Source organism: Falco biarmicus, chromosome Z (assembly GCF_023638135.1).
Source record: "Falco biarmicus isolate bFalBia1 chromosome Z, bFalBia1.pri, whole genome shotgun sequence".
Taxonomy (NCBI): Eukaryota; Metazoa; Chordata; class Aves; order Falconiformes; family Falconidae; genus Falco; species Falco biarmicus.
Window position 1 is genome coordinate 57,185,290 of NC_079311.1, and position 144,179 is coordinate 57,329,468.

The 144,179-nt window shown below is 41.3% G+C and overlaps 2 protein-coding genes across 2 annotated transcripts; one reads left to right on the forward strand and one right to left on the reverse strand.

Annotated features, from left to right (window-relative positions):
• Positions 1-17,440: 17,440 nt before the first annotated feature.
• PGM5 (phosphoglucomutase 5) lies at positions 17,441-95,759 on the forward strand. The gene is made up of 11 exons (XM_056325501.1): positions 17,441-17,879; positions 25,288-25,450; positions 27,978-28,124; positions 30,495-30,620; positions 33,125-33,315; positions 34,207-34,361; positions 65,475-65,590; positions 74,106-74,241; positions 75,240-75,423; positions 82,360-82,494; positions 94,167-95,759. The coding sequence occupies exons 1-11, from the start codon at positions 17,619-17,621 to the stop codon at positions 94,254-94,256; spliced, it is 1,704 nt and encodes a 567-aa protein (XP_056181476.1). The 5' UTR covers positions 17,441-17,618; the 3' UTR covers positions 94,257-95,759.
• A 4,465-nt stretch (positions 95,760-100,224) lies between these two features.
• TMEM252 (transmembrane protein 252) lies at positions 100,225-102,404 on the reverse strand. Its single transcript, XM_056325256.1, has 2 exons — positions 101,775-102,404; positions 100,225-100,683 (listed from the first exon to the last, which is right to left on the reverse strand). The coding sequence occupies exons 1-2, from the start codon at positions 102,128-102,130 to the stop codon at positions 100,329-100,331; spliced, it is 711 nt and encodes a 236-aa protein (XP_056181231.1). The 5' UTR covers positions 102,131-102,404; the 3' UTR covers positions 100,225-100,328.
• Positions 102,405-144,179: the final 41,775 nt, after the last annotated feature.

Below are 144,179 nucleotides of genomic sequence, written 5' to 3' on the forward strand. Positions count from 1 at the left end.
GAGCCCCTGCCCAGCTCTGCTTGCCTCCCTTACCTGGCCCTTCTGCTTTTGCAGGAGCTCACCGATTCCTTGATCAGTCCCTTGGCTCAGACCAACATTTAACCATTGATAACCATTTTTGCACTGTGAGCTTCATTCATTAATTCATCACTCATCACTCAGGAGAGTAAGCATGTGTATGATGGAGACATGGCAATTTACAATAGTTTGGTGCATGATTTAACTTGAATTAATGTTTGTTCATATGTACTATTGGAGTTTTAAGATAACAAATCAATAACAAACTTACTACATGTAACAATACAATGATTTTTAACATCAGTATAACATCCATTGCAGTACTCTGGGTAGCTTCTAGTGAGCAGCCATCATATTGATGACACTGAGTAAGGGTGGTTTCTGCCTCACTAACTGAATCAGGGTAATACTACTGTATATAGTTTTTATTTCTCTTTCCCATAAGCATTTTCCAATTTCAGACAGATGTTATGTTGTTACTTAGTTTGAGACAGTCATTTAGCATTATACAGCATATATGTATAGCATATTGGAGGGTTGCACTGGATGACCTTTAGAGGTCCCTTCCATCCAAACTATTCCAGGATTCTATGATATTGAAGATTACTCCAACCACTACTGATTGTAAAATCACTCCCATTCTTAAAGGTGCAAATTATATAAGACACCTCCTGCTCAGTTGTGTGACAGGTTAACTAAGAACTCTTCTGGTAGTTTGGTCAACTGCAAATCACATTACAATGGCAAATGCTGCCAGGTCCAAAATCTATATTGCATTTGAAGCAAATAGTATTGAAGGTGGATACTCTGCTGGCAAACAATTGTAGTCATGTCTCGTTACCATAGACATGTTGCCAGACACCAGCAGCAGAGCAGAGTCTAATTGGCTGTAAGGTTGGGTAGTGGATGATTTTCAATACCTAAGTGGCTCTACAGGCAAGGTCAATCCAAAGAGACCGGTTTCAGAGCTACGCCCCAACCGCCAACGTTCCCATGTTCTCCCGCAAGAGACTAAAGCTTGGACATAACACTTGGATGTCTTGAGTGTAATGCAAGCTGAAGTTATGGCTGACCTACTGCCTTTGGTGCCACCAGCGTCCTGAACTTTTCTGTTGTGAAACAAGGGCCAGCTGGTGGGCTCCAAGCTGCATATTTAACCACAACTTCAGCTCCAGGGCTTCAGCAGGGATTTACCTCAGCTTTAAGAGGATTTTATACCGCTATTGATATGAAGCCCCTATATGAGACTTCTCGCAGGGGTTTGCCACTGTTTGAGCTGGCATAAGACTCCTGATGCTGGGATCCCCACTGGGAGGTGGGATTAGAGTCCCTCTCACTGTTGTCCCTTTTCCACCGCAGGTGGGAAATCCATGCACTGCGTCCTAGCTACAGCAGGTTTGCACTTTATTCTGAAACTGTGACCTATTGACACAGGGTCTTTCTTGGGGTGGGGAAGAAGCAGCAGTTTGGCATCCAGGTAGCCCCTTCCACCCATATGTCACACCACCATTTATTTCAGCCAAACTGCAGATCATCTGATATAATCATCCCTCAAGGCTGGGGTGCTCTTTTTTCGTTTTGGTTTATTTTTTTTTTGTGTGTGTGTATGTTTTCCCCTGTAGGCATGTACATGTCTTACGGATATGTTCCCAGACTGCGCTATATCAAAAATCCTGTCTCAGTGTTTCCCCCGCACAGCTGCACAGTAGCTTTCTGTGCTGCACCAGGGGAAACATCTCACCAGCTGGAACTGTCAGCAGTAGGGGCACAGAGCTTGATTCCTCTTCCTCGAGTGACCGTCCCAGTGCCACAGCCCTGCCCACAATGCCAGCAACACTTTTGCAGAGGGACTCTGGCCACAATTTACAGCCAGCAGTAGTAGGGCAGTCCTTTCTACCTTGCCCTTCTGGTTGCCATCATCGTGGTTGATATTCAGGAGTGTAAAGGGGTGGTAGAGAGGATGGGCGCTGTAGATTGGTAAGTAAAAATGTAATCTTCTAAAGTACTGGATGCTTCACAATGTTTTCGTTTCCAATTCCACAATGTGTTTTTCTTCAGCAAATCACACAGGGTTCTTGCAGGAATACAGACACCTGGCATGTGTGACTCCAAAACCTGTAGGACCTGTGAAAAGTCTACAACACTTTTTTTTCAGTTTTTTTGTTTGTTTGTTTGTTTGTTTGTGGGGGTTTTTTTTGGTGTAATTAGAAAGTGACAGAATATTTTGTATTTCTGCTGAAACAATATCTCTCCTGGCAGTTTTCTGCCCTCCTGTCCATTGGGTACTTAAAAACAGTTTGGCAAAATATTTCCGTATCTGAATCTGTGGTTAAAATATCAGCTGCATATTGAGAAACAGTTACTTCAGGTGGGAGGGTGGTGGTTTCCAGCTGTTTAGCTAACATGGTAAGGGTAATGGTGGAGCTGTGTTTAAGCCTTGGGACAGACAGTTAAAGGTGTGCTATATTACAGCCTGGGTAAAAGCAAACTTCGGTTTGTGTTGCTCTTGTATTGTAATCACAAAGAATATAAGTTTTATATGGGTTTATATAACCCATTCACCAGAAAGCACATCAATTTGTCATGTTGACTATATCATGATGTTGGAAAGGCCGGCATTTTTATATCAATGTTTATAAAGAACAGTTGGTTTTTTTAACTGGCCATCCTAGGCTGTTATATGGTGAATGTTTCTTCCTTTTCTAAAATACCCTGTTGCTTAGTTTGTTTGATTAATTCTGTCCCAGGTTTTATAGCAGGAGCAAGTAGCTTATGCCGATGAATATTAGTGGATAATATTAACTATTGGCAGGGGTGGGGCTATCTGTAGTATATTTGTAGGCTTAATCATGTGGCGAATTGTTTGTCCTGTATCTGAAGGACTGCTGATTTCCCATTTACCCTGGCTAGCTATCCAAGATTGTCCTTTCAGAGTACCCATTCCCAGAATACTCATTTTGCCCAATAACAAGGACAGTGTCCACCCATTGCAAAACGTTAATTTAGCCCATACAACTGAATAACTGCTAATTACGTGATTTTCACCTACTCCTGAAACCCGTTTTTTCTGAAAGGGAGCTTCAGCCTTCATCTCCCCTGCTTCAGCCGCTGTGGTGTTCAGCTGCTGTGGGTCATACCCCCTAACTGTGGAGTGTCAGGGAGACATGGTGGATTCTTCTCTCCTCCTTTCCTCTTTGCTCCTGAGTTTCTATGGAGCCTGTATTGGCACTCAGCCAAGCTCAGACTCTGCATTGCTGCCTCGCTAAATAACTTGGGTTTTCCACCCAAGATGGCTGTGTTGGTCAGGCGCTCTGCCTGGAGAGTTTTTTTTCCCACAGAGTGGGTTAACCAGAGCTGAGTGCGGTGGGCACCACACTAGTGTGGTCACAGACTTTACCTTGAGCCTGGCATGTCACATAGCGGTGAAGCAAAGCACCTCTGTGCTTACTCCGGGCTCTGGGAGCACAGCACTGGCACAGGGTAGCACTTGGGGTCTGCCGGTCCCAACCTGCTGCCTGGGATGCCTGCAGCGGTGGAGGTGAGCAAGGGGTCTATTTGCAGATGTGGAGCCCTCCCTGCAGCCATGTTCGTGAGGCCTGTTGGAGTAGATGGTAACAGGGAACCTTACACGGCTGGGCATCAGCTGTGACGCTGGGACGCAATGCTGGTTGTAAGCACCTGCTCTCTTCTGCCTGGGCGCACTGCATTGGACACGCTGTGTTGCCTTTCATATCAGATTCTTTCTCTCCTTCCCGAGCACACAGCACTCACCCATGGGCACATCTCCCTTGCCTGTCTCACATTTTACACCCTGGATGTATGCCCCACATGTAATTCACACTTGCTCCAAGGTCTCAGGTCTGGGTAAGACTGATCCCTAATAAATTTCTGTCTGTACTTTGTGCCATCTCCCAGGGTCTGAGTCTTTTCCGTATGCAAACCTTTAACCGAGCTGTAAGACTTGTGGGTATGCAAGGGATGGCACACGCCAGGGAAAAGAAAGTGCTTGCGTATCTTCTGCACATACATAAAAAGGACTCTCAGAATTTCTAAACATAAAAATGTGCAACAGTTTCATTAAGCCCTTAAGGCTTCTACTTGCGCTACTTCTTCTAGTAAAGCAACTTATTCCCTCTTCTCTGGACGAGGAAAGTGACAGTCCCTGTGCCTCACTCACCATCAGCTGAGGGGTCAGAGAAACCTTTGTCCATTACAAATCAGTGCTTATCATTCAGGTGAGGCGCCAACTGCTGTGCAATGTCGTGGCAGTCAAATATTTTCCTGTGAAGGCCAGAATGCAGCTGCATGGCTTTGGACAGGGAATTTCTTGTTTTGAGAACTGTTCCTGGCAAATCCTTTGGTAGAGGAGGAGATTGCGCTGCTGTGTGCTGCGAGGCTGAGTGTTTCCCAGGAGGCATTTCAAGTCCTTAGTCTAAGGTGAGCCACCCATCAGTTAGGAATTGCTTCCTGGCATCGTCGAATTACTGGTTGTGTACAATAGTTCTGTAAACCAGTTTGGGACCCTCAAGTGCAAGAGAATCGAGTCATAAAATCATGGTTTTCGTATTTTTTCCTTTTGACTTACAGCAATTAAATACCTAAAAAATTCTTCAGCAGTCCTGAGGGACAATATGTGTTACAGTAATGTCCACAACATCTTGTGCAGGATGTGGATTTTGCGCTGAGTAAAAAGAGCGGTTGTCCCGTTGCCAGCATAGGGATTTTCCCCTCCTGGGGCAGTGACCTTCAGCCAATTCTAGGAATTTCATTAGCACAGTTTCCTCTCTTGCTTTTTAGGGAGTAAGCTAAGGCCAGTATCAGTACATTATAAATGTGCCAGCGCTCAGAGGCAGCAGTTATTTCTGACTGCAGTGTTTTCTTCTGCTCTTGCTCCCTCCCTGGAAATACCTGCTGTGTCACCCTATTTTATAAGCAATGACTGCCCACATTCGTTGCTAATTCTGAAGTATTTCTGGGTTTTATGGATTGAAGTCCTTGGGGTTTCAAACGTAATTTCACTTAGACATTTCCATATTTTCCCCTAAGATACTTTCCAGGAAAGTCACATGTGTTACACATACCTTTTAAAATTATCTGAATGTTGATATTCATTAGTTCCTTATTTTAGCTGTATTTAGCATATTTAGATAAATATGATGATTTATCCTAATCAGACTGATTAGTTGACAGCGCTGAGGAATGGATAGACTCGTATATGAACAGGCTTTGGGGAGGGGGGAAATCCGAGATTAAAAACTTTAAAAATACACATTTTGAATTCAGTTTTATTAAAAAAACCTATTTTTCAAAAATCCAAGTGTGAGGCAAATCTGCTTGGGTTAATTTGCTCTGCTTTCCTAAGAATTAACTTTACTTTCCTAGTTAATAAACTGCCTTATGGGCACACCTCCTCTGCTGGGAACACCTCCTTTTTTTCAGAAGGCAAGTAGAGCACGTTGTATCTTTATGGTTGACTGTTCCTGTTGCCAGATTTGTGCTGACCTTACAATAAACCCTTTTTCTACAGTTTTTTGTTTCTTAAAAAAGCTTTTCTTCTACGTATACCTTTTATATATACATATATACACATAATATGTATATATATTTATATTTATGTATTATATTAGAAAAAAAATATTTCAATTATTAAATTGTTCTTACCTTAACCCTTGAGTTTTACATTCCTTTCCAATTCTCCTCCCCATCTCTCTGGGTGAGGGGGAGTGAGCAAGCGGCTGCCACAACACTAACATACAGGGCTCCCCCACAGCCTCCCCGTCCTTGCCCATCCCTTCTGAAGAGTTTATAGCCATCCACTGCAGCACTCCAGTTGTGCAAGTCATCCCACCTTGTTTCCATGACGGCAACTAGGTCATCGTTTTCCTGCTGTGCAATGGCTCCCAGCTTCTCCTGTGTGCTGCCCATGCTCCTTGCATCGGTGTAGATGTACTTCAGTTGGGCTAGTGATCCAGCCGCCTTTTTATGGAGAGAAGCCTTAATTCCTACATGACTATTCTCAGGCCTTTCCGTGGTTTCTATATATTTATATTTATATATTATATTTATATATATTTTATGGCAGTTCCTTCCCTAATGCTGGCATTAGGGAATGCCATAAATTAGGCAATGCCATAATTTATTAATGGAATGGCTAGTTGGCTGCAATGAAGTCCCGGTTCCTCTACAATCTGAACTTTGGTATTAACCATTTAAAGTTGCTTTTTTCTGAGAAACTCTGATGCCTTCCTTACACTGATATGGCTGCCATCGATGTGTTTGGGGTTACCTGAACAAAGGCTGTGTCAATATGATATTAAAAATGTATTTTCCAGAAGGACGCAGTCATAATCATAGAATCACAGAACAGTTCGGGTTCAAAGGGCCCAGTCCAGCCACCCTGTAGTGAGCTGAGACATATTCAGCTAGATCAGGTTGCTCATAAATAATAGCCTGAGTAAACAAAACTTCTTAATCATAGTGTTTCTACTTGCTTCTGTGTAAAAATTCTGCTGCTCGTTCCTGAAAGCATCCCTGTGGAATAGGCATTTTCCTTAGAGGAACTGAAGGAAGGTGAGGAAAAATAAAAAATGGCACGGTTTCTGGAGTTCTGATTTGCAAACAAGAACATCAGAAAGCTTCGTATCTCAGAGGACAACTCTTCAAAGTTAGGACTGTAAAGCAGTATGCTACTGGCTGCTGGTCATTGAGCTGCTCCTAGCAAAGAAAATGTCACAGAAAACGAGTATTTGCTGTCATCTAGTGGTAATACTTATTTTAACAACCATTTGTTAGCTCTGAAGCAGAAGTTTTTCTCCTATGAAATTCTGTATCTGGTTTAAATTTTCTGCTCTTTTCCAAGTAGTAAAGGACAGGGTTTATGAAGAATAAAACCCCTGTATCCTTTTACTGATGGTTCATTCTAAAAATCACAGTAAAGTTTTTTTTCCTGCCAAATGCTTTCTTCTTTCTTCTAAAACTATTCTGACTTCATTATTTTAATGGACTTTGCTGACATCATTGCAAGACTGAATGACGATGTCAAAGGTGTCTGAGAAGATAAGTTTTAGCTTTCTTCCCCCACCACCATAGGAAGAGGAATAACTTTAATCACCTTCTTCCAACAGTGGAGACAGTGTTATCTTTATAGTGAATTTTTTCCCCACAGGTATTCTTGATGCTATGAGATGGACAGTGAAACATGAAGTCTCGAGGTATCATTCACATCTGTAATATACCGTGCATGCTGTGCTGAGTTACAGCTCCTATTGCTCAGTTTAGCCCTGTAGGTATCAATACAGCTGCCATCTGTATATACTCTTTAAAGAACTGTCAAATAAGTCACCCTTGCTTTGCAGCATTTGAAGGCAGTTACACTGATGGCTGTTAGGTGGCACATGCTGTGGACAGGACTGTCCAATAATGCAGCAGAAAACCAGGAAAATCACAAATGTTAAACCTAGGGTGCTGCATTCTGTACAAGCTGTGGTATGCTGGAGAGGGCGCACACTGTACTGCTGGGAAAAGGTAGGATGGATAAGAAATGAGGCTATGCCATAATACACCCTTGATTGAGAGATAACACTAAGAAAAAATGAAGTGCTGTGGGGTCTACAAAGTCCACTTCCATTTCCATTAAAAAAAAAAAAAAAAAGTTTAAGTGAATCTCTTTTAAACTATCAGTGTTATAACAATGCTTATTATAAAGGAGAATGTTAAATTGTTGTATGTTTTCAAGTATGCTTCCAGCCCTTTCCACTTGAATGTGATCTTAGGAAGGATGAAAGATAAGCTTGTCAACTTTGGACCAAGATCATCCCAGAAGAATTATTTTGTGTTAAAGTGTGAACAGCTTCAACACTGTAGAAAAACTAAAAATAGAGGCCCAGAAACCCCAGCAAACTGTGGCTTTGGTGGGGTGTTCGCTGGTTAGCTGTGGGGCCACGGAGAGGCCGGAAGGGAAGTGACATCATAGACATAATCTGATTCAAAGTAAAACCTGACAAAGGCCAACAAGAGCAAGTCAAACCAACCATGCATGGTAAAAGTGGCAGGTAGAAACAGCTCTCCAGTCAGTGCAAGGGGAGCCTCCTGGGAAAAAGGACTTGTAATTCTAGAGTAAAGAAATAAAGCTGCATGTTATTTCTCCAAAAGCATTGTGGTCTAAATAAGAGACTCGGTCAAGTCAGTTCCATGACAGATTTGCTTTTGCAGCAGTAGGCTCCAAAGACCTCAACCCAGATGTGGACTGCAGGTATAAATACATACATAAACTCAGTGTCTCTGATAATCTTAAGGAAACGCCCTACTTAATACCTGCAATTGGTAAGTTACCCTATTTTAGCTAACTTTCTATAGTAACTGCCAAGTGCAGCTACACACATTTTCCAGAATGCATAAAATTTTTGTTCTATGTACACTTTAACAGAACCTAAATAAAAAAATCTGAAGTTACCCTGGATTTATCTGAGGCCAGATGAAAGTCTGGGCAAGAAAACACACCAAACCCAAAAGGCTGGTTTGTCTGGCTACAAGTGTCTGACAACACACATCCAAATAGAGATCCCTAATTAAGCACCTTTCCTGGCTTGCAGGTTTGAGAACCAAGGCTAACTTCTCAGAGATGAGCCAGAGGATAGGGTAGGTTATGGAAGGGAAAAATAGATCAGACCTTTCCTGTGGACAGACCCTCAAAGAGCAGACTTCAAGCTAGACCAGACATGCCCACAGAAGGAGGCGCTGCTCGACCACGTTCCTCACGGCTGGTGGCACCTGCAGCGGGGTGGATTCACAGCCGCAAGTCGGGACTCGGATGCAGATGTCTTGAGGTATCTTGCAATTGTACCGTCGACTCATTTTGTCTGACTTTTTTTTTTTTTTCTGGATCTTAAAGCCAGGGTTTTTTTCTGGATTATTTTTATGAGTGTAAAGTACTGCTTTTATGTCTATCTAACCTCACTGGGGGCAAAAGAAACAATCAGAGCCACTTGAATATGGAGAGGTTGTTTAGCAGACACAGTATATTGCTGTAAGAAATTTTTCTTCTGTCCTTGTTTCAGCTGAGGAAGAGTTAATTTTCTTCTTAGTAGCTGGTGCAGTGCTGTGGTTTGGATTTAGTATGACAATAATGTTGATAACACACTGATGCCTTAGTTGCTGCTGAGCAGTGCTTACCCGAAGTCAGGGACTTTGCAGTTTCCCCAGCTCTGCCAGGGAGCAGGTGCACAAGAAGCTGGGAGGGAGCATGGCCAGGAGAGCTGACCCAAACTAGCCAAAGGGATATTCCATACCATGGAACGTCATGCTCAGTATGTAAACTGGGGGAGTTGGCCAGGGGCTGCCAATCGCTGCTCAGGGACTGGCTGGCCACCGGTCAGCAGGTGGTGAGCAGTTGTATTGTGCATCACTTGTCTGCCTTGGGTTCCATTTCACTTTCTCTCTTTTTTCTGTCTCCCTTTTATTATTTTTATTATTATTATTATTATTACTACTACTACTACTACTACTGCTACTATTATTATTGTTGTTATTGTTGCTGTTGCTGTTATTGTTATTATATTTTACTTTCTTTCCATTATTAAACTGTTCTTAACCCAGCGGTTCCACCTTTCCACGGTTCTCCTTCCCATCCCACCGGGGCAGGGGGAGTGAGCAAGCGGCTGCATGGTGCTCAGCTGCCAGCTGGGATTAAACCACAACATCTTCTTCTCGTCAGCTCTAGACAGAAGATAAGTTTCCTGGCAAAATGAGTTTGTCAGCTAGAATTTAGAGTATGTGTACTGAAAAATTACTTGACCCGTGACATGAGAGAGAGGGGAACTCTTAAAAGGAGAAAAATCCCAAGTGCTTTGTCCAATAGCATTCCCCACACGACAAGGCCAGAAGCAGCAGGCAGTGAAGAGTGAAGTTAAGTTGTTTTCAGTGGGTGCAAAACCAAACAAAGGAGACCTTAAAGCAGCTATGCAAAGCGATCAAAACCATGATATAGACACTTATTAAGGAATTGCTGGAATTCTGTCTGGGACACTTTCTTAAAATAGGGCTTTTAATCTCTAGGTCTCAAGGTGTTTTCTAAAGGCCAGTGAACTTTGTTGGTGAGCTGAGGGAGTTAAATATATCACAATTCCCCCAAAATCTCAAAAAGAAAATGGGTATTAAATTCTCACACGCACACCCCCCCCCCCCCCCCTCCAAGGAGCTGTTTTTCCATGTTTCTTTCTGCTCCCACTTCTTGTTGTATTCCTTAGCAGTTTTAGTCTTAAGTCCTTGCCAGAGACAGTGTGGCTCAGAGCAGGGGTGATGACTGTTTGCTTTTCCTGCCTTGATATACTACTGTAGAAGCCTGTATATACAAGGAATCCCTGTACCAAACAATCATTACGTCAAGTGTGTATCTTCCTGATGTGTTTATTACCAGAAGGGATGTCTGGGGAACATTTCCTGCTCTGCATTTTCAAACTTTGTATATGGTTTTAAATGGATGGACAGTAGATCTGTATTATAAATTTCTGCTTCATGCACCAATGTGTTAGTACAGCAAGAAAAAACAGTATTTTCCCTGTTACTTTTACTACCTAGCATTCCTGAGGCTGGTAGACAGATAGCCAGGATATATTTGAGAATGTATGTTTCTCTGCTGCATTATCACTGCCTGGCTCCCAGGATCAAACCACTGTGCCTCAGCTGAGATTTTGATTTTACTCAGTAATTCTACCACTGAAAAGGATGAACATACTTAAGGAACATGCTAGCTTGTAAGGAGCGGACTTTAGACCACAAAGTAATTTGTCTGCCAGGATTCTGCAGTGCACAAGTACGTGATCACGTGGAAGAGGCCATTCAGTTGTCAGTATCTGTAAGGCATGTTTTGTGGTCATAGGACATGATGTCATCTGAGCATTACAGCCTGGAGGGCCTAGCCTTGTGTCACTCTCATTGTATGCAGTGGTAGTACCTATTTTTTGCACATCTGAAAATCAGACCTGAAATTTGCAGGTCTCCTTGACAATATGGTGCTTACTTGGCAGTACTAACAGCTTCTTAAACAGAACAGATCCATGTCTGTAACATGGTCTAGCAAGACTGTGGTGACTGTGCACTTAATTTTACTTGTAGGAAGATTAACTAACTTATTTGCAGTCAGAAAGAGTATGCATCTTGACAGTGGACAAAACTAAGGGTGTGAAGTGTCCTTCTGTATTTAGCGCTTCCACACAGAGCTTGTGTTGGACTCAGAGAATCGGTCACTTCCTGAGCAGGAATTTAATAAGTTAATTACAAAATGTTAATATTTGAGAATGTTATTATTTTAGATGGCTTATGTATATTTCCAGATTTTGTGAAGAACTCACATGGAATCCATGTCAGACATCTTTGGTTTTTTGGGATTGCATCTCTGCTACATTCGTTCTGGGCATTAACTACGCTGAAGTGTATATATGGGGTAGCAGGAGGGAGTTGTACTGCAGAGTGTCCTCTCCAGCTGCCTTCTGCTCCCACGGGAGAGGAGATCACTGGACTGTGTAGCTCTTTCTTGTCCCTAGCCTTTCCCTTCCTCATCCCCATCATAGTTTCTTCCACCCTTGAATCATGTTACTGGCCAGTCTGTACTTAATTAGATGACAGCCACAAACACTGCATGCGCTGATGGTTCATCATTCTACCCTGAATGATCCTGGTATTAATTTATTTTTAATTCCCACAAGAAACAAAAAATAATAATATCATCTCTGTATATAAATCCCAATGGAACTCCAGTGAAAAATACAGACTTTCTTCCCAGAAGATGTCCTAACTCCTAATATTGGTGGCCAGTGTGTACCCAAAGAATTGTATAAATTTTACAGCTTATTTGAATGATTGAATCTAGTAGCTGTTAAATAAAGGTTAATGAACAATATCGGGAAAAGCTTGAAATAGATATTACTTACAATGCTTTTATCAATGCAGCATATAATTCCATTCCTTGTTCCCCCTGTGCCAATCCAGACAGGCTGCCTGATGAGAAGCTGTAATTTTTGCGGAAGCATATCCACTACATCCTGACTTCAGACGTCCAACACAGCAGTGCCTGTTTTGGTCTACATAGCCTTTTAGTTTTAGCAAACCTAGCATGTGCAGCAAGACTTCAACACATCTGTTATTATTTCCCTCAATCTACAAGGAGTGCATAATAGATGATGGCTTGAAGAAAGCTATGCAAGTAGAACGGTGGTCTTGCTAGGGAGGTGACATACACAGAAGCATTGCAGAACTGGAGAGAGGTCTTGCTTCAGCTCCCAGGAATCACATTTTGTTTCCTTTCTCCCGCTGGTGAGTCACATTCCAAGGTGCTGTTAAGGTGACAGGAGTATTGAAGTGTCAGCTGTTTCTCCTGCTCATTGCAGCCCTGGCAGTGGAGGCTTGAGCAGCAATGGAGCTGCTGAACTAACTGTGGGAGTACTACAGCTGGGAGAAATACAGTTGCTTGGGTCTGTGTTCAGAATCTGCTTCTTCCTCACATGGGCAAGAACCTCACATGATGCATCTGTTCTTCATACCCTTGCATAACACCTCATGGCCTAGCATTCAATGCACTTGCCTGAGTATTTGTACGGAATTACTTGTTGAAAACCAGAATGACGGGACTGGTCTGCCATTAACACTGGAAAATGAAAAATTGCTAGTGATTCTAAGATATCCAATTTGAGTAGGCGTATTGTTATGAGTTTTGAAATGGATATTTATCTTGATTTTCTCTGCTATGGACAAAAGTATTTGGATAAACTCTCTGCAACTGAGTCTTTGGGTATTTTTGGGGTTGTTCTTTTTACAAAAGTTGCTGTCTTTATTAGGTTACTGATTGGTGATCTTCCTGCCTCACTTCCTCAGTCCCCTCCTTCCTTCCATGTTTGTTCTGATTTGATGGATAGTAACAGGCAATTTTGTAAGTCAGATCTGACACAACATTACAAGTTGCTGACATAGCAGTAAATCCGCTGTGAATTATTAGAATTATGTTTTGCAGGAATTTTTCTTGTTTGGGCTTTGTAAATCAATTTGCATGTAAGTTTGTGTGAAAATGTTCCTTAGAACATCACCCTGTTTCACAGTATTTAGAGACTTACAGCTGTAGTGAAATATACCCTTTTCTGCTGATTAAGTGTAATTTCCAGAAGACAACTTCACTGAGTTGTAGTATCTGCCAGATCATAAATACTGCTTCTCAATAAAGCTCTGACACAAGAGAACTGATTTCCCTAGAAGAGTATAAAATACACTTTCTCTGCCTTTTCTAAACATTCTAACAAGGCTTGCATAGAAAAGGTGTCATTTGTGAACTGAGAATACAGATCAAATCAGTCGGAATACCTAAAAAATTTCCGATTTTCTTTTCTTTTTTTTTTAACTCCTATGTAACTTACATTTTGAAACACAGTAATTACAAAGTCAAAGAAAACAAAGTATTTGCAACTAATAAATGTCTCAATTGGAAGTACTGGGTTTTAAAACTGTTTTTGCTTTTATTAGCAAAACAATATATTAATTGAAATTAACCATTTTCTTTGAGTGGTTTTGATAAGCATTTCATTTCTAGAACTTTCTTGCAAAATGCTTTTTTTAATAACTCAGATTAACAGTCTTAAGACATCTTAACACTACTATATGCCATTCTTCAAATGATATCTGCACTGTAAGAGTGACTGGAAAATCCACTTCAGTGACAGAATGAGAATTTGAAATGAAAAATATGGCGCAATGGGGAATGGCTGAATTAATTTTGAGCATCCACTTTTCTATCACAAACACATATCCTATGAAAAAACTGTAAAAATGTGTTTCTGTCTAAAACTTCGGTATTATATTAGTGCTGAATTGTGAGCTTGGTAGTTCAATTGAAGAAGCAAAACCTGTTTAATTAATGGTGCTGGTACAGTTCTGCCACAACATTTGTAAGCTGATACAGAAGATTTTTTTCTTAACAGAAAGGAAGCTTCACATCCACAGAAATTTCTTGTATGTTAGCATCAAATCAGAGCTGGGTTAGGCTTTCATAATCTGCCTTTAAGAAAACCCATTAGTAGTTTGTGCCACCTTGCAGGGGGGACAATTCTAATCACTAGGTCAACTGTATTAGAAATAATTGTGTGGCTATACAAGGCTTCTGTTGCTCTGGGACAGATTTCTTTCCTTTGAGTCAACACAGACAACAACTCAATGCCTGGCTCAATGAATGAAAAAATTGGACCTAAAGGGACAAAGAAAGGCACCAGTACAATGCTGGTAAAAAAAAAAAACCCCAAACCAACACTCAGGAAACACAAAAATTACTGCTCTTAAGGTAATTAACATTGCCTCACTCAATTGCACAAGAAAGATGAGTTACGGTAAACATTTTAAGGCTCAGGAATTAAAAAGCTTTAAGAATCAAAGTAAGGGTTGAAAATGTTCTTGAACAAGATTGCATATGTCAAACCAAGCTTGCAAAACTGGCAGTCAGAAAGCTAACTGTTTTACTTGGCAATGGAACAAACTTAACATGTACCCTATCACTCCATTAAGTTGTTTTTTATTTTAACAACCTTTTAAAAACCAACTCACAACACACTATGGTAATACTAAGAATACATTTAGCTGTTGTTTTCCAAGAAGGCATTCTGGGCTTTTAATATTATCCCGTATTGATAATTACTCCTTCGCAAGAGATACATAGCAGTATCACTTAATGCAGTGCAATACTGGTCATTTATAGAAACCTCTACTTTTTAGTGACATCTGCTGAAAGCTGAACTGCTTGTGGGACTTGCATTGCTATAAAAGAAAATCTGAAGTGCTTCCCCATGTATAAATGTATCAACATAATGATAATCCAGGTACTGGAAATTTGAAGCACTTATTAAAAAAAGAGTAAAAAAATTGTTCCTTTTCTTCAGCTTTTGTACTAGAATGTTCAGGCTCTCTACGTTAACTTTTTCATGCTTTGCACTGCTAGAGTGAAGGCTGGAAAACTTATTTTTTAAACAAAACTCACACTTCTCATGAAATAGCATGACTTTGGGAACCTGAGTTTTGCAAAGTATTAGAGGAATCACAGCAAAAGATGGGTCACATAAATTTTTGCTTGGACTTCTCACAAGCAGAGCCTCAGTTTGAACTAAATAATTTACAGTGCTCTTTACAACCCATTACACTCCTGGTAGAGCCACTGTCAAGATGATGCCTGAAAAGACAGCAAAACACACATTTTTTTATTCTTCAGCAATGTTTGTGTAAATGATATGGCTGAAGGCAAACACTTCTGGAAAACTGTCATTGACTGTCCTCTTAAATGTACTTTCTGGGAATGTCAGTGTTTTCAGAGCTTTTAAAACTAATTTAAACTGATAAATTTTCTTCAAAATGCTGAACATGTTTCGCCCGTCCGTATGAAAACCACAGTCAATTCTCTATTTCAAAGACTATTACTTTTCTCCTTACTTTGGTCATGTGTTTTCCTTTATTTGCCATTTAGAACTTACTATCACTTCTTTCTGATGCTTTCGACCTTTGTTGCCATTTCCTTGTTGGATACTTGCTGTGGTAGATACCAGTTGCCGAATCCCATTTCAGCTTTCACTAATGCAGACTGTATGTTGTGACTTCATTATTGGCAGTGCCGCTGATTATTTAAGGTTTAACAACCTCATCTATAGCTGTGCCTTGTTTACATAAGCGATGTGAGAACTGGCATTTCCATACTGCAGTATTTTTCCTTTTGCTATTTAAAACGCATTCTGAATCAGTACAGGAAGCCACAAATGTGACTGCAGACTAGGAGGTCTAACAAAAGAGAAAGAAGAGATTACTGCTTCCCTGTATCTGCGCTGTCCCTCTGCCATAAGTAGACCGCCCAGTATATAGGTGTTCCTTCAACAGATGGAGCTCCTGTATCTGCTTCAGTGGATTAGTTTATTTAAACCACACTGTTGGGCTTTGCCTAACGTAGTATGTATAGTCTTCTGTGGTGAAGGCAGCAGTCATTGCCAAAGGGATGGGAGAGTAACAGACAATTGTATCTTAAACCGTCATGCGCTCTCTGCTATGAACCACAAAGGGTCTGCAGAGACAGGGCTAAAAACAGAGAGTTCCCCTGTTTATCATTCATCAGGTGACTCTCGACTCCTGGTAACAGACAAAAGCATTTCACCCCATGCTTGCCTGACCACCTTCTGCCACGCAGCTAACACGCTGTCTTGTTTAGTCGGAACCCTCCATCATGCTTCTCAGCAGTTTAGGAACAGACTCCTTTGCAGAGACATGAAGAATGCCTCACAAAATTCTTTTTGTCTGCTGAGGTGCAGGTCTACATCAGGGATTCCTTAAGCACAAGAATGACATCTAGGTTACAGGACTGTTTTTTCCAACTCTCCAGCCAACAGAGTTGTCCTGGAAAATGACTGCTGTGTGGGCCCAGTGTGAAACAAGCATTTGGATGGAAAATGTCAGTTGATGTTTGACAGTCATAGGCATCTGTAAACACAGCCTTTACACTGGGCAACGTGAGGCATCTTTGCAACAGCCAGTGCCACCACCTCGGCATTTAGTTTAGGCAGAATGAACACATATGTCAACAAGCTCTGCCTCACCACATCTGTATGAAACACAAGTTTTCATAGGGAAAGACACCTCCAGAGGGCTGCTTGTCAGTACAGGGAGAAAGCCTGGACAGAAACAAGCATGGCCCATTAACCTACAGTCAGACCAGGCCGTTCCTTGAGTACGTACCCTCCTGTGGAACAAACAAAACCAAAACCGCTCCGTGGGCTTGGTTATTGTACAAAATAACCTGCTGTCGAGCACCGTGGCAAAAAAAAACCAAAAGAAAAATCGATTCCCCTCGCTTGAGGGTTAGTGGCGCAGTAACCCCTTCGCTCTTTAATCGCCCGTTCTTCCGTTTTTTCGCCGGCGAAGGGGGCAGTGCCGCCCCCCGGCCTCACTCCAGCCTGGGGCCGGGTTCCCCACCGCGGGTGGGCGCTGCCCGAGCCCCGCCGGGGGAGCGCCGCCGAAGGGCAGAAGCCGCCGGCTGGGCCGTCCGACCGGGTACGCTCCGCCGAGGCGCGGCGGCTCGGTCCCCACGGCCGGCAGGGGGGCGGCCGGCGGGGCTCGAAGGGGACGGCTCCGGCGCTGACAGAGCGTGATCCTCCCGAGCAAGTGTGTGGCGCTGGCTCGCCCTCTCGCCCCTGCCTCCAGTTACATCCCTGGCAGGAGACCGCGGCTCTCGGCTTCGCCTTCCAGGGTTATTTTTGGCCGGGGCGGCCGCATGCTGATGGCAGCAGCCTGGCAAGCCCCGGGCGTCCTTGCGGGCGGCGAGGCGCCGGCGGGGGCCCCGCCGGGCGGGGGAAGGGGCGGCACGCACCCCGCGCCCGCCCCGGCTCCCCCGCGGCGCCGGGCTCCCGGCGGCGGGCCGCCGACGGCTGAGCGAGCCCGCCTCCGGCCCCGGGGGCCGGCCTGAGGGAGCCCGACCCCGCGGCGGCCCGCCGCAGGGAAACGCCTCCCGCTCCCCGCCGCCGGCGAGGCCAGCCTGCTAGAGGGGCTGCTGCTCCCCAGCGGAGCCACAGCCGGGCGGGCGGCAGCGGGGCGCCGCCATGGAGAGGACCCCCATCCCGGTGCTGACGGTGCAGACGGCGCCCTACGAAGACCAGCGGCCGACGGGCGGCGGGGGGCTGCGGCGGCCCACGGCGCTTTTCGAGAGCCAGCGCAACTACCTGCCCAACTTCGTGCAGAGCCTCCTCTCCTCCGTCGACCTCCGCGACCGCCAGGGCTGCACCATGGTGGTGGGCAGCGACGGCAGGTACTTCAGCAAGACGGCCATCGAGATCGTCGTCCAGATGGCCGCTGCCAACGGGGTAAGCGGGGCCCCTCTCTCCCCCCGCCGTCCCCTCGGGGTGGCCTCCCCGCTCACCGCCCTCGGCCGCCTCGCCTCAGGCGGGCGTCCTTCCCGCTTTGCCCCCCTCGCCGCGGGGTGCGCGACTTGCCCGCACCGGCTGCCGCCCGCACCGGCTGCCGCCCGCACCGGCTGCCGCCCGCACCGGCTGCCGCCCGCACCGGCTGCCGCCCGCACCGGCTGCCGCCCGCACCGGCTGCCGCCCGCACCGGCTGCCGCCCGCACCGGCTGCCGCCCGCACCGGCCGCTGCCCGCGGGAGGAGGCGCGGAGCGGGCCCGCAGGGACGGGACGGGACGGGGCGGTTCCGTGGCGCGACCCGGCGGCGCGGCCCGTGCAGTGACAGGGAGGCGGGCTCCGTGGGGCCGTGTGCCGGGGGTCTGCGCTCCCGATGGCGAGGGTCTGCGGCCCCGGTGTCCAGGGTCTGCGGCCCCGGTGGCGGGCCAGCCCGGTGCCGGCTCGCACGCCTCTTAGGCTGTGCCGCTGGGCTTAGGCGGGGCTGGGTTTTGTCTGCCGGTAGCGGAGGTGATCGTGATAAGCACAGGAGGCTGCTGGCGGTGCCGTGCGTTTCACACCTTATTTTAGACTGAGGCAGGAATGGGAGCTGAACAACGCCGTTGACTCTGCAGGAGAAGACGTAGCAGGATTTAAAATAAGTAGGTGGGAAACGAAGCTATCAGACATGTGTCTCCTGCTCAGGATCTTTTTAAAATATTCAAGGAAAATGGTATTACTGGAGCAAGAGGAATTAAGCGTTTTGGCTGCATCTTAAGAAAATAACCCTTCTTCTCTATTGCTCACTTGCAAACAAAGTACAAAATGCAAGAAGGCAACGGTGGCAAATACCTCTGTGATCGGCTGTGTTACAGCTTTTCTTGCGCTGCTTTGAAGATAGGAAAGAATTCGGGAAGAAAACTGATGTCTTCTGATAGATAAGTGTCCATTTCTGTGTTGGTGTGTATGCACAGAAAGCTGGAAATACCAGCCAGTGTAGGCTTGAAGTTTCTACTTCAAAGCAGAGTTGCTGCTGCTGTCTCTTGTTATGAAGGCTAAATCGATTCTCCAGATCTGGAAAAAGAAGTGATACACTTTTATAGGGCTTATTTTGTAGTGAATTTACTTTTTCTTAGTTTTTTTTCCACAAGCCCCATTCTTTAAATGCTGTCCTGTTTTATAACCAGGATATCTTTCAACTTTGAAACAAATCTCCCTATGTGTCTGAATTTTCCCTGCTGGTTTATTGTCACATACAAGCTATATGGATTAGTCAGCTTGGTATAAGTTACGAGTATCTTAAATTTATTTCTAAAGCATGTTCTCACCACGCTGGCAATACCCAGCAGACGCCCAGTGCTGACCTGAGATTTCAGAGATAGGGGCTGTGCTGTGTACTGTCTGAGCCCAGGGTGTGAGGAGGGCTGTCGGGGGGACACTGTCGAAGGTGGGGACACTGGCAAGGGTAGCGCGGTGGTGCTTTGTCCTCGAGGAGCAGGCATGCAGGGAGCGAGCACAGAGCTAGAGTGTGGAGTGTTGGAGGGACGATGGAACAGCACCCGGGGGAGTGCTGCTCCCTTCCCTCTTCCCCCATGTAGCACTGAGGAGAAAGTGCCGCTGCTGGAATTATAGCTGTCGACCATGCAGGATAAACTGCAGCAGCAGCTAGAGAGCTGGACAGCAAGAGCTGCCCTGCTGAGGCCTTTGCCTGCCCTTGCACACCACAGGGACTGAGGTGCTGAGGAAGACAAGACGCTTAGAGTTTAGAAGACCGGGGTCTTCCTCAGCCAGGTTATGCTGTGTCCAGGACTCCTTCCTGACTAATTTTTTCTGTCAGCTTGCCTCCTTCCTGCTGCTTCTGTCAGGTTCCTGATTTTTCTCTGTTCCCCCTGAAGATCAGGGCTTTTTGACCTCAGGCAATTCCCATTCGACATGTTTCTAGCACCTTGCTGTGATAGTGCTTCTCCTTTCTTAAGTCAGTGCGGGTTTCTCCCTGGCGTTTTCTGAAGCCAGACCCCAAGCTTTTCTGCTCACGATTCCCACAAATATCTGAATTCAAACATTATACTCTTACTAATGACACAGTCCTCACAAATTCAGCAGGCCAGCTGGTGGGGTGCTACTGATACTCAAAAGGCTTCCCATTTTCCATGTGCTAATGCTCCATCCCCTCTCTACCATCCTTACCCTGCTCACCCTCAGCCCCATTTTTCCCAAGCCCACTGCAAATGCATAAGCCTCATATTTACTTAGTGAATACTGTTTGTACATTTTATTCTTCAGTTGTTAAAATACATCTGCTGGGAAAATATCTAAACCTCCCTGAAGGCATTAAGTGCTGTGCTACGTACCTAGGGGGAAAGGAAGGGAGTACTCCTGAGGTCAAAGATGTCTCCCTTTGAGTGAGGTTAATGTCATTAGAAGGCATGTAGCCAGTATCACAGGGAAAGAAATGAGTTGGTGTCGGCAGGCTTGGTTAAAATGTGTAGAAGCCTTTAAGTTGCATTCCACACCTTCAGCCACCCCAGAGTGCCAGGAGAGGGATAGACACATAGTGCTGATAAACTGAACTTGAATCTCCTTCCTGGAAGACATATACCAAGTGTTATGGTTAATTGTGCCTGCTGAGTACAAAAATAAAAGGGATTTTCTATTATCAACTGTAAATGTATTGCCCTTTAGAGTTGCTAGGTTCCCCTTGTTCTAATTTGGTGACTCACCCCACATTCCCCTTGTGTTAACAGCCTAGCACAGTTGGCATAGGCCCCAGTACAAGGATTGAGATGAGGTCCCCTGCCCGGTCAGCTGCCAGTGCTTGGCCTGACTTCTTCTCATCTTGGTTCCCTCTGGCTCCTGCCCTCCAGCCCGCGGCTGCAGGTACATGCTCCGCAGCTGTAGCCTGCGTAGGCTTCCACTGGTGGCAGCCGCTGTGGGCTGGCCCATGTTGTGCAAACGTCATCAGCACGTGCCCCACCAAATCCTGCTGCTCAGAGCTGGAGGTGACAAACCAGGGTCACTCTTCAATGGGTCACCTAGCAAACACGTTTGGGTAAGGGACTGCATATTGTGGGAGGGTGGGGGAGGGCGGGGAAAGCCAGACAGAGGTCCTGTACCGTTCCAGGTTGCGACAAGCAGTTTTGCAAAGTGGGGTGGTAGGACAGCATCTGAGGCTCTATTTCCCTTTTCACCTGTGTCCTGTCAGTAGTAGTGTCCTTGTACCTTGATGTCTGCAAGAAGTGAGGTAGAAGGCTCCATCATTTGTAATACAGTTCCACTACAAATTAAATGCAGTTATTCCATTAGACCCGGTGACTGGATGTAGTGTCTCTTTTTTTGATGCAAAGTTTAGGATAGGTTTAAATGGGAAGCTGCTATTGGTGAGTCTCAATGCAGATCAGAAGCTGATGATCATGCTTTAAATACGAAAATTGATAGGAACATGCTAGAAAGATCACAGAGTATTGCTAGTAATGTTGTAGAAGTCTGAGATGGCAGATAGTTTGCCAGTTTTCTTCTTTATAATACCATGTTGTTTTTATTTGCTATGGTCTTCCATGCAAATCTTGCCCTCCCTCCCTGGACCTGTGTGCTTGATACATTTGCTTCCACATTGAGTGTGGCACTCAGTCATCTTTAGCGTACTATGGTAAAAGATAGGAAGGCACAGCTCCATGCTGTACAGGCTATGTAATCTGTTTGCTTTGTGTTCTTTCACGTTTAATTGACTGAGGCATGTGAGAGATTACTGGGAAAAATAATAAAAAAAAGCATTAAGTGACTCCATGATAATCAACTGAATCATCTGAAAAAGCACAGCTGCAAGTGGTAATACTGCATAAAAATGTTCTTGTAAAGTACTTGTTAGGGTGGCTGTTCTTTCAGCTGTAACACTTTGCAGAGGATAATGGTCTGTCTCTGCTGTTGCTACTGAAAGCAGAGTGACGAAATAGAAGGTGGTGTGGGGGCACTGCATTGGAAGAGACATTACATGTCTGTGATCTCGTAGCCATGCAAGTTTTTGAATTCCAAAGATAATCTTTCCATGCTATGAAACTGTCCAAGATTTTCAGAAGGATATTACTGGAACTTTAATTCTGAGTCAATACATGAATGTTATTTAGTTACTGTTTTAGCCCAGATCACGAGAAGCCTGTAAATCTGAAGTGTTAACTACTTAAAATTAATTAGGTGTCAGTTTAGTATTTGGTTCAGAGACAAAATGAACAGCTTCTGAGCCAAGAGAGGATGAGGCTGTGCCTTCTTGCCGCTGAAATGAAGGAAGCAAAGGATGTGTAGAGGCTACACAGGGGTAGCATATGTGTATACTTCTAAGGTCTGCACTGTCCTCAGGGAGTTTTGTAAAAGCACTGAAGACCTTCACATAAGGTGAAGCTCTTTGCAGTAGTCACTGCAAATCAAATGTAGATGTAGCATTCGTATGATTTCACTTTCAACATCCTTAATTTAGAATACTAAATTTTGCAGTATTTCTGTAGTATAGAAATTAATGTTTCTATACTGTTCAGAAATAAATAGTATTTCTGAACAGTATAGAAATAATAGCCTTGTGACAAATGCTAAAGGCAAAGCAGATTACTCCTGTTCATATTAATATTTGGCATCCAGAAAATGGGAAAATTGGTTTGTACAACATCTGTTGAACAGGAAAAGAATGAAAATATGGTGATGAGATAGTACCAGGTAATTTGTGCATCCTGAATAATCAAAGTATTCTACTTACTATAAAAAAACAGTTTTGGTGTGCATGAAGGCAAAAATCTAAACCTCACTAGTTCAGATTCAGAAGTACAGAGAACATGTGCTCATGGTAAGCCTGTATGCAAGTGTAAATGCATTTATACTTGAGTACCTCAAGACAGATTCAGTGCTGTTGTTTTCAAGCATTTTGCAAAATGTAATTCCTGATGTCTTCCTTTTGCTTACCCGTACACACTACTGTTTGAAGAGCTGGCACCCATTTCTAACAGCTGTATTGAGACTGAGTCATTGCTTTAGCCTCCTACAGGCTTCATAGTTTAAAAAAGGGAGAGACAATATTAAACCCAAACATTTTCAGTATTTATTTTCATCATGCTTTTTTTCCCATAATACATTTATGTGGGTAGACTGCTGTATAGACTGGAAGAGAGTTTGTTAAATTCTATTTCCCAATGTTCTGTGTTTTTCTAATGCTTCGGTACAATTGACAATAGTGATTAAATGAGAGCAAAATATAACAGTGGCAAGATGTGGCGTAAATAGGAAAGAAAACTTCAATGCCACTGAAGTGAGCAGAAATGAGGCTCAGCTGTGTGGTATATGTGTTAACTGTATACACACTCTGCCCTCACCAACTGACCATGTCAGGGGAAGTGCTGCTTTAAAATAATCTCTTGAAACAGAAAATGTGGATTCTGCTAATGTGCATTTTTTCTCCTGGAAGGGATACTTGTTTTCCATGGAATATATTTTCAATATAGTAGAAAAACTAGAAACCATTTTTTTGTTTGTTTTTTAAATTATTCTTTCTTAATTTCCTTCAGAACTGTTACAACCTGGGAGAAAAAAAGAGGCAGTGAAACAAAAGAGTTTCCCTATAGTAGCAAGAGCAAGTCAAATAACTTTGAAGATTTTTCTGTGAACTGTACTTGTAATTTTGATAGTTTTCCTGTTTTCTAGCAACAATCCATAGGCTTCAAAATTATCTGCGAAAACTGAAAAGAGAACCAGGCAGACATCCTATCATCAGGTCTTGAGGTAGAGATAGAACAGTTAATAGAATGCGTTGTTCTGCACATTTTCTTACATTTGACAGCAGATCTTGTAATTCTTAGTGAAAGAGAAGTGGCTAACCATAGTTTGTGCTTTGTGAAGGTTAGCAAAAAAGTAACTTGTGCTTACTTTATAAGTTGATAATTTCAATGAAGAAATCTTATATTTTTTTAAATTAAATTAGTTCACAAAACCAGGCCAAATAAATAATCTCTTAATCCTTTGATTTTCTGAATTTTTTTGGAACTCCACTTCTGAGTAACCATTAAGGGCCTCACACAAGCGCTGGACCCAGAAGAAGGTCATCTGTATGTGAAAGAAAGCTCTTTATAGAAAGGAGGCAAGTAGTGACACCTCCTGTGCTGTTGCTTTGCCACGCAGACAGCAGAGCTGCCAAATCTCCCTCAAACCAGAGAAGAAAATCTGAGGCTGAGTTCCCAGTCTGCTTTTAGATGAGGAGTGGGAAGGAAGTGGGAAGGATTCAGAATTCTGCCTCTGCCTCCCCACCTCCCCTCCTTCTCAAACTACAAGTCAGTAGTGGTTGGGGTTTTTTTTGTTTGTTTGTTTGGTTTTTAAGTAAGGATATTAAAACCCCTCAAACTTTTGCAGTATTCTTTTAAGCTCTATATGCAGCTGCCTGTTCTTGCCTGTGACACTAGCCTCCCCTTCTCCCCTCCTTTTTTCGTATCTGCCTGTTTCCCAGGAACTGGAACTCTTTTGTATTTCTTTGTAAATACATTTCTGGTTGGCTCCTAGATTATTTATATTGAGCTGAAACTGAAGTATCTGTGTAGGGGATGAAGGCATGGTTTTGAAATTGGAACCATGCAGTGGAACTGCACATAATACCAAACACATTGAGTCAGTGTTTAATAACACCACCTGAAAGCTTTTTTTACTTTAAGAATGGTGGGAACTTCCCCTGCTCAGCTGTGCCCTGGGAAACACACAAGCTCTTCATCTGGAATAGCCAAGGAGTCACTGATGGCTGAAGGAGGAGCAATACTTTCGATAGGGCAGGACATCCAAGGGGGGGTCTCGGTAACAGAGGTGTGACTCATGGAGGCTGCAGGTCCTACTGTGGGTGTAGTGATATTTGTGATTGCTCTGGAAGGCTGCTCCATGAAAGGCAATTTGCTTGCTGTTCTCTTTTACGCTAGTTAAAGCCCCAACCCTGCAGATTGCATCCACACAGCCAGCCCTAAACTATCTTGATATTTGAGGGGATTTACTGGTTTGTGGGGATACCTGGGAAGGTCTGATAGCAGGATCATAGCCCAGTGCTATGCTTGGGAGCTTTGCGAGTCACTACCATAGCTGTGCTCTTGCTTTACTGTCAGTGCATAGGCTGCTGGGGTTAGGTGTCCCAGTATATGGTATCTTTTGTCAGCACTCCGGGTTAGCTTGTAAACAACTCAGTATGTATATTTCTCTGCAGCCAGCTCATGTACGTGTATTTCTCTACAAAAGAATAGGTTCCGTACTAGGAGTTTACAATTTCTGTTCTATATGTATATACACCTGTACGTATATGTGTGTTTATATATTAATACTTTTTCAAAAGTTTAGTACCATTCAGAGTGCTTTGACTTCCTTTTCCACCTAGATTGGCAGATTGGTTATTGGACAGAATGGTATCTTATCCACACCTGCTGTTTCATGTATCATCCGAAAGATCAAAGCAGCTGGTGGAATTATTCTAACAGCTAGCCACAGTCCTGGGGGACCTGGAGGAGAGTTTGGAGTCAAGTTTGAGGTTGCCAATGGAGGTAGGTTTTTTTCTAATAGCACATTACAACATTGCATCTTGGTATGATGAAAGTATGATGACAAGGATAACTAGCTGACTTTAATTATGTGGGTTTTATTTATTCTCTTAAAACTATGAAGAGTGTAGGCATCTTTCTCCACCCCCCCTCCCCTGTAATAGGAGTGTATTTGTTTACATGGGTCTGTACAATAAGCATTAAATGTTCACTGAAGTCCTTATGGTAGCAGTAAAATTTCTATAAAAAAGAGATTTTGCCATCCAATTTTTAGAGCATTTTATGTAGTCTGCCAGATCATTGTAACAATTCTGATCCTTTTTATTTATAAAGATTCCTATGAGGAAGCTCTGTTTTGCTCATACTTCTGTGCTGCTTGTCTTGGCATTTACTTTAAACCGTGTAACTTTAGCAGTGCTGTAGGCAGTACAACTCATTGTCTTGTATGGAAGAAAGCACTTCTCATGTTTACCCAGAAAATAACTGCTCTTTTCCAGGGAGAGAGTTGTATCATTTTAACTATTGCAGTTCCACTGTTGCATAATGGAATTTGCGTATATAGCTAATGTCGTGTTTTCCAAAATGGACAAGCTAAACATGTAGGTATGTTATACATTATGTGTGTTTTATGCTACAGATCTGTGTACACCAATAAAACTTGATGGTGGCGATCGCTGACACCTTGGATACCTCACACATGTGGAGTGCTTTCCATCTGTAAAAACTGAAAATGCTTTTAAATAATGTTTCCTGCCCTGTTTTGAAGGTGGGAGAACTTGAGAAGGGGATGCTTCTCCCTTGACCCTTGTCCAATTGAAAAACATACACGGTTAAACCGTTGTGATTTTATAAACAGAATAGGCTTGAATCCCAGAGAGGTTGAAAGGACTGTGTAAGGTCAAGACAGTGAGCAAGCCAGGGTCACAGCACAAACATGCCAGAGACAAACCATTAGATGCATTAGCATTCCATAAACTTTAGAACACCACATACACCTAAAATCTATTTGATAAATGGGTAATGTTCGGGCATTTTTTTGCTGAGCTTTGCTTTTTTAAAGAAAATTCAGACTATTAGGCTTTAAATATGAAACACTCCTGAAGCACAGTTCACAACGATCAATTATTTATGATAATCAGCAGGGACATAATGAAAAGTAGTTGGTGTAAGTTGCAGCTGAGAAAATGCGGGTTAAGGGTTAGGCAAGGTTTTTGAAATAGGAGAATGGTTAGACACCATGACAAGCGCCTACGGAAGGCTGTTGTTGCTGGGCGTTCTTGCTCAGCCTGTTTTGCAGATCCAGGTCAGGCAGAAGCGGTTTGTTTCTGTAGCTGTAGGAGAGAACCCAGGACAACATGGCGGGATCTCCTTAGCTGGAAATATCAGTAGTCAATACATCCGTCTACCGAGGATCATCTGGAGCTAATGAAACCTGTCCTTACCTCTTGGATGGGTTTGGATTGGATGAGTAAGAAGTAATTTTCTAAGCCAAATGAAGAGTTAAGTGACTGTTACTTATTGTATTGCCTTGGACCACCTGGTCCACTGTGTGTGAGATAGAACACACTAATTTACGTGGCAGAGCTGCAATGAATATAGCAGCACTGCTAGAGGAGTGGGAAGTTAGCACTGAAAAGCCAGAGACTTTGGACTAGGAGAGAGAGCATGTGAAAGAGAAGAAAGGGAGTAATTTTTCAGAGTGGAAGGGTGGCTTTAATATAAGCAATGAAGAGTCAAATAAGTGAGAAAGGACTTTTGTTATAACTCAGACTCAGCTCTTGCACTGCATATGTCATAGCTCATCTGGTAATTTCTGCATTAAGCTTGCAACTTTTATTTGATTGACATTAATTTTTTTAAAAATAGAGCCAATCTTCAGTATTTGGCAATACAAGTAATGCACAAGTAAGGTGTGATTTCTGTTTCTGAATGGCATAACTGTTTCAGGTCATAATTGCTTGTTAAGCAATTAAAGTATTTTGCATTCTAACAAAGCTATATATCATTAAGCCATTCGAGGAAAACTGAAAGAGACCACCATCAAAATGGTAAGACTTTTAAAAATTATTTTTACTGAAATAATTTGAAACACAAAGCCGTCTCACCTTCATAAGTGTGCATTTGCAGAAGGTGCTGTGAAACACCAGAAGCTGCTGCTAGAGGCCAGACTTTCCTTTAAATGTTGAGATTCCCTGTAAACAATGGCAGTCTCTGAGCAATAAATCCAGAGAAAGATGGCTGTGGGTTTTTGGTTCTCACATTCCCCTTGCCCTGGATAATGATTGATTGAAATACTCTATGTGGATCAAAACATTGCGAGTAACACACTGTATTTCCATGTTACATTTAAAAAAAAATGTTTGAAACCTGTGTTACAATAAAAGAACAGATCTTACTTACTGTAGTTCATTGTTTGGGTTTATTCCTTAACTCAAATATATTCAGAAAAATGTTTATTATAACACTTGCTTTTAAAGTAGGGAACCTTAATTTTCAAAAAATGACCCACAACATTCTTTTTTTCTTCTAGGACCTGCTCCAGATATAGTTTCAGATAAAATCTATCAAATTAGCAAAACCTTGGAGGAATATGCAATCTGTCCTGATCTCAGAGTTGATTTATCACGCCTAGGAAGACAAGAATTTGATCTGGAGAACAAATTCAAACCTTTCCGAGGTATCAATGTGTGCTTTTATGCATGTTGCATCCATTGATTCTAAATATTGAAATTGCCACAAAATGCCCCAGTACAAGTTCTCAAAATACTAGGCAGTGTGTGTGAGGAAGCTGAGTTACAGCCTTCAAAGTGTATTAGTCCTCATCATTTAGCCGAATACCTTTGCCAAATGTATGTGCTTAGGCTTGCCGGTAGTTAAACACCAAGCACAAACATTTTTTTGATTAGGAATGGTTTGCTCATGGAAGTCTAATTGACAAAAGAGTTTGTGAAAATCTCGGTTTATTTCTTTGCCTCACACTGACTGAAAAGTTGTGGGATGTGTGAGGCACTATACATCCAGTGACTTCAAATGTAAAGAGAGCGCTTAGGCACATGTTTAGTTCTAAGCACGTGAATACTTTTGTGCCTGCTTGATTTAAAATGAGCTAACACACTCATTTTGTACTGAAGAAATCAAAACCAGGAAGGGGTCCAGACAATATTTCAAATACTGTAAAACTCTGTGTGGCCTCAAGAACTTTTTCCTCATTCCTGATGTCCTATAATTAAAGCCAGTATATTTTCCGCCAAATCATTGTATTTTGAGACAAAGTACATTTTGGTAAGTAAGATTTTTGATTTAAAAAAATCTGAAATTGTGAGTGTTTTTGATTGCAAAGACCATGTTCAGCTTTTTAGGCAAACAGAAAGCAAAGAAAATTCAGCTGCAGCACCACTCTGGAATCATATGATTGCCACAGTTTTAAATTTTGCTTTTTCAGCTTTTACATCTCTCCAAGTTGTGTTTTTCTAAATGAAAATGAGACACCCCTCTTCCCCTTACAGGTAGTATAAAAATAAATTTAAAATAATTTCAATTTGACTGACTGTTTTTCTAAGGAAAAATAATTTCACAGTCATCTCTTCCCACAATACATCGTCCTGGGACAGTAAAGCTGCCAGGAATCCCTACTGAAGCAATGTAATTGGCTTACAAGTGCATGTATAAGTATAGTTTACATAGGTCTGAATGCAGAATGAAAGTGCAGAAAGAATGAAAATAACTAAAGTATTTTAAGATGCTATCTGATGTATTTAGTTGTATGAACTAACTCCTGTGAATCAAGGCTAGAGGTGTTGGAGCAACTGAGCGTAAACCAGTTGGGTTTGGCAGGAACTAAAATAATTTTTAGACTTTAAGCCTACATGCACATTATCTTAACATGTGTGAGCAGCTCCACTGAATTTGAGGCATTTATTTGTAGGTGTAAAGCTTAGAGCCTACTTAAACATTGTTAGGAGCAAGGCATAGAAGATGTGCAGTCATGTAATTTTAGTGAATCCTTGAGGCTTTCAACATACAGAATTAACTCCTTTTCAGATAGGTTTTACGGGTTGTTTTTCAGCCTTGAGAACCCTTTTTTGTTTTGTTTCTCCATTCAGGTGTATTACTGCAATGTGTTCTTTTTCAGGCTCAAAAAATGTCTGGGTCATTTTCATGCTATTGTAAAGAGGAGCAGTAGGGTGAGGTCAGTGTTTTTGAGGAAAACTGGCTGATATTCTAAGTAATAATTTAAACATAACTAAAATGTTTCAGGATACTCATATTACCAGATAAAAAGACATTTGCTTTTTAATTTAATCAGGAAACGTAATACATTCCAAGATGACTGAGAAGCATGGCTTTTGACAGCTGTTTGGTAACTGTTTTCATTATGACAGACTTATTTCCATTCATTCATTTTAATTTAATGTTTTATGTCCAAAAGAACTATAAAAATTGTAGCTCTTCTTCTTTTATTAATTTAGAATACAAATTAGCAAGACCTTAGCAAAAAACAGATGGTATTTGAGCCTAACTTTCCCAAATCAGTGAGATATAAAATGCAAAAGTATAGCAGTAGATTGACAACAAACTTGAGACACATACTCCAGGTGCCAAAACTGAGAAGAATAGGCTGTGTGTCTCTCCTGATAGATACTGCTGTTCAATAGAAGAATAGAACATGTGGTTTCAACTTGGCATGGATGTCTTCCATCCTCTGAGAATAAACCTGCATAGCTTGAAAAGTTGTTCAGTGTTTTAGTGAATGATAAAGACCTTACTTTGGTACAGTGTACTCTTATGAATGTTTTCAGTGAAATAGGAACTGTCAACTTGCATCATCTCTGCAGTCCTTGACCAGGCAAAACTGGTGATCTCTGAAAGGCTTAAAGCTTGATGGTAGAAGTCTTCGACTTTGCCTCTGTGAGCTTCAGTGTGAGTCCATATTATGTAGAGGTCGCCTGCTCTGATTTTAGGAGAGGTGCATGGCTGGTGGAAGTGTGCTGAAAGATACTTTCCCATGTGTGAACTTAAGTGATTTTTTTCTACCTCATTTTTCTAGTGGAAATTGTGGATTCTGTGGATATCTACCTCAATCTCCTTCGAAGTATCTTTGACTTCAATGCAATCAGAAATTTGCTGACTGGACCCAACCAGATTAAAATAAGGATTGATGCCATGAATGGAGGTAAGAACTTAACTTGCTATCAGGACAGAATTGTAGGTATGCTGCAATAACTTCCCAGTAAAGATGGTGCACTGCAGTAGTTTCCCAATAAAAGTATAGCATATAAAAGTCAGACTTTTTAGTAGGGTTAAGGGGAATAAGAAAAAATTTGAACATTATACTAGTAACCAAGGCAATCTTAACAATAGTTAGGTCCCTTATTAGGCAAAGAGGTTTATCTTCCTTGATAAAGAAGTGAAGGCGTATGTGTCCAACAAATGTTCTCTTTCTGCATTTGGAAGCAAGCAGGATGAGGTAATCTTGCAATGAGAGAGTGATGAAGTGTGTTGCAGTGAGCAGTAACCAAGGAAGTTACCAGGCAGCCTCCACTAAGTAAATTCTAAATGGTATAAAATTAGTTAAGTCTGAATAAATTGCACCCAGCATTCCTTAAAGAGTTGACCTCTGCATCACTAATGTTTACTGGGTTTTTTTAGTGTACTGGGGGCAAGATGCAAGTGTCCCAAAGACAGAAAGGGGACCAATTTTGTCTTGATATTAAAAAATTATAAGCTGTGTCACTTGGGGAAACAGATCAGTATGAGGTGTATCTTGGATACATGATGAAAAAATAAATAAATGTTTCTACAGGTAATGGTTTGAAGGATAGGAATGTAAGTAATGGTGTTCAACATTATCTTATGGAAAAAAAATTCCATCAAATAAAGCAGGTTTCATTCTTTAATGAGATTACAAAACCAGACTGATAAAGGGAATTGGATAGACAAACAGAGGTTTTGTAAAGCATTTTATCTGGCACGGTGTGACAGTCACGGTTCGAAAGATCATAGTGGGCATACAGTCAGTGTGAACACTCAGTTTTACCAGGCTGTGGCAAAAGGGCAGATGGTGTCTTTGAACAGTGTAGAGGGAGCAATGAGGAAGACAATGCTTCCAGTCATGTACAGTACTGGAGAGAATGTGACTCAAATAGTTTGCAGAGCTCTGATCTCCAAGTCTATAACTGATTGTTAAAAATTTTACACATGGTCAAAAAGGTGCATAGTCTGTCTCAGGGTTAGAAAAACTGATACATCACAAAGATTTTAAAGGACTGAGTTTTTTTACTTACAAGGTGATAAAGAATTTGCCTTATGACTTTGTATTTTGGTGGAGAAATAGCCATATATAATACACAGTACACACACAGTAAGTGTATACAGGAGTATTTGTTTATACAGCAGAGAAAGGGTTTTTTTCTGCAGAAAAATATTGCTCAGTCTTCTACTCCCAAAAATACCAAAAAAAAATCAATAGTGAGAAGCTGAGGCCAGACAAATTCAAACTGAAATGTAGCTCACATGTGTGGGTAACAGCAAATAAACACTGGAGCAATCTACCAAAGAAAGCTGGGGGTTGTCCTCTTGGTGGCATCAGATCAAAAGACTTTCTGGATGAGATGCATTAGCCAAAAGTGAGTCACCAGGCACAATATAGTGAACATTAGAGAGGACCACATGTGTACATGGACAAACTGTCTTCCAAAGTTTGTTTTAGCTCTGAATCTTTGGAATGTGCTTTTATCTCTGTAGACATGGATAGTTTAACATTGGCATAGAGAAGAGTAATTTGTCAGGAGCCTACTCTTCGTAAGAACCTGAATCATTGTCTACTGTATATTTTACAGAATTAGCATCTAAGTTTTCTCGAACACAGGTTTCTCACGTAGTTTTACCTCTGGTTACAGTTGCTCCAGTTAAGATTTGGGAGTAAGGTAGGAGGAAGAGGGAGCACAAGAGTGTGAGTGATCACTCATAAATGTTTTACCTCTGGGTGACCTGTTTACACCTGCCTCAGGGGTGCAGAGTGCTCTGTCAGTTGATACTGTCTGTTCAGCTGCCGAATGCATATAATGATTGTGATATGCAATGGCATGAGCTGGCGTCTTAGTTGGCCATACCTTTAACAAAAAAAAAAAATATTTTTGGAGTTGATTTTGAGAAAGTTTTTATTTATTATCTACATGGTAGTAACTGAAATGTGGTGAAATTCTTTGGTGGACAAACCTGTTGTAATTTCAACATGAATTGGAATGATGAGGTAAGTTTATTCCCATTTGTATTCCCCTACTGTTTACTTTCCGTGCTGTTATGTGTTAAACTGTTGTTTTGCATTCCAGGGCACACAGGATAGCATATTATTTTATTCTAGTAAGGAAAATACTCTCTATGTATATGATAATTTCTTTACTTAATAATGGGTAAATAAAGCTTGCATCTTTCACTATTCATTACTTTTTCACTTCCACTAGCAGGGAACTATGTTTTTAATGCTGAATTGCCAATTGATTATTTACTGAGGGGATGATCACATACTCCTCTGTGAAATAATGGTTCGTTTTTTGTTGCTAGGACAGACGTATAGAACTGCTGAAAGTATGTTTTGCATCAGGTCTCTGTGGTGCTGTGAAAAAGAATGTCAAGCATATGCTTTTGTGATTGCATGGCAGATTTCTGTTTTTGCAGTTATGGGACCTTATGTGAGAAGAATTCTGTGTGATGAATTGGGAGCTCCTGCAAATTCTGCCATAAACTGTATTCCTCTGGAGGATTTCGGTGGACAGCCTCCTGATCCCAATTTAACATACGCAACTGCCTTGCTGGAGGCTATGAGAGGTGGCGAATATGGATTTGGAGCTGCTTTTGATGCTGATGGAGTAAGTATTTGGATCTGTCTGGAGGTTTCATCATTGTTGTTTTGTCTGGGGTCAGATACAGGACATGTAAGTATAATTTATTTGCTTTTCAGTAAGCCCTTGAAGCTGAAAGCAGTATTACTTTCAGGTACAGATGATAGCATTTGCAACCTGTAAATCAGATACATACATTGTAATTTGTCTCTGCAGATGACTGCAAATCAAGCAGGATTTGAATACAAAAAGAGAGTTCTGTAAATATTAGGCATGTTTTATCTTGTACTAGTATAACACTTTTATTCTCTGGTTAGGAAGAGACAGCACATATAGATAATATGGACTTGTCACAGTAAGTAGTAACTGAGTTAAGTACTTTTTGGCTAATGTAATAAATCAAGGGGGGTTTAGCTGAATAAAGCACTGAGTTATATTCTTTGTTTTCATTTTTTTATGTCATATCAGCATTATAAACAGTGAAGTATTACAGAAACAACTTTCTGTCCTGAAAGGGTGGGAGAAAGATAAAAAGGTTGTAAAGAACAGAAGCTGTTTTCTGTTGTCAGTAAACACAAAACACCCTCCTACTTACCATATGGTGCATGTCATTGAGAAAAAAATTCTCCCACACAAGCATTCCCTGGCAGGAACAGACCTACTGAAGTGTCATGTGGGAGGCTGAAGCTAGGGACTGATCTGTAGCTTTGATCTGCAAGGCTGGAGGGAGTGATGGTATAATAGTGAGTTTATAAACCTCCCAGGATGATGCCAATAAATTATTCTGCCCAAAGACAGATACGAGTAGCCCAAAGCCTGTTCTTTTTTTCCCTGCCTACAGTGGATCTAATAAAAGAAATTGCCACTCCCCAAAACATGGAATTTAAGATGCTTTTTTGAATTACTTTTGTTCTCCAGGACCGCTACATGATCCTTGGGCAAAATGGTTTCTTTGTTAATGCGTCGGATTCGTTGGCTATAATTGCTGCCAATCTATCTTGCATTCCATACTTTTGTCAGATGGGTGTCCGAGGATTTGGCAGGAGCATGCCTACCAGCACAGCCCTGGACAAGTAAGATGGAACATTTATTTGTATCACTTTGGTCATTACATTAGTTATCTCTCTGTTTTGTACTACATAGAAATTTCAAAATTGGGAAGGCTTTTGATAAAAGCCTCTAATTTTCACAATCTTTATGTGCTTTCTTGTTTTAACTAGTTTTGATGATATTTTGATCTTACCTAGACTAATTTTACTAACTTTTACTTGGCTGAAAATAGTTTAATTCATCCTGGAAAAGAAATAAATTGGTTGATTCTTTCTGAGAGTACAAGCACTTGCCTGGTAGTTTTTTTCCCAGTCTTAGTAAATTATGGTTTAGAGCCTAATCTGGCAGACTTATGAAAGTCATGGCATTTTAAAACAAATAAAGTACTAATTCAGTAATAAACTAGCATTTTAAAAAAAAAAAAACAAACAAAACCCACCTCTTATTTTACGCCATTTAAATATATCCTCTATTGTGATACAGAATGGCCCGGAAGGGACTGCAGGCAGTCATGAAATCCATTCTCAGTTTCAAGGCAGGTTAAAAGTATACCTAAAGCTATTTCTGATGAGTCCAGTCTGCTCTTAAAAAGATTTGCTGAATGTGCATCCTGTGTTAGCAGCTGAATTTTGAGTAAGTCTCATCCAGGCCTAAGTTTTCTGTAAATATCAGCCTGAGAGGATTAAACTCCATATTATTGCCTTATATATTCTGTGTAGAAAGGGCATTCACTGAGTGAATTGTGTCTCAGTGTTGATGTGGTTGCATAGCTTTACTAATACAAGAATGATCTGCTGCCCCATTAAATGTGTCTAATCAGGATACGGTAATTTAAAGCAAAACATGGCTTGTATGAAAAGGTTGGTTGTTCCTGGAAAAGCAAGGATATTGGGGTGCTTCCCTATTCATGAAATTTCTGAAAGTTACTAAATTGTGAGCTAGCAGCTTCCTTTAATGCTTGACAGAGTCTTTGGGGAAATATTCCTTACTTGTAGGTAGGTGGTCTAGTTTAAGGAAATATTGCTAGGTCAGGGTTTGCTGTATTTTGTTTATTCTGTTTAGTGATCCAAAAATCTCATAGTTTAAGTGAAAACTACTGTTCTATTGAAATGCTATATAAAATTAGTAGAGGTTCATTTTGGATATAAACCCCAAGATATCTGCATTCCTGTAGGGCCTGAAGAAACAGTGACATTTCAATATGTTTGTCTTCTTAAAGTTAGGTAGTTATGTCAGAAAGTATGGATGTACTGAAGTCCCCTCCAATAACAATGTGACTGTTTGAATTACGTTCTTGAAAATGTTTACTTGACCTTCTGGAGCACAGATTGTCTCATGGTGATTACTACCTTATTTAGTTCTGTGGAGCTAAGTCTGATTATTAAATAAAACTGAGCAATTGATAGTGATGCAAGGATATAAGTATTTTCCCAGCCATTCTTACAAATATTTTTTATTATGAAGTTTGCAGTCTCTATCCAGGACACTTGAATTTTCTTTTCTTTCATTTTGTGGCTGTCTTTGTTTTCAAGAAGATGTAAAAATTACAAGTTTTCAAAATTGGTCACTTTTCTTCTGTGATTGATTTACACACATGACAATCCAAAATACCTGAATTTTGATTTTCTGTGAAAACACCTTAATGTTGTGTAGAGATTCTCATGCTTTGGTGGCCAAAATTGTGTAACCTGTTTAATGCATGAGTGCCAGTGCTGAAGTCACTCATTGAAGAGCCCAGCTTAGACTTGAAATCACAGTCAGTAGTTAATCTTAAGCAAGTCACTTTTAATCATGGACTCATGGAATGGTTTGGGTTGGAAGGGACCTTAAAGCTCATCTAGTTCCAACCCCCTCTGCCATGGGCTGGGACACCTTCCACTAGACCAGGCTGCTCCAGCCAGCCTGGCCTTGAACACTTCCAGGGAGGAGGCATCCACAACTTGTCTGGGCAGCCTCTTCCAGTGTCTCACCACCCTCATAGTGAAGGATTTCTTCATAGTATCTAATCTAAATCTACACTTTTTCAGTTTAAAGCCATTACCCCATGTCCTGTCACTACATGTCCTTGTAAAAAGTCCCTCTCCAGCTCTCTTGTAGGCCCTCTTTAGGCACCAGAAGGCTGCTATAAGGTCTCCCTGGAGCCTTCTCTTCTCCAGACTGAACAAACCCAGCTCTCTCAGCCTGTCTTCATAGGAGAAGTGCTCCAGCTCTATGATCATCTGTGTGGTCCTCCTCTAGACTTGCTCCAACAGGTCCATGTCCTTCTTATATTAAGGGGCCACAGAGCTGAATGCAGCACTCCAGATGGAGTCTCACAAGAGCAGAGAGGGAGAATCGCTTCCTGTGACCAGCAGGTCATGCTTCCTTTGATGCAGCTCAGGATACAGTTGGCTTTCTGAGCTGCAAATGCACATTGCCAGGTCATGTTGAGATTATTGTCAACCAACACCCCAAAGTCCTTCGCCTTAGGGCTGCTGTTGTGCTTGAGATTGCTCTGACCATGTTCAGGACCTTGTACTTGGCCTATTTGAACTTCATGAGCTTTGCATGGGTCCACCTCTCAAGCCTGTCAAGGTCCCTCTAAAAGACATCCCTTCCCTCCAGCATGTCAACTGCACACAAAACTTGGTGTTGGTGGCGAGCTTGCTGAGGGTGCACTCAATCCCACTGTCTATATTGCCAACAAAGATGTTAAACAGAGCTGATTCCAATACTGACCCCTGAGGAATGTCAGTTGTTATTGGTGTCCACTTGGACACTGAACCATTGACTGCAACTCTTCGAGTGTGACCATCAAGCCAGTTCCTCATCCACTGAGTGACTGGTCCATCCATCAAATCCATCTCTCTCCAATTTAGAGACAAGGACATCATGTGGGACAGCATCAAATGCTTTGCACTCATCCAGGCAGATGACCACAGATGCTTTTCCTTCATGCGCCAATGCTGTAACTCCATGTAGAAGGCCACCAGATTTGTCAGGCATGATTTGCCCTTAGTGAAGCCAAGTTGGCTGTCACCAGTGTGCCTTAGCATAGTTTCCAGGAGGATCTGCTCCATGATCTCGCTGGGCATAGAGGAGAGACTGACTGGCCTATAGTTCCCTGGATCTTCCTTTTTTCCCCTTTTTAAAAATGGGGGTTGCATTTCCCCTTTTCTAGTCAGTGGTAACTTCACCGGACTGCCATGACTTCTCGAATGTGATGGATAGTGGCTTAGCTACTTCATGCACCAGTGCCCCTAGTACACATGGATGTATCTCATGAGATGCCATGGACTTGTGCACCTTCAGGTTCCTTAGATGATCTTGAACCTGGCCTTCTCCTACAGCAGGCAGTTCTTCATTCTCCCAGTTCCCACCTTTGCCTTCTGTGACTTCGGAGGTGTGGTTGGAGCACTTGCTAGTGAAGACTGAGGAAAAAAGTTTGAATACTTCAGCCTTCTCCGCGTCCCAGGTAACCAGGTCTCCTGTCTCATTCTGGAGAGGACCCACATTTTCCCTAGTCTTCCTTTTATCCCTGACATACCTATAGAATCTTTTCTTGTTGCCCTTGACATCCCTGGCCAGATTTAATTCTATCAGGGCTTTAGCTTTCCTAACCTGATCCCTGGCTGCTTGGACAATTTCTCTGTATTGTTCCCAGGCTACCTGTCCTTCACCCTGTGTAGGCTTCCTTTCTGTGTTTGAGTTTGTCTGGGAGCTCCTTGTTCATCTGTGCAGGCCTCCTGGTGTTTTTGCCTGACTTCTTCTTTGTTGTGTTACTTTGCTCCTGAGCTTGAAGACTGTGATTCTTGAATATTAACCAACTTTTTTGGGCCCCCTTTCCCTCCAGGGCTCTATCCCATGGTACTCTACCAAGCAGATCCCTGAAGAGGCCAAAGTCTGCTCTCCTGAAGGCCAGGGTAGTGAGCTTGCTGTGTGCCCTCCTAGGTGCCCTAAGGATTTTGAACTCCACCATTTCATGCCCTCTGCAGCCAAGGCTGCCTTTGAGCTTCACATTCCTCACCAGACCCTCCTTGTTGGCTCCTCTATCACTTGGAGAAGGAAGTTATCAATGCATTCCAGGAACCTTCTGGAGTGCTTATGCCCTGCTGTGAACCTCCAACAGATACTGGGGTGATTGAAGTTCCCCATGAGGACCAGGGCTTGTGTACGTGAGGCTGCTCCTCTCTGTCTATAGAGGGCCTCTTCTGCTTGGTCTTCCTGATCAGGTGGCTTATAGCAGACCTCTACTATAATATCAGCTGTCCCTGTGCTCCCTTTAATCCTGACCCATAAGCTCTCAGTTGGCTCCTCATCCACCCCAGGCGGGGCTGTATATTGGCTAGCTACGTGGAGTGGAGCACAGTAAGGAATATCATAAACACCTTCCTCAGAGGTTCATTGTGTGAATTATTGAGCCATCATGTCTTCCAGGATTCTCAATGAAGCCCACCATAAGGAGCTGTTGAACTTCCAGCAAAGATGATTGTCTGCAAGAGGTATTTTTCAGTAAAATTTTACACTGTCATTGTCTGAAATCAAATATATTACTGAAGGAGTGGCTAACGGAGAGGTTGATTCTGAGTATAGATTTTGTGTTGACCTGAATTCCAGTTTCATGTATCTATAAACATAAGGGATAGTTCCAATAGAATCAGTGAAATCTTACAGTGGGGCAGTGGGTGTAAAATAATATCCATAAGGCATTCACGATTCCATTCCCATGGACAGCCAACTTGCAGGGAAGATAAAAAAGAGCCTTTCAGAAGGACAAGAATATTACCAATGCAATGAGACAAAAATTAAAAAGAAAGATTCAGCAATTTTATGTAGAATTAGCACACCAGTATAATGTTTAGTACTAAAATTCTAAAACCTTTATCTGTACTTCTGCAATAGGAAGGAAAATATTTTCTCTTCCACAATGTAATGTCTGATAGAGGCAGCATGTTGCTTAATGTGAGGGACAGCATCCTTTCTGTGTTTGCTGCTGCATGTCTCACCTCCAATATAATAAAATCAGTAAGGAAAATATTTTGTGCTCTTGAGTAGAACATTCAGGAAAGAATGGATAACACTGCTTGCTTAAGTCCTGCAGTAGGTTTCAGGTTACTGCTTACTAGTGTATGCTTTAAATCTATTGCTTTTTTTGTTTCTTGATCCCTTGCATTCCTTTCTAATGGACTGGACTTAAGTGCTCCAGGGACAACTGTCACAGAACCTTTTTGTATATCTACCTATAAAGTTCAGCTTCAAGCTCACACACTGGAAAGAAAACATGAAAAATTAATTTTAAAACTGTGCTATGACTATTAATTCTGGTAGAAAAGAAGGAAATAATCATGGAATAGTGGAGGCTGGAAAGGATACCTAGACATCATCCAGTCCAACACCCCAGTTCAAAGCAGGGCCAACTAGAGTGTGTTGCCAAGAGCCACGTCCACTTGGGTTTTGAATATCTCCAAGGGTGGAGACTCCACAGTCTTTCTGGGCAACCTGTGTGAGTATTTAACCACTGTCAGACTAGAAAAGTTTTTTCATAAGTAGAAACAAAATTTCCTGAATTTCAGTTTGTGCTCCTTGTGTTTTGTCCTGTTACTGGGCACCACTGGAAGAGTCTGGTTCTGTCTTCGTTACTCTCCCCACCCCCCACTGGGTATTTACACACATTGCCAGGTTTCCCCCCTTGAACCTTGTCTCTCAGAGGTTTAGCAATTCCATCTCTCTCAGCCTTTCGTAGTATGACAGATGGTCCAATCCCTTAGTCAGCTTTGTGGCCCTTTTTCAGAACTGCTCCAGTAGGTCCGGAACTGAACTTGGGATCCCAGTTTGTCTTACCTGTGCTGAGTAGTAAGGAAGGCTCAATTCCCTCCACCAGCTGACAGTGCTCTTCTAAGGCTACCCAAGATGCTGTTGGCCTCCTTTGCCACAAGGCCTTACTGCTAGGTTATGGGTCAGCTTATGGTCTACCAGGACCCCAGGTCCTTTTCTGAAAAGCTGCTATCCAGCTGCTTGGCCTCCAGTGTGTGCTGGTGCCAGGGATTATTCCTTCCCATGTGCAGGGCATTGCCCTCTATTGACTTCTCTGAGGTTCCTGTTTGCCAGTTTCTCCAGTCTGTTGAGGTCTGTCTCAATGGCAGCACATTCTTCTGGTATGTTACACCTTCCAGTATTGTATCATTGGTGTACTCTGCCCTATTGTTCAGATCATTAATGAAGATGTTGAACAGTATTGGCCATGGTATTGACCTATGGAGGGCACTTCTGGTGACTGGTCTCCAGCTGGATTTTGTGCTGCTGATCAAAACCATCTAAGCCCCTTGGAATTCAGACACTTTTCAATACTTCTACTGTTGACATACCTGTTCTATGATTCACCATTTTTTCTGTGACAATGTAATGGGAGAGAGAGCTGAAAGCCTTGCTAAAGTCAAGATAGACAATATGCACTGCTCTCTCCTTATTCTCTGAGTCAGTCACCTCATTGTAGAAGGCTGTCAGGTTGGTCAGTCATGATTCCCTCTTCATAAATCCATGCGGGCCACTCATGGAGGACCTTCTTGTCCTCCATGAGTTTGGAAATGATTTCCAGATTAGTTGCTCCATAACCTTCCCAGGGATTAAGGTAAGACTGACTGGTTTGTAGTTCTCTAGATGTTCTTTCTTGCCACCCTTGAAGACAGGAATGATACTTGCTTGCTTTCAGTCCTTCGAAGGCTCCCTGAATTGCCACAACCCTTTGAAGATAACAGAGAGCGTCCTTGAAATGTCTCTCAGCACCTGAGACCTCATTGACTGTTTTATGTCTAGTTTGTTTAAGTGTTCCTCGGTGTGTTCCTCTGCTGAAGACAGGTCTTCCTCACTTGACTTCCACTCATTCCTGATCTCACTCTTGTCTTTAGAAGAAGACTCTTGTGTTACATAGTGCTAGTATATAGCAGAAAGATGAATTGTTAAGGTGCATGAAACGTATGACAGTGAAAGCTTGTGGGTATTGGTCAAAATGGATTTAATGAAATAAATCCTAATGAACTCCCAAATAGTGATTTTAATGAAATAAGTAAAAAGCTTTGAGTGAAATGTTACAGCTTGTCACATTGTCACAGCTGATGTTAGCTGTAATCTATCCTGTTTGCATAACTTTCCAAAACTGCTTGGCTTTTGTTTTCTTTGCATCTATTATCTATTTGTAGTTATACCTATGCTAGAAGCTTCTAAAATGGACATCAAAATATACATCCAAATATTTATGGTGGGTTGACCTTGGCTGGCTGGCTGCCAGATGCCCAGCCAGCTGCTCTCTCTACCCCCATCCTCAACAGGACAGAGAGGGGAAATAGGATGGAAGAGCTCATGGGTTCCCTGAGATAAAGACAGGGGAATCACTTGCCAATTACTATCATGGGCAAAAGACTTGACAAAAAATAATGTAGTTTATTTCCAATTAAAACAGATTTGGATAGTGAGAAACAGAAAGCCTACAAATTAAACCACCTTACCTGCAGTCTTTTCTCCCAAGGCTCAATCTCATCATTATTGTACCTTCTCCACCCTAAGTGGTGCAGAGGGAATGGGGGATGCGGTTTGAAGTCAGTCCATAACAGCTCCCTTCTGCTACTCCTTCTTCCTCACACTGTTCCCCTGCTCCACTATGGGCTGTCCTCATGGGCTGCAGTCCTTCAGGAGAAAATTTGGTGCAGTGTGCGCTCTCTGTCTGTCAGGAAACATCCATCTGCTCCACTGTGGTTCTCTCCATGGGTGGCAGGGTAATCTCTGCCGCAGCACCTAGAGCAGCTCTTCCTCCCCATCCCTCTTCTCTGCCCTTGGTGTTCACAGGGCTGTTTCTTCCTCAGACCTCACTGCTGGACAGCTTTTTGCCTTTTTAAAGTATATTTACCCATAGGGGCCACCAGCTTGGCTGCTAGGCTCAGCTGTGCCTTGTGGTGGATCTGCTGGAGCTAACTAGAGCTACCTTGGTCCAGCATGGGGCAGCCCCTGCCTCTTCTCACAGATGCCACCCCTGCAGCCTCTGCTGGCAAACCCTGCCATGTACAGCCAGTACTTCATCTAAAACAAACTCCTTAACTATTTCTGTCACATCTAGACTGTCATTCATTCAAATGAGCATTTATTCCATTTGAGGTGACAGATGTGCAGCGAACCTTCTTATATACAAAAATTAGGTGTTAAGTTTTGTTCTTACTCACACCAGACTGCATCCATGGGTGTCTTAGACATGTCCCACTTACCTCGCTAGATTTAATCTTTAAGTGTGACAGCTTGATTTATTCATAATTTGACCTTTAATGCATGTGCGGTACCATTCAGTTCCATGGGAATAATTGTTTAAAAATACATTGAAATACATTGAGTAGCTTGTTTTTTGTTAGTGAATTAGAAAAAATAAATAAAGGAAAAGGACTTTCACGCCAACTGTTATCTACATCATGTAACAGTATTGACAAGAATAAGAACAAGACTTGATTAACAAGGGAGGGAAAGCACACTTAATAAACAGAGTAATTAAAAAAAAAAGATTTCTACTGTGCTGTTGGGGCTGATATTTCTTATTTTCTGTATTTTGTTGTTCTAACACAAAAAATAGAGAAACTCTGTTAAAATAAAGATGATTGAAAAGGACGTGGCAATATTTGTAATAGTAGGTGCAGTAGGGTAGCAAACATAGTGCCTAGGTAAAGGAAAAAAACTTTTATTCCAGTTGTTAGTATTGCTGAAGAAGTTAGGAAATGCAGCCTTCAAGCGTGTCGAACTGGGATTTAATAATACAGTCACTACTCCATAAAAAATTAAAACACCTGGAAATCTTTTCCCAGTGGATCTTACCAGGGTAGGGAAACAGATAATGATGGTCAAAATGACTTTATATGGGAACACCCCTGATTTATTTTTTTTTTTAATGAGAGAAAGATGAGTTCTGTTAGAAATAGTTCATTGTGTTTGATGGTGTCATCACAGTGTCTCTGGGATAACAGTTCTTTGGTCATCAGAGCCCCACTATTGTCTGAAAGCTGTTATTTGATTTGTGTCCACAAAATGAATCTTCTTACTGCAGTGTACCCAGCTGTCTCTTTTGGCCTGCTTCTGGACCTTGGTAATAAGAACAGCCGCCATGTGAGGGAATTTGATCAATTCCTGTCCACCTGACTACTCTCTTCTCAGGTCATGGGCCTGTCTCCTGACGTCGTTGCTGGAGAGCATATGAAAACCACTTCTTCTTACGGTGCATCCATATTGTATGGCCACAGTTTAGCCTAAGTCATTGAACTAGAGCATTTCCGTAGCTATGAAAAAATTTGTACATATTGCTTGAAAGGAAAGATTTAGGAAATCTGATACTTTTCCACTTGTGTGCATGATGATGTGTTGTTTAACAGCTTTTCACAGTGCATTATTGAACTTAAACGGAAGCAATAATCTAGAGGACTGTAAATGTTGCTTAGGAATACAGCATTAACAAATGGAGCAGTGGACTACGGGAGAATTCACTCAAGATGTTTAACATTTACATGTGTTTGCTTGATGTGACTGCTGGAATATACTAGTATGTACTGTAGGGAGAGTGTAACACTTGACAGGAAACATCTGCTTTAACATGCTCCAACATCAACAGGATTGTGGCAGTACGTCTCCAGACTTCAATTCCCTGGCAATATGTACCCTGAGGTTGGTGTTCTTTTTCTCGTGGGGAATGCAAAGCCATGTGCCCTGTTCAACAAACTGTTCTTTTTTTCATATCCTTGTATTCTGGTTTATCTGAGGTCTACATCACAGGAAAGGAAGTTAAATACTGAGATGTTAGCTAATGGTCTACAAGATGAGAATCACAAGAGTGAGTAAAAATAGTTTCTGTAGGAATGACGAAGCTGTGTGAGTGTGGAAAATAGCAGTCAAGTTGGTACAGGGAAAGAGGGCTGTTGAGAGAATAGTCTGTCATTTGCATTATTTGATACCTTACTTCTACAGCCAGGTCATTTCAACAGCATTTAAGTGCTTTGATTACACATACCCTGAGCAAATCTAAGCACCTTACCACCGGTACCCTGCAAATTTACATCTGTTAGCCCATCTTTTAGTGCAACTGTGACACATCAGGGTTCTATCTACTGATTGTCCGTTTACTTTCAGTCAGTTAGAGGCAGGTTTTAAGGGGGGCCTGCAGTGACAGTAACTGTTCTGACTTGCTTAAAGAAATGTCTTCAGGCAGTGAGGGATAGAGATGTGATGAGTTCTAAACAAGCCGTGCTGGGTGCAGGAAGGAGGCCGACCCTAGCAGCAAGAAACTCCTTACAATAAAAGGAAATCACAAGGGCATAATGAAGCTTGATGTCAAAGTCAAGCTGTGCACATGAATTGATATAGGTTGGTGAGAAGGTGGAGAAAGAAGGGTGACTGTTCCTCTGCTAGTGGTTCCCAGGTCCTGGTACCAGCAAGGACAGTGCTATTGAGAGTCAATGATCTAACCCCACGTCTCAACCAGCGAGTGCAGGCCCAAGAAGCCTTTCTTTCTTCTTGAAGCACTGGACCCTTCCTATATGTTTTTGTTGAGGTGTGTATTGTCCAGTGCATGTTTTTCTGCTGCTTCTTCCTGTAAAGCTTAGTCTTTACTCTGTAAACACTGAAAAAAGTTTTTGGATTAATTAATGGATGGGGCTTTTTATCACTGTTTAACAAGCAGTAGCAGTTGAAGAAACATAGACCTCTGGCCATGGAGAACAGCACACCACATTCCACTTGTGCCGTTGTGATTATTTACTTGAATTCTTCATTTACAAATCTGGCATGGATTTTTTTGTCTGTCTGTTCTTGTAAATCTGGCTGTTGTGGTTTGATCCCAGCTGGCAATGAAGTACCACACAGCTGCTCACTCCCTCCCTCTGTCTCCCCGTGGGCTGGGAAGGAGAATTGGAAAAAGGTAAAACCGGTGGGTTGAGATAAGAACAGGTTAATAATTGAAAGAAAGCAAAATAATATACTACTACTACTACTACTACTGCTAGTAATGAAAATGGAGATAACAAAAAGAGAGAGAGAAGTCAAATTCAAGAAAAACAAGTGATGCACAATGCAATTGCTCACTACACGTTGGTTGATGCCCAGCCAGTCCCCAAGGAATGATCAGTGGCTCCCATCCAACTTCCATCTGTTTATATACTGACGTGACGTTCTATGGTATGGACTATCCCTTTGGCTAGTTTGGGTCAGCTCTCCTGGCTCTGCGTCCTCTTGACTTCTTGTGCACTTGCTCACTGGCAGAGCTGGGGAAACCGAAAAATCCCTGACTTTGGGTAAGCACTGCTCAGCAACAACTAAAACCTCAGTGTGTTACCATCATTATGCTCATACTAAATCAAAAGAACACAGCACTGCACCAGCTACTAAGAAGAAAATTAATTCTAACCCAGCCAAAACCAGGACAGCAGTGTATTCTTCCTTTGCAACTATGTGCTTTTCTTCTATATTGTTTGTCATCTGTTTAATGAAGAAGTTTGTGCCAGAAGCAGGATAGGTGCCGTGCGTATCTTTCTCTACATGGATGTTCTTCATTGTTGGGTTGTTAGGGATTTTTCCAGCATAAAGACTTCTCCAAGTTATAAATACATCCTTCTACATGGTTGATACTGCATTCACTCTGTGACTGTGATTTTTCAAGTTATGTCAGTTGTGACCTCACTCTTTTTATCTTCCTTTGGTAGGATAAGTCAGTCTCACTTTCTCTTATCTGGAATAGGCTTGCTGTGAATTTTTTAAGACACCTCTGTCAAACTGAGTCCATGTCACATACAAGCAGTTTTTAAATTAGATGAAGCAGAAGGATAAGTTCTATTCTGGAATGCTGCAGAAGTATAACTGCATAAAACTTCCATTAATATAATTTAATGTTTGAAGTGTAATACAAAGTTGTCGAACATTGTGGTGGGAAATTATTCAGATTTGTGACCTTTAAAATACCATTGCAATACTAAAAATAGTCATATATGCCCTCTATATACTTGTATATCTAGTAAAGAATGGCAGTTGTTATGTATCAGCTTTGACATGTTATGCAGCTAAATGTTTAATTTGCACAGATATGTTTGAAAAGATTTGTGGGGAAAAAGCAACTGTAATTACAAGGTATTGATGTCCTTTCATTAGCTGTGCCTTTTAGTTTTATTTCTAGAATGTGCTTGTAGTCTAGTTGCTATCCTTTCATCCCTGAGTGTTTTTTAAGCGGTGAAGGTGATTTATCATTGCAGCTATTTTCAAGGAAATCTTTAAGGAGCTGTCTTCTTGTTCTTTTTATTTTCTTTGATGGTATGCTTGGGTTTGGTATGCTTCAATATAGCGTGGTGTATTTGACTGTTGCAAGCCCACTGTATTCTTGGCTGTCTGCTGTACCATTATCCTAGCCTGCACAGATGAAAACATGGGGCTCACTGTGGTCATGGCCAGCCACATTTTGGATGTATGCAGGGTGTTTATTCTTAACACTTTTCAGGACAGCAGCAATCAGAGTCTCAGATACTTTCTCAGCCAAAGATGAGAATGAACCTCTCTTAATGTATGGCGTACTTTTGAACTTTTCAGGAGAGAATTAGTTGATGCTGCATCTTGTTTGACTGTGTTTCAGTTGCTTGTGAAGAGAAGGACAAAAACCACGTTGGTGTCCTGTGAAATCTCAGTAGAAAACTCTGTGCTGTCTTCTACGGATGAATGACGAGAGAGGCTAGGCAGTCCTGTTGCTTAGCTCCTGTTACTTGGCACACAACTTAGTTTTTGGGTCAGAGAGGATTCACTGGCCAGTTCTAAGCCTGAAGGCAACTGATCTCTGTTAAGAATGGTAGGCTGCCGAGAAGCCTTACACAATGTACAACTCTTACTGTCATTTGTAGTTAACTGCATTCTGGCCTGTGTGTGGAGTGGCAGGTTATGGCTTCTTAGCCTAAAACGAGCAGGTTCTCTGGTTGTGCAATGTGCAGCTTTCAGGACTGAGTACAGAAAGTTGCATAGAAAGCTATCTTCATTTAAAAGGAAAAGATGAGTTGAAAACGATGCAGTTCTCTCTTTCCAGCTTAAGCTTTGGCTGTAAATGAGGTCAGTTTGTCCACCAAGGTTAAAGAGAGCAAGATTTGGTGTTTGGTGGGACACGAATATATTCTGTAAACTTGACTTGACTCTTAAGAAGTATGAGGAAACTGCTTATTTGCAGTTCTCATGATCAGATTTTTTGTCTAAGCTTAATATGCCACATGTGAAAAACTACCTGAGAATAAACTTCTTGCAAAACGTTCTGAGCAGGCCTTGCAGTGTGCAATAGACAGATGTTGGGTAACAAAAGTCCAGTTTTCTTAGTGCTGCATCTGTCATATCTCAAAAAGTATACTATGGATAAACAACAGGAATTTCTAAACTGTCCTGATAAAAAAGTCTAAAAGTGTTTTAATTAAAACAATCTGAGGAAGTTTACGGCAAGTCAGTGACAGAATACTTTGTGACTGCTGAAAGAAAGTTTAAAATAAAGGCCCCCTTTCCTTCAAAGGCTGACGCAGCCTTATTTTATGCTTTAATCTAGAAAAGCTCCCACGTGTATTAGCATGTCTGAACATGTTTTGCCTGTGCTGGACAGCACAGCTGGTATCAACCCAAGAGCAACCAACCTCTCCCAGCAGAGGATTTTTTGTAAATGGGTGACCCTCATGGAGAAGGCTTCCTGCTGCTTTCAAAGAGAAGTTTTCTGGCACGGAATTTCAAAACAGTGTGTTTAAAATTCCACTTTTTATGTGTATTAAAATATAATCTTCTGCTATGTTACTTAGATTGTTTAAAATTAAGTAGACAAGAAATTGTTCTTTACATTCTGGGTGTTTTGCAGATCTCTGTAAGACTGTGACTGAACCAGGTTACTTAACATTATCTGAAGAAGTCTGAGAGTCCTCTTAGGACTGACCTTACTTTAAGTCATAGTGACTTGAATTGTCAGATTAATTACGGAGGAGAAGAAACACTGTCTTCTGTTTCCTTTTGTGGGAATTTCTATTTCTATGGCATATTGTAGTTTCTTCTTCCTTTTTAATTTTCTCTGTAAACACTATCATAAAGTTGTGAAACTGTTTGCATCCTTTCGCTTCCCAGCCAAGTGTCACAACCACACAGAGCACTTACTAATTCTCGCACTCTAAAATCCCCAGAACAGTTTGCAAGAGAGAAAAAGCAGAACTAGTGTAAGGAAGGAAATCTGAATCTAAATGGCATCATTAGGGAGCTACTAGAATAAATCATGAATAACCAACCTGATTGCCTGGGTGCCAAAACAGTTGAATCTGTTGATGAGGTTAGGGCAGCAGATGTAATTTACTTCCATTTTAACAAGACTTTTGACACTGTGTCCCACATTTTTCCAACTCATAATTCGGATGGGTGGACAACTAGACAGGTAAAAATCTGTTATGGTGGGCAGGCTCAAGGGCCATTAGTTAATGAGCTGGTAAAGAATGGGGTACTGCAGGGGTCTGTTCTGGGACCTGTTCAACATCTTTTAAGTGGTCTGGAGGAAGGGGTAGAGGGCACTCTAACCAAGTTTGCAGATTACACCAAACTGGATGGGTACCTGTTGGTGTGCTGGAGGGCAGAGCTGCCAGTCAGGGAAACCTGGACAGCTGGGAGGAATGGATGGGCAAAGACCTGATGAAATTCACCAAGGACAAACCATGAATCTTGCCGCTAAAAAGGCACATCCCTACAGTAATGCAGGCTGAGGAGCAGCTCCGCAGAGGCAGCCCTGAGCTCTGGTGGGCAAGGGCCACTTGTGTGCCCTGGAGTTGGAGAAGGCCAGCAGCACCCTGGGCTGTATGAATAAGAGTGTGGCCCAGAGAGTGACTGAGGGGTTATTCTCTGCTCAGCACTTGTGAAACCACTTCCAGGTACTGTGTCTAGTTTGGGGATCCCCACTGGAGGGAAAGCATCAGTAAACTGGAGCTAGTTCAGTGTAGGATCACCCAAGACAGATGGAGCCACAAGCACAGGCCCTACAAGAAAAGGCAGGGGAGCTGGGTTTGTTCAGCCTGGAGAAGGATGGCTTTGGTGGGACCTAACAGCGCTGCCTGTACCTACAGGGAGGCTGTCAAGCAGATGATGTCAGACAGTTCACGACTATGCATGGTGGGAGGACAAGAGGCAGTGATAGTAATTTGAAACAAGGAAGTTGTGCAATGTCCAACTGCATAAAGCCATAAGCAACCTTGGTTTATCTCATAGCTGACCCTGCTTTGGTCAGGAGGTTGGAGTAGGGACCTCCCATGGTCATATCCAATTTGAATTATTATAATGCTGTGGCCCTATGAAGAGACGTTTGCTGGGAATTCCTCATGCTACCAAGACTGTTAAGCCTGCCTGCACTTGTGCAGTCTTGTAGTTACTATGATTAACAGGAAGGTGATGCATAGAAAGCCTTGATGTTGCTTTAAATTATTTTCTTTTAAACCAAGGAATCATGCAGCTGGAGAAACTTTACTGTTTTTTCCCGATCATTTTCTGAGCTATCTTATTGCCTCTTTGTGAGAGGATGGATGTAGTATTACAGTACTTGGAAGGTGAAGAAGAGGCTCTGGAAGCGATTGGTAACTTCTGATATGTGCCTAAAGCTGTTATTTTTGTAGTATTCAGACAATTCAGAGTACTGAAACCCTGATTTGAATCGCTGTCGATCTAGAGTTTTGTACCACATGTTGTGGTTACTTTCACATCTGTTTTTCATCTTTGCCATGAGCATGACATGAGCACAGACATGTCAAAGCACAGTGCCTTTTAAACCAGCGGAACGACTGTAATAATCCTAAAAAGGTTGATGATTATGATGGGCCACATGTACTTGTGAGTTAATGGAGGGTCTTCTGTCTGTGCTTAGTACATAGGATTTTTGCGTTTCCTGTAAAAGAGCACAGATCTTGTCAGTCATTAGCGGTGACATTACTGAGGCTCACCTCAGTAAGTATCTGCAGAAGGATGTAAAGAGAATACCTCTCCCTCTTCTCCAATTAATACATCTCTTATCTTTTCTGGTATGATAAAATTTCCCTGACAGTTTCTATAGAGTAAGAGAACTTGGAAAACACTTCACTCTTGCCTTCATAGACCATATTTATTGCTGGAAAACACACAGGTTTTGCGTGCAGCAGTGACTGTGCAGGGTTCAAGGCTAGAACAGAAGATGTCCCTATTCGAGGGTGGGGAGGTATAGAAGCTTTGAGTGTTAGTTGTTGGTTGTTCAAGCTTTGGTTTTTCTCACACTCCCATAGTTTGCATGCGTTACAGACCCTCCTGACATTTTGTTGTTGCACTAAATACGAAGTTTTTGCCAAATCCTTAATGGGACAAAGTACTGAAATTAATTTGTGTCACTTTGTGCTCAGGTTTGTCTTATATTGGTAGGGGAATTTCCTTTTCCAGGACAGGCTTGCTTTAAACAACCTGAGTCTTTTTCTTTGTTTCTGTTCTTTCCGTGCATTAAGAAAATCCTCCTACCTGCCTTAATCAGGAAGGCCGTAACAGGGCAGTCTGTTAATACAGTGTACTACAGTGTAGCAGTGATGGCTGTTTTTCTGGATGATGATACCAAAAAGCCTGTCTTTGCTCACAGAGCTTTACTAGCCACAGGCCACGCTGTTGGGAATGGGATAGACAAGACATAGGCTATCTAATATAGTCAGATGCAGTCATAAAAAAAGTGTACTGTACCTTTCCTAGAACAAGACATAATCTTTCTGCTGTTCAGCCGTGCAGAATTTGGATGCTAAAATAAGCTCAGAATCTTTAAAGGATTTACATTTTTCATGTAAAAGTTCACTGAAAATGCTAGAAGTCATCATAGCTGATCATCATCCTTTTCCTTCACCCTTTGATTTGACAAGGAGGATTTAACTTACTCTATAGACATATGAAGGCGGAAATAGTACTGAAAAGTGATTCTTATGTTGCAGCCAGGAAGGGCATGAATAACCTTAGCGACTACTGCAGTACATCTGGAGAGTATGGCCACATGCTTGCCAGATGGTTGGACTTTTCTTCATTTGTACAATGAACTCTGCAATCAAACCTCAGATTATATGTGTGATTTGTCACTGGAACAGGCTCCCCAGGGAAGTGGTCACAGCACCAAGCCTGTCAGAGTGCAAGGAGCATCTGGGTGACACTCTTAGTCATAGGGTTTGGTTTTAGGTGGTCCTATGAGGAGCAGGGAGTTGGACTCAATGATCCTTATGGCTCCCTTCCAACTTGAGTTATTGTACGATTCTATGATTCTAACTTCGCCTCACAGGGACTCTAAAGCTGTGCCAGCTGTTTTACTATGTGAAAAACAAAATTCTGTTGGGGTGTGTTGCTGCCAAAGCACATCTCTCCCTCGTATACTCAGTAATGCTTGTGTTTGCTAGTTGTCTTTAGCAAAGCAGCTTTTGTCTCTTCCTTTATCCTTACTTTTAGCACAGCCGTATCTAGATACTGTATATCTCAGCAGCTGTTTCTAGTAATTCTATTAGAGCTTGTGTGAAGGGGACAATGAAGTTTTTATAACGCAGGGAGTCACAGGCACTCTGTCCTGAAGGTTATACTTCCTTTGAGAGTTGACTCTTGAAACATTTCCAAAGAGGGTGTGAAGTTAGGCATTTGGATTTGAGTCTCAAACTGATGACTGAAGCAGCAAGAGACCAGCATTTGCTGTGGAACATGATGAAGATACATACCTGTTAGCATCCCACACACTGAAGAAAACAATCCCACAGCAAGTTACACAGACTGCATCTTGTGCAAAGCTTTCTGATACATTTGTAGCCAAAAGAAATAATTGAAATCAATGCTACTTACTGCAGTACTTTTTGTTAGAAGTTTTCAAACTTGTAAGCTTGGGTTTCTGAAAATGTACAGTTCAAAGGCAGTGATGACATTTTCATGAAGTTGCATATAATATGCGAGGTGTGTGTGTTATTATATTAAAGAGAAGAAGAGAAATTTCCCAGATATATATCTTGCGGCTATAATGCATAAATAGTTTTTTACCCTAGCTGATTTGGCTGAGAGATCAGTGAGAATTTTCATGGTTTCATCACTTATATCAGTTATATCACTTATTTGAGTTTATGAGAAGTATGGGCTTTGTTGTTAATGAAACTCATGAAGATTATGCTGTCCAAGTAGCATTTATTACCACTAAAACAACATCATGAGGTTGTTATAATGTTAAGTGTGGACTAAGCCACAGCCTGTAAATTTTCTTAAAGAATTGCTCTTTTATGTTTATTTTGTTTGGTGGTATGGATCTTAGGTATGGTACATATAGGACTACAGCACCATGGGAATGTGTGCTCTGTCTGTGTGTGCTCTAGAAGGTATTTATTTCCATCTCTTAACTACCAAAGTTTAGCAATATCTTCCTGGTACTCCAGTAGGTAGCCTAGGCTAAGAGACATCCATAATCACTGCAATTCGTATTGTGTAAGGGATTTTCAGTGCCTTGACTGTTGTTTGCTCCTTGTTTCTATTTTGTTCAAGTTTTTCACATTTCCTTTTAACTTTTACTGTGTGCTTTCCATCTAGGAAGAGTGAGAGAGGAACCCCATGCTTTGGCTATTTTCTACCACCAGAGCTCAACACTGTGGCAAAATTTGCTTCCCCCCTGCCCAAGACTGACAGAACTCTATCTATGGATGGACTCCCAGGTGGCATGCTAAAGGTGCTACTCCCTATCTCTTTTCCCACAGTAACTCTTACTGTTCTTCTGATGGCCAGACTCACAGCATGCTATCATTCTCCTATAGTGTGCGAGACAGCCTCCTTAATATAAATATGCAGGCATTACAGATGGTTTGACTGGCCTGCAGAATCTTTCTGTGATTCCAGAGAGAAATAATACAGATACAATAAATGCCTCTATACACTTACTGCTGGATTGTGTTAGGAAATTAGCTTAGTTGTAGGTCTATTTGTAAACTGGAGGATTAAGTTCTTCAGCATCTGCTCCTGACTGGCTGATCACTCACTGCTTAGGTAGTTTCCTGGATTATTTTACCTCTGCAATAATCCAAGGTCATATTTTTCTTAGTATCTTTCTTGCCATGTGAAGATTGATTCCTTAGGGAAGACCAGGCATGATATGATCACAAGGATAGCTCCTTTGTGGGGTAGACAACATTGGTTATCAGTTGGTGCACACTGGTCCACGCCAGCTCTTGATTCTTGAGTCTCCCAGAGTCAAGAGCTAATTCTACACCTCACATAGTCACCTGAATCTTGCTTAGATAGTTCTTCAGAAACACAGGAAGTTGTGGTCTAAGATCATAGAGTCTGTCTGTTCTCAGGAGGACTTCTGTGAGCTGATAGATCTGTAAGATACTTCCTCTTGTTCAAATGAATTGGCTCCCCATCAGGTACATGTAAAGCACTCTTAGATGCTTTTTGTCAAAAACTCTGTACAAATGTGGTTTGTTTTGCTTTCTCCCATCATTTAAAAATACTTGAGAGGCCTGATTCATGCTTGATTTTGCAAATTCTAGGATCTCACTGGCATTGTTAGCAGTCTGTGAGCTGCATGCTCCTCATCCATTTTAAATCTGACTTTCCTCCTTTGCAAAAATTGTCTTTGTGGTGAGTATCACTCAGCCAGTGTGATTAGAGAGTGAATTTAGGTTCGTGTAACTCACTGGAATGAAGTATTGGTAGAATCTTCTGCTGAGTTTACCATAGTACTACTTAACTGAAGCTTAAACTAACCTATCAGACCCTTCCTTTTCTATCCATACAGCCACCATCAAATGCAGGATGAGTCAAGCTCCACATGTCAGGTGTTTTCAGAGCACTTCGTTATTTGTACCAGATAAATCAATTCTTGGTTTCACTGGAAAGAGTTGTGGAAAGCCGGGCAATATCTTTTTGGAAATTCTTCAAATAGATCATTCAGCATATTAAAAGCTTATTACTAATGAATGGATGAGAGTCTTGGCAATGCTTTGGCATGCTAAGAGTATTCCCATACCTGAGATAAAATGGGCAAGGAGTCTACTGAGTTCCTCCTGTGTCTGTTGCTCATGTCCAAATTTAAGGAGAGCTGTTTTGCACGCTCCTTATTTAGCCAGCTATCTTTAGGATCTTTTAAACATCACCCGGTGACTTGGGAGACTGCTGGAAAGTCACCATAAATGAGTTGAATCCATACGGACAGAGGCTCAGAGAAGAATAATAACTTCTAACGTTCAGTAACTATTTATTCTAGAAGGTTTTCTTCCCCCATGTGCATCTGACAAACTGGCCTTCCTCCTGCGATCTTTGGAGTCCTTCTCAGGTACAATTTGCTTGTTAGTGATGACTGATAACCTGGTCAAGCTAAGCTGTGTGATGGGCCTTGTGTACAAGGTTAAAGTAATACAAAGGACAGGATTTTCCTGTTGGTACTTCTGGTTAAAGGCAAAGGAGGGGTCTGCAGGGGCTAGGCAGAAGGAACACATGCAATTTATAATCTCAGTACAGACAAACATCTCAGCTAGCTTTAGTTAAACTAAAAAATTGTTGGGCTTCTTTATGCTGAGTATCCACAGCATCCTGTTTTTCCATATAGATGCACACAATGAGGAGAAATCAGAAGCAAGAGGATGAACACATTCATTTTTGCACTTTGAAATTACTTCTTCCCTCCCTTTAAAACAATAAACTTCCAACTTATCTTTATTTACACAGACCTATCCACCTTGGCATAATTTTTTTTTTCTTCATAAAGAGCAGTATTTCTGTCTGTTAGGTACTTGGATTTGTTGGCAGATTTCTTGGAAACAGGTCTTACAGTATATGTAAATAGTCTTGCTTTATAATGGGTGCTTATACTCAATAAAGCAAAACAGTTGACTTTGGCCTCTTGGCACCAGTTCAGCTAAATACTTAAGCACGCAACTTTTGGACTCATGAGAACCCCCAGGGATTTGAATGGAAATATGAAAGCCTTTTGTAAAGATTTATTTTAAAAAGTGAATGGCGATTATAGAATTTTTGTGGGGTTTTTTTCCCACAAAAGTACTATTTTTTCCATTACTTCAATGTTTTATCTTTTACCCCATTTTATTATGTACTATCCTTATTACTTTTGGGCACTGATGAGCCCTTGTATAAAACACTTGTTGTCCTGTAAAGGAGACATGAATTTGTGCTGTGACTGAGTCAGCTTCCCTTAGCACGAACCTCCTAGGTTGCTTCTCTTCATAAATCTCAGCGTGAGCGGCTTGCTGGAGCAGGTCTGAAAAGACATAAGAAGACATGGAAGTGGAAGGGGTAGGCGGAACTTGGAAGACTGAGTTGTGTGCCCACAGACAGTACTGAAGTTTGAAATCATGTAAAGCTTGTGAACATTCTGAACACTGTGCCAGCAAAGGAAAGTAACAGTGCAGTAATTCAGCAAAGCCTGAATCATGCCTGCTTCACACAGGGCAGTGTTTTTCATGGAAACCTGGACAAGCCTGTATGTCTACATGATATAATACAGAGCAGGGCAGAGATACTATCTAGAGTCCCACTGCCTTTGTATTTGTGCTAGCAAAACACCAACCAACTGGGGCAGAGTGCCACACTGTTGGGGGGACTGCTTCCTGCTTAACAGATAGTTTCTTCATCATGAAGTTATAGATCCCTGAATCATGCTCAGTTGCCCAATATGACGTGTTTTACTGTTGATTGCACCTTCAGAGCTGCCTGAGGTTGGTGAGTGTCCAGCAGGATTTAAATCACACTAGTCCTCTCCTCCCACAAAAATGTGGAGTACAGATTCTGTGGACCTGCACCTGAGAAATGCGGCAGACTTGTTCCTGGTCTCCTTGTTTCTTCTCATCCCATCATGTCTGTGTTTTCCCTCACACACAGCAGAAAAGAACACTGGTATAAATACTGTACTTAGCCTAAACTCTTGCTCTTAGCAAACTCAGTCCAGATGCAGGCATTTGGGTTGGCAGTCTGGGTTAGTTTTAAACTCAGTGGATTCATTCTGACTTGTATCATTCAATGGGAGAGAAAGAAGAGAGAAGTGTTGGCCATGTGAGGCATTCAAAAGGGTAGCATTATTAATAGTTTGGAAACAGAATTTTACACTCAACTAATGCCTAGTAAAAAGTAAATTAAAATAATTTCTAGCAGTTAAATGTGAATTCACATAAGACCTGGTTCCACTACCTGTAATTAGAGCACAAATACTTCTTCTGGAATTAAAGGTTTTTTCATCATGATTAAATTAGTTTTTCTTTTTTAAAAAAGACAGGAAATCTTTTTTTCCCCTTGATTTACTGATGTATTTATTACAGGTGAATTCCAATGTTACAAGCAGTTTCAACAAAGTGCTTCTTAGTAGCTCTATTCATAGCAAACACCACTGAGTCAGTATTTATTTAAAATTCATCTTAGTATTAGTGTTGTGCAAAAGTCTAGCATCTAGCAGCTGTATCCATTTCTGATTCTTTCCTGAACATCTACCCCATGCTAAAATATGTCAAAGTGCTGAGATTTTTTTAAAAGCTGACAGAGGAGATTTAGTTGTTTGTTTGGTTGGTTTTTTTTTTACTTGGAGACTGCAAAGAATTGTGTTTGTAGGCTGAGCTACAGTGTTTTCATGCTTACAGGACTGTCCATACCATGGTAGCCTGGCTAAGAAACAGATGTAGGTTTTGGCCAGTTTGCTGTTTGAAGGCGAGGCTGCTGATAAAAGTCCATTTTTTCATGGTGAGGTTTCTGTAATGCTGTATTTCCTTGAAAAGAAAGAAAGTTCTTAGTTTCTATACACACAAACTTCAATTAAACTGAATTAAGCTCTTAGCTCTTCAGAGAACTTTCTTCTCCCACGGAATGTCATTGCTAGGACTCTGTGTTGTCATCAAGACTTCAGAGAGGAATTTATCAAATCTGTACTCAAAGCTAAGCCTTTGTATGAGGTCTCCAGTGCAACTTCTTAAAAGTGATTTAACTTTTCAGAAAAAGATTCTTCTGATTCCTACCTCATAGTACCCACAAATTGGGGATGGTAACAATCTGACTGTGGTAATCCATATGTAACTTACATGCTATTGATAAATACTGGCAGTGATTTCCTGTCTTGAACACTACAACAACCTACTTGCAGCACCTGCAAACACGGGGTGAAAAATTCCAGTTTTGCATGTCATCTGCTTCATGTATTTGTTTAAGATGTGTTTACTGTCCCCGTTCACCAGTGAATTCTGCATCAGTGCCAGTTCAGAGCAAATTAGGGAGACTAGGCTAAAGTACAGTGTCCGTAAAATGTATCCTTGCACCTCCTGCCCATAGCAGACAGGATTATCATGTTAGTTTTGAAGGCAAAGGCAGACTCAGGAAGGAGCTGTGCTGGCTATTTTTACTTTGACCACTTACTCCCTGAAGAGCAGGGAAGAGACAGAGGCATTTTGCAGCCTCTTCTCAGAGATCTGCAGCGAAGCTGTGCTGCAGCTGTTGCCCTGCTTGCAAACGTGCTCAGTTCTGCAGTGCTCCCTTGGCTCTGTAGGTGGCTGTGAAGTCAGGCACTTGAAGTTACTTTTACCCCCTGGGGCTGAATCAGAAAGTTGGGACTGGGACACAAATTCATTTACCATTTTTTTGTAAAGTGTCTCAAATAATTTTAAGAGTGCTGTCTTTCTGGTATGTTGCACAAGGTGCTTGTAACATTTGCCTGAGATATTACAGAGTCTGTGTGCAGGAAAACTGGGTGGTGTGAAAGACTGAGCTGTGTGTTCACACCATGGCTTATAGGTGGCAAGGAGGGGTGTCAATGACTGCAGGGACCCACTCTGTGCATGTTTGGGAGCCTGAGTTCTCTGATGAGTGTTCTAACTGTCCTTGTGATGATGCAAGCCTTTTCAAGTCTGCTCCTGCAGGAGACAGAACAAGTCCAATGAGCTTGAAGGGCCCAAAGGGAGATCCTAAGCCTTACCTTTGTTTGGTTTAGATATTTAAAGCCAAGGGGCTGACCTTCCACACCGTGGTTCATGTCCTTGCATTATAGCGGTGATTGTACTGAACAAGAATGTCTTCCATGTAGCTCAGACAAGTTTCTAGTATGTCTGGTTGCTGTGTGTTATAAGCCATGAGCAAAGTGGGTTGTGTTTATAGGACTTTGCCTTTCTGCTGCTATAATTTTTAGCTTTGCTGTTGAAAGATTTCAAGCATAGGGAAAGGCCAATGTGAGATTGAGAGGCACGAGAGGATATCAAAACAGTTGGTACTGCAGTTACGTTGCATGAGTGCCAGGAGGCTCCATTGCCAGAAAGGGAACTCAAATTGTCCTGAATATAATCTAACACGGAGATGATTTCTGCAATTAGCAATCCATAACCATCCTTAGAACTATTGTCAGCCAAAGAAATCCACCTGAAGTTATCAGTTTTCAAGACAGGAACTACCCCTGAACACTAGACCTCAATTCAGTGTACCATTAGTCCACCTGCAGAAGCATTTTAGGATTACAAATTTGCAGGGATGGGGAGGAAGCAACACCAAAAAAGTCAGATGTTTTTAGATCCTTTACAGCTCAAGTGTCTTCAGCTGCTTTTTGTTTGTCAATTTCTGCTACTATGATCTTTATCTCTGAGATTTAACGTACTAGAAAGCAGGAAGAAATTTGTCTACTAACTCCCCCCCTCTAGGTCCTGACAGCCTCTCTGCCAGCTATGGCAGTTTACGTCTTATCTTAGTGATATGTCCTGGTTATCTGTGTTGTGTGCGAAAGCTTAGCATTCCTCTGCTTTTTGCTTAATAAATTAAAGGCTTGGAAGCAGTAACACTGTAATACTTGACCATATAAGGGGGGTGATTTTTGTTTTAGTTCTGCTCCTTGCACAATATGCTGTTGAAGCCTTTTAAGGGAAGGCAGTACAGAGAGAGTGAAAACATCCAGAAGCAGAACATCCATTTCACACTACAGTTGGTGCCAGTGCGGGTGCTGTCATTGCTACTGCTGTGAATTTCTCACAGGCTGTGGGAGTTGCATGCTTGAAAAGGAGAAACAGATGAGACTGAAGAAAAAAGTTAAAAACATTTAGTTCATGGCTCCTGCATCTTGAGTAATAATAAGAAAGAAGAGGGAACTGACCAAAGGTGAACTGAATTAGACTTCCAAAGTTGAGAAAGGAAGTAGCAAAGCATCCACAAGAAGAGATCACAGAAAGAACAAGTGGAAACATCACACAGTGAGAATGGGATAGGGACATGGTGGCTAAAAAGGCAATGAATATTGTGTCTAATTTTTCAATGAAGTTAAAAAACAATGCTTTGCAAAAGAAATGTGAATGTTGGAGAGGGAATGAGATAACTAATATCTCCAAAAGTACTCCAAAAGAATGAACCCATGAAATTTTAGGTCTGGTTGCAAGAACACTTCAGTAAATCCATCAATTCAGAGAATGTACTATATGGTTAGAGAATAGCAAAAGCGGGATCTCTAATAAAGGGATGGAAAAATTGATCTAGACAAACGTAAGTCACTTGTTTTGGTCTCAGAAGTGTCCAGTGTTACAAAAAATTTGAAGCATCTCAGGCAGTAAAATATCAGATAAAATACATTTGTCTGCTAAAGTTAGCCTATGTGAAGGCTGTTATTTTCAGCTAGAGAAATTATTTTCTTGATAAATCAGGTGCAGATCCTTACTGGAGATATTTTTTATTCTTTGTGTGAAGAAAGGCTACAGAAGTGGGACAAAAAACTGGTTTTCTTAGTTTCAGTAAAGCTATAGTGTTGTCTTTAAAGTAAAATACACTTCAGGCCTTAAATCAAATGAGGCCTATATTAGCTGGAGATTAGATAACACAGTCTACTTCAGTGGCTAAGTAGAGGTTTAGAAGACGTAGTGTGAAAACATTTTCTTCTATAGCCAGTAATTCAGAAAAATACCATTACAGAGGTTTGATGTCTTGTGAAATGCTGCTGCCACACAGTACCCATCAATGGCCCGCGTCTGTCCCACAAATTCCTTCAGTTCCTGATTGTTAGGGCATGAGAGTGCTTGCCCTTCTGCAGAGTCAGACTCGGTGCTCTCTGAATTACAGCACCTTGTCAACCTGAGTGTTGGCTCCACAAAGAGAAGTAGCATTGAAAAGTATGTGTCCATGGAACGCCAGTCTGTTTTGAAGCCTGCTCATCCCAGGTGTCTGTGAGCGTCTTTCACATTTGCAGCTGATACCTACAGGTGGTGGATGACAAGAGACAAGGACATGCACTAGCTGCTTCTGTAGTGATTCTTTCATTAACATCTCTTTCTTCGTCCAGGTTATGACTCCAGGATGGACGTGATGCTACAGTTTACCCTAGCCAGCATTTCACCTACAACGTACAACTTTAGCTAGTCATTTACAACAGTTTAGGAGACCTGCCAGAGAAGGGCCCCCAGTGCTGTGACCTTTACCTTTGTGGTGAACAGGTGACATGACTTTGGCAGTATAGTGTTGATTGACTGATCTGTTCTCAGGAGTTATAAAAGTTTCACTGGGCACAAGAAAGTTAGGTTGCTGCAGGCCAATTGTTTTATCTGAACAATGTGTATTCATTAGGATTTTTTGTGGCATTGTAGAGAATAGGTTGGAGTAAACTTTCCTCTGACTTTCTTTAGTAGAAGTCAGGGTAATTCTCTGAAGTGAGTCAAAACCACAGTGACTGTGAGACACTTTCAAGGACCACTTTGCTTTAGCAGCCCATCTGTGAAAAACAGTCTGTTGTTTCCACTGAAAACTGAAAGAAAGGTATCACAAGGATATTCCCTTAACCATTTTAAATAAAAGAACGTGTTTTTTTCTGGTGGAAAGTCATCTTTTTATACAGTTTAAGCAGGATAATATTTTTACTGTAGTTCCAAGGAAAATCATTCGGGCTATCAGGAGTTTAAGAACTGGCTTAACAGTTCTGTGTTGGTACTAAACTCTCCAGTAGTTCTGTTGCCTAGTGGTAAAGTAACTCAGACTACTTTCCATGGTTGCATTGTATGTGTTCTCCTTATGTTTTAATAAAAAGTTGGTGGTCAGTATAGGTAGTGTGGGAGTAGCTCTTCAAAATAAAAACGAGAGTGACATTGAACAGTAGGAGGGTAAATTCAACCTTACAAGAATTTATATTTTTCTTTCAAGTGGCTTCATTATCTCTCCATTTAAAAACAACTGCTCCTGCTTTTTTGAAATTCACAAAATAGGGTTTTAAATAATGTGTGTAATTGTAAAAAGTACAGTTTACTCTTCTTTGGTTGTTTTTTTTTTCCTTCTCATTAATTAGTATTTCAGCATACTGGGAACATAAATACCCTTAGCTCTGGTATGGGCAAAATAACTGAAGTGATTGTCCTTCAGTTTAGGTCTAAGTGTAAATACTGTTTCCCAGTCCAGCAGGAGCTAATTAGCACAGCACACAGAGAGAAGAAACTTTGTTGTGTGATCTCATTGATGTAGTGAGCACTTAACAATGAAAGCAAGCAAGATTACTCTTTGAAGTCAGTCCCATTAAATGTCTGAGATGACAAGAACCAGAATGTCCACAGTTTGTTGTATTCCTTCCACATAGTTCATGCTCATGGAACCTATAAACACAGGTATATCAGCTGTGTGGTTAGTCATAAATAGAATGTCTTTGCTTTAACTAGACTAGGAAAATGAACCTATTCATATGGCACATTTTTTTCCTGTTTTTATTTATATTTGCTCTGGAAATATATTCCATCCATCAAGTTGGGCCTTTTGACAGCTAACACCTTCACTCAGAGAACTTGGAGATGAGATATTACCCTTACAGGAGCACTACTGCATCAGTATCTTGATGATGATGCGTTATACATCTATATAAGGATGTGCAAAATTTACTCCGATGAGTGAGACCTCTGCAAGGTACAAACTCTTTACAGCACCAGTTCCAAAACTCACTTTCTGAGGGAATTAGTATCCTCTCTGACCAAGAGATCTCATATTATGGTAACCACTTGACTTTCCATTTCTAACTGCCCAAATTTAGGGACTCCAGTGTAAACATAAAGAAAGAAAAGAAGCTTAAAAAGCTGTACATCTTTAGACTTGTTTGAACTGTCCTGTGAAGGTACATTGCTGAAAACATCAGAGACTGTTATTAGTGGATCTGTAATTTGTTATTGATAAAAACCTTGACCGTGACTCACAAACAATTGTTCTTGCAGAATTACAAGTTCCAGAAACCCTTACCCTAAGCATTTGTTTGCCTAGCAGAATAAAGTATTTCCATAGTATCTTTCAAGCTTGTCATGAAGTCATATGCTGCATTAGGTAGTGCTGGAAATCTTCAGTCATACATAGTCATACATAGAAACTGATTTCCAAATTAGCTACCCTTTTGTCTCAGTAGGCACTTCAAAAAAAAAAAAAAAACCTGGCTAATTTTTAGCAGTGACTAGAAGCTCAGATTTTGTCATTTTGTCTACAAGAAAGCAGTTTGGTAATCATAAAGTGATTGTAGTTACTGTCACACAGTTTTGGTAAATGAAGATACTTTTTTTTTTTTTAGTTTCTCTGCACTGAAGTCATACCAGTTATATTTCATTTCTAGAAAAATATAGATGTAGGAGCATTAAAAATCCCTCCCCCTTCCTTCATTTAATCTGTTTTCCCTGGCTTTGAAGACCTAGTAATTTTCCAATTCCAGAATATTAGTTTCCTTCCTCTGAGGATATTTTCCTGTAGTTTGCATTGTTATTTGTTTGATCTGATGCAGCACACTTTTTCTTTTAGCCTGCAGCTTTGAGAATTTTTTTGCACTTTCCTGTAGGAACCCCTCTCATATTTTCTGGGGTTATTCACCTTAAATATCCATAGGTTGCATAAAGGCACATTCTGCATTTATTGAGACTTCCAGTGGCCGTTCTTTTGATCAGTAAAAGTGCAATAAAAAAGGAATATGCTTAATTTCCAGTGTACTTCTACTTATTTGCTCTTCTTAAGGTCTTAAGAGTCAAGAACAAAAGAATACTACAAGGGGCAATCTGCCATATTTCAGTATCAACTTTGTGTATGTTTATATGTGTGTTATGTTTGTTGGTTAGTTTGTTTGTTTGTCCTAGTTTGAAGTAAGCCCCATGTCAACAGAATCAACATCTGAATTTTCAGTGCTAGCCTAGTGCATAGAAATCTTTGAAAACCTTTACAGCCCCTCAGAAGCCTTTGGTGCTGGTCAAGATATATCCATCTGAGGCTGTTTGTCCCCAGACTAGAGGAATACAAAAAAGTGAAAGGGAAAGGATTTCCTTCTCCAAAAACAGTACCAGGATATGGGAACATTTCTGCAAGCAGACATATTCCTGCTGTATTGTTAGGCTACCTCAGGACAATTGGTTTTGCTCTTCCAGCATGTGGACCATTGTTTTCTGCTTGATTGTTTTCTACTTTTTGGCAGTACGATCCTGTTCCCAGCCTGTAGTTTCTGTCACACAGAGATTAAATCCTTTTATGTTCTTGCTTTTTGCAGAGCCAGCCAGAAACCTGTTCAGCACTGTGTAACCTCCTTTATGCAACAGCATTTCTGAAGGCAAATAATACAGCTAGTGCTGTATAAACACAAGGAGGTGTACATTTGGGTCTACTGCTAAACTAGGGACCTGAAAATCAAGCTTAGGATTAAACATTTTGATTATTTTTTTTCCCCAGGTATCTTTTAACCTCTTTTCAAATAAGTATCAGCAATTCTTAGTTGTATCTCATTTAAAACCCACTCTTATTACATGTAATCTATAAGTACAAAAATTAACACCTAGGCTGAATAAGAAGAGGCTTAGATAGCAGTGGATATTTATTACATTTAAAAAAATGAATTTGGAGACTTATGACCACACTGATGAACAATTTAAAGATTTCAGGGAGAATTTAATGGCTGAACTGTAATTTAGGTAAATTTCTGTACCAGGTTTTGAAATGATCAGTGTTTGCATATGTGGACTGTTCATCCCATCTACCTTATGCACCTGCTTTAAAACAGAGTGACAGACCATCTGAAAACAGGTGTGTCTCTGTTGATCATGGAGGTGACTGCTTTTATCTTGACACATAACTTCTAGGTGGGGATTGTGTTAAGCACATTGAATCCCACTTTGACCAATCTGTTTTGCCTGGGCTTGACTGCAGTTAAAATTATGGAAATTGTCTCATGTCAAGTATTCTTCTGTGGGTGTGGAATTTAGAAAATGTTTGTTAGCTGCAATAGTTGCAGCAATTCTAGGGACATCGTAGGTCCTTTTTAGTCAGTCAGATTGCTTGACTGTATCTCAAGTCTTATTTTTCATATTAAAAACCAATTGGCTCTGAAAATCCTAGGCACAAAATGAAAACAAGCAAATATAATTAGAAACAAGAGGAATGGTAATACTCATTCTACGTAAATCCTAGCTAGGTAGTACATGCCTTAGAGGATTTGCTTTTTTCTTCTTTCCTGTTTTTTAGTCCAATAAAGGATTTTTTTCATTATAGTTTATAAAAGCAATAACCAGTTAACAACCTGGGGAAGGGAAAACGTACCCAGGTTCTATGGTTGTTTATTTTGATTCTTGAAAAAAGTGGCAGGTCAGCCAGCTAGTGGGAGGTGCATCAGAGGAGACAGCGAAAGTAAGTTAAGACTCAGGCTGAGACTGGGAAAGCTTTTTTAGATGAGGTGCCGCATCATGGAAACATTACTGTATTGTCTTGGCTTTGAACACATGAACAGAAGTAAAGGTGTCTTTCCAGCATAATTGGTTTTGGCTGCCTGTGTTTTGTAAAGGAACATAGTTCAGCATGATGAACTTTCACTAAAATACTAGAATAACAAAACTGTGTATCTATAGATATATGTTTCTTGCTTGTTAAGAAGCGAAAGCTACTGGTAAAACCTATTGAGCTGAGCTCCTACAGTTTCCAAAATACTATACTTAGTGTATAAACATAGCTGGGTTCCTGTTGAAGTCAGGTTCTGAGACAAGGATGAGTTCTGAATGGTGCTGTTGATTTGTTGGTGGTTGGGTTTTGGTTTTTGTTTTCATTTATAGCCCAGCTGTCAGAAGACGTAGCAAGACCTAGACTATTCCTCAGATGGTCTCAGGCCATATGTAAAAAAAGCCCTTTTTTAATAATGTGGTATTTTATTGTGTATTTTCCAGAGTGGCAAAAATAATGAAGGTTCCTGTGTATGAGACACCAACAGGATGGAGATATTTTTCCAATCTCATGGACTCCGGACGTTGCTCACTTTGCGGAGAGGAAAGCTTTGGCACTGGTAAGTAACACATAATGAAAAATTTCCACAGACTTTTAATGCAAACTTATAGTTTTCCTGGGTGCCTTAAGTCAAAGCCAAAAGAATCAGCAAATTAACTTGTCTTGTGCTGGAACAGAGAACTGTCAGTTGTTCACATCTTGAGCATCTTCTTGCAGCTGTAGTGACCGGTACCTTGAGGCATGAAAAATTTGGAAGATGAACATTGAGAAGCCATAGGCAATCTTAGCACTGCCCAGACAGCTTTTGGAGGTGCCTGGCACTCTTCTCTGACTTGAAAGTAATGCACTGTTTCCACCGTAATACTCTTTTCCTAATGTGGAAACCCCACATTTTTTCTTAATGTGATCTGTTGTACAAAATATGAGGATTGGTAAGTCTAATGGTTTGGTTAATCAAACCTGTTGCGGGTGTCCCTTTTTGGAACATCACAATTACTCAAAACTCAGATAAAATCATCATTAGAAGAATATCAGTTACACGTTAGCATCTGTGGTTTCCCTAAGTATTTCTCCCTTATCTGTCCCAAGAACCAGTCAAACCATAGAATGCAGAACGAAAGACAAATTTGAGCCCTCATGAATTCAGTACTGACAGGAAGCATTAGAGCAAACAATTAAAATATGTAGTCTGTAGATCTGCACAAACACGGTTTTGGTTTATGAGAAAAACTGAAAAAATTTCACAGTGTTTCTTTTTTTCTTTTCCTGGATTCTGGCAAAGAAATTCTTTCTTCTTTTTACTTTTAGTAGGGTTATGTTAGAAGTGTTTTTGAATGAGCACACATAGAATAACTTAACCATTTGCATGGCTAATTTATTCTATGTTTTGCTGGGTGGTTATATATTATATATCTGGGTGGACTCTGATGGAAGAACCAAAAATGTGTTAGATTTCTTTAGGTGCCTATCTGTAAAAAGTAAAAGAATTTAAATTAATAGTGGACATTTATTTTCTTTCTGCTGTGAATGGAAACCAGTGTCCCATGATGATCAGCCTGGATGTCTTGGCTTAATTGCTGTGACTGGCACAGATTTGCATTGTCTTGAATGTATGTTTTCAATAGATATTTTTCAAAAGGTGTTTTGCAAGGTCATTGAGTGAATTCTGACTTGGAGAGGGGCAGGACAGTCTCGTACTTTTCATAATGTACTGCCGTTTGTAGTGGTGTGTGGTTAGACTGCCTCTCCATTTGCTCATGAGAGGTCTGGGCTGGGGAGTTTTCAGTTCTCACTGCTTTTTGATGCTTTTTCACCAGGCCGATTCTGTATCCCTTCCCTCTAAATACTGAAGTTCCTCCTGCTCATCCTAAATCAGATATTTCCAGGAAACTTGGGCGGGTCTTGAGGAATCAGTATGACCTCATGAGCACCCAGATTATTTAGAAAAAACCTGCTGCCTTCATCATCAAGCTGAAGAAAGGGAAGTGTGGGTTTTGACTGGAAGGAGCTAGTAAGGGTTTGGTGGTGAGTTCCCGTAGGCTGAGGTACGCGTGGGTGCCTTCGCTCCCAGTGTGCAGCATCTGCTGCTGGTGCAGTTTTATCCGTAGAAGTACGTAGAGCAAGTAGGGGTGGATTCTATATGCCATGACAAACCCCTGCCTCAGGCCTGTTTCTGCATGGGAGGTAAGGCTCCTAGACCCTTGTCATCTGGTAATGTTGAGTGCAACTCTTTCAGATGCTTTCTGTCTTGGGGAGAGGGAAGAATCTTTGGTTGCTTAGTAGAAGGCCTGTCTCCTTTGAGGAGACTTGTCATTAAAATTTTATGGTGCAGTTATAAAAAAAGCCAAATGTCAAATTTCCCTGGCATATTGAAAAGGCACGTTCAGGTCCTGCTAAGCAGGCCATCCCAAGCGTTGGTGGACTTCAGCCCTGCACATCAGTTATATAGGAAACAAGAGAAGTGATTTCAGAGCTTGATCTACTGAAACATGGAGGGCATTGTGATCTGTGTTGGCGTGACTTTATTACCCTGAGTATCAGATGCTTTTTTAAGTTGGGAAAGAGGGACAGGTGTCTCACAGAGGTCAAGGAAGGGCCTCTGGAGTTTGTTCTTCTAGGTAGGCAAGATAATTCCTCTAACTTCTCTCTGTTCTTACACTTGACTTTTTTCCTTTGCTTGTATCCTTCTGTGGGGTCCTAAAACAATTGCATTTTGTTCTATAGCCTCTCTTCAGATTTTGCAGCTCCTGACCTCAGACTAGTCTCTGCATTCCTAGCACTCTCTCTGTTCCTGTCTTAATCTGGTTCTCATATCCTGTCATTAATTCTTCAGATTCCTGATAAATTCTGTCTCTTATGAATTCTAAACATGCTTCAGTAACATTGTTGGCCAGCATGGAGAGCTACACTACAGCATATTCACTTTGTGCATCCCGGTACGTTCTGGACAGATGAACTTTGTTGTACTTGCAGCACTTCTGACCTCCCATTTAAGCCAATGCCATCTGAAGGCTAATCTGAACCCTCAAGGCTCAATCCCATGGGCATCCAGACAGTTGGAGCACTGGGTTTAAATTCCTCAGTGCATGTGTAGCTGCTGTGTAAATGAATTGTGACAGTGCCTACAGGGCAACTATGCAATGACTATGATGCCTAAATTTTGCTTTTCTACCTGCCTTAGCTTTCTTGTAATCTTTAAATTAAATACAGCTGTCTGAAAATATCTCATATGCTGTGAGGTTTATTTGTAAAATGCAGTCTGGTCTGTAGATGACCAATACTTCAGCGATGCAGGCTGTTTTTAGCAATAAATATTTACCTTATTGCGAATCTTTTAATAATGTCCTTAGCCGCGTGACCCTCAAAAGTTTCTGCCAGTATTGGGCATTTGAATCAATTTTACATCTTTCCCCTCAATCATATCTATTTAGGGAACTGAAACTTGGCAGTTCTTTAGCTTTCAGCATGGAATATTTAAATAAATGTACTCTGTAGCTGATCTGAGTGGGAAATTTGTTGTTCTGTGCAAGAGAAAGTTTTACAGATCGTCAAACTAACCGAATAGCACTGGAGACCAATTGCTTGTGTACACAGGTAATCCAGCCTAGCTGGAATTTCCAAATAATACAGAGCCCTGGTTTTACAACATAAGGGATTTTGCTCTGGGAAGTAAATAAAAGCAAATTTTCTGCTATAAAAGGAAAAAAGACTTTGAAAACATCCCATACGGCTGTGTTTCCCAGCCTTGTTTTCTGGCAGCTGATCTTGGAGCTCAACCAGTGCTTTAAAAACTTCTTCCATTTATGTAGTAGTGTGGAGAGCTTGTCAGATGAGGTTAATAGCTTTCTGGTTCTATGACTAATGCCCAGGACACAGTTCAGAGAAGGGCATCATCATCAGCAATTAGTTTCTAAATTTCATCAGCAAACTATTAATCAGGATTCGGGGAGCTCTATGGCTGATTTATCTCTTTGCAGTTTAAGCCACTTCAGTAATTGCTACATCTTTCATAAATTTGCATGCTTCGTGTCTGAATTTCCACATGGTATTAACATCAGCTGCCTTCTCCTGCAAGATTATGTGGAAGAAGAACTAGCGGAGAATATAAAAACGTGCTGCTGCTGAAATGAATGAAAGCCTTAAAAGAGCTGTTTGCTGGTGTCTGTTACAGTAACATAAATCTAAAATAATCTCATTAACTTGAATAAAGGAACAGATCAGAATGCCCCTAAATATCCATTTGCCTAAAATATTGTCAAGTTTCAGATTGCTGGATGATAAATTTGTAAGACTCGAAGTGTGTACAAACAAAATGGTTTACCATGAGTTTGTAATAGTTGTGTCAGTCAGATTTTTACTGTAAAATCATTTACAGAATGTGGTATGCTAGACAGAGGTGACTAATTTAGGGAAAAGCAGTTGCATTTTCTTCATGAACATGTCTTCTTGCTGTCTCTATCAGAAATGGAGATCTCCGATACAGAATAAGTTAGACATGTAAAAGACAGCCTGTATGTCCAACAGCTTTCCAGTATCAGAAAAATCATTAATATGAACGTTGTTGCATGATCATATTTGGTTTCTCAGGCTACTGCCTCTCAAGACTTCACTTTAAGCCTGTTTAAGCAGAGCATTTCTTTATGAATAGGAAAATGCTTTCAGAGTTTTCCCCAGATTGTTTTTTCTGAGTCTAGCCTTAGCAATTGACTGTTGCAGTAGTAAAAAATAACTTTTGCTACTGTTACATGGAGAAATATGTGACAAATTAACTTAAAAATAAGTTGGCAAAGTAGTTGCAGTTATTACAATTTCCCTTACCAATGGCAAATTAAATACAATGGGATAATCAGAAAAATACTTGTTGACTTCTCGGTTCTGTTGTCTCTTTCTGCTTCAGCTCCTTAAACAGAGCCTGGAATTGATTAAAGCCTTGAATGTTTCAATTAAAAGTATTGCTGAGTATTATGCTGAGGTTGCTGAGAGCCTTTGGGAAGTCAGGAGACTACTAGTATTGCAGTCTCAGGAATCTGTAGTTGCAAGGCACCTTTTACTTGATTCCTTTGCATAGGGCAGCTCTGCCTCTGCAGGTGCACAGCAGCAGATACTGGATCTGTAAAGCAAAGGAGAATGAACTGAGGCAGCAGAACGAGCTCCCTCCCTGGAGTTTCTGCTGTGTGAGCTGAGCGGTAGGAATACGTGAGAGAGAGCAAAGACACCTACAGACAGTGGTACAGTAGGTGAAAACCAGAGTTGGCTAACAGAGCTGTAGCAATAGATTTTGATTTGCTAAAAGAAAGAAGGGAAATAAATAGGACAACATATGTGCATATAGTAACCTGGTTGATGGATGTGCTGGTGAAATAAAAGAGGGGGAATAAACAAGTTCTGAGAAATCCCAGTTGTCAGTTCTCCGCCTGCTAATAATAATGAACAGGGACACTTCTTGGGCACAGGGGATTATTGTCCCTGTACTCACACCAGCCTAGAGTTTTTAATTGGTGACTTTCGATTCTTGAACAGTTGGGTTTTTTCCATCTTTTCCACCCAGACTTTTGCCTCTGGATTACTTTCCTCCAGTGCGTTCTCCTGGAAAAGCAACAATCTGTATGTCCTGAAGGACACACAAGGACACAGCAGACACATGCCAATGCTGCTAAATGGATCATAAGAATGAAACATGTATGCACTCATCCCTCTTCATATAGATTTATGAACTCAAGGCTCAGAGCACAGCGAAACGCTTTCCAGAAATTCGTCTGTCCATGTTTCACTGGACCATTTTGGTTCAATAAAACATACTTGAAGTGTTTGTTAAATCGAAATACATCTCTTCCTTGGTGTTCATTTCAGACCATTTCACAGTTGTCATGACGCATAGACCATTTTGCTGAACAGATGCTGTGCCTTCCCCTGCGCCATTTGTTAGCCTGCAGTTGGTGGAGTGTTACACAACGAGAGTAAATGATCATTTACATTGGGACAAATTGCTGAGGTGTTTAGCTCAATACCATGTGTCCAGTTCTTGCTGGTGTCTGTTGAGACACTTAGCCTTTTAAGTTGCTGGTAATATCAGCAACAGAGATGACTTTTTAGGTGCAATTGAGTTTTTCAGTGCTAAGGATGAATGGCAGAGGCAGGCAGGTTAAGAAGGGAAGGAACAGCCATGGTGGGGTGATCTTGCTCTTACCAGGGCCCTGCCCCACCCTGCCTACTGTCCAGGACCCCGTGTCAGTGCCTGGGGCCACCAGCCCCTGCCCCAGTGATGCTGCAGCAGGGCCACTGCCCAGCTCCTCACAGCACTGCCCTGCCTGCCCGTGGGCCCCCTGCACCAGGCCTGCCCGTGGTCCCACACCCGGGCCTGGCCTCAGCCCACCCCTGTCCCCAGGTCCCCAGGCACGTCTCTAGAGCTCTCTTTTGGTGGCAATGTCAGAAACCTGCACCATTATCTAGGAACAGACTATTGGCTACAGTAACAATAATCTTGACTGTGCCATCTGCTTTGCCTACAAGTAAGCTGGCTTTATTATCCATAGGGCATATTGTTGGTGTTTCTGTGGAGGGCATCCTTCAACTGATCTAGGGTGTTGTCGCTTCGAGGGAGCAGAAAAGATGAACACCCGATTGTCCGAAGGGCTGTCTTCCTGCGGAGGGACATTTGCTTTCCTTTCCAGTAGCTCCTTATCTGAAGCTATTTGCAAAGCTATGAGAGCTTATAAATAACCCTGCCCTTTTTCTCCTGATTAGCTGGCACTCCATTCTTTCACAGCACCCGGGACTCCGGAGCAGGGAACAGAGCGAGCTGTTGCTCTTCCTACAGCAGCAACTTGAGGACCAGCCCGTATCTCTGGCTGATGTAGCAGGGGACTGCCCTTGTTGCAGAGAGCTGGCAGATTGCAGATCAAGGCAGACACAAAGTGGCGGAAAGGAGGTATACTTACCATCATGACAGCTGCTTTGCAAATGCAAAGGAACGTTACCATCTGTCTCAGCTCTTACATCCATCTACAGTATCAATGTCCTTGTTCTCTGCATTACCTAACTCATAGATACAAACGATCTTTGTGTAAGTCTTTTTTCCTCTTCCCAAGTGTTCAGTAACCTTTCCTACACAACTCAGGTAATGTGCTGAAGTAGCAGTTTGTGTGTAATTAACTCTGTGATGGTTAACTTGCTAGATTCAGGGTGTTGGTGGTCTACACCCCCAGGGTTGAACATGACACAAGAAGTGGCAGGCAGAGCTGCGGCAGGCTCAGGATGATGGGTTCTTAGTAAATCTGTGAGTAGCAGGTACTACCGTGATTGTTGCTCTCTCCCAAGAAGAGGAACTGCAAGTCCAAGGCAGCAGCAGTGACTGGAAGATGTATGTCAAGACTGAAACCCTAGGGATCATGGTTGCTCTCTGCCCATTTCATTTTTTTTCCTTATATGCCTTTAATTTTCTGTTGAGAGTTTTTCACAGGATTAACAGCTTCAGTGCATCAGTTTATGTTATGGGAACCATGTCCTCTGCCAGTTGCAAAATGCAGCTATTTTGACAGATGACTCTGAAGAACCCTGCAGGCTGTTAGGTAAAACTACAGCACTGCAAAGCAGTCTTGCTGCCACAGGATTACTTTGTCTGAGGAAGGAGGATATTTCATATAACAGCTTTTCAACCAAAGACTTTAGATTCCTCTGGAGGATTTTGCTATGTATCTTCTAAAGGCACAGATAGTTAAATTGGTTGCCTCCGTGACTAGTAGGTAATTCATGGAGGAAACAAAACTTCTGAATTACTGCATTTGCTTTCTACTCAGGGTTGCAGTAACGTGTGACTAGACAGAAAATTATAAGGTTGCAGATAACAAACTTCAACCAAATCTAGTACTGTTATGCCAGTGCAATGACCACATAATTGATGTCTCTTCAAGTTTCTTGAGTGTCTTAGCTTATGTAGTGGTCATCAGTATCTACTGAGTGTCAGGTGTCTTCGATCTTAACTTTGTGTTAATTCTTATTCATGCTTTCTTGTGATTTTTTGGTAATCTGGGTTAGATACATATTGCCACAGAAGTTTGTTCTAAATTATCCAAAAGGAGGGGGCACTTGCTGAGATGACCAAGAATCTTCCCATGAAGGTCTTTTGTTAGAAAATACTGATTGTATTGAAACTTTTTGCTGATTGATACATTCCAGTTTTAACAGGCAGAGGTTAGCCTCATAGAAATATTTCTGGTTAAGATACATTACATGTCTGTTGCAGAGCAACCTATTACTTCAAGTTGGCATTTTGACTTTGGACATGGGAAGTGCAAGATCAAGTCTGTGCTCTTTTGATTTCAGATAATAGACGTGAACTTGTGCCTCCTGTATCTGAGAGTATGTGCTAAATCCTGTGAGGTATTCCAAAATTGTTCCTAGTCTCCATTGTTGGATCAATCTCTTTCTTCTAAACCTAGGAAGTGATTTAGAATTGAGCATCCAAACATCTTTACCACTGAGAGGTATGGAGAAATACAGAAAGGGGAAAAAGTACTATTCTCTTGGTTCTGTTGTGTGGTTTTTTTCCCCAGAAACATTTTTTTTAGGCTTTTGTTTTTTATCCTGATGGGAGGTCATGAACATTCTGGAAATCTTCATTTTTGATTAAATAGGAAAATTCTTTCTCTTCAGCATGGCGGATGAGCAGAGATAAGGAGATGCTGTTGAACTCGACTCACATAACTTAGAACATTCTGGCTTATGGCCAGGGGTTTGCATATCTGGCCCAGTTCTGGGAAATAGTACCAGAGGTGTGAAAACACCCTGTATGTCAGTGAGCAGAAATCATGACTAAAAAATGTTTACCTGCTACTACCATTTCTATTCAAGTACTTGTACATCTTTGTATGTAAGCTTAGAAGTATGGACTTTGCATATATAAGTAAATCACATTTTAAACATTAGTTCTCGTTGGCTTTCTGGAACATACCAGAGTATGGTTGATTACTGTTATGTGACATACAAAGTTAAGTAAGACATATGCCCAGCCTTCTTAACTTTGTTTTCTGATTTGCAATGATACCAAATAATGTGCTTTATGTATGCCTCTTCAGGGTCTGATCACCTTCGAGAGAAAGATGGACTGTGGGCTGTGCTAGTCTGGCTTTCAATCCTAGCAGCTAGAAGGCAGAGCGTGGAGGAGATTGTCAGGGATCACTGGACAAAATTTGGCCGGCACTACTACTGCAGGTGAGAAAAATGAGGAAAAGGCGCAGGAACTTCTGCAGTTGATAGGACAATTCTGCTGCAACCATGGCTTGTTTAGCTGTGCTCAGCTGCATTTAGGTGTGCATTTACTGTGTCCACAGAATGAAAATCTGCCACAAATTACCACTGTTCTGTGGGGAGGTTTTTTATGATGAGTAAGTGGCAGCAGAAGTTACTTACTTACTGAAGGAGCAAAGTATGTATGTCACTTACAGTATCTCAGTAATTAAATTTTCTGATATTGAATGGCAGAAGGATTTGAATTACTTACTTGTGGAATCTGTAGGCATGGCATGTTACATGGTGTTGAAAAAAAATTAAAATCCCAGCAAGATTTACTCCTGCATTTGTTTCTGTACATGCTTCCATGTGACAGTTTTAATGAGAACTTGAACTATGCCTACTGTTAAATCAGGAGAACTCCAAAGTTCCAAACATCTACTTATCTTTATTAAGGTCTCAAAAGGATGAATTCTGTCATTTACATCTTAGCTTCTGCCTCTCTCTTTCTCTCAGAATAGACTTAACACATAAGAGTTTACATATCCATAAGGTCCTTTTCACACACCAGTTCCTCAAAACTTGTAGCGAAGTTTTCTCATTTTCACATGACTGTTGAGCACTGCACAGATTCTGTCCTTAGTCCTGGAAAGCTAGCTGTGCATCAATGGCATTTTCTATGCTACTTCAGAAACTGTGCATTTTCTAAATGATTTCTGTTGACTCAAAGTCAGGTGGCCAATGTAGAGCTGTGATGCCCACACATAATTGTCTCATTGCACATTGCATGCATGTGCTGGTTTAATTCTCAATCAGTACTTCAGTGGACCACCTCTGATTTTTGAAGTGAGCAGTAAATTGCTGACTGTGTTCTCTGAAAGTTCTCTGAAAGTTCTCTATTGAGTTCTCTGAAAGCAGAAATGTTTCCTCAGCTGCAAGGGACTTACTTCTTGGTTCTACTTTTTTTATATATTTGCAAGGTTTGATTATGAAGCACTGGAACCCAGAACAGCATACTTCATAATGAGAGACCTGGAAGCTTTGACCACTGACAAATCATTCAGTCATCAGCAGTTTGCTGTGGGTAACAATATCTACAGTGTGGAAAGAACAGACAGCTTTGAGTACATAGATCCTGTGGATGGCACTGTGACCAAAAGACAGGTATGGTTGTAGTGATGGAGTAACGAAGTTTTGTGGCTGTCATAATGTCTCTAACAGTGTTGTTTCTAACGTTTGGCTGGCAAACCTCTCCATTTATTTATAGGATGGTGTTTTCTTTGCTCTGATAGATACCACATTTCCTACTTAAGATTAGCTTTTCTGGGTAAGATAATCCACCTCTGGTTTCGCTTGCACTTACTGTGCAAAACTGGAGGCACTAGTGTAACAGAATGTAGGAGGGGCATATGCAGGAGTCCCTGTTGCCAGCAATGCACATATAGGAAGGGTTCCCTTTCCTGAACAATGCAAAGTGTTACGTAGAAAGATAATCTTGCTTTTTCTGTTTTCTGTCTGAAATCTCCACTTGCTATACATGACAAAAAAAGCTAAATTTTATTGCTTTTTATGATCCACAGGATCTGCAAAATTAAAGCACAGTATCTGTTGTAGCCAATAGCATGCAGAAGACTTCAGTGGATTGTACCATATGGGGGCACGTTTGACTTCTGTAGACCAAATAACTGGTTCTCTGTTCCTTCTGGGCTGTATCCATAATGAGATTCTTTACTATCAAGAACTGCAGTTCAAACTGAGCCTTCAGTGTTTAGAATGTCGTTGTGTGCTCAAAACTAACCATGTACTTTGCCAGGTGTAAATGTATATTCAAACATCTTAAATATGAGCTATGACTCATATTAAAATGTTTTCTGATTTAATGCTGTTTATTTTTATTGTCTTACTTTCTCTGGTTTGTAAATTACTTGACCTGATCAGACCCTAGTAAATGATATTACAAGCTGTTAAAACTATTGTCGTGCCATTCTACTCAGAGTCTTTATAGTTTCCATTCATCATTGCATCCAGAAAACATAAGCAGACCACCTGCCACTGAGCTACTGTCTGTGCGTATTACTGATGAAACAAGATTGGAGGATATTGTCATATTCAAATCCACTGGAAAATTACAGGCATGGCAGACTTGTGCCCCTTGTACTTTTAAAAAACAGCTTGTGAATTTTCAGTGCACTTTTCTTTCCTTCATTTTTCAGCCAAAGCCATTGTCCTAAATTGGAATATAATTGCTAATCATATCACCATGTTACACAAACAGAGAAACATGACTTGGCCTGTTTTCAAATGGACTCCAGAAATGAGCCCAAAAACCAGAAAGCATGTCTTTACATAGGAGAAACACGTATTTATTGAGAGCACAGTTCAAGCAGTTTGTCTTTTGGCAAGGACACATTCCTGGCTTCATGTGTCTGCAGCCTTGGTGGGATTCTGCATGTACAATGAAACAACAGTTCACTGCTACCATTTTCCTCAGGTAGCTGGCTCTTCATGTAAATGCAGATGCCCCTTTCTGACTGTCATGAGCTTCATGCAGCTGTGTTTTCAGGAACTTGTTAAAAATTTTGTTCCCCAGTAGGCAGGGGAAAGAGATTTATATTCAGTGTAACTGCACTATGTCTCATGAATGAGAGGCTGGCTACATGATAATTAATTGGTGTTAATAAACAGCAGGTTCAGCACAACAACAAAATAGGCAGCAAACAATACACTCAGACTCTAGCTTCTGATTCATACTGACTGTTGAAACCCATGAATATTGTTTATCACAGTGCAATAATAAGGCATAAAATTAAATGTTCTGCTGTTCCTGAAGACTGTTTTAATTTTTAAAGTCTTACTGTGCTAGCCTTTGCACACATGAGCATGTAATAGTGCTGTTCCTGAGGATCCTCCAAGCAGAAATGATACCAGTTGCATTTTTGTGTGAAATCTGAATTAGAAGGATGAGAATTACAAGTTTCTTACTATAATGGTTAACTTTGAGCTCTTTAATGAAGCGTTCGTATATTCTAAGATTCACATAATAAAACTCTGGGGCTTTGTCATTAGAAGTTCATTAGTATTTTCTCACTCCTTTGTTAGATTTGGGGGTGTAAATGTCTCTGCATGTAGTCTTGCGGGTTTTGTGTTTCAGTTTGAGCAAGAGTCAGGAATCAGGCATTGGAAAGGTTGGAAAAAAGCTATTTCAGTTAACTCTCCAGAGATAAGGCAAAAATTCTTCTCTATTCAGAATGACATTTCAATAAGTATTTTCCTGTCAGAGTATTGAATGTGGCTTGTAGAGGACACTGAAGGGTCCACAGAGGAGCAAATAAAAATTGTTATAATCACAGTATTTTGAATTAAAAGTATAGCCGTTTTGCATGCTCCTAATTTATGTAGGTATCTCTGTGTCTTACGTATTGCTGCTAGGGTAGATTTTTTACTGGTGTACTCCCTGCCATTATATTTTAATAATGTTTTTCCAAATCCTAAGATATTTTGCTTTAAGTTTGCTGCTTAGTCTTGTTCATACTAACTTGATCTATGCTAATGTATTATTATTTGCTTAATTATTAAATTGGTAACTGGAAAAAATCCCAGACTACTGGAAATCAAACTACATAGTACAGTATGTAGTAGGTTTAGTGTCTGAGTGCTTCATAGATACTAGTACATCAGGGTGTTTAACTTGATTGTCATGTAAGACAGAGAAATCCCTGTGAAGCTCCATCTTCATCACATCAGCTTCAAAGCCACTGGATTAACCATGGAACATAATTTTGTTTCGGAGCTTCCACACAGCTCATTAATATCCATTAGCAGGCCCAATTTGCCTAAACTAAATATCTGCAGATGTTCAGAGCTGTACTGAACCTTTTCATCGACTTCCTCCCAGGGAAAAACTATCTGTCCCCAGAAGAAAACATTCTTGGTGACAAATAGTGTGCCCTATTTTATTAAAACTGGAAGTTACTCTGTCCTGTGGGCTTTTCAGTGTGTTACTCTTCTTTCTTTTCCTCTTGCATTGGTTTGTAACTTCTGCATTTAAAATTTCATGTCTCATTGAGCTGACACCTTCTATATAAAAAATGGCAAATATCTAGCTTTAAATTAATGAAATTTATGTGAGGTGAAAAAATACCATAATGACAAACAGTGAGTAGGCTGCTTGCAATTTCACCAGCTTGCTTTGACCTTGCTGACCACAAAAGCTCAGAAATGTCAAAAAGGAAAATTTTCATGTAGTAGACTGGATATTCTGTAACAGGCTGGGAAACCCTGTTTAGTTTTGTCTTTACACAAGATCCAGAGTGACAGGTTATTCTCCAGGCAATACTTTTTTATATTTATTTGGTAACAGTGCTTTTGGCTGATTTTCTTTTTGGTTTTACCAAATGTTTGTAATTCACAGCTTTTAGGTATAATTTCCAGAAAACAGTGAGGAATGTAAAAATTTAATAGCTCTCATTGATTTCTGTGGCCTTCCTGAGTGAAAAACTTTGCTAGTGCTTAAATAACTGGGGGTTTTTTAAGGAGTACAGCCATTGTGTCTCTAATTCCCTTGTACAGAGTATCTTCTGCAGTATGGCAGGAGTCCTAGTCTTACAGACAAATATTAGCTGTCATGATGCATGTGTAAAGATCAATACTGTCAGTCCTGTGTCCCTAAGAAATGCAAAATGAATAAAATAATGTCAGAAATAGTACAGTCAACTGTCTGAATGCTGGTCTTGTGTCTATTTATATTGCATAAACAACCCAAGTGCTATTAACTGTAACATCAGACTGGCCACAGGTGCTGTAGTTTGGTGGAGCATTTTTGTGTCATGGAATTATGGGAAGAGTTATGGGGAGTGTTTATAAATCCTTTTTATTCTGAAGACTGTAATTTAATGAGTGGTGAGACTTCAGATGTGCTAAACCAAGTAACAATATGTTAGTGTTATTGTTGCCAGGTAAACAGGGAGTATATGGAAAAGTATTCAAGTCATCTTGCTAGTCATGTCATTGTGGGAGTTGCTAGGAATATGTAAAATGCTTGTTCAGTCTTTGGAGAGGAAGACTCACATGCTGTTATGTTCACACTTTAATTTTGTGCAGATATGTCAGACTCCCTTCTTTCTCTCCTAAAGCTGATTGATGTTAATGTTCTGTACTTTGTGCTGCTGGTCCTGGGTTTGACAACCATTCAAAACAAACGGTACCCAGAACTGTGAAACTTCCTTTTATCTTCTTTCTTTTCACTGCCATAAAGTTAAGTGTAATGAGCATTCAGCAAGATACAGCCCCTTGTGCACAGGATCGGATCATAAAAAACTTTCTATATAATTCTAGGTGTCCAAGGTGAAATCTTGATTCTTTTGAAATCAATGGCAAAACTCCCATTAGCATCACTTGAACCATCTCATTGCGAAGTTGGCTTAATAGCAAATATTACAAAAACAAGCTCTAAGGCTCAATCTTCCAAATGTAAGCTTTTCTATGTTTGTCACTTATGCCGTACATTTTGAGGCTTCTAGATAAACTTATGTTGCCGAAACATGTTAAAATTAATATATAATACCATACTAGTACCTGAAAAGAGTTTTAGGGTGTCACCAGTTAAGAGATGGAAAATATCTCTTAAGCCATCTAATCCAACCCTTTATCCGTTTTCCTGTTGTATATTTTCTAGTGTTAATGAGCATTACACAGGAAATAAGTGGACCTGTTGGAGCAGATCCAGAGGAGGCCCACAAAAATGATCAGAGAGATGGGACAGCTCTCCTATGAGGACAGGCTGAGGGAGCTGGGGTTGTTCAGCCTGGAGAAGACAAGGCTCCAGGAAGACATTATTGCAGCCTTTTAGTACTTAAAGGGGGCTTGTAAGTAAGATGAGGACAAACTTTTTAGTAAGGCCTATGGTGATAGGGCAAGGGGTAATGGTTTTAAACTAAAGGAGGGTAGATTCAGACTAGATATAAGAAGGAAATTTTTTTACGACGAGGACAGTGAAACACAACAGGTTGCTCAGAGTGGTGGTAGATGCCCCATCCCTGGAAACATTCAAGGTCAGGTTGGACTGGGCTTTGAGCAACCTAATCCATTGCAGGGGGGTTGGACTAGGTTTGTAAGGGTCCCATCCAACCAACCCATTCTAAGATTCTGTGATTATCAATGAAACAATGCTTTATGTGGTGTTGAAGATGTTTTGGCATATACCTACGGAAACAAAAGTTTCTACTTATAGTTTAGAATATAGGAGCACTGTGTTGCTAAGGTCAGTGTCTTCTCAAGCTGCTGAAGAAACTGGAAGAATAAAATGCTTCTCTCTTAATTCCCTTCTCCCATTTTTTAATGGTTTACTGCCCATTAAAAGTAACGAGGATCTCAGTTTATGCACTAGGCATTTGACAACAGCAGAACTAAAACGGGCAAATAAGGTTCAGTGACTGCATAGCGGAGGTGGCACTTAAAATCATAGAATCATAGAATCATTTAGGTTGGAAAAGACCTTTGAGATGATCAAGTCCAACCATTAACCCAGGACTGCCAAGTCTACCACTAAACCATGCACCACATCTACACATTTTTTAAATACCTCCAGGGATGGTGATTCCACCACCTCCCTGGGCAGCCTGTTCCAGTGCTTGACTACACTTCAATATTTTCTAATATTCAATCTAAACCTCTCCTGGTATAATTTGAGGTTGTTTCCTCTTGTCCTGTTGCTTTCAAGGACAAGAGGGAGAAAGATTTACCCCTTTCTTTCCAGCAGTGTGGCCAGGGAGGCCAACAGCATCCTGGCAGAAGTGAGATGAAGAGACTTACCTCCACCTGTCTACAACCTGCTGTCAGGTAGTTGTAGAGAGTGATGAGGTCTTCCCTGAGCCTCCTTTTCTCCAGGCTAAACAGCCCCAGTTCCCCCAACTGCTCCCCATAGGACTTGTGCTCCAGACCCTTCCCCAGCCCCGCTGCCCTTCCCTGGACACGCTGCAGCCCCTCTACGTCCCTCCTGCAGTGAGGGGCCCAAACCTGAACACAGGGTTCGAGGTGCAGCCTCACCAGTGCCCAGTGCAGGGGGACAGTCCCTTCCCTTGCCCTGCTGGCCACACTGCTCCTGACACAAGCCAGGGTGCTGCTGGCCTCCTTGGCCACCTGGGCACACTGCTGGCTCCTGCCCAGCCGGCTGCCGACCAGCACCCCCAGGCCCTTTCCCACCAGGCCCTTTCCAGCCGCTCTGCCCCAGCCTGTAGCGCTGTGTGGGGCTGGTGTGACCCAGGTGCAGGACCCGGCACGGAGCCTTGCTTAGCCTAAGGGCACCATTTACAGAAAGGTAATTAGACTGTGTGTTAGTGCAGAATTGGTAGATTATTGAAACACCACAACTATTTAACTGTGCAATTTAGTCCTTTAACATTAATAGCCTTCCTGTATGGAAAGTCTGTTGACTGTGGATCCAAGTATATGGTCTGTGTTCTGTGGAAACCTGTATTCATGTATGCAACACAAAACGGAGGAGGAGGAAAGAAAAAAAAGAGGTGAAGATGGAAGTAAAGAGCAAATTCACAGTTAATTAATAACAAATCCTTTTTGTTCAATACACAGTTAATATGCATTAATTAGAGTAGTTGAAATTAATTAACATCTTAAATTAAGTTTCCCAAGTTGTACTACAGACTTTCATTGAAATTCTTGTACTCTGATATTGATGCATGGTATGTGAGGGGTAGCAACTGATGCCGTCTTTTGTATTCACTACTGACAACTGGGTTTTGGTCCTGGGATCCTGTAGCTGTTTATTAGGCCACTGATCCTTGTTGATCTTATAACTATTTCTCAGGCCATTGATTTTGTGCTCTGCCACACAGAGCAAGAACAAATCAGCTAAAGAAAGTAAAAACAGCAGTAAGAGGGTCCTTGCTATGAGAAGTGGGAAGGAATACACAAGATCATTTCTAGTCTTTAGAAGGAGAAAAAAAAAGAGTAATAAATCATTTGTCCAAAGTAAGGAATTGCATCCAAATTACCATTCCTTTCACTTTTCATTTTAAAGCAGTGAACTGTGATTTGCAAAGGTACTGCCGCGTTACATATATGCTGCTCCTTCTTCTCCCATAGGGGCTGCGGATTGTTTTTTCAGATGCTTCCAGGCTGATCTTCAGAATGAGTGCTTCTAGCCATGTGAGAGCTACTCTCCGTATCTATGCAGAGAGTTATGAAAAGGATCCTAGCCAACACAATAAGGAACCACAGGTAATGCAATAATATTGTAATAAGTTGATGAGTAATGCAATTTCGTTGTAATAACAATGGCTACAGGTTTTCATCTTTAATCAGAAGGAACACTCAGCAATTTGACCCCTGTTTACTGTTAGTGGATGATTTTCCTGATCATGTGACTGTAAACATTTTGAAGCAGGACCAACAATTTTAGTATGTTTGTGTAATATCTAACAAAACAGGAATGTCAGGGGCTGAGATACCTGGTGATAAATGCTGGGCAATGACTCTTAGTCTATTAAGTGAAGCTGAGCTAGTTTTAGTTTTTCTCTCATTTTTTTGCAAGTGTTGTAATCTGAATTATAGAACAATATTTTTAAAAAATATAATAATTTTTCAAGCAGGTTATCTGGGGACCACTTAGTTACAACATCCCAGAGATTCCTTACAGTAACAGTTATGCCAGAGTCTAAACAGTGCAGGGATTCCTTGTAAGGGAAAGACGTGCAGCTGTCTGAGAATTATCTGATATCATAACTTTCCTAAGAAGAGTGAAGGTTGAGAGCAGGTTGCAGTATAGTCCAGCAGATGCCTAAACCTTTTTGTTATACAAATCACATTTTGATTTCCAGATTTTTCCCAGTAAAACACCTTAATGCAACAAGAGAACTAAAGATGTTTCATGGAAGAGAGGATAAACATTTGGTTGGTAGTAAATCAAAAACCTGTAGTTTGAAGTCCCATTTAGTTATGTATTCCTGACTGTAATGCAAATGCAAATTTCCCAAAACATAAAAGCTGTCAAATGGATTTGAACCCTAGGCAAATGTTAGACATTGTTTTTTCACTGGATTTTCACCATAAATTTAGTGAGTTTCTTCTTATGCTATTAAACAATTGTCTATCAGTCATGAAAAGTGCTGCAGTTTTTTCCAGAAATGTTGCAGATACTATCTATTTATTTTATCTGCTTCTTAAAGAGCAGTTTGCATCCTCAGTAACTCCTCTGACAGAATACTTACCATTTTAAGCCTCCAACAGAGTAAAGGACCATTTTTCAGCAGTTCTTTTGTTTTTCTGTGCACCTAGGTTTAGCCAGTGAGCAGGGTTATAAATATATTTTGGCCGAGGACATTCGCACTTGCTACTGTATTGGGTTTATGTAGCAAAGTTTTGATAGCGGGGGAGGGCTGCAAGGGTGGCTTCTGTGAAAAGCACCAGAAGCTGTCTCCATGTCAAACAGAACCAGTTCCAGATGGCTGCTAGGTGGACCCACCACTGGCCAAAGCTGGGCCAATCAGCGATGTTGGTAACCCCTCTTGGATAACATATTTAAGAAGGGTAAAAACCGTTGTGCAACAGTAGCAGGGAGGGAAGAGTGAGAACATGTGGGAGCAACAACTACGGAGACACTAAGGTCAGTGAAGAATGGAGGGGGAGTGACAGAGCGGCTTGGTGGGCACCTGGTGGCCAGCCAAGGCCAATGCACCTATGTGAAATTTTGCCACAGCGCAAATTGTTTATCAGCTGCATTAAGCTGACCATTGTAAATATGGTTCTTTGTGCTATGTAGGTAAGGCATAGATGAAATGAAAATAACTCATGGGAAGAAACAGACTAAGACATTCGTTTTAGACATTTGCAGTGGACTTGGAGTAACCTTGTGATATGTGACACAAAAAGTGTTACCTGAACACATTTCCTGCCTAACAAATCCCAACAAAAAATACTAGAAAACAATGGAGCATGTACTTGCAGCATTCGTCTAGCTAAACTTCTGATGTGCCTTTTAAGATGGAATGTTTTTTGCATCAACAGATTGTTCTAGTTGTTACAAGGTATGCAATATGAAAGAAGCGACATGCTGGCAGAGTTTAGGTTTGTGTGTCTCCTAATGTAACCTGCAATCAATGCTCTTCTTTTTTTAACAACTTTTTTTTTTTTCTTTGTAAATGAGTGGAAAACAGCAAATGTTCTCAGTAAATCTTCAACTTGTAAAGACACTAGGTTGAGGGAGCAGAGGTTATCCTTAGAAAATGAGAAATGTGCTGCCCTGCTGTTACATTGAATCTCTGTTCTGCCTGGGTTTGCTTGAGAGACCCAATAAAGTCCACTGCAAGGTCTAGTGACCTCACCAGCAACTCACATTGCGTCCAGGGAGCAGCCAGAAAGGGACTGCTGCTCAAGGTGGTAGGAGCCAGGCACCCAGAGCAGCTATGGCACAGGCGGTGCCATCATTGTCCAGGGGACAGTCCCACAGCTGGCAAGTGGAGCAGGCAGAGCAGAGCAGGGCTCTGGTAACAAGCTCTGTCGACCATCCCAGACAAGGCAATTGACGAGTCAGGTTCAGGGTCCGTCTGGAGCAGGAGATGGGATCAGAGACAGGGCTGGAGAAAAGGCTACTGTGTGAGTCCGGCCAGGAGACAGCAGGGTCAAAGTCAGGACTGGACACAAGCTACAACGTACATCCGAGGGTTATGTCAGGGAGAAGAGCTACCTATAGCACAGGTCTGAGGTCTGCCCAGGCAGCAGAGCCAGAGTCTGGAGACAAGCACTCCTGTGGCACAGCTCAGGCAGGGGCTGACACCCCTGGGCAGGCTGAAACAGCCGGGAGCCCATGGGCAGGGTGCAGGGGAGAGTCCTCGGGGGAGACTGGGCAGGGCAGTAGGGCTTGTCACTGCTCTCAAGGCTTTCAGAGTCTGGTCTTTTATTCTAGATACCAAAAGGGTCTGTTATTCTTAGAGACAGAAATAGGCTGAAAGTTTTTTTCCTGTATGTGTACCAGAGCCTGTCAGATTGTTACACTTTTGGCTGTTTATGAAGGATATTCCCTAGTGAACAGATAATCCCAGGGGTAGAAACGTCATTGCCTTGAAACTCATTGCAGGGACTTTCCTGCATTCATGCGGTGCAGACAGACATTTTAACATCCAGGCTGGCTCAGGAAATACATACACTCTCCTCATCTCTTGCCATGTGCACCAAATCTAGGACAAACAGCAGTTTCATCACAATTAACGCAATAAATTCTTTTTCTGGTTTCTCATTTTATAGTATTGCACAGTTCCCACTGCTCCTCTTTCCTTGCCCTGGCTGGATACCTTGCCAACAATGTGAGGGCATTAGGACCTGCAAGGTCATAGATTGTATCCCGTAAGCAAATGGTGGATTTCAAGGCAGTACATAAATTTGATTTCAGAAGATCCTCATGTTAGTAAAAAATTAACTGAAAATTTCTCAGGAGGTCCTTTGATAATCTTCAATGGAATATGTGGAAGACAGTGAATAGCAAACTCCTTTTCAACATTGCTGGGGAGAGGCAGCATAGTTTTCCTTATACTGTAATTTCTTTGTTGTTTAGTTTGCTTTGAGATTCATACTGATACATGTACATCTGGAAGAGCTCTAAGAGATTTGAAATTTTAAGTACTTTGTTTCCTATTCACTTTCAGTAATGGGGCCATAAACAACATATTCACGTTACTCAAAGAGCACTGATGTAAAGTATGTAAAGTATATACCTTATATGTAGTATTTAAGAAAATTGTTACATTTGGGATAAATGCTTATTTTTCTTTAAGTGTAGGTGATCTTCATAATTGGGTAGATGACTACATGTAGCTTCTGTATCATTGCACTCTGCCTGGAACAGCTGTTCAGGAGAAACTCTCTTGCATACTTCTTATATTATAAACCAAGACATAGAATTAATTGATGATTGGCTGCTTAAGTAAATACTTGGCTGCTTCTCCTTACTGGACCACCTCCTTCCAATACCTTCTTTTCATTTTTTACATAAATAAGTGGAAGAGGAATGCTTTGCATTGCTCTGTGGTTTTTTCCATGTATCACCATTCACTAGGGTAATTCCAGTGAATACCTGAAACAAAAGGTAAAAATACCTTGAGACATCTTTTTGCCCTTTTTTTGCAAGAAATAAATCTCTCTGTCTTGATAGACAACTCATCTATATTGGAAGTTACAGTCTGATTTTGTGGAATCATTGTGGTAAGTAGCTTGATTTTGTCTCATAACAGCATCCTTTTTTTCCCCCTTTCCTTTCAGACAAAGCCTCTTCCAAAATTATTCACACAGCTTTTCAGCAGTTTTCAAGTTTTTCTAGTTTGCTTCTGTTCCCTTTGGCAGTGTAACTGCTGTTGGTGAATCTTGAACAGATACACAGAAATCTAAACCACACCTTCCAATATGCATGCTGAGACTTGCATATTGTCCTGAAACACCAACATGACATTATGGCACTTCTGGAGTGAAATATTGATTGGGAGGTATTGTAAAAGTAATATATGCAAGTACATTTCTTTTAAAAACAACTGTTCACTTGAGGTGGACAGAATTAATTGTTTGCCTTAGAGGTGCTGTACTTCTGTGGATGACCATAGTACCTTTCCCACAAAAGGCTGGACCAGATGATCTTTCAAGGACCCTTCCAGCCTGGGCTGTTCTACGATGAACCTTTGTCCAGAGCAAAATTTGGACAAAGATCTGTAACGATGCTCAGTATCATCCAGGTTCAACTACAGTGAGAGTGCTAGCTACTTTGGTTTGATACCCAACAGAAAGCCTGACATACTTTGAAGGACTATGGGGGCTGCTCAAAGCTGTGCCTCTTAACTTTGGCCAGAGTGAGCCATCAAAGTGAGTGATGCTCAAGTGAAGGTCTCCTCATGCTTTGTTGTGCTTCAGTACTGTGTAACGCTTCATGAGTCTTACAGGAAGAGCTGATTTTCAGGCCTTATGGCCTTTAAGTGTATGTTTTCCTTCAGAATCATTAGAGCTTCCATAAGAGCATTCTTGTAACCAAACAGAAGCAAGGATTATAAGCATCTTTTTTTCCAATGTATATGTTGGCCAAACAGTAGCTGTTAATGAACATAAGGGTCACACAAATCTTGTTTTAGTAGTGTCTTTCATACAGTTAATTGGTAATACTTTCCACCTAGAATAAATTAAGCATAGCAACTGCCTGATCAACATGAGTCCAAGGGAAAGTAGTAAAATATGCCAATAATTAGAAGTCTGAGGTCATAGATAAATGTGAATGGCAGTGACTTCTAGCTGTTGAATGATCCGTTGAAGGAAATTGGCAGAAGCAGCTTCATGGTCAGCTGGGAGATAAAGAATGGCTACTTTTTCCATTACTAGTTGAATTCTTCCTATAAGCCAGTATCAACAGGAGTGAAAATCAGGAGCAATAAAGAGAAATGGCTATCATGCTGTGTGCAGAGTATATTACAACCAATTCCATGTAAGCATTTTAAAATTACATGATTTATAGTGGTGATGCAATCTAATTCTAAAACAAAGCCTTGAAAACAACGCCAAATGCTTTTCTGAAACTGGAATATTTTCCTTAGAGTGGAAGACCACTCTGGTGATGCTCCTTGGCACTAGTGATGTCCCTCATCACTCTTTATACCTGAGAAAATCGCTTTCCAGATAACAGGGAAGATTTCCTTAAAAAGACAATCTCTTTGGTTTTAACCAGTCCAGTAGGCATCCAACTCACACTTTCAGGAAGTGCAGTTCATTATTACAAACCACAGACTTCTATCTGTAATCTTGGACCTTTATGCATTGGCATGTATATTTTTCTAAAATTAACAGAGTTAATAGCTGTGCTAATTGTAACACAAATGGAAAATCTAGAGATACATTGAATGGGCATGAAATATTAAAATAAGAATTTATTGATCTTTAGGCTCATTTATAGCCAAATTTTATAGATCAGCTCATTATTTGTTATTTGCAGATCTCAGCACATGGCTAATATCTTCTTGTCCTTTGTCTAGCCACCTGGATACATTATCAAAATTGGATAAGATTCAAACAGGAAGTTTCATATATAAGTACCAAGAAAGAAGTGACCCATTATGCAGAATTGCTTTGAATTGCTTAACTTGTAAATCCAACATGTCCTTCAACAGCATGGTTGTGCTGCTGTTGCAGGATAAGTGCCCTGGGAATAATGTAGTGAGTAATCTGGATTGTTCTGAATATGGGCTAACTAGCTGTGTTTGCAGTATGTTATTATTCATTAAGTGAATTGCAACAGCAATAAATAGGTGTTGTCATAGACCTATGCAGTCTATATCAGGTGCTCTTAAAACGGGATGCAGTGAATTATTTTTGCAAAAGAGTAATGAGCTAAGTGCTAGTTAGCTACAGAATAATTAGACTAGCAGCAGCCAAGCAAAGATTTTGGGGCAGGAGTTGTTTCTTTGTGTTTTTGTCCAGAAAGGCAAGGCAAATAAAAGAAGAATCATTGGAATAAACTGTGTCTTGATCTTCAAAGACTCAATTTCTGAAACAATTTTTGAATGGCAAATAATGGAAGAAAAACCTGATTCTCAGGTGGACCTTGGTCGGCATATGAAAGGATAATGAGTATGTATGATTGTATATATGTAGTGATTTTATAAAGCGTTAGTTTATAGTGTGACTATATCCAAAAGCAGGGAGCTGAAATCAGTAACCCAGAAATCCTTGTGTCCAATGTGACTTATGAGGTATAAAATTAAAGGTTTCTGTATATGGTCCTGTCAAGATGCTCCTACAACCCTAAGCACAAGTGCAGTTTGCTGTAAAATGATTGCCTCTCTTTACTTTTGAAGCATTGCATCTTCTAGCATGGCTCTGGTTGACTATTAAATCATACAGTATGTCCAGAGAAATCATATGAGGTTTTGCCTTTACTATTAAAAGTAATAATACTTGCTTTGAGGGGACATGGGATATAGAGATTTCCATCTGTTTGTTCACACTTTTAGGTAGCGCAGCATGTTTGTACTGTTCAGGTAATTTAGCTTCTGATTCTGCCCAAAGCCATACAATGACAAATTTTAAATCAGCTGGAACTGGAAAGGAATATAGGAAAACTACTTCATGTGACAGTAATTATAAAATATTTCATGAATCCAGGAAATTATTTCATTAAACCTGATCTTCCCTCAAAGCTCTTTGGATGTACTAGAAAATAACTATTCTGTTGCAAATGTAGATGTTTCCGGGCACCACTCAGTTTACATTTTCCTCCTGTCTTTTTCACCCCTCCTGCCTGCCCTCCTCTATTGCTAGGGGCAGAACAGCTGGCCTCCTGACCTTTATTGTATTTTTATTTGAGTTAGCAGGCAGACCATGCACAAGAGTAGAGAGATTAGTTCCCTTTTTCCTACAGCGAGTGTGCTGCTTCATGGTAATAAAATTATCATTACCAGTGCTGTGTATGTTACAGAGCCAGTCCAGTTTGTTCCATGAAGAGCCAGGCTATCCACATTGTTTAGATCTTCTGGGATGGGTAGCTGTAGCATAAACCTGTCCAAAGACTTCTGGTTTTTTGGAATGCAAGACCCAAGCAGGCACACTGAGCTGAGCTGTGTGTTGAACCCTTATGGCAGAAGCCCTGCAGAAGGTACAACTGTGGTGCCAGACTATGTGATCTTAATGCCGAGATCACCGTCTAGTTGTTTCAGTCCATGCTTTGTATCTCTTCCATCACTTTAGTGTTGCTTTGTAAATGTATTTGTTTGACTTTGAAAGTACGTTACAGCCAAAGGAAAAGCTCCTTCTCATAGGTAAGGTCATCAAAAAATTTTTTGGGGATCTGCCCCTCTCTTCTGCCTTTCTTCTTTCCCTTAGTTCATGTGATAGTGATTCTGTTGCCCAGGTTACAGAGGGCTATCAGCAGCTTTGAGCAGTCACACGAAGCAAGGGGAAATGACAGGGGAGCAGGAAGAGGTAAGAAAGGAAGGAGTTATTTCTTGATTCCTCTGTGTCCTTGTTCCAGGGCATAGAGCTGTCTCAGTTACCCTGACCTCTCTAAACAAACTTCTGTGTAATGTTTAAATGATAAAAAGAGAAGGAATGGAAAGGAATTTAAGTTTTAGGAGAGAAAAAGATTTCTAGCCCAGGCCTGAAACATCAAGGTTTATCGTAATTTATAAAATAATAATACCAACAACACCTAGCAATTACAGCTTTTGGTGACTTTGAAGCATTCTGCAAGCATGCTTTTTTCAAGGCTGCCTTTACGAATGGGAAAACTACTTTAATTGTTGCTGACAGGCAAGCAGCTGATGAAGTAGAATGGACAGCAGTTTTTAGAGAGAGATGGAAAACACTTGGCACATCTTCTGTCTTTACAAAGCTCCAGAAGTTAAACTATAGCCTTTCTTTGAGAACTTCATGCTGTACTAACCCACTTGTTTATCTCTCTTTAATTCTGAGGCATTAACAATTGTTCTATGGAAATTAATTCTTCTGGAACAGGTAGTATTATGCCAGCTCTGCTTAGAAATCTGTTGCAAGGTCTGAACATTTGTTCTGAAATAATTACTGTCCAAAGTGCCATTTTGATTATTAGTAATTCAGGTGACTAAATGCCTGCGTAACAGTCACACAAGGTTTAGCCGATTGATGCTGGATCTTTATCGCCAGTAGGACATTCTCTTAAGACTGATCAATTTGAATGGGTTCCATTAGCTGTCCTGGTGATCCCAGAATACAGAGAGCAAATGGTTTAGCCTTTAATGTTTTACAAATAGTGACATATATACAAATAATTGACCATGTTCCTAGTCTTCCACCCTGTACATTCACTTGGGTATAAGTAAAGCTGAGAGACCTCAAAATAACACTGGTGGGCATGATGCTGAATGCAAAATGCAGATCAGTACAGTAAGAGAAGACAGAGCAAAACTCGAGAAGTGCAGAAGAGAGCTGTAGTTAGCTGGTGTTCAGTAAAATGTTTGGATCCTATTTGAGGGCATTACCATTCTGTTAGCCTTCTTTTGTTCTATTTTTCCCAGATAAATTCTGCAGAATTCTTATTACTTATGAGACTGATGGAGCAACTTGGTTTTGAGGCTTACATTGAACTGGGAAAGGTGAATTTGAGACCTATGGAAAATGTCTGTGCCTAGACTGTGTAAAACTCACCTACATTTAGTTTTCCTAAAAAGACTGAAATTCAGTGCAGGCTGGAGGAGAGACTGAAGAGAAAAGATTCACGAACTTTCCAGGCAAAGACTGGACAGATCATTTTGCATCAGAACTGCATTGATTTTTTATGGAAGTTGGCAAGTCTTACTGCAAGTGCTACACATAGTAGGTTTTCACAAAGTGTTTCTTGACATATAGATGGCATTTGTCCACCTGATTTGAGAAAATTATTTAGAAAAGTATTTTCTAAAGCCAAACTCCAGACACATGCTGAGCCTTTAACCTGCAAGCAGGTACATTTCAGCCCTGCTTGAGCCTTTGGTAAAATCGATGCATCACAGGGCAAATCTTGTCTGAGAACTTGACTAGAGGAAAGACAGTTATACAGAATTTTCTTGCAAGATACAGAGAGAAAAAAAAAAAGCTATATGAGCCAAGCAGGAATGATACACCTCTGACAGCTTTGGTACAGATTATTCCCAAGCAAAGGGCTTTTGCTCTTTGTTTGCTTTATGTTAGATATCTGCTTCTTTGATGTATTTGCTAGTATGAATAATCATTCCTACCAGTTATTTCTTTAGAGATATCACTTCTATCTGTTGTTAACTAAAGCAAAACTCTGATTTAAGTAAGTTCTTTTAATTTTCAGTTCTTAAATTTTGTCTAAAGGATAACATACCATATCTCCCAAACTGTTTCCAAGAGCTAAATATGCTAACGTACAGTGTGATTGTAATTGCCATTTCGAGTCAACATACCAATAGTAATTTCTTAAGTAGAAAGAAACATTTGAAAAATATTTTAAAATCAAGATCTCTTTAAGATATAGAAGTCTTTGTAGAATCATATTAACTGTAGATGATTGCTGGCTGGGATTTCTCTTTTGCAACTGAAATGTAAACTATTTATTACAGAGATAAAGGAGCTTTTAAAAGGCATATACAGCTCCAGTTCCTTGCTGTTCTGCCCGGCTCTTGCCATTCTGAAGAGAATGCACTTTTGGCTTTTTTACATCTGTAGGATAAAGAAACTGTCATTAAATTGAAATGTGAGAGGACAGAACTAAACCAGGACTTTCTCAGTTGAGAAGCATGATTGTAGCAAGCAGGATATTTAGTAGTAATTGGAGTGACCTGGCAAAACAGCAGCAGCTAAATTGTTTATGTAAATGGGTGTCATATAAACTCATTTGATTTTGTGCGTTGTTCAAAGCATTGTGTCAAGTTTGTTTGGTTTGAGTTTTTTTCTTCAGAGTGCATTTGGTGCTTAAGAAAGCAGGGTCAAGTAAAGCTGGTTAGCAGAGTTGCTCTTTAAATTTTCTTGTGCTTTTTAGATTAAATAAGGAAGAGGCTTCTTAAGGGAGTGCCCAGAGGGACTTCATGTGCTTTGGTCTTACTTCAGTTCTCCTTAATCCATGTTGCTGGAGGGAAGGAATGATATATGAAAGATCTTACAAATTGGCACATTTTAATTTTTTTTTTTGCAGAATTTGCCCACAATTACGAATTTCTACTTTGCATATTAATCTTTTATCTAAGCATGTTTGACTTTAGTGGGCTTTTATTCTGCTTCAGTGATTATTCAGTAGGTAGATATCTACAAAAATGGAACTTTTTGAACAATAACATGTCAGACTGCTCACACCCATACATAACTAAGTTTGATCGTAAACTCACTTGACACCAGTGGCAGTCATGGTGTTATTCCATGGCTGCTTGCACAGTAAGGTTGTCTCCTCACCCTTGATTTAAACGTCTGACCATTTGTATAAATAAAGCAAACGCCTCATACTGTCAGAAACTGTTAGGTGGCTGAAACGGATTCAAAGTATTTATTATATTAAGAATATACAAAAGATAACTGTAAATTTAAGTTCTTCAGAATTACTGTTGTGTTTGATTTGATTTTTAAACCTGACAGGTTTAAAGCCAGAATGTAGTCTATTTGAAAGGGGCAGCAGCGGGAAATCTTTGAGCATCAAAAAATTACCTTACTAGTCTGGTATTCAAATATATGATTCTCTGAAAAGAAGGTTTTTGCACAAAACTCTGGTCTGCTGGTTTATCTTTACGTATCATTTAATCAACTGAGAAAAGATTCAGTTGCCATGTGAAAAATTGTGTTTTACTTGGGTTTCATGAGGTACTGTTATTGTTACCTGCATTCACCCATCTGGGCAGTCCCATACATGCAGACATTTAATAAGGTCTGTAGCCTGGAACTTGAGAGTTCAGGCTGCTTCTGTTGGAATTTATGCTATTTAATACAATTGCAGGTGGTATTAAAAACACACTTCTGTGATTTCTGTTAAGGTAATTGTTGGATTACGTTCTGACCCTAAACTTCACAGATTAAGTACATATAGGAAGAAAAATCTCATCTACATAGCTTCCACTCATCAGAATATAAATAATTTTACTTCTGTGATTTCTAGGTTGTTTTGGACAGCAAATTTTGCCAAAGCTCTGCAATTCCTGTTACATAGAGAGACATGATCAGTATAGTATTTTTACTGGTTTCTCTTTTCTGTGTAGCCTAGGTACACTTATTGTAGTGCTTCACAAAACATATGGTTAGCGTGGTACTTCATTTTGTCAAGTATGACGATATAGATACTGTAGTTGTGTCAGTGTTTATTATTAAATTATTTACTATTATTATATAATGCTACAGTTAAAAGGGGGATTTATAAATGGGTTTGTTGATATTTATATTTTATGTAATTCAATGTATTTCTTCCTCTTTAGGCTGTGCTGAGTCCTCTTATAGCAATTGCACTGAAAATATCTCAGATTCACGAGAGGACAGGGCGAAAGGGACCCACTGTCATCACCTGAAGCCACGGAAGATTGTTAAACCAGGGCCAAAAGAGGAACAGCAAGGAAGAGACAGGACCTTGCTGAAATTTGTTAGCCATTTGTGCCTTGTATGATTTTAAAAGTTTTCTTGGGAATAGAGGTAGGGTAGGAAGAAAAATTCAGTATAATATTGAGCATATTCATTTGCATTGATCTCCAAATACAGTAGTGTATTGACTTCTTTGTTTTACCTGCAATATCTTAATTTCAGATAGCAATATAACCAAAGAAAGAGGCCTTAAACTTCAAGTGTTGTCAGCAATGTGACAGAAATGGAAAACTGCTTGTTTTTGAATGCTGTGATAAAAGTTGGGGAAATTTCGGTTAGGGAGAGGTGGGGAGGAGTTGCAAAGCAAAGACATGCTTGGTGGATATTGTTTGGGATCCTGTCATCTTCTTGTTGGTTTACAAAGAGGTATACAGAGCATGTCTGAGGCATAAGGGCTGTATGCTTACACTAAGCTTTGCAAAGAGTGTATTGCCTCTTCTGACACCGCTCCTCCTCTCCTGTCTCCTGTTGCTCATACATGCATGCTGGCAGCAGTGGTGTATACATACTTGCACATGCTTCCAAAGAAGGGGTTATCCCATTTTTTTTTTACCCCTGCTTTTAAAGCATATCAATGTGACTTGTGCCTTTAGATTTTTCTGATTTTTTGATTCTTTTTTTTCCTCCAAAGGGAGGTATGTGTGCTGTAGAAGCTGATTGTGTCCTTCCAGTGATATGTCGGGTGTGTAACCTGGCTATCTTTTGCAATATTCCTCATGTCAGGAGATGATATTGGTGCTTACTGTGTTTGAAAGGTAATCACTGCAAGTTCAGCAATTTTTCGTGGAGGAGTTATTAGGGAAGTTTTTTTAGTCTTTGGAGTACTTCTGCTCTGCTTACTTATGGTAAGTGAAGCATGTAGTGAAGAGGAAATGAAGACAAATGCTAATGAATTAAATAGAAATACTTGTCTGATTCACCAGCTGGACACAGTTTCTGTTAGATTCTTTGTATCAGTGGATCATGGAATAAAAATCTGGGGAGTGCAAAGGGGGAAGATACGTCCTGGCATAGATCTGAGAAGGATATTGGGGATATGGGCAGCGTTTTTCTGCTTATGAAATGATACTGCAGTTCTAGCTACAATACTGTTCTCTGAAGAACACAAACACTTTATGCATGTGACTTGTTTGAAAGTTTTGCTTCCTTGGGAACAGTGTGGTCACTTGTATTGTTCATCAGGGTGGCTTTGTGCAACTTGCCTCTTTGCAGTGTGTTTCAATTCATTGTGGTTGTCAAATTTTAGTGCAATTTATATAATATTGCAGCAGAGGAAATTGTTTTGATTTCTTTCAACACTTCTGTCAAAGAATTGCTATGGCACTTAGTACACAATAAAGAGTAATGCTGTATTTCTGTCTTAATACGTAATTGTGGACAAGACACACTGCACTTCCAAGCATCCTAATAAAACTGCCTTTAATACAATTACATTATCTAGTTAATTGTCTCTAAACAAATAAGGTATTAATGTTCTCACATAGTGTTCTACCTTACCATTAAGTATTCTGATAAACCAAAAAAAAAAAAGATTTTAAGACTTTATTCTTTTTATAAGGATTTTTTTGAAGATAAACACAGTATCCTCACATCTACTTTTAAATGTAATGATATTAATTTTTACAGAGACCTTGTTTATCTATTCTTTCATTTTACTTATATATCAAACTCCTCTAGGTGCAGGATAGTAAGCTCCTAACTAGTGGATCACACATAGTCAAGCACAGACACTCTCAGGATTATGACACTTGGTTCAAATTGCTGGGCTGCATGCAAAACTTTCTGAAAGGCAGTCCACACACCTGTAAAATCTCTTACACGTTCTCTGACAATGAAAGGATTTTTGATCACATGGTGAACTAGCTAGTTATTCTATCAAGTATCCCTTTAGCCAAGCTTCTGGGACTGGGACTCGCACTTTTGACAAGTAAGATGTGCTGAAGCTACATGTCTTTCAAGATGTAGTGGGAAGACTCATGCGTAACACATTGGGACTGTGAAGAAGCATACTTGTGCTTTTATCAGAAAGTCACTAGAGCACTAGCTGCAGTAGATGGCAGTCTGCTTTCATGAAGACAGTCTTCATGAAGAAAGGATACGTTTTAAAATCTCAGTACTGACTTTGTCCTGGGCTTCAGCAACAATAGTCATGTCTCTGTACTGAAATGGAGAAAAGGGCTGTTTGTATGGTTTTTAATAGCTATCAAACAGCACATTTCCATAACTAGCCTAACCCAAATTCCACGTGCCATCTCTTTCTTATGGCAACTGGTGATACTAATAAAATATAACAACTGGTATTTTCCACCAGTTAATTGCTTTTCTCTGCAAGGAGTTGAAGAAAACTTTCTAAGGCTGAAGTACAGTGTGTATCTATATATATGATGTGCTGGAGAAAAACTGCAGCCATAATCTCATAAAGTGGGCTGCATTTCCTGAAGTCTTGTACTTACTAACATGAGAGATGAATGCTTGGAAAAGAGCAACATACATGAACTTACACAAAGATGTAAGGCTCCTAAAAATGGACCATGCATCTAGCAGAGGGAAAACTACTGTTAAAATTGTTTGTCTTATTACAGTGTCTAGGCACTATGACAGAGACCCAGACCATTCTGTGGCTATTGCTGGATTAGGAGTTTCATCAAGTCTGGAAACTGCAAGATTCCTGTGTTATTCAGCTGTGATTGCGCTGACATTTACTTGGACAGTAATTTTGTTTCCTAAGACCTCAGATTTTTCTGTACCCAGCATATATGAGATATAGTGCCAGCACGCTGGAGGAAAAGGAGCAAGAGGGATTTGGGGAGACCAGTGAGAGAGAGAACAATTTCAGGGTACGTCAGTAGAGGGCTGGCCAAGACAGGGCTTGAGTGGGTCCCAGGAACAGAGAAAGAGGTCGCAGGTGGCAGAGAGGATTAGGAGAGGGCAAGTTGCTGGGTTCAGCTGGAAAGAGAGAGGTGTGGTAAAAGAATATTAATAGCGTAACAACGGATTTGAGAGAGGGGAAGAGAGAAAAAGGAAGTAAAGATGGGAAGGGAGCATAGTCTAACAATGATTTAATAATGTCCAACATGAAAGAAAACTGTCTATAATCTTACCTGTTTAATGACAGTGTATTGTAGTAACTGGTCTTATGATCTAAGATAAATAGTAGTCTACACTAGGGGGAAATAAAGGCAAATTTGGAGCAGTATTGATTGGTGACTGACATAACTTTAACAGTTTACAAAACCACAGTAGTTCAGGCTGAATTACTGAAAATGGTAGTAGGATATAGTGCCAATGTGACTAGAAGCAACAAATTGTTTGGTGTAGTCTCACTGGGGAGCATGGTTGTGGCTTTTTACCATACAGGCTTCTAGCATCTGCTCTTCAGCATCATGTCGTTTGAGCTATGCCATAAAATACCAGCAAATTCACCTGCCAGCACAGCTAAATTACATTTTCCGTTGGGACAAGTGCCCTTCTGTAAAAGTTAGTGGCAGGATGAGAAGCACATTGTGTTCAAAGAGACCATTTGGAAGGCAGCAGTACTCACCTGAACCACGGGATCACAGAATCCTTGAGATTACAAGGGACCATCTAGTCAAACAGGACTAGAATCATCTAGTCAATCTACCAGCTCAGAGCAGGGTCAGGTAGAAGGAGATTGCCCAGGACCATGTTCAGTCAAGTTTTGATTATCTCCAAGACTGGAGACTTTACAATCTGTCTGGGCAAACTGTTCAATAGTTTGACTACTCCCACAGCAAAAAAAAAAACCCACCCAACTTTCTTGAGTGTTCAAGTGGAATTTCATGTGTTTCAGTTTGTGCCCATCACCTCTTGTCCTTTCACTGGGTACCACTGAGAGAAGCCTGGCTCCACCCTCTTCTTCATCCTCTTCCACCTCTCTCTCCCATCAGGTACTTGCAGAAATCAGTAAGATCCTTCCTGAGCCTTCTCTTCTCCAGGCTAAACACTCCCAGTTCTCTCAGCCTCTTATTGTATGACAAATGCTCCAGTCCCTTGATCTTTGTGGCCCTTTGCTGAAGGTAGTCCAGTATGTCCACATCCCTTTTGTACTGGGGAGCCCAGACCTGGACCCAGCAGTCCAGATGCATCTCAGCAGCACTGAGCAGAGGAGAAAGTTCACCTCCCTCCACCTGCTGGTGATGCTTTTCCTAATGCAACCCAGGGTGGCCAATGGCATGAAGGTGAGTTGCTGGCAACTTGTTTTCCAGTATGTGACCCCCAGGTCTTTCTCTGTGGAGCTGCTTTCCAGCCCACTGGCTCCCCAGGGGCAGAACTTTGCATTTCCTTTTGCTGAGCTCTGTAAGGTTCTTGTTGGCCCATCTCTCCAGCCCATCCAGGTCTCTCTGAAATGGCAGTAAAACCTTCTGTTGTGTCAGCTGCTTGTTCCAGTGTTCTGTCATCTATCATCTATTGTCCAGATAATTAAAAAGGATGGTAAACAATATTGGATCCAATATTGACCCTGGGTCACACTGCTGGTGACTGGTCTCCGGCTGGACTTTGTGACAGTGATCACAACTCCCTGGGCCTGGCTGTTCATCCACTTTTCAATCCACCTTACTGTCCACTTAAGTTAAACCATATTTTGTCAGTTTGTCTATGATGATGTTTTGGAGGTGGTGTCAAAAGCCTTACTAATGTCGAGGCAAGCAACATCCGCTTCTCTCCCCTCATCCGCCAAGGCAGTCATCTCATTGTAGAAGGTCATCAAGTTGGTTAAGCATCATTTGCCCTGCATAAATCCATGCTGACTACTCCCAGTCACCTTATTGAGCATGGGTTTCACAAAGGTTTCCAGGACTGGTTGCCCCATCACCTCCCCAGGGACTGAGGTGAGGCTGACCAGCCTGTAACTCCCCAGATCCTCCTCTTAAAAGACAGGAGTGATAATTGCTCTCTTCCAGTCCTCAGGAACCTCTCCCAGACACCACAATCTTTTAAAGGTAATGGAGGGTGGCCTTGCAATGGCACGACCCAGCTTCCTCAGCACCATGCAGGTACCCCGAGTCATCCCATGCCCTTTAAGTGCTCCCTAACCTGATCCTGCTCCACCCAGGGTAAGTTTTCCTTGCACCAGACTTTTCCTGTGGTCTTGAGGGCCTGGGACCCTTTTTTTTTTAGTTCCTGTAGTCTCAGGTAAGCTGCAGTGGAAGGAAATGCTTATAGAGACAGCTCAGAGGAGTCAGAGAAGGTTTTTCCTCCTGCAGTTGCTAGTTCCCTCCAAGGAGCTGTGAGCACAGCCAGGGTCATCTGTTTAGCAGCCAGGAAGTGTATTCAGTGTCTTGTATTGTGTGCTTATCCTGAATCATGGAGGCCACGTATCATATAAGCAAGTACAAGGCATTTGTTTTAAATACAAAATTTATTAATGAATTCAATAGTAAAATACCAGCTATTAGTACCCCAAAATAAAACAAGTAACTTGAAAGGCATATGATACAAAAATAAGAATTTACAACAAATAATTTACAAATTCCAAACTAAAGCTGAGTTAATAGGTTTCCCAAGTTAGCTAATGTTACGTTACAAAGCCACAAATGAGGGCTCTCAGCCGAAACTCCTTATGAGGCCAAGACATTTAAGATTGATAACAGCATGATGCTTCATTTACCTTGCAGCGTAAGAAACTCCTGTTGCCAGTGATGTTGAGTTTTGCAAGATACAGCCTGGTCCTTTCTGTCTCTATGGAGATTCCTTCTGCTTTGAAATACTGAGCACCTTATATATGTATAAATGTATAGATGTATAAATGTATAGATGTATATATGTATATATGTATATATGTATATATGTATATATGTATATATGTATATATGTATATACATACATACGTACGTACATACATACATACATACATATCTATATCTCCCCTTCAAACAAATGGTCAATGCTTTTCCTGGGCAATTTCAGCCTAAGTGGTGTACTATTAGGGATCGCTGACATACATCTTCTTCCAGCTTTCCCCACTTTACAGATGCAGGGGCTTACCCACTGCCTGTCTCAGATGTTCTGACAGATATTGCTCTTTCTGGGGTTCCTTGGCAGTCTGTATCCTGTTGGTAACTGTTTTCTTGTGTGGATGGCTGAGAATTAGACTCCTCTCTGGGGTCTGCGTCTTGGTCACCTGTTTGCTGCTGCAGTAGCTGCTGCGCAGATGATTCGTATGGTGGTGCCTGTTCCTGGTCAGTTTCACTGATGAACTCAGCACTGCTTTCACTATACGGAGGTGGAGGGATGTTGATGACTTCTTGCTGTTTTAGTGTGGAGGCAACTGGCAGTGAGGAGGTCTGTTTTTCAGGATCTGTGCTGTCTTCATAGGAGGGGGGATAGAAGTCAGACCTGAAAAAAGCAAACCAAAAAGAAACACATCCTGGTGAAATGTGATTTATCTCAAGAGAGCTTGGTTAGGTGCTTTGTCTGTTACGTTTCCAAAGTCTAGATCAGGCCTAAACTGCAAATGGAAACTTAACTAGGTTTAGATCAATGGAATATATTAGTATGAAACAGCTGGCATATCTGGGATGATTACCTGTGTCTTTCTACAAAATGTTTTATTAAAACACTGCATTCTAAAAAGGTGAGTTTTCCCCATGAGAGGTTCCACCCATGGCATACAAACACTTGTGCTTGTGAGTATTTCAACAAGAGCCCAAGAGAAGTTTGATTTGGAAGAAGAAAGACATCACTGTTCAAAGTAGGTTAAATTAGTGAGTTGTTTGTTATTACAATAATCATTGTTTTCCACAGTTTTGAAATCCATTTTGCATGTTTCTGCTCATCTAACCAAAATTTGCTAAGTGTTATTGTTACAGTATCTTTAGAGCACCCAGTATCAGTGTTTCTGGTGTGGTTTCCACAACAGTCTGGGAAAAGTAATTCATATCCAGTGACCCTGTTAAAGACTTTTGTCAGGCCTAGTGCCAATCAGTTTAAGAAACTCTTTCTCTCAAAGTGTCAGAGTTTGCTCAGACATAGAAGGTACGATTACACAAGAAAACTTTAGCAGGAACCATATAGCTAGCTGAAGCTCCTTACATACCTCATTGTTAATAATATGGGCATCTATCCCACAGCAGCACATCTGGAATTGTCTTTTGGGATGGAACTAATGATGCTCCTGCAGGAGCTCCTTGAAGTCGGTGTTGCTGTACCTGCTGCCTCCATGCATGACTTTGGACCGCTCTGTGCAACATGCTACATTTCCTGTACTATACCTTGCCTTATGTACTGTTTGCACAAATTGCTGTTCGGACATTGCTGCTTGCTTTAGAAAATCAAATTTCAGATTACAGTTCTCTCCATAGAAATATAATAGAACGGCTACATATTTTTTTATTTTCTAAAGACCTTGTATTACTTTCTTCTCACAGCATATTTACAAAACAGCATCCCTCCCTCCCAGTTCGTCAGCAGCAGTCTGCAACACATACCTGTCTATAGTGCTGACATGTAGCTCTCCATGGCTGGGGTTTCGAATAAAGATACTGCTGAGGCATCTGAATTTCAAGGCTTCATGGAAAGTGCTCCAGAAAATGCCAGTCAAAATGAGAAAGAAACCCAAAGTTAACAGGCAATAGAACACCAGCTCGCTATTTCCACATCTGCATGTATAGGAACTCGTGGAAATGCAAAGGACTCCCAGACAAATAGTGGAGAAACCAAGTAAGAGCATAAAAAGCCGAATGAAGGTAAAACCAATTTTCGGCATCTTTCCAAGCAGACACAGCACTTGGTTCCTGTCTGCTGTTTGTTTGCTGGCTCTCTCAGCTCTGCTGCTCATCTTCATGCATTGGTACTTTATACACTTGAGGATCAATTGGCCTTTGGACAATTAAGAGAAGCAGGCAGTTTTAAGATACTCATTAACTCTTTGAGATACTCATAATCTCTTTTGAGATTAATTTGTAATCTTAAACTTACTTTAAGGAAGGAAGCAGAGACTTCCTGCGTCATTCCTTTGCCACCGTAATCTCTGGAGTACATACTGAACTGCTGCATTTGCTGCATGTTACAATTTGCAATGGTTTACACAGTACTAGTTTATGAATGAGACCTGTATTTGTTTGTCTTTAAAAAAAAAACAAATAACAAAACCACTATTCATAACTCCCTATTAAAAATTTGAAGGGAAAATGTACTTCTTTCTTAATCATGAATTTTCATTTATTATTGGATTTTGGTCTCCTGTCTCTGACACATTATTAAACTGCCTTGATATTTTTAATCATCCTTTGAAAAAGGATAGACTTCTAGCTTGCTATGTGTGCAATCAATGGATTTAGTATATAAAATGAAAGAACTCAAGATTGCAGAATGTCGAAAAGGACATAGGCATACAAGAAATCTCTTACTTTGTTTGCAGGTTCAATTGTACTCCGACTCCTTTAGTGATACTCTCTTCTCTCTTCCAGCAATTTTTATTGAGTGATTTTCAAAAGGGTCAGTGCTCAAGGCTAGCACCTTGAGCCTATACTCACCTATACTCACCTATACTCAGTTTTCCAAATATACTTAAGACATCTGAAATTCAGAGATGCTTGCTGCCAATAGATTTTAGGCCTAAATATTGCTACCTTTGATACAAAAAATAATCTTTAGAATTAGCCTATGGATCTTCTCTTGAAGAGTATACCCACTAGTTTTCTATAGAATGTAGCAAACTTCATAATCAGAACTTGTCTATAAATGCTACCTTATTTGGAACATTACTGATTATACCTCTTAATATTTTCAGTAATGGAGTAATTAATTAGCCCTTGCCTAAGTTTGGTGTAAAATTTCTGTTGCACAGTGAGCAAATCAGAACAGGAGACTGTTAAAAAAATAGGCTCAGGCTCAAATCTTTGATGTAATAATGACTTTATTGCAGGTATGCAAAAAATTGGGTGATATTTAATGAGGTTGGTTACGTATGGGTAACCACACATAACAAATGATTATGAGAATTTTCTGCCATGTCTTATCAGAAGTTTTCTTCCTACCTACTGTGGACTCTATTTCACTACACACAGTCTGGGGGAGCTGTAGGACTTCTGCAGTCAGTGCGATAAAACCTTCTAATATACTGCTTCAGTCTAGATGCTTAGGTCATTTATGCAAATCCTGAGAAAGGGAATCACATGTGATGGGACGAGGATGGTTCTAGCTCTTCCTGCAGTAAGCCTTCTCTGCTGGGCTGGAGGGGGAAGCTCTTTGCAGGCATTTTCAATAGAGCACTTGAGCCTTGTATCTTCAGCTTAGAGGAGACAGTTCTGATGTCTGACTGGACAGGATTCCTGAAAGTACTGGGTCTCCTGTCTTACCCTGTCCTGGGCTGTACCTGTGTGAGCTGTGTGTCTTGTAAAACAATATAATCATTAGATATAATTTTTCTAAGGTGGGCCAATTTTTTTTCATAGCAAAAGTGAATATACAGCAAGACCAGCTGCTGCCCTTCCTAAGGAAGGCATTCAGGTAAGAAGTGATTTGGGGTAGTCTTCATTTCAGAGAAAAACCCTGCCAAAGTTGAAATAGTACTGTTCTCTTAGCCCTCGGTCACAGCCACCTAGGCAGCACCGAGAAAGCCTGGCACCACTTCATGTGGAGGTAAGAGTGGGAGTGAGCGACGGCTGATCTGTGGCTGATACAATAAACTAGGTGATAAAAGTCAAGTGCTTGCCACTCTGCAATTCCTTCTTGCAATTCCTTCAGGTCATATTTCCTTCAATCCACCTTTTCATTTATCAAAAGTCACCTATTTATTTATTCTGATCTCAGTATTTGAAACTCACGTTCACATGTAGTTTCCTGTGCTGTATTTGCCCTGTTTGATTACAAGAAGGAAATCATCTTACCAGTAACTTACTAGGCTGTCAATACTCTTGTGATTCTCTGGCATGAGGACATCACAGACTGCTGTCTCAGGGTCATTATACACAATAGCAATTCACAGACATACTTAAATATACCAAATCTCCAGGTGCATTGGATGCACAAAACTGTCACGCATGTTCCACTTAGATGTCTCGAACACTTCAACCCTCACAGCCTGTACAATGGCAAATCTCTCCTCAATAAATTTTTGTATATTGTAGCTGGGGAAGCAGCTGATAGTTACACGCTTACCTCTATGGTTTGGGCTACCTGCTCACAGAAAGTGTGCTAATACTTTTGGGAAATACATTGTCTTTCCTGCTCATGAATTAAGAGAAACAAAATTGCTCAGCAGCGTTCCCCTTGGGAGCCCCTGGCTTGTTCAGTGGGACTGCTACAAGGTTCCAGTCCTGGATAGCGCATTTTGGATAGTCATAGCAACCTGATTCTCAGTGCTGCATGTTCCACTCCTCCATGTCCCTGGAAGGCCAAGGCAAGTTCCCGTTTTCACTCCAGGAATGTACTTTTCCCATCTAGCCATCACAGGTCTAGGACTGTGTAACAGCACTGGTCAGGACCTCTCCTCCTGCTATGTATCTGCTGGCCTGCTCAACAGGGGTGTCATCTGCATGTAAAAACCTGCATCAGCCATGCAAAGCACTGTGCTGACTTCCCCTCACACAGAGCTACAGCTGAAAAGCTTGTCACTGGATCCTGAGCCCTGCATCTTCTCCTGTTGAGAAAGCAATACTTTGATTGATGCCTACAGTGACTGTGCACTTCCAGGCTGTATCTGGCCTCTGTCACCATGGAAGAAAGGCTTCAGCATTCACCCCAGGCTGCGTATCAGGTAAGTTTAACACATTCCTGGACTACCACACTTTTTGCCTGGGAAAGGGCAATTTGACTATCCTCCACCCTGCAGTGAAGCCGTTTGCAGAGAGGCTCAGGCGGCTGCAGCACTGACGGCACAGGGTGCTTCCCCAGCAGCCCAGCTGCTGCACAGGAGTCTGGCGTGGGTGCAGAGCAGGGTGTTATTTCTCAGTGTGACCAATTTTACTGCACCCTTCACAGAGGAGGTTGAGGGCGGATAACCCAGTGAAACTTCATGTTGAGTTAATGCTGCAGGTAAGACTGCTGCATCGTTCAGCATTTTAGCAGAGTATAGATACACAGAGGAACTGAACCTGTTTATTTGTCTAAGGAATTCAGCATTGTGTGCTAGTGTGGTCTGTACTATTTCTTATGGAATAATAATAAAAAAAGATTATCTTGAAATTTGGACTATAGAATGCATCTTAACTGAATGCCAAGTTAATTTTCTGGTCCTTATTATAAGAAAAAACTCCTCTGTACATGATGTACATTCATGTACTCTGAATCTTGTACATGCATATTTTGTAATGAGCTATAAAATTTTTATCTTTGTGGCATGCAAGTTTACAGTCCATCTTGTTCACAGTGAGCTCTCCTGTACTATGTTTCCTTCTTAGAAAAATGGGAGTGAATGTTGTGTATCGGTACGTTTAATCGGTTTTAGGTTTTTTTATAATGAAGGCTCCCTACAGAGAAGATGAATTCTGCTCTTGCCATCCCACAGTAAAGACTCAGCTCCATGTGACGGCAGTACTGCTTTGAAGCATGGCTGTAAGTGTGACAAGTTCATTTGCCATGTGCTCTCCGTTCATGTGTCTACACTGCAGGCAGGTTTTGGGCTGCTTTCATAGGGATGCCTACCATAGGGATAACCCTCCACGGTGTAAGTGTGCACATTTTCTGGAGGATGTGTTCCAGTAGCCCTTGAGGATGAGCCAGGATGGATATACAGAGGTATGTATGATAAATTTGTATCTATACATTACATATGCATACATACAGGCATTTACACAGAAGGGAAATAGGCATACGTAGATCATAGAATCACAGAATCATAAAATGGTTTGGGTTGGAAGATACCTTAATGATCATCTAGTCCCAGCTCCCCCTGCCAAGTGCAGGGACACCTTCCACTAGCCCAGGTTTCTCAAAGCCCCATCCAGCCTGGCCTTGAGCACTTCCAGGGATGGGGCATCCACAGCTTCCCTGGGCAGCCTGTTCCAGTGACTCGCCACTCTCACAGTAAAGAATTTATCCCTAGTATCTAATCTAAATCTGCCTTCTAGTTTAAAACCATTAGCCCTTATCCTAATAATAACTGCTGCTCTCTGAGGTCTATCATCTCACTTATTCCCTCTGTCTCGCCAAGATAAGGCAACACTGAAGAAGATCAGTGTCAGACAGGTGTCAGGATAGATTCAACAAAGGTTTTACATGTCTAGGCACTAGGTGTTTCCATCCATAACCCTGGGGCAGCGAGCATAGGAAGCTGACATTAAGCATCTGCATGCTCTGTGCAGTCCAGGAGATCAGCACCTCTGACTGGGACCCAGGGTGGCCCCAAAGTGTGTCCTTGAGCTCCCAGAAGAGGCAGTGGGAGGCCATACATCTCTTAGCAAGCAAGTTTCCTAGATGTAAGGCTACCACAAAGCTATGCTGGGTTCTGAATACTGCTCACAGGTTTCTCCCCAGCTGCTTAACCTGGGGCCGATGGGTATTACAACGTGCAGCTCACACCTCCCTATACTGCTTAGTATGGTTCAAGCTGCAAAATACACCAAAAATTCAGCTGCAAAAGCATTGGATGTCTACAGCAAACAGATGCCTTCCCTTAAAAGAACTGCTCCACTGGAGAAGGCATAAAGTGGAGCAAATTCCCACTATGATGAGAAAGCATTTAGCACATGTGCAGAAGCAGGTTTGTCAGGGACTGGGGGATCATAGAAGACTGTTGCCTTAGCCAATGGTTTCACAAAATTCAAGTTTTTAAAGGAAGTGTCCCAGCTGTGACAGAAAAAAGCGGTGACCAGGAGGGGTAAAGCCATGTGTGGAGGCTAGGAGTTTGTGCAGGGAGGATGGGAGTGGAGGCTGGGGGCACAAGAAACAGGGGGGGCCCAGCAGAACCCCTCAGAGCCACTGCCAAGTCAGCGAAGCTGGGTGCCTGCTCACCAGCAACAGCTGCTCTTCCAGAAAAGTAACTACAAAGGTGTAAGCACGTGACAGAAGCACAGTAAAATGAACTCTTTAAACAGGTATATAATTCACATCTGTCTTGCCTAATATGAAGTCGACCAGTTCATCTCCCTGCTACCGCAGAACTGTCTCCCAAATTGCCTTTGCTTTGTGCTTTGTTGTTCCAAATATTCATAAATGCTCTTCCTGCAATTTGTTTTCTCCATAGGCTAACAGATCCAACTCAATCTACAACAACTTGTTTCCTGTGTAATTTGTACTTTCTCCCTATCAGTTAAACACAGTCTACTTTACAAAATATTTTTTTTTATTTCTGCTTTTTTCATCTTTCATGTCTTACAGGCTACCCACAGACATAAATAGAAATATTGAGTTATTCATGACTACTATCCAGGTAATTATTGTTATTCACTCCTTCTGTAGTACTTGTCCTTCTGCTACCACACTATTTACTGAAGTTATTATGTTGATGAAAACACCTTTTACTTCCCATTTTCTGTTTATCAATCTGTACTCATTGAACTGTGTTTTTAATTTTATAGCTGTAACATATCAGCATCACATCTGTGGTGTTGCAGGCTGAGTTAATTGCTACAGGAAAAGCTGGACAGGAAATTATATTCTGGCTATGAGAAAAAAAGGAAGGATTCAGACACATTTGCTTTCTATACTAGGAAAAAACATAAAAAGAGAGATTCTGAAAAATCTTTAATGAATAATTTACAAAGATTAAATAATCTTTATATCGCTCAGAAGAATCAAAAGCCAGTGACTAGGCTACCCCTCACAATGGGGGGAAGACCTGGCTTGCACGATAAACTTCATCTTTGGAAAAATAAATTCATTTTCTATCCCAGAGGGCTCTTTAGTAACTCTAAAAAAACTGGAGGAGCAAGTAAGAGCTGTCAGTGGCAGCCACTGGCTCCACAGCATGGTGAAGACAGAACGTGCACCTCTTGGGAGGGAGCAGGCTTACAGTGCGACTGCAGGGTGTGGAGTGAACAGAGGGCTGCTCAACACTGCATGAAAGCTGTGGATGGAGAGCTGACTGGGGAATGAGGCATTAGTCCTGTGTGGTGCTGTGGGAGAAGAAGAGGTAAAGGAGCTGCTTTTATGGGAAGCTGTATATCTGCCAGTTGTTTCACATTTGCAGGTCTTCCCGGTTTTGCAAGTCACAGAAGTTTTGTGTTTTCTGTAAGGGGTTAGTTAAGTCTGACAACAGACTATGGGTATCTTACCCTTGAGAACAGTGCTTCAGATAACTGCTTCTCTCATAGCAGGTATATAAAGGAAAACAAGAGGAGATGAGAAGCTGAAATAGCCCCATAATGCTGTTTGATTTTCAGGGCTCCATTATTTTTCTTATTTTCTGTCACCTAAGATATTCTGTAATGTTGTTCTTGGCCTTTTTCAACTCCCCTAACACTGTGCAGCTAGACTGTTCTATTGGCAGTGAGTGTCTTGGACTGCATCAGGCTGGATGCACAGATTTCCTGTTTCTCTTACAAAACAGGAAGAAAGTTGCTTCTGATGAGGATCAGGTGGGAAAAGGGAATAGCTAACACGGTGTGAATGTTGCTGAGTAGAACTGGCTGCAGACCAAGGTCAAAAGGTAGCAGTCCAGACGCACAAAAAGCACTTCTTAGGAAGTCTGACTGAAGATGAACTTAACGGATGTTCCACTGGATGATTTGATGACTGTGATTGTTTCGCAATTTGCATTTCACTTGGAAAGGTCATTGCTTATCCTGTATCCTGTTGAAACCTGTAAAGCAGTTTTCTCACAAACCAGTTGCTAGAATTATGCTACTCAAAAAGAAATTCATGACATCATATAAATTTTTACAAAAGTTGTGAAACACAAACATGTTTAAAAAATACCAATAAAATGGAAAAATTAAACAACCATAAAATAAAAAAAAAAAGACAATTTCATGGAAATATGAAAGAAGTATGAGTACCAGCTGCATATCATATGATAGTACATGAGACAAGATAATGTCATATTATAGGTCACATGTGCTGCTGTTACTAAAAAGTGCTATTTTACCAGAAATTTCAAGATTATCTGTTTTGCTTTATTCTGAAACGTATTGTACTCTAATGAAATGAAAACTCAGCATTTAAACCTCTTTTGTTTTTCTCTTCTCTCACCTTCTAGCACCCTTAGCTGACATGATCTATTGGTAATAAATGACTCAACGAATATTGTACATTGTTGTCAATAATTCAGTGTAGCTTTACTAATGAGTCTCTCTTTAGCAAGTCTAGTATTCATTAAAAATATGCACTTGAGAGCATAGGAAATTAAGTTCCGCAGATATAGTCTCTTCTCCATATCATACCTGATTTAATTACAATGGTTTTGAGAGCACAGGAGAGTTTAAGAGTGAATGAGAATAGAAGCAATACATCAAAATAGTATTTCATAGATCAGTTCCCAGCCAGTGAGTTTGATGATGCCTATGGAAACCTAGATGTGTGAACACAGCAAGGACTACTCTTTGTCTTTGAAGACATGGTGGTGTTATGAGGTCTAGCTGCTATTTATGAATGAATGATTGACCTACATAAAGGAAACCGAGTTCAATTTTTCAAAATTTTTTTCAAAAAGCAAATACCTGAAAGAAGCAGGGATGAAATGATTTGATTGAAAATAGTAAGTTACAGGATTTTTACTGGAAAATTTCCCTGAACAGTTGAGAATAGTCTACCCCAGAACCAGGTAGAATAAACAAGCAATAAATATTAATACTTAAAATAAGAAGTTAGATACTAAGTTTTAAAATCACTGAGAAAAAATTTAGTTTTAACAAATATTTAGATTTGCTTTTTGTTAACTCACACATCCATGTTTTCCAGGTATTCTTTCTGTTATAATTTTATTTGCTAAGCAATTAAATACAGTAATTGTGATAACAATTCAATACTTTAGGGTGATGTGGAATGTCTAGAAAAATGTCAGAAAAAATCACACACAAAATTAGGCAGCTCCCTAATGAATATGGAATTACCTTTGGCCTATATGGCTGTTAATAAATCTATCAGAACTTGTATATTAAAAAAAAATAAATGCAATGAACATGAGGGATTCTCAGCAGATGTGACAACTTCCTTTCTTTTGATTTCCTTCTGTCAAAAACAGAGTGCTAACTCCCTGTGTCAAAAAAGATATCACTAGACTTTCTTTTTTCTGTCTGCAAGAAGTTATAAAGGAAAGCTCTACCTGTTAAAATACAGGCATGCTGTATTTTTCTCATACTCAAATCTTTAAAAATAACACATCTAATGTGATATCCAAAAGCCTGGGAAAGCTGTGAACCACATATGCATTCCTATCAAACCAGACATTATGGTTCTTTCTGTAGGATTGAAGGTTAAAAATTGTCAAGACTACAGTAAAAGCGAAAGCTTTTAAAATGAAAATGAAAATGAAAATAATAATAATAGTAATAATAATAAATCACCAAACAAAAGGCTTTTCAATTTACTTGCCTAGGCATAAGAATTAGAGCCATAGGTAAAACAGTGTGACTGCCTTAGCTGTGCAGTGTGAATTACAGGGTACGTAGGGCGGTTATCTCCATTTTGCTCTTTACCAACTGTTTACTACACAGTGGTGCCTCAAGGACAGTTGTATCTGCATGTCTTCGGAGCAGGAAACAATTTTACAGCATTGCTTAGCAAGCATGGGTAACTTTGACGCTGTTGAATAAGGATCCTCTGTACAGGAGACAAGTTCCTTTTTCTTCATCAAGCATCGAAAGCATAGATCATGTGCCAACCGAAGTGTTCATCTTACAGAAGGTTTTGTAATCCACCATTACACACACAAGGATTTTGGCAGACTTCTACTGATAAATTAGTATACAATCACCAATTAGTTAGAAAGTGATGCTATTGTATGTAATTAACTGATTGCATTGTTTAATGATACTGCGAAACATCTTGGGAAAAATTATACTGAGGGAGAAAGTGTAAAAGCAGTATTTTTCATTCAAAGTTTATATGTCAGTTTTTAAAAAAAATTTCTTTTCACTCCCTCTACATACTTTGTTCATACAGAAGACAATTGTACTAAGATCAAGCTTCTTTGCTTTTTTAATTGAGACTTAAGGGTGAAATATGTTTTTGTGCAAGGAATCAAAGCAAGACATATACTTTCTATAGATTCAAATAAGCATGCTGACATATGATGTTGCCCATATGAACTGTGCTGCCCTCCTCTAGGACAGGTGTGGACTAGCCTGGGCACTTGTTTGACCTGTCTTTATTTTCATGGTGAGGAAGGCGCTGAAGCACAGTCCTGTTGGCACTGATGCCTGTTTGCCAGCGGCAGCAGGAGCAAAGCCAGGTCTTCAGACCTGGCTGTGTGGCTTTAGCAGCCTTGTCAAAAGTAGATTAAAAATGAACTTTGAAGGAACTGCTGCACTGGTTCCAGCAAAGCACAAAAAGATTACAGCTAGCTGTTCAACTGTGCTGAGAGGTTTAATATTAAAACAGAGAGTTCCCATTTTTTTCAAATATGGTTAAATATTATAATGTAATTAGATTGAACCTCCTGAAACTCTTCTTATTTGACGTCATTCCAGTAGACTGGCTAAGCTCTGCAATCAAATATCAGATGTTAACAGATAGATAGAATTTAATTGTTATAGGTGTACCTTTTCAGAACTTGAATTGGGAAAGATGCAAAAGCCCTGCTGACAGACTCCTGTGACAGAATTTTGCACAAAACCAACAAATTGTTCTAGGTAGCAAAGCTTTCAAATAATTTTTAACAATTATTTTCATGAGTGAATATGGTGTCAGAAATGATAAATATCTGCATTTGTTTCTGTAACTGCAGTGTGTGGTTTGATACATGCTTTTGTTTGCAATGGTTTACCCATCTCTGAATTGAACTAAATGAGTTATTCCAAACTTAAGGAAGCCTCAACGGTCTGCCATTCATTCAGTCAAGTTTATAAACAAGCAGGTTTTCAGCACTTACAGCAGACTTGATTTGCCAAAGGAAATGAGGGAGGTGGAAATCACAAGGAAATAAAAAGTCAAAAGAAAATTTTTTTACAAAAAGAAAGAAGTATGTGCAGCGGCCTAAGCAGCTATTATGCAGTGGCTGGGAAAACCCATGGAAAAAAGCTAAAAAAGGTGTAGCCTGTAGCACTGCGTGATTTTTTCATATTTTTGTGCAAATGAACAGGCATGTTTGAGCGAGAATTTGTCAACCATAATCAGCAAAAAAAGAAGAGAGGCCAGAGTACTATGGAGAGTCTAACAAGGGGAGGTTAGAGCTAAAGGTCTGCATTTTGGTGAGTGGACCTAGAAACATCAGCAGAGCATCAACAAAGTCCTAGTGTTCTTCAGTTTTCAGTTCAGAAACCAGAACTGCTGATCCTGGCAGGCAGTGCCTACACAACACTGCTCATTAATGCACAAAGCAAGGAGGCCTGCACCTAGGTGGCTGCTGTATGGGAAAATGGAGTGCAGGAGATGGATATCTTGATGATTCAAGGAGAAATGTCTGTTAGGGCTGCAAGATCTGAAATGCACCACCAGCAGGTGCATGCAAAGGTTGATATCCAAGTGCAAAAGCTGACTAACTTCACGTCTGCGGGAAGGATCTCCATTCTCCTTGCAGGCTGATACAGGCTGTACTGGCACTGCTTGTCATTGTTTGAAGATCCCCTCCCATATATGACACAGGAATATCTCCAGCTGCACAGAATGCATGTGCAAACTCTGCCGCCCTTGTAGATCACCAGCCTTACACTTGGAGAAGACTAATGGGTACTTTCCACCTCAGAAGAAGCAGTGGGGCTCTTTTGAAGTCACTGGCTGAGCCCCTCCAACAGGTGCAGAGAAGCAGAATGAACACTATTTCTAGTCAAGAAGATGATACAGACTGATCTATACATTCCTAAGGTACAACCTGGTCTGAAACAACATGGAGGTCCAAATGCATCAACTGTTCCTCTTGCTTTCAGTTTGGCCTTGATGGCTTCATAAAGGAGGTAGAGACCATGCTTGTGGTCCAGCACCACACTGCTTACCCCTTGCTGGGATCTATAGCCACAGTGGGAGAGGTATCAAAGGCTACCTTTATTCTTTGGGCAGTAAATTTTAAGATTTTAAACAGTACAGTTGATGGGGCTGGTACTGGAAACCCTGAGAAGAACCAAAGCTGGTGGTGATGCTGGAGGCAGAGTCAGTGCTAGTGAGGCCATAGGATATAACACAGATTTTTGGTTTGGACAGATCTTTAAGGTATTTGATGCTGATCTGGTGGATGATACAAAGACACTCAAAAAGAAGCTAAGAAAGCCACTGCTTTTGATTGAAAACACAAGGAAGGGAAATCACAAGAAAAAAGCAGCAAGTTAACAGAAAATTGGAAAAAAGTGGGAATAAAGGAAAAGGAACTTATCTTTTGAAAACAGCTCAACCAAAAGCAAAGCCTGGGTGAGTCAAAAAACAACTCCACCTTGAATGTATATGACTTGAGAGGAACTGAAGAGTAAATGTGAAGTTATCAAATATGCTCTTGGCAGTGAGCAGAAGAGGCAGGGAATGTATGTTGTACCGGACTGATTCAAGCTCCCAGGGACCAAAAGGACTACACAGAGAAAGAGAAACTCTTCACAGGGAACATTTATGGCTTCACAAGAGGGAAGAGAATAAATCTGCAGTACTGCTGATAACAATCATGGCTCAGTGATGCAACTGTAATACAGTCAGATACGGCCATAGGAGGCATCAGGAAAGATCTCTTCCACAAGCATGGAAAATTGTTGATATCCATGTTCAAAGGCAATAATGCCATGCACAAGTTACATTATCCTGGTTGAGGATCCTTTGAGCTTGCAGCAGATGCACAGAAGCACTATTAAGTAAACAGGTGAATAAACAGCCCATTGTATGGGAAGCAACTGAAAGTGCTGGACATGTTGTACCCAGCAAAATGAAAGCTGAGAGGCGATATGGTTGCTGTCAACAAACACATTCGAAAGTGAACACCAAGGGGAGGAAAAAAGAACTATTAAAATCATTAGCAATGGAAGCACAAGAAAAAAGTATAGCCAGGAAGAAACTTAGGCTGGAAATGAGTAGGCTTAGAAGAGGGAAATTCTTGATTCACTTCACAATCAGGAGAGAAAAAATGTTAGAGCTATTAGAACAGCTTAATTGCAAGGGACTAAAAGCCAGTGCGTGCACATCCACGGTAATTAGTTTCCCTGTCCTGTATTCCCAAGACATTTTGTATAAACAGGCTTCCAAAAAAGGTGGATATAAACCCAGTAAGGATTATGAAGTTCACTTGTTGATAATAACAGATGAACCTGAACCACAGTTTACAGTCTTGTGAACTCATATGGCATACTCTAACTAAAACAGTGGTGTTGTCTTTGAGAGAAATAAAGTCTGTCTTCCTCTCCTTCCCAGCATGTTGCCTCCAAAGCGGGAAGGCATAAAAAGCTTTTCAGAGGTATTTTACATGCAAAGTTTAAAGCGAACCTGGTCTCCAATTCACTGTGTCAACAATTTAATTAACTTCTGTTGTTGATAGTTTGTTCTCTGCAGCCAGTAGCCATAGACCTGCAGGACACCACACGCTAGCTTGATGACTAAAGCTTTGTATTCCCTGCTAACTCATTAGAAGCTGCCTCCCCAGCTCCCTCTTTCCAGATGGTAATCCCAGCCAGCACCCATGTCTACCACTGATCACTATTGCTGTTTACCTGATCCATGCTAGTTCTCATAAGAAGGATGTCCCACGCTCCTGGTATCTGTTGCCTTTACTATCACATCCTAGTCATTGAATCCATTCATTTGCCTGAAGCATACCGAAAGCTATTAAAGGACAACTTCAGAAGTTTCTCCTCTGAAAATGCAGCAGTTGGGCACTGTCTTTATATTTTCCTTACTGCATGTAGCCAGAACCAGTTCTTGTGTCCAGACTTAGCCTCTAGATTTTTCAGTGACATGCATCCTTCAAAACCTTCAATATTCTGACTGTGAAGAAGCAGCAGAATTGAAGTCTTGTGTATTCTCCTCAGCTGCTATTAAACACTGTGCGGAAGAAATTTAGCTTTCCAGAAAAATGCTATAGCTCTTCAGTCAGCACAAACCACTACCCAAGGGATTATGTGCCTATCACCCAGCTCAGAGCCACTGCCCTCTGTCTTCCCCAACCCCTTTTTCCCTCCCTTCCTGTTTTATCTAGCACTCATGTTCAAATGGGCACAGTGGAAATCAGAGAGGGGAACTATTTTTTTTTTTTTCTCCTTTTCCTCTGATCTGGTTCACCTGGCAGCTGCTCAGCTCCTGGACCCAATTGAAGGAGCAGCTAGAAATAGGCAGCTGGGGCAGAAAAAAGGGCAGAACTTCATCTTTTGGCACCTGTGTAGTTGTTGATTGTGCACCCACAGGAGAAACATTTCATACCTTCATTCTGGGTAGGGTTTTTCATTTCTCAGGCAGAAGTGCTGCTGTCTATCTCTCATTCTCACTTAATTTCTTTTCCACCCCTGTTCTTTATCAACATCTTCTCCCAGCATTTCCTACCTCTTAACCAATCCTTTTTGCAAAGCCAACTTCTATCTTTATTGCTGCTGCCTTGCTATTTGAAACCAGCAATGTTTCAAGTTTAACAGCAATAAAGTGTCCAGCCATTATAAAACAGGTATGAATGAAGTTGAATGAGTCTAGATAAGGATAACTCAAATAGCTATAGCTGGAGCATGTGATGTATGAGAAAAGTCTAGGGGAGGAGTGCTTGTTCAGCCCAGTGAGAGCAGGATGAGGTGGGGAAACTAAAGCAGTCTTCCACCACCTAGAGGGAGCTGAGTGAGAAGAGAGTGCCAAACTTCTCTCTGAAGTAGAACAGTAGAAGGATAAAAGTGAACAGGTAAAAGTTGCAATAAGGAAGCATGGAAATGGGGCAACTCTGGGACAGAGGCTGTGCAGTCTCTGCCATTTCAGATTTTCAAAATCTGACAACTTGACTGAGTTTTGCAGTTAGCTCTGCCTGGAGCAGAAGCCTGGGTTAGGTGACTTCCACAGGTGCCTTCTGATCTAAGTCCTTCCTTTCTTTGGAATTGCCCAGATGGCAGAAGTCTAGTACCTATTACTTCAAATGTAATTGCTAGTATTTATCATGGCAACCATGAGATACAACACGACATTTAATACATATTACTCTGCTTTCTAGCAGCAAGCTCTTCTCTAACAGCATGCTATCGTTTACCATAAGGATTTTGTCATGAGGACTGATGCTTATTGGTACAGAAGGTAGCTGGCTATATTTTTCCAAATTTGTGGATCTCACAGAATGTCACCTTTCATCTGTTTGAAATCATGTAACTTAAGAGACTGCTGTCCACTTTCATTGCTGAATCATTTAAATGAATCTTAGACGTTACCTACTATATGTTGTGTAACCTCTCCATTAGTATCAAGCAGTATGTATAAGTAAGTTGATTACTTTTAAGATGATCAGCTAGTTTATTGTAAGACACCTCAATCTGGAAACACTGCAGACTATCCCTCCTTTATACTGTGTTACTTAGTGAAGATAGCTAAGTTTTAGAGAGAGTATCCAGTACTTTTATTTTTTCAACATTTTTCACAATCTTCCACTTTTCTAGTTGACTCCATCCTGTCTGTTTGCAATTCGCTTTCCTGAACTCTACAGGTCCTGTTCATGCTTACTGAAAAAGGGAATGCTGCTTCCCTTTAACTCTTGACTCTGCTTATTGCCAAAAGTTGGTATGGTCTCCTGTTCCCGACTTACCTTTCAGTACTTCCTTCCTTTGCAGCTTCCTTTGCCTTCAGCTTCATTTAATCTCATTTTCTGATGATAAATTTATTCTGGATCATTTCCTCTGGAAATGCTGAGGTCAGGAAAGACTATCTGCAGATTATCAGTGTAATGAAAAGTATGACAGAGAATGTGCTTTTACAAGGAAGTGCACCTACAATCTTTATGGCATTTAGCTGTCAGAAACTTCTCTTTTCTTTCAGTTCTCAGCTACAAAACACTTCAACTTGTAAAGAGTTCTTCTCTGATAAGCAGCATTTTATATCTGCTATTATTCTTCAGACTTGTGATGTGCAGCAAATTATAATGTTTTGCAGAAAACAAGCATTTTGGAGAAATCAAACAAGAGCTCTTTAAAATTATTTGTTATCCTTAAATGCAGCATGTCTGCACGTACACTGGAAAAGTCCTATACAGATCTTAGCTTGGGAGGAAGGTAGGGAAGAGTATAAGATCTTATTAAAATTTTGGCTTTTTAATAGCATATCACTCCCTCAAATCATGTCATTGGTCAATACTTTTGTTCATTGCAGAAAACCAGATCAGTAGCTATCTTCATTATCTAAAGCATACCTGCAAAAGTTTGCTATCATCCAGTAATTTGCTTAGGTTCTTAGGTTCTATGAGCCAGTGGTGTCTAAAATCCTGGTTTGGTGTAAGGACCAATTTGAGAGCAAGATACAGACACAAGTTTGGAAGCCCTCTATCCACAGTGGAAGGAGATCAAACCATTATACTTAAATGCAGAAATACACATAAAACTAACTCAAACACAAAATGCATTAAAACAAATAAATTATTTAGCATTTTTAAAATAGTTAATCCCACCAGACAAGCTTGCCATCATCACAGCCAATTACATAAAAAACCTGCTCATTTTATTGTATGAATTACAAAATCAGAGTGAAAAGGTAAAGCCCTCACTACAGTCTCAGAACTGAAGCTCAACCTAATGCTCTACGTTTTGAGGTCACAGCCAAGTGGCAAATTTGAGAGTTTTTAAAAGTTACTTTTCTATTTCTCCTAGTTCTGGAAACATGAAGGATGTGAAGAAATTAGAGAAACACGTGCTAATAAAATTTTGGCATGCTGAGCACAGTACAAATGCACTAGATCTTGTCAAAAATTGCCAGAGTTTCTTCTATTCTGAGCTATTTAAGACCTCTGAGCAAAAGCGATAGAAGTGTTAAACTTTGAACGAGTAACAGATAGCAGTTGCATTCCAAGTAGAGGAAAAAAAATCTCCTCAAGGAATAAAAAATGCCAAAAAAATTTTAACACAGAGATCTTTGTGATGGAGAAGGTAATATGGATGCTCATTTGGGGGCTGATAACACTTGGGCATTTGGGAATTGAATTGCAAGCTACAAAAACAGTCTGCACTTCAGCCAAGATTTGGGAATACTTTTTTGGCAAAGTATGCCTGTGGTTGCAGAGGCGTCTTGAGGAGTTGCTGCTTCCCATGTCTTTGGCTGCCCATTGCTGCTTTCACCCCGCCATCACCCTCTCCAGCATGCCAGCACACCTATTCATGCAAAAAAGAAACTAATTTGTGAGCTGAGCCAGCTGAAAAATAACTAGTGAAGCAGCTCTGCTGCCAAGTGTGATCGTCTTGGTTTCACAAACAGCTTCCCAATGACAATGCAGCCATAAGCTGCCACCACCACTGATCCGTGGTAGTGGCGGCTTCCCAGGGTCAGTCTGGGGAACGGATGTCACTCAGAATAACCTTTTTTCCTTGAGTGATTTTTCAGCCGAATGAGTTCCCAGCTCTGCCTCTAGCTGACACTGATGGAGCAGGTGGAAATGGCTGGCTGGAGCACAGAGAGGACAGTCGGTCACTGCTCAGACCTAATGCTGGGACACACCGATTGGTTTGCAGGTTTTGCAGGATATCTTCAGAGGAATGAACTGAACTCAGAGAATATGCATCATGTGTGACATTGCTGTTTACTTCATGCTCAAATCATTTTGTAAAATACAGTAGGAGTAGATGGCTGTGGAGAACATATCATGAGCCCGACAGAAATAGATATTCAGATGGTTAGAATACAAGCTGGAAGTCGTCCAAAAATCGTAGAACACATCTGTTAAATCTTATTTATTCTACATCTAGTATCTTAGTGTACAAAGTTGTAGACTTCAAACAGAATGGGCACTGGAATCACCTTAAGAGTGGGCATGTAAAGAAGGAAGTACTTGGGGAGCAACCTTAAAGGGACAACTCTCATGCCCTTTCTGGGGAATCAGAACATTTGGGTGCCTCTCTGAAAAGCCTCTACACTAATGCATGCAGTGTAGGGATAAAAAAGGACTGCTGCTGATGGATAGATGATCTTGAGCAAAGAGATGCTGGGACAGCAAGGAGGAGGAGCTGCCCTTTATGTGAGTGAGGAGCAGGGATGCATGAGGCTCTGTCTTGGGCTGAGTCAGTAACCAATTAAGATCCTATAGGTTAAGCAGGCAGACCAACCTGGGTCATGTTGTAGTGGGTGTCAGCTATAGACCTCCTGATCAAGAACAAGTAGAGGAATTCTTCTTCAGGCATATGCAAGAAGCCTCACATTCACAGGCTCTGGTCCTCTTGGGGGACTTGACTGCCCAGATATCTGCTGAAGGTGCAACAGAGCAGGGTACAAGGAATATATGAGATGCCTGGAGTGAGTCCAGCAAAGGGCCGTGAAGATCATTAAGGAGCTATAGCATCTGTCTTCTGAGGAGAGGCTGAAAGAGGTGGGAGTGTTCATCCTGGAGAAAAGAGGGCTCAGGGGGATCTTACTGATATGTGTGTGTGTGTGTGTATATATATATACAAACATACCTGATGGGAGAGAAAGAAGATGGAGTCCAGCTCTTCTCGGTGGTGCCCAGTGACAAGGCAAAAGGCAATGGGCACAGACTGAAATATGAAATTCCATCTGAACACAGAATAACATGATAAACCCATGAGGGTGATCAAATACTGCCACAGGTTGCCCACAGACCTTGTGAAGCCTCCATCCATGGAGATATTTGAAACTCAGCTGGACACAGTCCTGGACAACCTGCTCTAGCTGATGCTGCTTGGAGCAGGGGGATTGGACAAGATATCTGAGGAGGCCCATCCGACTTGAGTTATGCTGTGAGTCTATGACATGGTTCTTAAGTCCCATGGGTATGATTGTTAAGTTCAGCCCCCAAAGAATGGGAGAACCTGACCTATTGATCCTTGGAGGAAGGGGAGATACTATTTTGCAATTATGGAGCCTGATGGAAACAGACAAAGTCGTCGTATGTCTCTCAAAATGACTGTCTAGCCTCTGTGAAACACCAGTTTAAGAGATGGCTCTTCCAAGTCATCACAGTCCACCTGCTGAAAAAGCAGAGCTGTGAATTATTTTTTAATCATGTAGAAAGTGCATTGGTTTCTATGTTACTCTTTGCAGAATTACAAAGAAGGTCATGCTACAAACATGCAATGATTACCAGTGAGTGAGGAACTTTTGACTATTTGCCTAACAGGGTCTGGATGTGGATCCTCAAAGTCATCTCACAAAGGTTACTTGCTCGTTTAGTTTTTACCAAAAAGCAAAATAAACTAATGTCTGGTTGTTGGAGAGGTGCCTATGAATATTACTTGTCTTTCATTAAAAATCTGCCTTGAACTCAGCACGAATCAAAGTGCTGTACAAGTTTGCACTGAGTCTCTCTAGTTGCTTCTCTTTGTAAGGCAGCTCCTTGAATTAAAGTATTCAAAACCCAGTGAAAATCCCAGAAGCCACAGAAGTGAGCAGGTGGGCTAAATCAGTGGGAAGATAAGACAAAGGAATTTAGAGGACTGCCATTTCACCATGAATACAGTATCACATTCTGCCAATAACACCCTCTTCTCAGAATTTTTATGATTATTACAATACCTTATTTCTCTAAGTCCTTTACTAACTCTGGGTAAGACAAACCATGCTATCAGCACATTGCCTCAGGTTTGGCAACATTTCTAGTAACAAAAGTGCAGAGCTGGCAAGATAAACACACCAGGTGTCCTCAGCGAACCTTCAGGTTCACAGCTGCAGTCCTCACCAACGTGCATCCAGATGTTCTTACACTTTCAGTTCAAACTACTCTGCGGGCAGGTTGTATACCCCAGCTCCTACCGAAAGGAGGTGGCCCTGGATCACAAACCAGCTGGCATGTGCTTTATTGAAGGCTGTGAACGTCTTCTGTAAATGAATATTCCTTGCTATATGTTGGGATTGTTTACTACATATTTTATGAGATAGGTACAAGGGTTACTACTTTTAGAAGGAGGTGCTTTTCTTCTTACCTGCTTTGCTGATTCAGGTCCCTTATCCCTGCATTTTACCTCTTACCTTCCTCCCTCTCTTTCCAGCTCATGTATTTGTATTTCTTCCTTTGTTGTCTTTCCCCTCACTTTTCTGTGAGTTTCATCTGCTCTGCCCTCATCACACAGCAATGACGACTTATGGAGAGAGCTGTGTTTCTGCCACCTCGTTTCCACTGGTTCAAAGCGTGTAGGGGCAGCTGCCACACCAGACCTGCCTGATTCTCATGGTAGAACAGTCCAAACGCACCTGAAAGATACATAGAGCAAAACTGGGGACTGTCCAGCTTTTTGCAGCTCTTACAAGGCTATTGCTTGCCCATCTCTCAACTCTGCAGTGACAAAAGGAGAGAGGTTGCATATCTGTACTGCTCCAGTTGGTTGTGTACCAGGAGTGATAGGGACAGGGCCGTTCCAGTACAGACACACTCAGCATGGGTGCCCCTATCCAATGAGTCTTCATTTTCATACCTCAATTTTAATTCTGCTGTATCCTGTCATTTACAAATTGTTGCTGAATGGAACATTCTCTTTTCAAAGAACATTTGTTACTGTCCTGTTCTGTTTCCTGGGGGAGGGTCAGACCAGAAGAGAAATAATGAAATTTTGTGTCACAGCTTTGATGATTTCCACCTCCCTGCCCCTGCCACATACTCATAACTGTACAATAACAAAGCCAGGCTCTGGACTGTGCAACTTGTCATTTCACTGTGGGAGCTAATTCCTTTGATGTAACTCAAAGGATCTTTAACTTAATGTTAAGGCTCTGATGTGCTCTGTTTCCATATTTATCTGATGAAAGTAAGACATCTTCCAGTGGTAAAGGGAAACCACCATATCAAGTGCAGTCTAATTACTCATCTGTATGCAGGATATATAGCCTTGTAAACCAAGCCCCCTCCCACACCCCTCCCCAACAGACTGTAATTTTAATTAAGATTTTGTTTTTAGCAAGATGGAAATTAAATTAAATGTTCCAGTTCAAGGTAAAAAAGATATTGAGCCATGGCTTTGGAAAAACATGATCATAAGAGTGTTTTATCTTCTGCAGTGAGTGAAATAATTTCAGAATTTTTTTTTTCATGTTTCATAATGTTAATGGAAGTGTATGTCCATTTTAAGGGTTTCAGTGCACTTCCCTAGTTGTCACCTCTTAAATAGCAATCTGAAAAGCTGATAATATTCTTAAGAAAAATAAAAATTACTGATAACCTTTTAGTCTTTTTATCTTCCCTACTATCCTGAAATCCTCCTCTCTCAACCCACATTTCCATACAGTGATGGCACCTTTTCTGCCTGTGCAGTTTCTCACCTGATAACTCTGGCCCCATGTGAGTAGCGTGAGGCACTGCACAAACTGAGCTGAAGTTACCCTTGGGCAGACCAAATACAGGGTAAAAGACCTTAGCTGCATGTAGCACATAACATGATCACAGTCACAGACCTGTATTTATAACCAATAGTCCTAAAATGCAGGTTATCGAAGTTGGAGTTCTTTTCCACACTTACTGTTTGGGATTGCTGAAAAGCACATGCCATGCACAGAAAACAAAGCTGACACTGTTACATTCTACTGCCCAAGAGGAGGGTATTTTTATCTGAGATTGAATCCATGATACTGTATTATCGGTAGCAATACAATGCAGATTTTGCACCAAAAATATATCCATGTTCATTATCTGCAAAGGAGAATGTATACTTGAGTCACACAGAGCAAGCAGGGTAGGTAGGAAGAAAGATGCAACCAGGTGGAGCTTGGCCTTAAGAATGATTTGTAAAGTAAGAAATAAAGAAGCCCAAAAAACAGGACAAAGAGAGAAATTCCATGTGCTATTTAAATAAAATGGAAAAGAGCAAAGCTAAGATACAAAAGGTCAGATTTTTTTTTCCCCTTTAGTTCACAATAATTAGGACAAGTGATGACTGGGAAATGTAAGTGGTATGTAGTTTGAGAAATCTTAGTAGATGACTTCTACAAAATGTGTCCATGTCCAAGCTTTTGGGCTACGTGTTAGATTGTTTGCAATTTTTTTTCTCCTGTGGATGACTTTCTGTATATTTTAGCTAGGCAAAATCCTGTTTGTGCTCTGTTGTCCAAGCCCCTTAGTATAAAATAAGTCAGATGTTAGCAATACATTAAAAGTGTATGATTTGTAGTATCAGCGTTGCTTAGGATGTGCATGAGGGTGCTGGAGTTCATATGTCTGAAAGGAGAAATGAGTGCAAGCACAAGCGCTGCTCAGCAGAAAGCCTGGTGTGCTATCACCACTTTTCTAGATACCAATACAAAGCACAGCACTGTGAGGGCTGCTGTGGAGCTCAGGAAGACCCATATAGAACTCTTCAGTTATAAACCTTCACATTTTCATTGCCCTCTTTCTCAGAGTGTGTGGTGGCTCATCACCATAATCTCATTCCTGTACAGTTTTTCAGGCCCCCCTCCAAATGTTTACATTGTGATGGCAATAGTAACATAGCTCTTTTTGCAGGCCAGAGATCTTCTCCTGACTAGCCCTGTGCCATGCTGAGAACAGCTTTTACTATTCAAGTATGATGCCACCCACACCTGTAATGTTCTGGTGGTGGAAGAGGCCCCGTGTAAGTTATATAGTCAGCAGTATTGAAAAACTGGGCAGACCTTGATATTCAAAACTTGGGGAATGCTGGGGTAAAAAATTTAGAGTCAGTGAAGTGCATCATTAGGCCTCTGACTTTCATGCACAGGAGTTCACCACTTTGAGTGATAAATCCATTTTTTCTTTCAAATGCTGACTAGCAATGGAGTAGGCATCACAGTCTTTGGCATTACCTGCTAGGAAAATGTAGCTCTGAACGTTTGTGTCTGTAAGCAGCTGAATTAAGTCTATGAGACAAGTGCCCTCTTTAAACTCCCATTTCCCATTCAACATTTTCCCTCTTTGCCCCTTTTTCTGCATCCCAGTGGGCACACGATCCTAACTTCATGGGGAAAATGTAGTTTGGGGTACATGTTCTGCTTCCCTGCATACATCCCACATCATTGATGGTAACAGCCCTGCCCTGCCTCTGGAGTTTTGATCATGGGCACAAAATACTGGTGCTGTTTTATGTTACCTATCTCTTCACAGCAAAGCCCTTACTTTCAAACTTTACATTTGTGATGTTTTCCCATGCAGGCCTTGCACTTTTCACAGAAATCCATAAGCATTCTGTTAATTCTGTAAGCATTCCCCAGATCTACACAGTGGCTTGCAGCGGGGGCATCTTATCCTTGTTCCCTGCACAGTCATGAGACAAGCAGAGCGAGCAGTATTTACAGCCCCGGCTGTGCTTATACAATGTATGACAAAGCTCACAGACATTTCTTGCCCCAAATACCTTCCCGACATCCTTACACTGTAATGATGTTCATCGTGCAAAAGGAGGGAACAGGTCTTGGACTGTCTGGTACTGCTGTTTGTCTTAAAAATCCCCCAACATTTTTATCCCTTGGGTAGGACAATTGCATACCAGGAAAGCACATAGAGTATTATGCTGCCTCACAATATGGTCAAAAAAGTTGGTTATCCACCATAAAATGGTGGCTGAAGCAGTGTGGTGGACCTGGTGTAGCTAGTGGGAGGCAGCTTCCTGCACAAACAGCCTCCTGGGGTGGACAGAGCCCCAGAGACTGCACTGTTCTGTCGTAGAATCATAGAACGGTTTGAGTTGGAAAGGACTTTTAAAGGCAATCTAGTCCAATTCCCCCTGCCATGGACAGGAACACCTTCCACTAGATCAGGTTGCCCAAAGCCCCATCCAACCTGATTTCCAGGGATGGGGCATCTACCACCTCTCTGGGCAATCTGTTCCATGTCCATCTTTCCATCCACCAACACCCCCAAGTCCTCCTGCACAGGACTGCTCTCAACCCCTTCATCCCCCGGTCTGTATTGATACTGGTGATTGCCCCAACCCAGTTTCACGACCTTGCGCTTGGCCTTGTTGAACCTCATGACATTCACATGGGCCCACTTCTAGAGCTTGTCCAGATCCTTCTGGATGGCATCCCATCCCTCAGGAGTGTCAACTGCACCACTCAGCTTGGTGTCATCTGCAGACTTGAGGGCACCCTAAATCCCACTATGGCATTGATGAAGACATTAAACAGTACTGGTCCCAATACAGACCCCTGAGGGACACCACCTGTCATTAATCTCCATCTGGACATTGAGACATTGACCACTAACCTCTGAATGCAACCATCCAACTAGTTCTTCATCCACTGAATAGTTCACCTACCAAATCTGTATCTCTCCAGTTCAGAGAAGGATGTTGTGGGAGGCATAAGTCAAATGCCTTACGGAAGTCCAGATAGACGACATCCATAGCTCTTCCCTTGTCCACTGATGTAGTCACTCTGTCACAGAAGGGTGCTAGGTTGGTCAGGCAGGGCTTGCCATGCTTGCTGTCCTGAGCAGGTGCCTCCATCCTGGAGTACAGCATCACTCCTGTGCAGGGCCAGCTGCATTGTCCTTGCCTGTGGCACAGTTGACTATGAGACTGGGTAATCCAGTCCAAGTAATGGTGTGTAGGCTCTATTTTGGTATTTCTGAATAGCTGCAATACGGGAAACATATCCTTGCACCTGTATCGCTATAGAGGTTTGCAGTTTACGAATTGCCAGATAACCCCACAGTAATGTGTGATCTCAGATGGAAACATACTCTATTATTCTTTGTATGTTCAACAAAAGTGCAATAAACGCTGGAAGTGCTGTTGCTTTTCCTGTGCTTCCTGAAGAATTTATTTTTCCTGAAGAATTTCAGGCAAGAGATGGTTTACTTATGCAATAGTGCAAAGAACACGGCCTTCTCACTTGTAATAGCCACAGGACACTTTCAGCAAACAGGAGTTGCAGAAGTTGGTGAACACCTAGTGTGAACAAACATCTCCATTAATAAGCTGGCAAGAGTAATTTTTATTGTTCCCTTTGCTCTTTCAGTACCATGGGGTATTTTGCTTTCAGAGCTCTGAAATGTAGTTCTATTGCTTTCAAAAGTTACAAAAAGCCTCCATCTGAGATAATTTGGTTATTTCCAGAAGGTTGTAATAATCATTATTGCATTTACTGAAGGCTGCTATAGAAAGCCTCTGGGCAGTACTGCTGTAGCAAATTTATCTCTGCTTTCATCTCTGAGTACACATGTCAGTGCTGGTGTGCAGCAACTCAGTGCAAACTTGTGTGTGATCTCTTCAGACAGACATCCACAGACGTACATCAATAAAACCATTGCCTTCAAATAACCATAATATTTGGAAAAAAGCACCAGAAGGTGAGCAGAGCAGAAAATTACTTGGACTTAGTTTCTTTTATATCCAAAAGTATATGCATAAATTTTGTAGATTGCAACTGATTATATGTATTAAGAATTTTCCAAAACATGAATGCACAATAAATCACACCATATTGTCACAAAATAACTTATTTTGCTTATATGCCTCCTGTTTACACAGAGGTCACATTTGCCTGCGGTGTTGCATTGTTACTGAAAACCATAACCAGCAAAACTCTCCAAACCAAATGATGGTTTAGAAAGCCGACATTGGTTTATTGCAGCGCTGAGTGCATGGGGGATTTTTCTTCCTAACATGCACACCAAGTTACCCGAGGGTACACATTATATACAGCAGAGTACTTGCATATTCATAGTACATTATATATTCATTTTCATTCACGCACAGGACTGGTTACAAGTTTTGTGCTTCTAATAGAAATTAGTACACATCCTCAGGTAGCAGTACTGATTTTTTTTACCAACTACGCACACTCCAAAGCAGAGTTTTGCCCTCTTGCGACGGGGGTGGGGGGGTGGGGGGTGGGAGCAGGGGTATCTGGGGATCTCCTGCTACCACAATTACCCTTGTCCTACTTCTAATGTTCTCTGGGTTGTAACACATTATCAACTAGTCTCCTCTTGCATCCAGAACTTTCTCACTTGAAGGCTTCTTTTTGCATAATTGAGATAACGGTGTTCTTGTTGTTACCTGTTCTTTGTTTCCCAGGGTTGACTGCCTTGATTACAAGTCCTTTTGTTCATCAGTTTTGATGACTTGAAAGGGTGGGTCAGCTTGACCTCAACTTTGTGCACATACTAGTTTAACATACAGTTAATTCGAGAGTTTAGGCAACATCACAGATTGCAAAAGCAAGCAGTAGCTGACAGGTTCTCTACTATTTGTTTTCCCTACATACAAGCAATCCATAAATCCTAATTCAGTCCTTACTTCAAAAGAAACCATGTTTGATTAAGTGTAGAGTCCAAAAGACCTTCAGCAAACCTCTTGAAGTAAAACAAGTTCAACACTGTCATCCTTTCAACAATTGAGGCTGCACAGTGTTTACCAGCCCCTGCAGAACATAGGGTCGGTTTCTCTTATGGGTTTTCTGTACAGGAAGCTTGCTAGAGCAAAACAAAGCACAGAAAAAAACTAGTTATAACTCCTTAAATACTTATTACTTAGTTCAAACCAAGTTCCTCAGATACCAGCAAGCACCAGCAGCTACAAGCGCAATTTGCACCAGGGGCAGTACTGCCTGTACTTTCCAACACCACCTACCCCACAGAAACACTAGCACTCATCCCAGAGGTAGGAGCTCAGAAATAGTGTCTCTCTGTCTCTCTCGTAAGCCTCCCCCACCCCAGGGTTTTGCTGCCTGTCTACCAAGGGTGCAAGTCCCCACTCTGGCACATCATAGCTGCAGAGCCTTGGCTCAGCCAGACAGGTGGTAAGACAGGAGCGTTCATAGCTCAGGGATTCAGGTACCTGGCCACTCACCCTGCCTGACAGGGGTGGTGAGCACTTTAGTGCTCAGCTTAACAGCTTGTTACCTCCTAGGTGCTTTTCCCAGGTGTTAGCCAATGAAATGATTGCCTTGTGCTTCTACATTGTGTGTAGTTGCTTGTGAAATCTCCTTGTACCTGACTAATGATACCTGAACAAACCAAAGCAAATGAGGAGCCATTAACATCTCCTGCAATAACACCTAAGAGATAAAATCTTGCCATTAGCTTCCTGCAGCCCCACAAACTGGGATTCAGCTTGAGCCCTTCCACCCGCCTCCCTGCTATGGTGCTATAGTAGCTCTACTGACACCACCAATAGCAGAAGTTTAATGAATAACCTTAGTGTATGTAAAGCCTTAGTATAATTATTAGATTTTAACCAAGGAGTCCTTGTATCAGTATAATTATTAGATTGTGATCAAGAAGACCTGGTATCATATGGATGAGATTTATGATCCAACTTGAAAGGAACACCAGGAATGAAAGAGAAGAGCTAATTGAATCTCATGGAAACCTAGCAGGTTTTGCCAACAGAACATCATAAGAAGACTGAGATAACCAGGTCATGAAGTATGTAGAAATGGTTGTTGGTTGCAAAAGCAACCCTTCAACTCAATTCAGAAGAAAACCATGCACATGCAAAAAAAGGAGGGACCAAAGTAAAGGAATTTTGGGAAATAATCAAATATATTTTGGGATTTGGGGGAAACTTAATGCGTATGTATGATTATGCAGAATATAAGGAACATGTATTTGAGGATAAGGTGAGCATTTTAGGAGGAGATATCCCCCGTGCTCCCAGCACCGTAATAAAGAATACCTGACACTTGCTCAGCTCAGCTCAATGCTGGCACACAGGTGATGACTGTTTGGAGGTGCAAGCTTGAACACTGTGAAGGACCAGAGCTGCTGGGCTCAGAAACAACCTTAGAGAGGCAGATGGGTGTTACCATGGCCTGCAACGTGCTGATTTAGGTCATGTGCCACATACCTGTTCATGGACCTCTGAAGCTGATAGCAGATTTGGAAAGTTTGTCTTTGACATAGAATTGAAGTAAAATGGCTTTGCTGCTGATTCTTCCCCCTTCCACCACATATGACATTACAGGGATCTTGTTTCACTGTCTTAACGCAAAACCGAACACCAAATATCCCTTTCCACATGGTAGGGATAGTCTGCAGGATTAATGGGAGTGGAGTTAGTTTTAGTGAAAACTTTTTCCTCCAAATAAAGAAAATAAATAACCAACCCCCAAATTAGCTCAGTGGGACAACAGAATATAATAATTTTGGCTTCAAAAACAGAAGAGATCTTTGCCTTGAATACTGTGTAGATGCTAGATTACAATGGAGAATGGCAATAGGGAGATTTGCTATAATCAGAACTATCATTTGTAAATTGCAAAGCATGAAGCTGCTTCACTGACTGCAAATAGTGCAGACTACTACAAACCTGTGCAGACTGTAATTTTGCTTCAGTTGCTTTTCCAGTGGCATCCAAAGTATTTTTGAGCAGTCGGAAGTGACATTTTCAAAAGATACAGCAGCTAGCATAATACACTTTGACATCTGGTCACACTTGACATAAAATGAACTTATTTAATGAACACTTATTTTTATTTGGAAACTTTAACCATATTTCAGCATTTAAACATGAATTTTTCATTTAAAAAGGGGTTTGTGATGGGGACACAATATTTATGTATATTAATATATAATTATTTATATATTCATATATTATAGTGGTATTTAAAAAACAGAGGCAAGAGTTTATGCTAACTTTCATAGCAGAGCAGGAAATTTTCTTAATATACTATGTCCTTCACTCAGGGAACCACTTCCCATGTTCTTCCATGGGATGGCCTTCTTCCCACTTCTCTAAGCAACCTGTACGGTTGAAGCATTGCACCTTATCTGCTTCTCTGGGAAACAAAAAGGTCACACCAGAAATGATTGTGCACATAATCTTTTTCCTCACTAATGTGCCGGCAGCATCACAACTGCAACAAGCATTATTTCATGGGTTTCACTGGTAACCTCCACCTCAGTTCCATCTTAACACTCAAATTTTAAAGAATTACATTGCTTTAAAATCTTGAATAATAAAAATTAAGTCAAGGAAAATACAATCATTCAGAAGTGAGAGCTTTCGTAGGATGAGTGGTGGTGCTCACACGCCTTTTATTTACTCTTTCCACATAGCCTGCAGGCACAGCAAACCTAGCTTCTGGCCATCTGGAAAAGCTGCACCTGGCCACCCCTCCTAGGCACACTGTCCAGAGGGTCCTCAGGCAAAGCAGACCTGCCCCAGCCTCACCCTGCAGGGGGGAGCACCTGCCCAGGGAGCAGCAACCTGCTCCAGGGGAAGGAGGTCCCTGGTGCCTTGGCTTGGCTGGGATTTTGCAATCTCGGTGGCTGGTGGTGGCGATGCTCAGCACTACTCTCAGCCAAAACTGAAGACAGTCGCGGTTCTGGCATGAAATGGTCAGAGCAGCCATGTAGCTGCCTTCCGGCTCAATCTGTGGCCGAGTTTTGACAAGGGAGGGTGATTTAGCACCACAGTGTGTTCCCTGTCAGACAGGATTTTCTGTGGGCAGGCTGTGATGAGGAGTGCGTGCACATTGCCCTGGGAAAGGGTGTATGACATGGGTTTTTTTTTCACAAATGAAAAATCAGACATTTGCTCATACAGATAGGCCAATACAGAACAGTGATCTGCTTGGGAAAGACTATTTTCCCTTTTTGCCCTCTGCATCTGTAGCTCCTGTGTACAAGGCATATATCAGGATACAGCTGTATCCCCAGGTGGTCCCAGGTGGTTCCTGTGGGGGATGATTTTATCCTGCACCTGCTTTCAAAAGAGCACCCTGCCTGGACTGGTATCACAAAGATGCAGATACCGCAGCATCACGCACAGGCAGGCCCCATGGAGGATGCGGCAGTTTAGCTGGCTGCGTGTCCCTGAAGACAACTGTAAGCATTCACACCCTCTCTTTGCCTTAAGTTCTTTGTAAGATCTGTCTTGTCTTGGTGCCCTCAAGGGCCAAATGTATACTGTGAGCCCAGGCTGGAGCAGGGAGTGTGAAAAACCACTCTAAGGTGCTTCTCGTCTCATACATGAGCTCTGCTCTCTGCCACTCTTTCAGTAGCTCTCGAAGTAGCAAAAGCAGTTTGGGAATCCTTAATTAGAAGGGCCTGCAGAAGGCTCTCTGTATGTTTTTCTTTAACTAGAGACTTGATGGGGCTGGTGTGGAAAAGCACAAATGAGGCAGAAGTTTTCCAGCACCAGCACAGAAGGTGAGCTTGGACCTATGGAGTCCAACAGAGAGAAGGGAAAACACTCTGGGAATTTAAGGCATGAAAGCAGCTACGGGATGAGGAAACTGCAGGTGTCTGGCCTGAGGAATGAAGAAAACAGGCAGGGTTTCATGGCACAAAGGAAAAACTTAGACTGGTGCAGAAGGCAAATGGTCTGCTGATCTGTTCAGCCCTCCTCATTTGAGGAATGGTCTTTTCTGAGTTTGCCAGGAAATTGTCTTATGAAGTCTTTTTTAAGTTGCATGTTTTCTAGGTGATGAGCCTACAGCCCTGGAATTTAGCTATGTTACAGTCCTGTGGCTCAATCCAACTCTTGTGATTTTGTGCTCCAGAAAACTCAGAAGTGCTGGTCTTTCACTGACACCTGTGGATACAAGTCAGAATTGCACACAGGCTCTCTGGAAGTCAAGAATTTCAGCTCCCAAACTTGCTGGATGAGAGTGTCCTGCCTCCTAAAGACTTTCACCTGACAACTCAGTTCTATGCAAAGTTCATGATGCTGCAGTGATGAAGGCAAAGTAGCGTATGTTAACATGCAGGGTTAACGTTTGCCAGTCTTTTGCTTTTTCCTGGGAGATAATTCTCAGTGCAAGGTGATTTAAGGTTGTTGCTTTTTCCAGATGCACGCATAGCCATGTGTTTTACCAGAGCAAAAGCAGGGCAAAGCATGCGCCTTGTAGTTGGAGCAGAAAGGCATGAGGCATTGCTGCTCATAAACAAGCTGCCTTTGGCCTACCTGTGGCTTCACCTGCTGAGCAGGACAGGAATATGGGAAACGGGGACAGTACCTGGCTCCTGCTCTACATTGATACTCCAGTTACAAGTGCTGCCAAAATAGCTGTAATACTGCTAACGTCCTGCCCTAGACCTCCTCAGGCTAACACAGGCTCACACTTCAGCAAAGGCTAAGGCACAGACTTCATCATGTACCTCTGTGTGCAAGCATAAACTTTTAAATGTTTGTTTTGCTGGAACTTACGGGTGTGGAAAGCCTTTTGCTGACATACAGAATTTCAAGGAAAGTTACTGGCTTATTGAGGGGAAGCTACAGTTTATGTGAAAACTTTGATATGGAACTAGGATAAATTGACCTCAAACTAGGATGATTTTGGTGTCACATATAGATATTTTGATCAGGCCTGTGCATAGAGAAGCTGATAGGAGTTAATGTACATGTTTATATTCATATTCATATTCATACTTATATTTATATTTATATTTATATTACAGTGCGTATTTAGCAATAAAAGAGTTAAAGGAAAAGAAAAGAACCAGCTATCACCTTCCTGTCTTGCCCACCAATGAGACCACCTCAGACATGGACTTGCTAGAATCAAATGATAAGCAAGCGGGTGCATTAATCACCAACATAAGGTATCATCACTTATGGTTTACTGTGTTTTGCTATACCTGTATGTAGCATATGCTCATTAGGAAACATTTCTTGTTCCTTTGCCTTTGTCCTCTGCAGTCATCTTGATTGTCTTGATAAAAAACAGCTCTTGTAAGATCAGTTTTGCCCCTGACGCAAATCTCTGCACTAACATCAGCTCCAGCTGAAGCCAATCCTAGGAAGAGGGTAGCAGTCATTTGATAATCATTTGGGTCAGATTGATTAACTACGGCAGTACTTTAACCTGTCTCAGAAGTATTCTCTTCCCATCCTTCTTGTATCGTGATTTGTATGGTTTGATGAAGGTTTGCTTTGTAAATTCTTTATTTGTAAATTCTTTATTGCAAAATTTCGTAGTACAATGGGTTTTGAATGAGCTGATTGAATGAACTATCTCTGTGGAATGTGCTGGGGTTTCTGCTACACAGCTGAACAAACTAACTTTTCTAAACCATTTTCTAAGTGTTGAATGACCTTTGTGGTCTTTTGGAAATAAGTAGTGTCCGACCTACAGTACTACAGGGGATAAGAGGAAAAGAAAGCCACAATTCTTTTGCATTGCTGGGGGATCTTCTTGGGACCACTTAAACAAAGGGATTTTCCTAATGGTGGGGCATTGTTACCTTACCAACAGTGCCATGCACCCTTGTGGCTTTTGATAGATGAGGATCTATGAGCAGCCCTCTGACAGGGCAACCTTGGAAGAGGGAAAACCTCTTGGTGGTAGGACTCTCTGTTTGCAATTGACTTGATAGACCCTGACCGCATATTTTGTTGATTTTTTTTTTAATAAAAAATTCTTCAATATCCTAAAATAGATACAGACCTCTCTTGAAGGAATTCTTCCTTTTTGGCAATGTTGGCACCCTCTTCTGTGTGCTGTTCCAGTGTTACATCAGTATCTCTCACTGAATGGCAGCAGTATTCTGCTCATATAATTCTGCCATGACTACTTAAAGTGTCAGGTATTAAATTAAGTGTTCGAATGTTGCACTGCTCTGAGGTAATTTGGACACCTCCCCAACACTTTATAAATACATGCTGTATTTACCCTTTTGTGGTTACACTGAGGTAACACATTCTTATAATGACAGTAATCACCCTGACTACTGCATATGTTAGAAACAACAATATAAGGCATAATTAGAGCAAAAAGTGACATCTTCCTCCTTAAATAAGGGCTTTTACTTGTGGGTTTACAATCCTACACTGTGGAGAACAGAATTAATCTTCTCCAGTACCTTGGTTTATATATAACATCTTTGTACATGGGTGGTGTAGTCCTAGTGCACATTTCATACAGTTCTTGCCAAACAGTTCTGTTCCAGAGTAAGAAGAGTAATCTGTAATCAGAGGGACAGCAAATGCAGTGGTAATACTCCCTGATTAAAGTTTCAAAAGAATGTCAATAGACATATGGGCCTATGGTTTATAGCTTAAAAAGACGGCATTCCTCAGTCCTTTGTGTGATCTGTACACACACAGAGTTCATGGAACCAAAACATCTTGTGCTCTTGTGGTCGTTCGTACTCAATATGGGAAAATGCCTCAGTCTTCCCAACCTTTGTTTATGGGAATTTGCCCATGGAAATCAAGGGCAAGTTTACTACCTGTGGTTATGTCTAAGAGCTTTTGAGCAGTGCCCACTGATACCACTGGTGCTCTCCTTCACCACAGAGGTTTCTCATTCAGCTTGAGGCTCGAACACTGTAAGGTGGAGTAGCTGCTCACTGAGGTAGCTCTGCTCAGATTGCAGTATGGAGATGCACTTTTGTTTCCTTTACGTAACAGAGCTGCTACATTCAGCAGCTCAGGAGCCTTATTTGGACTCCATTACTGATTTCAGGTAATAAAATATTCTGGTATTAATTCTGTGTCTGACATATTTTGGCTCTGAAGTTAGGCAACTGAAGAAGTCAAAGGGAACCATAAGTCTAGTTTGTGTGGAATCACACTGCTGCTGCAGCTCATTGCTGCTGGGACATCCCCCAAGAAGCAGCGCTGCAGTTTTATGAGCAGCTCGCTTGCATGTTGGAGGTGGTTGTTGCTGAAGCGATTGCTACTAGTGGCTCACAGGCCTGTTGAATCCAACATTTCATTTTTAAAAGTATCTTAATAGTTGGCCCTTTTAAGCCACTTTAAAATGCCTCCTTGATTTTATGACTATCTAAATATGTTTTCTCAAATAGTAATTGCAAACTGAATAATTGCTAGAAGCATATAATACATAGAAGCATCACTGATATGCAGTTGATACACATTAGGACAAAACAGAATTGCAGCTATTTCTGCTGCCACTAAATTAAGTAATGACACAGATTTCTAGAGCTACTGAATCTGCTTTGCAGATTCTGAATTTGGGAATCCATTCTTCTTTTGTGCTTTTAAATTTTAGCAAACTTAAGGAATGCAGTTCTAACACTGATTGCTCAATAAAGCCTGCATGGAAAAGGAACTGGGTATTTTAAAGAAAGTTGATTTTTACCCTTATCCAGAACCAGACTGATGGTTAGGAAAACTAAGCAAACATCATAATAAGCCCCAATTACTTAAATCCACACAGAGCTGTCATAGTTTATTGCTATGCATGTTTCATACGGCTGGAATGCAATTACTGTTCTCTGACCTAAGCATCATTGTGGGTAGCTCACTGAAACATTGGCTCTACAAGTTTTAGTCATCCAAAGGGTGTAGATAGTAAGGTGACTTTTTCCCCTGAAGATCTTAAAATAAGCAGACATTATTTCTGTAAGAGGACTGGGTGGCACAAATTCAGGTCAAGCAGTATCTGTGCTTCTTGTTGTGGTGACTTTGTAAAGGGAGTGGAGGCTGTGGAAAATGAAGACCAATAGGAATAACCAGAGATACCGGCACATCAGGCTAAAAAGAAAAGTGCTTTGAACTCTGCAGAGTAAAACGCAGCACGTAGCAGTACGTCAGGTGATGGGGACTGTGGTAGGGTTACGGAGAAGGGTGAAAGTGGGGATTCATGGAGGAGGAGGAGGTTATTAAGGGAGGGCTTGAAAAAGGAAAAGGCAGAACTGGCTGGGCAGGAGGGGGGTGTTTTGGCAACTTCAACAGTTTCAGCAATGTGTATGCAAGGCACCCGAAGCTGAACGAAGGAGATGGAAGGAGCGCAGCCAGACAGCTGTGATGGGGGACCTCCCTGCCTGAGACCCAGGCTCACTAGCTCTGATCACAATAAAAGCAAGAAGCAAGTTTAGCTCCTGCATTGTTACAGGTTGAAGATGGTATTTTTCTTAGAACCTGGCAACTGCCAAATCCAGTCAGTGAGGCAGCATTTTTTCTTGAAATTTTTTCTTAAAATTTTTTCTTAAAAACAATCCATCCCTCCCAAACTTAAAAAAAACCCCAAAAAACCAAAGATCTACATGTTGTCTTGCCCCTGCCCATCAGCCCATCAGTTCATCTTGTGGCTGTTGACAGAAGAGCTGGCGATAGAAAGACTGAGCCCTCCCATCTCCAGGTGCTGCTGAAGTGCCTTTGTCATGAAGAAATTGGGGTGTTGATGGGACATCATACCAAAGCACAAGTGATGCTCATTGCAATGCTGGTTAGGGGAGACTAAGATGGCTCGGGAATCAAGTCAGAAAAATGCCCTGAGGCAAAGTGGGGAACCAGAAGGAGGTGTTGGAGCCACAGTAATCTTCAAGCTGGTGAACACCAGGGATCTGTGATCAAATCCCTGCCTAGCCCACCTATGTAGGTTGCTCCAGGCCTCTCCTCAGATGGACATTTCACAGCCTCTGCAGGCAATTCGTCCCGGTGTTCAACCAAATTGCTGTAATAAGGACCAGCCAGAGGAGAAGCAGAAATTTCAGCTGTTGCAAAGCTTAGGTTAAAGACCAGTCTCAAGTGCAAACTCAGGCCAAATCCCAAAGTGACCTAACTCTGCAGCTTTCTGAGACCAGCATTTTGAATTTAGCCTAGTTCTTGGTTTGACCTTTCTAAAGATCTCTGCATGCCTTAAGAAAAAATAGTGACCCACTGGCATGTCTTTGTGTTATTTAACTGGCCACTTGCCCTGAAAATCTTGAGTAGATGGTGACATTGGAAAGCAAACATTTTTGAAAGGTTACCTACCATGTTGTCTGTGCTGCATGTTGTGTAGTAGGCACCATTGACACTCATCTGTGTTTTTAATAAAGCTTAAGTAAAAGAAAGAGCTACAAAGGAGACGAGAGCGAAATAATGCCCATTTTGAAAAGACTGCTGGTATTTAATTTTGCCTATCAAGTGCCAAAGAGGGCATGGATGTGTATTACTGTTGTTCCAAGAGACTATTTCCTTCATAAAGAAAAATATAACTAATTATTCAGGGATGTGAGGGTGGGAAGCCTCCAGTGTAGGTGCAACAGCAGAACGTGGCTGCTCCTCATACCTTCCAGGAGTGTGCTGGCCCATGAAGCCAGCCTGGCCCCATGCACACAAAGGGCAGGAGGTGACGGTCCCTGCACCTGGTGATTTTCAGTGCACTCACCCACTTGCCCAATCTGTGAAGGGCACAGAGAATGCAAACAGAAAGTTTTTGGATTAGAACTGTGCCCGAAGTGTTTCATTCAGCTTTTTTTCTCCTCTTGAAAATGATGACCACTGGAAATGATGCCAGGTGCTTTTCTTTTTTACTTTTTTTTTTGTCTTTTAAGGAATCACAGTGGAGACATCTGAAGAAGTGAGAGGAATCTGATCCCCACAGCATTTACAATACAGGCAGCAGCAGGCACAGCTGATACAGAGAAGCCATATCTGTTCTGAGTTAAACATGGGAAGAGGCCCATGTTCATAATCCAGTGTTAAAATTGGCAGGGTTTCTTCTGAGGATGCTGAGCTATTGATGGCTCTGATTGCAAGAGAAGGAGGGTTTCTTCGTATGTGTTTTTTTCATATGTGTCTGATGATACAGCTACCTCTCTATGAGTCCCTTGTTGAAGATCTCACAGCCTGCTTGGTACTATACGGAAACTACAAGATAGACAGTCCTTTCTCCAAGAGGCTTATAAATAAAGTGCCCAGTTTTTTTCTCAGTTTATTTTCCCAATGTGGCATGCAAAAGCAGGTCATTACTGGTGTAGGCAAAACGCAAGCTGTCCATGAAAAACATGGGAAAGTCCTGTTTTTCCATCCACAGCCACATCTTCTTGGCCTGGCAGCCTCATGGGGTGGCCTTGTCCCCAGAGAAACTCACTGTTTCCTGGGCTTGGCTGAACTGGAAGCAGCACAAATCACTGTGTGTTGTGCTCTGCTTGTTTTCATGCTCCTGATGTAGGGCCAGAATGGGAATCATGCCTATAGAGGGAAACAGTTGAAGTTTAAAATCAAACTTCATGAAAAGTCAGCAGTAATTAGAAGTTGGGGTTTAGGTGAATGAAAATGTGCTGCTTCTCACCTCAGCAAGCACTTCACCCGAGTGAGCCCCCTGCAAGGAGCCAGGGGTGGGATAATGCATCTGAATTTGCCTCTCCTGGGTGGTGAGACTGAGAGAACCAAGTTCATCTGGGAGGTAAAAAGCCTAAAGGGGAATCTAGTTGCTGTTTCCAGGCTCCTAATAGGGTGGGTACAGAGGGGATGGAATCAAATTCTTTTCCAAGATAAAATGGTAAAAGGACTCAGTGTGCACCAAGGGAAATACTGTTCTGAGCAGATATTAGGAAAGAGTTCCTCACCATGACAGTTGTTACACTGACATAGGCTGTTAGGGGATGCTGTGGGGTCTCTGTCCTTGGAGGTATATAAAACCCGACTGGATGAGGCCATGAACACCCTCATCTAATTTTGGTACCAACTGTTTTGAGCATGGGGCTGGATTAGAGACCTCCAGGCTTTCCTTCTAATCTATGAAACTAATAAATCTATCTGTGAGGTAAATTGATAAGTTATGATGAAGTATTATATAACATTTTTAGACTCGCAGAGATGATCTTACTTTTCAGGCTTGAAAAGAAATCAGCCAGGTTTTACAGAATATGGGAAAGCATGTTTGATCAGACTTCTCTCAGGCAAAGGCTTAAGGGAAGCCTGTTTTATCTCCTGCACACCTACTCCCTAAATCTTCTTCTCATGTCAAGTTATTGTAAATAAAGCAATATCTGTATTTGTGAAGTGACTACGATGACTGTTGATATGTTTAATGGTGCACAACATAGCATGATATATTGTAATTATCTATCCTAAACAATTATAAGCAAGCTCTGCAATAACAAGTCATGGTGAATATGTTGTTTGATTATATCCATTTTTATGTAAGCATACACATCCTTGATAAACTCAGCAAAAAATCAAGAAATTGTGCATCCAATATTGTCTCCTATGAGAAAACCCCTTGCTACTGTGCTCCTGTGCCACTTCTGAAAGTACTTGTGATTATTAGAGTTACTTTGAGAGAGGTAGTCCCTTCCCAACGGGGCTGTCAGCAGCACCGCAGTGTCTCATTGCAGTGGTGACTTTCTAGGATCCTTTTTTCATTTGGATTTCATTGTATGTGCCAAATGAAGCTGTCATTGCAGTGCATGCTTCTGCCTGCAACACGGCCATCTGGCATAACTATGTACGTGGTGTGGTATCTAAGGGTTGGGAATAAGTATTAATTTCTTCTTTGGGCTATGGTAAATCTGCAGGAATATGACCTGAGCCTGGTGACTCCATGTTAGTCATGTCTCATGTTTCTTGTCTAAGCAGGATGAGCAGGCTTGTCCCCAGGCTATGTAGGAGCAGCCCCAGCCACCTCAGGACAGGGCAGGTAAGAAGTGAAAGAAGCGAAGGTGTTAGCCGCCCCTGCTAGCCTCCTTCCAGGGATAACCGGTGTGGGCATTAGGTGATGAATATTATCTCCCTATGGAGAAATGGTCAGGCTTGGGAAAGCCAGTGTTGCTGTGTGACAGATGGCCGTGTCATTTGCTAGGCACAGGCAGCAATGCAAACAAAGGGTCAAGCTAAGTGCATCAACTTAAAATCTTAACCTCAACATTTAATTAAATTTCCAAAGTTTCTTGGATCCTTACAAGACTTTTTCCTTTCTGTTGAGCATCAGCCAGTATTGTTATTGGGCAGATGCCAGAGTCCTTGGCTTTAAAGTTTGTAAGCCTGAACCACATTAGCTTTTTCCCAAGTTTTATGTCTTGATCTCTGATAACAAATGTCCTATTCACTTCTGAGATGAAAATAGCAAGTCTTTACAGAACTCGTCAGATATTATCTATGCAAGTGTGTCTGTGCACATACCCTGCAGCCAATCTACTTAAAACTCAAATCCAAGATTTGAATCAAGATTTGAAATCAGTGCTTGTAATATTTTTTTTAAAATAAGACTGAAAAATATCCTTATCAGAGGATATTAAATAACACACCTGTGGCTGATTGCTGGGAAGGGTGGCTGTGAGCTACAGCAAGTGTGACAAACATGAAAAAGAAAATGGTGGTGTGAAGGTAAGTAGAATAAAAGGATTTAAAAAAATCAGTAAAAAGGAGATTGTCACTAAGCAGTAAGACTTTAGAAAGGCTTGAGGTGAATGTCATTAGAAATCTCCCTAATGAACGCAGCACCCAGGTCTGAACGGAAGCGGCTACAGGGCAAAAAGCCAAAAAAGACTGTTTGGAGGGGCTGCCCCATGGTTTGTTTGATGGTATGTCTGATGCCAGGCAAGCCAGATCTTGCATTCCTGGTTAGAAGAATGAAAACTACCAGGGAGATAACACATCTGCTTAGAGAACCTTACTTAAAGAACACTACTTAAGGGAAAAGTCACGAGTATTCTGTATTGCCATATTGGCATATTCTGTATGCCAAATAGGGCACATTCCATTTGCTAAGACAAGTACAGTTTAATTGTCTTTGATTTCTTTTGGGAGACAATATTTGTTAGAAGCATGATTTGGGAAAGACAAATGTCTGAAGGAACAATGAGGAAATCCAGATACTTTGTGAAATTCTAATTTATTGTATAAATTTAATTTAATTTGTTGTTATTCTTCTCATTCCCACTCTGTTTTTCAGTACAGACACTGAAACACTGCAAACATAGCCACTCACACACAGAGCAGAGCATGGCTTGTCCACTCCTGCTTGCTCAAGACACTGCTTGTCTTATCTGAGGTGCATGGACCCCAGAGGGAGGTGGACACATGGCCCTGCTCTTCTCACTCTCATCCCAGGAGGAAATCCATAAGTAGTGACCAGGAAAACTTTTTTCAGGTGAGTGCATTCCTTGTCAGGAGATGCCTGTTACAGGCTTACTTGAAAAGTATCAATAAACGCCAAACCAAACAAACAGAAACAACCCTTTCCTAAATAAGAACACGTCTTACTAAAGCAGCCGCGCTTCAGCTAACAGCATCATCTCGGTGAAGTGTTTCACCTGCATCAACAGAGGGCACGATTCCCATAAAAATCACCCTGACTTTATTTAAATGCGGCCCGGGTGATTCTTGGCTGCTAATGCTCTCAGCGTTCAAGTCCTACAGAGAAAAGCAGCAGCAGCTGCTGCTCCCCCCGCTCGGGTGCCAGGTTGTTTTGGGTGGGCATTCTGTATTTCGTAAGGGGCTTTGTGCATGTATTAGCATAAATGGGCATTATCCAGGCAAATTTCCCCTAAGCTGGTGGAGGCAACAGGTTTCTGTTTTTTTTAAACTGGTTGTTGGAACCTGACACCAAAAATCCCTTTAAACGTAGCCCATCGAAACTACTCAGCCACCTCTTTTCTTTCCTGATGGTTGCCGTTGGAACTTACTGGAGCTCCTTATGGAAGCATTAACAAAGCATTGCTTTTATAAACTGCAGCCTTAGTATGTTACTTGATTTTAGGCTGATCCTTCTGCTTCAGTAGTTATTTGATAGTGGTCAGGGGCCGTGGTTTGCTCTAGTTATCTTCTCGCCCCACCCCCAGCAGTTCTCACCATCTGCTTTAGCTCTGCTGCCTGGGGCACTGAAGTTCCTTCTCTCTCTCTCTCTCTCTCTCTCTCTCTCTCAGAACTCTGGCCCCACCCCTCCCCACCCCCCGCAAAAAAACAAACCACAAAAACTACTGCATCATCTCCTTCAAGCAGAGGCTAGCTGATTTCACCAGCAGGATGGGCCTTGCCAACCTTTGTACCTTCAGCTTACAGCAAAGCACCTTCAGCCTTGCTGGCATGGTGGGAAAAAGCCCCCAGACCAGTGTGCTCTGTGGTCTCCGGGGGATTCAGCTTTGGGTTTGGCCTCTATGATTCAGGTCTTGTCTCCCACTGTAAAAGAACAGTTGTGCTGCAGACACATCAAGAAGCAGCTAAGTGCCACCTGGCTGTTACTGAGCCTGAGGCAGGCAGGGACCTAGTGCAGGGGTGGGAGGCTGAGCAGGTTTGTCTCTCCCCATCCTATTGCTCAGGGTAGATGATGAACAGAGAGAGATGCAGGGAAAGCTCTGCAGTGCTGCCTGTGTTCCAGAGAAGCTGTAGAGAAACTCTTGGCACTGGTCGGTAGCTGGAAATGTGCAAGATGCCACAGTAAGTATATCGTTGCCTGCACCAGCTCCCAGCAAAGAGTATGCTTTATAAGAGGACCACAGCAGCGAAGTTCTTTTTTAATGCCTTTGAGAATGATCCAGAAGGACAGGGTGGATGTGTGGGCAGTGGTAAAGTGCAGTAGACTGGCAAACTGAAAAGCTGTTACCCAGAAGCTCAGCTAGATAGTAGGGACTGAAGCCTAGCTGTGGCTTTCAGTGATGGCTGTTGGCTTGGGCATCTGGCTATGGCCACCAGTAATGCAAAACAGAAGTCAATGGAAGCTATATGTCACCAAGATGTGTCATGGAGCAAGTCAGAGATGAGACTCTCATGAGACACTCCAAAAAATAAAGGAACAATCCTGTAAGTTATTCCCTCATGCATTTGCTTTCTTTTGCTCTTTCTGGATAGAGTAGGAGGTTTCTCTCAGAGCTCAACAATCAAAACTCTAAGCAAAAAAAAAATAGCTCAAAAGACAGTGAGCAAAAGTAAGAGTTGTGTGTCCAGTGTTGCAGGCTGCTCTGTACTTTAGTGAGACAACTGTGTCTCAGAGCAGGCTTCTAGTTCCTGACCTGGGTACTGCTGAAATGAAAATATCCTAAAATATAATGTTTAGACACTGAAGCACATAGCATTTTCAACCTTGTGTTGACTTCTCCACCCCATACACTACAGCTCTCCTTGAACAGGCAGCTGTGGTGGAGACTATCACACTTGGATGTAATTAATGTCCCTTTGAGAGCCTTTTAGAAGGCAGATCCTTAGCTGGTATAGGTTAGCATGGCTTGCAGGAGCTGACATTTTGAGATTTGCTCTCCACTGAGACTAATTAGATAGTGCATGGGAGTAAGTTTGCATGTTTTGCTGTGTGGGGTGAGGTCTGTGCTTCTTTCAGTGAGAGGAAGCTGGGGAAGAAGCTGATGGCTGGGAACACAAGGCTGGTCTGGCCAGACACCCTCCTGGTGTGTGTGGAAACCCTTTTGGCTTCTGCAGGGTCCGTGGAAAATGAAGCTCCCCAAGTAGTGCAATCATTAATGTTTCCACTTTGCTCCCTCCAAGGCTTGCTATGGCCCCAGGGGTTTCTTAGCAAGCCTGTGAGAGGAAGGATAAACCACAAGCAGTGTATGAGTCCCTTCTCTCCTCGGTCTCTCTTGCTTTGCTAAGGTGGCTAGAGAAGGGGAAGGTTCCTGCCACCCAGCAGCCATCAGGAAAGAGCTGAATTCTCCAAGTCGGGAATTTCACAGGGTAGCTGACAGGCCAACCAAAGCCAGGCTCAACTGAAGCCTGCACATTAAGCTTTTAACAGGAGAAATCTCAGACTGGCAGGAACAATACATTGTAAAAATCAAATACTGATAAAGTTTTACCTGTTTTAAGCTTGTTGTGCATGTAGGAAGAAAGAAAGAAACTATCATCTGGGACACTGATGTATTTGTAGCTGTTTTTATTTTAACTGCTGTGACAGCTGGTGACGAATGATACCATTGTAATAGACTACCCTTCCACAGAAAAGTGGTGGTTTTCTTCCATGTTCATTGTCCTTTGGGCTTTAAGTTACTTGAAGTTTACTCCTTGTGTTGCACATTATATTCTTTTCCAGTTTGATTGGCTTTTTGCTGAGTCACAGCTTTGTTTCAATTTCCTAGTGACTCAGGAGCTGGCAGCACTTCTGTGGACATATGCAGTGCAGTGCCAGGCAGTAGTGTAGCTCAAAATACAAGGGGCACAGCAGCAACAAAAGAACAGCTTGTGCTTGGCTGT

Excerpts from the sequence above, each read along its gene's own strand:
- PGM5 (XM_056325501.1), top strand. The coding sequence starts at position 17,619 with ATGGAGAGGACCCCCATCCCGGTGCTGACGGTGCAGACGGCGCCCTAC. Across the intron at positions 30,621-33,124 it reads GATTGATGCCATGAATGGAG|TTATGGGACCTTATGTGAGA; the intron begins GTAAGAACTTAA and ends CTGTTTTTGCAG. Across the intron at positions 74,242-75,239 it reads GGCCGGCACTACTACTGCAG|GTTTGATTATGAAGCACTGG; the intron begins GTGAGAAAAATG and ends TATATTTGCAAG.
- TMEM252 (XM_056325256.1), bottom strand. The coding sequence starts at position 102,130 with ATGAAGATGAGCAGCAGAGCTGAGAGAGCCAGCAAACAAACAGCAGAC. Across the intron at positions 100,684-101,774 it reads CATGTCAGCACTATAGACAG|GTCTGACTTCTATCCCCCCT; the intron begins GTATGTGTTGCA and ends TGCTTTTTTCAG.